Source organism: Paroedura picta, chromosome 7, assembly GCF_049243985.1.
Source record: "Paroedura picta isolate Pp20150507F chromosome 7, Ppicta_v3.0, whole genome shotgun sequence".
Lineage (NCBI taxonomy): Eukaryota > Metazoa > Chordata > Lepidosauria > Squamata > Gekkonidae > Paroedura > Paroedura picta.
In genome coordinates this window covers 25,257,109-25,379,025 of record NC_135375.1, presented here as the reverse complement: position 1 = coordinate 25,379,025, position 121,917 = coordinate 25,257,109, and the positions used below count along the sequence as shown (strand labels likewise).

At 43.5% G+C, this 121,917-nt stretch overlaps 2 protein-coding genes and 1 long non-coding RNA gene across 3 annotated transcripts; 1 reads left to right on the top strand and 2 right to left on the bottom strand.

Annotated features, from left to right (window-relative positions):
* Window positions 1-751: 751 nt before the first annotated feature.
* On the bottom strand, window positions 752-75,435 carry ITGA1 (integrin subunit alpha 1). The gene is made up of 30 exons (XM_077347090.1): window positions 75,185-75,435; window positions 50,795-50,915; window positions 50,455-50,567; window positions 48,382-48,470; window positions 46,053-46,167; window positions 41,920-42,047; window positions 41,211-41,359; window positions 39,308-39,458; window positions 36,442-36,607; window positions 32,144-32,217; window positions 30,431-30,569; window positions 29,772-29,914; window positions 29,162-29,305; window positions 28,542-28,799; window positions 27,111-27,241; window positions 23,480-23,643; window positions 21,280-21,416; window positions 18,960-19,070; window positions 16,061-16,146; window positions 15,180-15,315; window positions 13,642-13,722; window positions 10,299-10,375; window positions 9,284-9,373; window positions 7,874-7,976; window positions 6,995-7,108; window positions 6,320-6,421; window positions 4,915-5,019; window positions 4,036-4,128; window positions 3,446-3,562; window positions 752-2,640 (listed from the first exon to the last, which is right to left on the bottom strand). The coding sequence occupies exons 1-30, from the start codon at window positions 75,240-75,242 to the stop codon at window positions 2,596-2,598; spliced, it is 3,540 nt and encodes a 1,179-aa protein (XP_077203205.1). The 5' UTR covers window positions 75,243-75,435; the 3' UTR covers window positions 752-2,595.
* On the bottom strand, window positions 59,877-64,173 carry PELO (pelota mRNA surveillance and ribosome rescue factor). The gene is made up of 2 exons (XM_077347091.1): window positions 63,004-64,173; window positions 59,877-61,469 (listed from the first exon to the last, which is right to left on the bottom strand). Exons 1-2 carry the CDS (start codon window positions 63,727-63,729, stop codon window positions 61,038-61,040), a joined length of 1,158 nt encoding a protein of 385 aa, XP_077203206.1. The 5' UTR covers window positions 63,730-64,173; the 3' UTR covers window positions 59,877-61,037.
* On the top strand, window positions 64,142-90,780 carry LOC143842224 (uncharacterized). The gene is made up of 3 exons (XR_013233027.1): window positions 64,142-64,263; window positions 86,628-86,691; window positions 89,123-90,780. It is a non-coding gene; the product is annotated as an uncharacterized LOC143842224 (long non-coding RNA).
* The last annotated feature ends 31,137 nt before the right edge of the window (window positions 90,781-121,917 follow it).

The following is a 121,917-nucleotide window of genomic DNA, read 5'->3' as shown; positions in this document are numbered from 1 at the left end:
GAGAACCACTGGTCTAAACAAAGTGGCCCCTGGAGCACTGGCAGAGCTGTTGGGGCATGACCACCAGCAGCCAACTAGGGGATTGGTCCAATGGTAAATTTCCTTATAGTTTAACTGGACAGTCCACCTCTGATCCCACCTGCAGGTAAGGATCTCATATTTGCAAGCCCATCAATTCTGCATAATGGGGGTGGGTAAGAACTGAAGATCCTAGAAAGGGCATTTCAGTCTTTACATGATATGGGACATACAGTTACTAATTAAGATCTGACATAACTCTAGGTAATTCATAAATATGGTCAATTGTTTCTGACATCCAGAAACTGTCCGAAACTTATTTTTGCTTCGTTACTCTGACATCCCCTTTTTTGTTTTACTTTACACGACAGTGGGAAGAGTTAGGCAATAACACTGCTCAGCAGATATATGCCCAGCAGGGACATTATTCAAAAAGAACTCATCTTCCTGCAGAAGTGGATCCTTCAAATGCATTTATGTGTGCAGCATTTTGAGGGAGGGGTGCCATATTTAGCAACATTTAGATGCTTCATTTTTATTTTGATCCTCTCTTCCATTGAGACCCTTGGGAAACTAAGAAAAATTGTATCCCTCCCTATTTTCAGACCCTACAATATTAAATGACAATGGAAATTTGGAAGGTAAGATCTTTACAGTGAGAGGTACAATCACTGAAGGTGTCATATCAGTTGGGAGGGGAAAATGTCTAGAAATGTGCTTTCTACTGAAACAATAACCTTTCATAACGGGACCTACTTTAGTTCCTCATTTAATTTGAATTAAAAAGCAACTCAAGTTCATGAAACCACAAAAGAAGGGAATCCAAATGTGGTTTTTATGTACATTATTAAAAACTACAGGAGGAGGGAACTCTTCCCTTTGTCCAAATGGTTCCAAACACATTTTCATACACATCAATTATCTGTAGCTCAGTAGTGTTCAGGACAATTTAAATGTGCAGTTAGAGCCTTAAGTGCGATTTTGCACCTTTTGGAGTTCTTTGTTGCAACATTCTCTGCTTGCAGATTTAATACATCTGCTGAAGAAATATCTGTCTGTTCAGGAACTCCACAGCCTCCTCCCAGCTTTAACATACATTAGAAGGACTAGGTTTCCTCAAGTCCTCACCAAGATGTTGGGGGCATAACACATGTTCACATATAGACATACCATTGATTAAGCTGATGAAGAACCAGGAATGATTCAGACACAACTGAGTAGGAAACCAAAAATCACAGCTACATCTGGAAATATGCCCCTTAAGGAGCAATACTTGAGTGCTGGTGAAATAGAGTCTTCTTTCTTTCCCTTTTCTGTCCCAGCCCTTGAAAGGTGTCCCTGAGATTTGGAGAGTGCTCTGTGAAACCGCCAGATGTGGTAGAGGGGCTGCAGCTGGCAGGGGAATTGGCAAGAGTTGAGGATCTTCCCTTGCATGAAATACTTTATATTTGCACAAAGATATTTGGATCCAAGCCTCTATTTTGGGGACAACAAATCAGTTCTGTTTCACAAGGTAGCTACTGTGCCTTGGTGTGCATTGCACATGGCCCAAACAGAATATGCTGCAGGGGTAGTGTTTGGCAAAGTTTGGCAGGAATTGCCTTCTTTCCAATTTCACACTAGCCATATCCGGAAGTTACAATAAATGCATGTACAATCCATATATAGTGTACGCTGGATTTTTAAAAAAATACATGCATTGAGTATTTCTCGTGTTACACTCAACACGGGTACAATTGTATATGTGATTAATCCGGGTACTGGTCCCTGGTTTCAATTTCAAAGTGAATGTGTGTTGGTTCTCTCTTAGCAACAGATGTATGCATGTATTGGCAGCATGTAACACGTGAACAGAGGAACTGTATGTTAATCAAGTTTTTCTTTTGTCCAGATGTACAGCTCAAATGGAAAATATGTGAGCATTCCTGAGCGAGGTAAGGAAAATAAGCTTTTGAAGCATCCCACTTTTCATTTTTACCTTGTTTTGCAATCAGTAATGTATAACTAATTTATTTCATTCCTACCTGGGGATGATAAAAAATTTTTTATAGAGTTGTTTCTCTTACACACTAAGAGATTGTTCCCAAAGCTGTTATTTGGGTTTGTATATTCCATATTTTCAATATAACGTACTTTCAGCTTTGCGTGCTTGGAATAAGCCAGGATCCAAAGAGCTATTTTGGGGGAAGTGACCCGTTCCAACTCAAACCGGCATTATATTTGACCTGATTTCTTTGAACAGCAGTTCCCTAAAACAAATCACTCTGTATATGTACCTGGGGAATGGATAACTGATAAACCGAAGTCCAATGCCCCGTCTGAGTCCACTACACCAAATCCTAATTCAGGCTGTATCCAAAAATAAAGCTAAAATATATTTCTCTTATCCAACTTGCACTCCATTTCCGTTCATTTTTGGCAATTTGGCACCTTGGTTATTCTGTGCTCATCTGTGAGGAGACTTTGTGGCTTTCTGGATGACACTAGATGTGGCATTATCCAGTCACATTGCTGACGCAGACCTGAGAACAGATCACTGTAGAATTGCTACAGTTTGTTTTGTGGTCATTTCCCTCCTCATTTCTCCATTTTCTTCCTTAACGGCCTGTTGAAAAATCCAGCCTGCAAAGAGGAAGGGGGCAGGGGGGGGGGACAATAACAACAACAACAACAACAACCCTTGAGTCAATTTTGGAATGTATAGTTGATAGTTCTGCATTACATATAATTATATGTTATTCTCATCTTCATTTTGTCATTAAAGCAGTAATTTGTTGAGAATGCTTAGGCATCTCTCTTGTTAGAGAGCCCCGGCTCACTCACAGGACAGAGGGAAATATTATAAAAACAGTTTATACTGCTTTGCCATTTAAATGCTTTTCCATTTTCATTCAACTCTTTTGCAGGATACAGGGGAAGGAAAAAGAAGAGAAAATGGCTTCTCTGTAAAGTTGTGGTCATCAAAATGCAATCAAGTATCTGTTGATATACGGAGTCAAACATTTCATGCTTCACTTATGCTAACAGCAACTGAAATGCAGTCAAATCAACACTAGCTTCTTGTCCTACTCTTCAGATATTGATACTTAACAAAATGCCAACAGCATCTGTTTGCTTTAAGATATTGGTTTCTGCCTTTAGCTTTGAGAAGGCTGCCCACTTGTGGTCAGATATATGAAAACACAGAGTTGTTAGCTGGAATGTCCTGTGATAGACAGCTTCATAAGGTGGGGGACTTCCATCAGAGAGGGAGTCATCACGGAGCCCAAGCAAAGAGCATCCAGCCTACCACATTTCAAACCACAATTTGTCAGTATGTTAAGCAGAGAGGAAGGACAATTTCCCCACCCCCAAGCTCAGTGATCCTTCAGGACCCTTAATTAGCAGTGGGGTGAAAAAACCTAAACAAGCCATGGCATCATCTTACCTTCCACAATGCAAATATAAGTAGAGTAAGAATCAGAAGTCCCACAAAAACACTCAGCAGAATAACCCATAATGGGATCCGGCCTGGAAGAAGCTCTCTTGAAATCTTAATAATGATCTAAAAATTATTAAAATGATAAAAGAATCCATTTATTTAAAATATGAATAATGGAAAAGAGATTAATTCATCTGTCGTCACCATAGTTTAATTTTGGAGAGACAATTAGACAATGATTGATGATAACTTACACTGTGAAAATCAGAACAATTTTTAAAAGAAATTCTGGTAGAATTAAACTTGTGTGTACTGACGAGAAAGTCACAACTTGACCAAAAGGTTAGAGAGTTTTGCCAGGAAGTGGGGTAGAAATGGAATTAATAGTAACAACAGCTCAAGAATAGCCAAGGGTAGAATCAGCAAAGTGGTCAGCTTGTGTAAACAAGTATTTATGGAATTGAGCTGTAAATATATAGCAGCCCAAGACTATGTGCATGCTTTGTAGTAAATTCCAGTAAATGTTATGGACTAAAGCCTTAACTGATCTGTTGATTAAGATTCTAGTACACAAGATAGAATCTAATGGGACTTACCTCTCTTTTTTCATCATCCTTTTTCAGGATCAATGATGAGTTTTCACTCCTCAGTAATGCTGTTACATTAACATCTAAACTGGGAACACTTGCCTGGAATACAACACAGTTGGACCAGTTTAAACCCAATTTAACAAAGCTTTAAGTCACCAAAATAAATCAGAGTATGATTTCTATTTGTGAAAGGGGGAGGGGGAGAAAAATGATACATGCAAACAGCACCAACAATGAAAATGGGAAATCCATAAGGAAATAATTTCAGTGGACAATTCTGTACCAATGGCACCAAGCCAGGCTGCCACCAGTGCATTGATGCAGAGCTGCATGCTCCACAGCGTACTATGTCCCCGCAGGGGACACATTTCAGCGGGAATCCTGGTGTCCCTCTGAAAGGAGTACCCCCAGGAAACACAGTGGCAGCAGGTAGGTTCTGCCACATGGGGGGGGGGGGCGGGAGCGGCAGAGGGTGATGTAGTTTGCTTGATGGTGGGATTGCGACATGGGCTCTCTGTTGACGTCCAGGGCAAAAAAAGGAATGCGGATTAATCCGTGCTCCCTTGCCATGGGGCAAATGAGGACCTGAGTTGGGCCAGGTCTGGGCCAGCCCTGAACTGGCGGCAATGGGAATTTGGCCAGATCTGCAACCAGTAGTGAGTCAGGCTGAATTCCTGGTGCAGGAACGGTAAGAGCCATGTTTGGAATATATATATATATATTGACTCCAGGGAATGGTAGAGGACAGGAAGGCCTGGAGGATCATTGTCCATGGGGTCACGATGGGTCGGACACGACTTTGCACCTAACAACAACAATGAAATTGAATAACCATGATAGTGGCTTGATGCTCTTTCATACTCTTGATTTCAATGTCTAACTTACCATTATAAAGGTGGGTTTCCAGAGTCTCAGTGAAATGTTCACCTGAGATACATCTGACGGGGCCAGCGTACAGATAATGGATGTACAGTCATAGGAATCACAGTCCTGTTTGAAAGGTCATGACACAAAGGATGATTGAAATGTAAAATGTGGCTATCCAGAATAACATGTTTTTAAAGTCCCATCCATGGTCTTTCCCTCATTGCTACTAATGGCATCTTTTCAGATAGTACCATTATCCTTCAAAAGACATTTATCAAATAGGCATTTATTTGTTATCCAGCAATTAAGGGTCAGAACAGATATGCACCTTCATCTTTGTGTTTTCTTTTCGTATTATCAATAACAGTGAAGGAAGCCAGGTTTTGATTAGCAGGGATTGCATTCCAATGAAATTTGCCTTTTCTTATCCACCTAAGCCTTCTAAACAAACCTTCTGATTAAGACTTCAAATTTCAGGGAGTTTTGTTTAGACCTGTGATGTGGAACGTAAATAACAAAACAGGACTTGTGACCTTCAGCACAAACCTGCATTCATTACCCTCCCAGCTACATCCAAAGTCTGACCATTTTTGTGTTTAGAAACTACTCTAGATACATGTTTGTACTCTATCACTTATTATTGAAGGGCTAAGGACAAAAAGTAGGAATTACAAATAACAATTAGGAAAAAATCAAGAGATTAATCAATTGCAAAGTTCCATTGAGCAAGTGCCTTTGACCAGTTTCTATGGTAAAACACACCTACCAATAAGCCTATCAGCCATCCAACTGTGACAACTAAATTGATCCTCCATATTCAGAGCCAGTGTAACTTGGAATAGCAGTTGCTGCTGGGAAAGCCACAGCAAGAAGAAATTGTTTCTTTTCCAGCTACATCTGACTGATCAACATTGGGGAAAGGGTGTTGGTCTAGACTAGGGATTCCCAGTGTAATGCTTGTGGGTGCCATGGTGTCTGCTAACACCTTTCCTGCTACCTGTGAAGTGTTTTTAGGAAGTAGGTATGACTTTTCCCTAGCCAAGCTTCTGATTGGCCTTTGGAGCTCTGACTAGTTGAGCAGGCTCAAAAAAAAAAAAAACTCAAGGATGTCCACTGGGTGACTGAAGGAAAGCGGTGTGTATTCAAGAAAATATTTTTAACTGACCTGTTTATTATAAATGGTATCCTGTTAAAATGGGGCTTCTACTCAAAATGCTGAAGAGTTGCTATTAGAGTTATGCATAACTTCACTCCCTGACCTTTTGTGGTTGGTTCCACCTTATGAAATAGCCATTTTGTCGTGCAAAGATACCTGCAGGATCAAAAAGGTTAGGGACTCTTGGCCTTGATGACTCTTCAGTCTGACCCAAGATGGCATTCAGTTCAAAATATGCTGTATGAACAGAAGTTTAGATATACGTACAACTGGATTCTTTAGAGGCTCGCTTTTCCTTGACGTTAGGAAGAGTTGACCGCCATCAATCATTAATGGATCTATAGGGTGACTGGTTCGGCAGAAGGCATTCTAGTAGGGAAGGGATCAGAATTGTTACTGGTAGTAAAATAAAATAATCCCAGTAAAGTGTTTGGATTCATTCGATTTGATAAAGAATGTATTATTTTTCTCACTTATGCTAATAGATAGTGAAAGCATGCATGTAAAGGAACACAAAATATATTCATTTAACTCATCAGAGTAAACTATCAAAATATTTCTATGTGTAGGAAAACCCATTATTTTTAATCACAGTTCAACAATCAAAAATATAAACAATATATTTTGGAGGACATTCATACACATACAAACTATTCGTGTATTAAGAAATCTGTAGGTTTGCTCCATAAGACTATTACAGAATTAAGTTGATTATGTGGTCTAGCTTAAACCAATGTGCATCCACCTGTACCTGTGTATCTTTATTGGTTGATTGATTTTAAACATTTTAGCCAACTTTCTCCCTTATGAGATTCAAGATGGTTTGCAATTTAAATAAAAACACAATTAAAATGAGTATAAAACCCATAAAATCTATAATTTTACATGCCTCCTATGTGTAATTGTGACATATGATAAAAAAAATTTCTACATCTAACTTACCTCTGTGAATGATAGTCTTGTTAGGTAGAGGATAGGGTTTTGGACTGAAGTCAAGTTAGGGAATGAAATTTGCAGTGTAAGTTCTGGCACTGGAAAATATTCACCTTTAACAATCTGTTGACAAAAGAAGAAGGCTTATTCTTAAAGTCCTCAAATACTTTATTTCTTTTATGGTACAGTAGAATCCCATTGGTTGACATCTCAACCAGTTGACATCCTGCATGTAGTTTCCCTTCTCTCATTTCATCCTCACAACAATCCTGTCAGAATGGAGACAGAGAGATTGGTGCAAGGTCACTGAGCAAGCTTCTTAGCAAAATGAGGACATAAACTTGGGTGTCTGAGATCCTAATCTGACATCCTTACCTAGCCATGCCCAGGCAGCAGCTCCGGCTGGGAGGACAGATGGAGGCTCAGGTACCCCCTGGACCATCCACCTGCCTAACACGTTTACTCCACCAGCCAGCCTACCCACCACCAAATGACCTGAGGGAGGGCTGCTGGGTGGCCTAGCCCCCACCCCAGCCATGCCCAGGGCTTGGGCCCTGGCTGCCATACCCTGGATATGCTCCCAGAGTAACATCCAAGAGTTCTGAGTTCTCTATGGCAGGGGTAGTCAACATGTGGTCCTCCAGATGCTGGCAGGGGCTCATGGGAATTGTAGTCCATGAACATCTGGAGGACCACAGGTTAACTACCCCTGCTCTACGGTAAACCACCCTGAGTCTCACAAGATATGTTAGGAACCAGGAGCCGAGCATCAAGAAAGTAACAACGATTACATTATCCTGGGACTATAAAGTATTAATGTTGTATAAAATGTCAGCTATTGCTATATTAACAGTGACATCAATTAGGAAAATGTTTGCTTTTTCTTACCAAATAGCTGATGTTAATTTCATCCCCAGCATGCTCAGTGGCATTGATAGCAGGTGGAATCCTCTCATTTGCAGCAATAATGATATGAGAGAAAGTGGGATCCCTTGAAAAATAATAAGAATTCCATGAAGTGATTTAGCATTTTTGTATCTCAAGAGTTCCTTCAACACCCCAGTAGCAAAGGTCAGTAAAACACCCATATTTTAGACAGGGAGACCAGGTTGATGACTACAGTCCCATTCCATGCAATAATGAAAGAAGATTAGACTCTTGGATGCTTTAGGATGCTTAGGGCTGATCCTGCGTTGAGCAGGGGGTTGGACTAGATGGCCTGTATGGCCCCTTCCAACTCTATGATTCTATGACTCATGTGCTTTAGCGATCAGCAACACTTATTGTGAAATCATTGTGTTAATCTTCTTAACATAGGGGATGGTGCAGCTTTATTTGGCCTAATGCAGCTTTCTGAATAATACATGATTTTGCCATAAGACAATTTAAAAATTGTATTTACTTCATTTATACCCTGCATTCCCTCCCCAATGGGTTCCCAAAGCAGCTTGTCGTTATTCTCTGGGGCCCTGTGCATTCTCTGTGTGAAATGCCCCGACATGGGGTACCCGCATGGATGATGGGTGATGCTCCCCTTGCCATTGACAGGTGACTTGGGCTTGAAATGAGAGCTGGACTTTTTAAGGAGGGGTGTGCCACAGAGGAGGAGTGTCGCTCATATGGTACACCTCTCTCCACCCCCTCTGTCAGTGATGAATGCATCCAGTGGTCTTGCCTGCCCTGTCTATCACGCTGTCCCATAAGCCCCTGGGGGTGGCAGCAGTGCTGATTGGTGTGCTGGGAGGTAAGGAAGCGAATCAGCTCCTCCCAGCTTCCTCCTGACACCCACTATAGGGAGGAGGCAGAAAGGCATAGGCCTCTTTCCCTCTTCCCTGCTGAAGGAGTTGCCCACCCTCCCTCCCTGTTCTTTATGGTTGCGTGTTGTTAAAACATTGTTGTTACCAGCCCCCATCTTGCAACAATGCCAGAATGGAATGTTGCTGGGAGTTCACCACAGATGCTGCCACGGCAACCCTGTTGGGGCACCTTCCCCCCTTTCTGCTTAGGGAGGTGTCCAGCGGTGGCACAGCCCCACTGGAAACCCCCAGCCAGCTGCCACAGCACAGGAGCATTTAAATTCGTTTTTTGGTCTCTGATTGACAATATTGTCCTGAAACAAATAAATATATCCCATTAAGTTGGATCATGCTGATTTAAGTCCTGCTACTTGGGTTTATCCAGTTAATCAAGATATACTTTGGTTACATTTTCAACAGATGGGAAGGGGGAAATTATTTTTTAGATTGTCTCAGGAAGCCTTATAAATAAACCCAGGTGAAAAACAGCAAGCACCCATACCTTGAAAACACCAATCCACTTTCATATTTTACTGGGATCGTGATGCTTCCTCCATTGTCGAAAAGGGTGTCCTCCTCCTCTTCACTGTCACTAAGTAGAAAAAAGAAAAAAGACTTAGATCAGAGTATTCAGTTCACCTGTTACATCTGGGCCTATTCTGCACACATAGGATAATGCACTTTCAGTGCACTTTAGAAGTAGATTTTCCTGTTTGTACAGGAAAATCCAGCTGCAAAAGCACATAGAAAGTGCATTATCCTATGTGTGCGGAATGGGCCCTTAGGACTCAGCTCTGCTAGGCGGATTTGCTTGTTAATGGCTTAAAATTTGATGCATTAAAAAAAGTACAAAGTAAAAAGTACTTCAGACTAAACTCCAAATGAGGTTAGTAAATCACTGCTGTAGGTAAAAAATGGCTATGCAACCCAAGAAAGACTTCTGTTTATCTGTAATTTATCATGACAGCTATGTTGAGGGTTGCCAACCTACAGCCTTCAGCTGGAAATTTCCCAAGATTACAACTATTCTCCACACTGCAGAAATCAGTTTCCAGGAAGAAAATGGATGCTTTGAAGGGTGGACTCAGCTGCATTGTACCCTGCTGAGGCTGCTCACCACTGCAAAATCCACCCTCCTGAGGCTTTATTTCCAAATATCCAGGTATATCTCAGGGGGAATTAACAACCCCAGCAGCGATGCATAGAAATATAACACCTATATGGATATCTCAATACATGGACTTGCTTCAGGTCTTAACTCCACTGAGTTTTAACTGTGTTAAAGTATATATTAACTTCATGATTCCATGCAACGGTAACATCTGATTCATTTCTGTCACAGTGGAAGAAATAGCTATTTCTTTAATCCCTTAATTTTTTTCTTTCCTGGCATTGATAGTTCGTCTCTAAATGGGAATTGTTATATGCTCAACATCTGAGAACTTTTCTGGTCATACAGGCTTTCTTCTAAATCTGTCACTGAATAAAAATACATACAAATAATGATTGGTACTAACCTTGTCACAGAAAACTGGATAGTCATGTTTTCCAGAAGAAAAGACACATTGAACTGGAATACTATATTGAAAGAAACCTAAATGGAAAAGCCATGAAAAGAATGGAACATTTAGTTTGAACAGAAACAACATGTGGGCGATGGGAAACAATGCTAATAGGGTATAATGTGATATCGCCCTCCCACGTATGTCACTTGTGCAGATAAGCTAAGCATAAAAATGGGGTGAAGCAGGAAGGCGTAGGTTGGGGCAATCCTTAAGCACCACATAGTAGATCTCTAGAAACTGAGGGCTCAGATATACAGGACAAACTCTGATCTTTTTAATGCCCCTTATGCTGATGATTGATGTTAGAAACAGACTATCATTCAGGTATCTATTAGAGCCTGGATCTCTTCACTCCTAGGATTGGAGCCATCCAGCTTTTCTGCTGCTGAAAAATGGAGGAAGGGTCCCCCTTGAACATTGGGTAAGACTGTGCTGGAACCAGAATGCACTGAAACAATGTGGGAAGGGAACTGGGGGAGACTTAGTGAAAAAGCTGGCTGGTTCCAAGCCCTTGTCTCAAATCACTATATCATACCATCGCTGCATACATGAGCTGTTTATATTTAAGATTCAGCACAAGTTACAGCATAGCTGTAAATAAAAGCAAAACATTTATTTATTCGATTTATTTCTTACATGTTTTCCTGCCCTTTCCTTATAGCTCAGGGCAGATCACATTAGGTTAAAACATACAATGTATAAAAATATAAATACATATATAATTACAATTTAAATGTAATGAATTAAAACTAAAAGTTAAAATTGTATTAACACTAATATTGCCTGAGCTGCCTCCTGTATAGAAGAAGAAAGAGGGGGCATAGAATATGGTCTTCTAAAATAGTGATCCCCAACCTGTGGGCTGCGGACCACATGTGGTCCGTCAACTAACTGGAGGTGGGCCGCGAAGGACGCCTTCTCCCCCCCCCCGGCCCTTTACTTCATCCACGATCTGGCAGGCGCACATGGGACTATCTTGTTGCAGAGAAACAAGCTCAGGGTTCCCATTGATTTGTCATTGTCATGAGTTAAAATTTCCATGAAAATAAAATGCTCCATATGTTCATTGTTGTGGTGTGTCTGTATCTTATTTTGAAGGGATGTTTAAACATTACCATAGCAATCAGAGAGCGTTAGGGCAGTGGTTGAGAGTAGAGGAGTAAACTACCCCCCCCCCCACTGGGCCTCAGTAAAATTGTCAAGCGTTGAGTAGTCCCCAGTGATAAAAAGGTTGGGGACCACTGTTCTAAAACATTTACTTGGGTGGGTCTGAGTAGAGTTTGAGTAGCGAATATGAAGAAGCAGTATTATTCTGTTCATGGATCCAATCAGCTCTTTCATTCTGTCTCACCCAGTTCCCCTCCATAACCCAGCCCCTTCCCTGTGGGTAGATTAAAATGAGTAGCCGTGTTGGTCTGAAGTAGCACAGTAAAATCAGAGTCCAGTAGCACCTTTAAGACCAACAAAGATTTATTCAAGGCGTGAGCTTTCGAGTGCAAGCACTCTGACGAAGAGTGCTTGCACTCAAAAGCTCACTCCTTCAGTAAATCTTTGTTGGTCTTAAAGGTGCTACTGGACTCTGATTTTATTGTGCCCCTTCCCTATGGTTTTTGAAATCTCCCGAATAGCCTAGTAGAATCCCTTCCCCTTTTTCAGCAGCAGAAAAGCTGGCTGCATCTAACTTATCATGTGTGTTTGTGAGGACATAAAAATTGTGGAATCAGAATATAAAAAAAATTATTGTAACGCAGCAGATGATAGACAGGCATTGTCTTTGACTAAGAGGCTAATTTTGTCTTGAAACATCTGTCTAAATTTATAAACATTAGCTTCTTCCCAGTTCGAAGTAGTTCTGTGTAGACATTTGTTTTGAATTAGCAAAGGATATCGTAGGCTACTAAAAACTTTTCGTGAACCCTACAGAAAGTATCTACAACTGGTTAACCATGTTCACTTTCAAAGCTCCAGCTATGGCTCTCATCTGATATATACAGAGAGTGGGGAGAACGAGTTGTGGGAAAGTGTGCTGTCAGCCAATTTATTGTCAAGAGCTGAGCCAGGTCACACAATGAGGATATGGGAACACAACTTCTAAAAAAGCCTCAGATAACACGGAATGTCGCTTTGTAAACAGAGCTATGGGCTCTACTGTTAACGTAAAGGCCGAGAACAATACTTGACAAGTATGAGGTTATAAGAGCGGCTGCTGTCATTCTCTCAACCCTGGGGTCTTGCCAGACAATCAGGGTGAAGACAGAAATAACATCAGAGCAGCAGTAACAGTGAGGGGTTTTTGCCTGTGGTGTGATCCTAGCTTCCCACTGCTCCTATATCTTTTTCTAGTTTTACTTTCACATGTAGAGTGCCTGCTCATTTATTGTGTGGGAGATAGGCATTTCCCTCATGGAAACGACTGGTCCCCAACCTTTTTATCACCGGGGACCGGTCAATGCTTGACAATTGTACTGAGGCTCGGAGGGAGGGGGGTAGTCTTTTGCCGAGGGACGTCGCCACCACCTGAGCCCCTGCTCCACTTGCTTTCCGGCTAGTGCCCCTGACTTCCCGCCGCCCACTGGGGGGCGCTGTCATCAGCAGCTGCACAGTGCCTCGCTGAGGGGGAGCCCCAGCCATGGCGGCTGCTGGAGAGCACCAAAGGTGAGCCGGTGGTACAGTGCCAGGGCAGCCTCCGAGGCAGCAGCCGGGGAGGAGGACGAGGAGGCCTGGTACCGACTGATCTATGCACCGGTACTGGTCTCCGAACTGGAGGTTGGGGACCACTGTGGAATCATTTTTCTCAGCACTCCAACTGTGATATATTGATGCTGGGAAAATGAGACTTTTTCTTCTGCTAGTTTGTATGCACACAACTGGGCCTTGAGATCTTGTCTAGAACATGGTTGTCACAGATGACCACTGGATAATAATATTTAATCATAACAGGTATTATTAATTAAAGCCCCTAAACTCTCTTATTGTATAAGTTCTGTTGAAAATGCTCTGCCTCTAAGTTTAACAACAACAACAGCTTTAAAACTGATGGTGAGAGATAAAACTCTTGCATACCACACAATGATTTTAGCTCTAAAAGGCTGCCAGTGAACTTGGAAGAATGGTGGTCTGAGGGGAAATGGTTCTGGATAACATGGGAATGAGCCCGGTTTACCAGTTGGATGATGGGGTTAGACCACTGTCAAAGCTTTGGAATGGAGGACCAACCACCATGAAAAGGAACAGGTACTTGCTGACATAGGGTAACTACTACAAAACCAAACCAGCTAAATATACAATATCTTACCTCCTCTCCAGGGGTTAGGAAAGGGTAACCCACTCTGCAGGTAATGTTAAGTCCAACTTCACAGCTATCTTTCTGAATTTTCTGTACAGAGAATAACAACAACAACCCCACCTCATGTAATTTTGCTTTTAAGAAGTCAAAGCAGCACAAACGGAAACAATATTCTAGGTACTGTAGTATGTGCTTAAAGTCAACTGAAACTGCTGAACTATTAAACTGTTAAAGAGATCCAGTTCAAATTCCTATTTGGCCATGCATACCAGGTCAATCGCTAATATATCATCTCATTTTATGCATAAAACAGTGATCTGCCTCACACGCTCAGCTCAGCTGGGATCTGAACCAGCTGAGGTCAAAGACAAACCCTTTCTCTGCTAGATCATCGGTTTTTATTTCATGGCAGTGTGTCTGACACATCGTGCAAATATAGGTCAGGCAAAAACCATTTCCTGACCACCAGTGAGGCATTTCAGCCTGGCATAGAAAGAGGCAATATGGTAAACAGGATTATGGGTAAACACAGGCTGCCCAGATTTTGAGGTTTTGCTTCTGGGTGCTACCACCCACTAAGCTGTCCCACAGAGAAAACAAACTCTTTGGTCTGGAGGGCCTATCATTAAACAGGATGAGATAATTAGTCCAAAAAGGCAGTACCATTAAGGAGAAGCAAAATGCCCATTACTGGGTCCATGACCCATATTTTGTCAACATAGGGGTGTCCTTTGGGCTTCTCCCTCAGGAATCATTATGATCTGAACCATTTCTGTGGGTCCTGTTTCTCAGTGAGATGATATACCTATGCCTGGATGAAACCTCTCCTGTGTCCTAACATTCCTTTATTCAAAAAACTGTTATCTGCCTGGTCTAGATAGCATGGAGGAGGCATGAATGGAATCCATTTTTCTATATATAAAGAGGCAGGATTTTTATGTGAGGATAAGGAGAAGAATTTAATTGGGTGAGCACATGCCTGCAGTGTCAAGTGCTCCATGGCGGCCACGGGTTTTCCACAGTAAGAACTTGTTCTTTGACTGTCTATGTAACCACTTATTAAGTATGCATATTATTATTATATATTAAGAGCCTCGTGGCGCAGAGTGGTAAGGCAACAGACATGCCCATGAAGCTGGGAGTTCGATCCCAGCAGTCGGCTCAAGGTTGACTCAGCCTTCCATCCTTCCGAAGTCGGTAAAATGAGGACCCAGATTGCTGGGAGGTAAACGGTAATGACTGGGGAAGGCACTGGCAAACCACCCCGTATTGAGTCTGCCATGAAAACGCTAGACGGTGTCACCCCAAGGGTCAGACATGACCCGGTGCTTGCACAGGGGATACCTTTACCTTTTTAAAATTATTTATTATTATTATTATTATTATTATTATTATTATTATTATTATTTCGATTTCTAGCCCGCCACTCCCAAAATGGCTCATGGCGGGTTACAACATACATAAAACCCCCAATAAACCCCACCCCTGAGCTTGAGCAGATGAACATGCTACCATCCCAGTGCAATATAATGTATAGGAATTTGTACCTCAGTTCCAACAAAAATAATATTTCCAGGATATTGAACGGTGACTCTCGCGTTATAGGCGCTGTCTCTTTTATTCCGGACAAGCAGATGCACTGGGAATTTGTAATTGCTTGACTTGACGATGACCGCAGAAGTACTGTAAAATGTTTTTAAAAAGTAAATTTGGGGGTAATTAAAAAAGAAGTTTCATTAGAATGAGACACAGAGGGTTGATTGAAGGGATAGAATCCAGCCATTACAGGGCATTCCATACAGGACATTACATACAGCAGCATTATGGGAGAAATTACAGGAAGTGAGTGACTGCTGCTCTCTCTCCCCCATATGTAGCTCAAACTGAAAAACAAAAAAGTCATAGTCCTACAAAAGGCCTTATATAACATCTAGTCCAACTTTTTTCTCCATGCAGGAAATCCAGAGCTAGAGCATCCTGACCAAATGGCTGTCCCATTTTCTAAGGTCTTCAGTGTAGGTGAGGGAGCCTGTCAGGAGTCTGGTGATGGAAGCTGGTGATGAGGCAGAGGAGGAGGAAGAGACGCTGCAACAGAGCAACAGCTAAGAAACCATGAGCAAGAGGGAGCCACGGGGGACTAGAGTGGCGAGTTCCTCAAGCAATGGCAACCGAGGCAGAGACAGGACCCAGGTCTCAGACAAAAAAGTGCCCGGCTGGCTGCTCATTGCAACCAAAGGCTGGAAGATACACCTGAGTCTTTGCAGGATGAAGACCGAAAGACTTGGACTTCCTGAATAAGTCTTTGCAGGTGCTGTACTTATCTCCAGCCAGACTTACTTGAAGCTGAGGCACTGGGTGCTCAGTATGGATGCAATACATTCCTTATTTATTAATGCAAGGGCATATAAAAAAGCTTCAGCTGAGTTACCTGTCTCTTTCCAATCTTGCATCAGCACTCAGTTGTAGATCTGTAATGCACTTCTCCTTTTTCCCACAATCTTTCGTGAATGGGATCTGCAAAGCATCAGTTACCACCAAAAGAAAAAATTAGCGATGTACAATCTCAAACATCTGCTTTGGCCCTCCATTTCAGCTGCAGAAGGAAAAGCCTGCAGCTCGGCTTCTCAGTTACCAAAATACCTATAATATAATCCCACATGGCTTGACAGTTTTGTAAAGTTCAAGAGCATCAGCTTCTGACACTTTTCTACACGGTGTCTATTTTCTAAAGTGCAAAATGACACTAACATGCTTTGGAAGTCACTAAATCCATATTGTGAAATATGAAGAATGCGGATCAAAATGTTTGCACAATGGGGCCATATACAAACGAGGTATTAAAAATCTAGAAAAACCCTTATGTTTGCCAAAAAAAAATCTGCAAATTTAGTATAAATGACTGGGGGTGGGGTTAAATCCCCCTCAATATAGAATGTCGCCTGAGATCCTGTGAGATCACAGTTGGCATTCTGTGGCTGTCTAGCAGCTGGGGCACTACAGCCTTGACCTGGGCATATCCAGATTAACTGCAGGTTGGGAAAAGCAGCATTAGTGAGGAAAAACAGTGAAAGTGCTGAGTGAATGAGTGGAAAACTGGAAATGGCAGTTCTACAAATGACATGATGGACCTGGACTCACATGCCTTGTTGTAATTTAGAAAATATCTCTATATACTTTTCTGCCTCCATGTCTGTCTGTTTGTTCATTTCCTTTTCCATCCCTTTTTGTTCTTTTTCTCAAAGAAAAGGCAGCTTCACATCTTATATTCTTAAGGTACAAAAAGCTGACATGTAGAACTGTAATGTTTGCATGTTGCTAATGTGTGAATTTGTTGTGTGTGTGGCGAAAGCATGTGGCACTCAGAAATTAAGATTAGCTAAATGTCTTTTCTGTGTTTGTACAATTTGGGAAATATGGTATCTACTACTACCAGTTTGGTGTAGTGGTTAGGAGTGCGGACTTCTAATCTGGCATGCCGGGTTCAATTCTGCAGTCCCCCACGTGCAGCCAGATCGGTGACCTTGGGCTCTCCACAACATTGATAAAGCTGTTCTGAGCTAGCAGAAATATCAGGGCTCTCTCAGCCTCACCCACCCCACAGGGTGTCTGTTGTGGGGAGAGAAAAGGAAGGCAATTGTAAGCCACTTTGAGACTCCTTCGGGTAGAGAAAAGCGGCATATAAGAACCAACTCTTCTTCTTCAGTAATATTAGGGCTCTCTCAGCCTCACCCACCTCACAGGGTGTCTGTTGTGGGGAGAGGAAAGGGAAGGCAAATGTAAGCTGCTTTGAGACTCCTTTGGGTAGAGAAAAGCGGCGTATAAGAAGCAATTCTTCTTCATCTTCTTCTACTTAAGAAGTGAAACCAACCTAGATAGCCATGGGATCTTGGAAGGAAAAGGAGGAAGGACAGAAGGGGGTCCCTGGCCCAAAAGAAGTACATCTGGCCAGGCATTGGGTTGGGGCCAATGAACATCAGGACGACTCTGAACGAAACAGCTATTGGGCTCCCTCTACATGGATGCACCACCCTGAAACTGGAAATCAACGGTAGTAGGATGAGTTGGCTACCCTCTGATAAGACAGATTTTAAAGGCTTATAAATCCAATGTTATAAATCCAATGGGTCAAATGTATTGATTGTATATGTTATATGATTTTAGAATGTAAGAAGTTGCCCTGAGCTAGCTTGCTGTGATGGGTAGAGAACAAATCTCATTATAAATAAATATCCTTAACACTATTTCACTCCCTTATATATTTGGGAAACAGCCTCCTGGGAGAAGACTGTCCAGCGCCCTGTCCATCCAGGTCCACCCTGATTGGCCCTCCCCCTCCAACTCCCACCCTGCCTCCTTGCCTGCTAGAAGCCTTGTGGCTGTGGCCTCCACTGTTGCCCACGAGGAAAGAGGCAGTGACAGGGCTTTGTGGCCTGCAGGTACGCTCCTGCTGGGAGGGAGCCGGGGGGGAGGGAGGAGTTTGCAGCCTCCCTGTGAGCCACAAAGCCCTGTCACCGTCAGCATAGGGAGCTTTCCATTCCCTTAAACTCGCTTTGTGGGCCAAAGGGAGCTGCAGCCACCCTTTCACGCCCTCCTGCCTGCCACCCCTTTCAAAGCCCAATGGGGATTTTATTTCTTTAAAGAATCTTGTGTATAATTCAAGAAATTGTTCTGCAGGTTATAAAGAGTCAAAAGGTATAATTCTGGACAGTCAAAATTCAAGGGATCACATTTTGGACTGTTAAATATTCCTTGTGTGTAATATTAGATACAGATATAGTAATGCCTTTCTCTGTGCAGGGATTTTTAAAATTCAAAAATATGACCGCTCCTGGCATCTAAAATGGTACTAGGCATGCCAGTCTGCAGGTGAGATTTAGGGATCCCCTGGAATTACAGCTCATCTCCAGACTAAAGAGACCAGTTCCCCCTGGAGAAAATGGCTTCTTTCGTGGGTAGAGTCCATAGCATTATAGTCCTCTGAGGTCCCACCCCATCCCAAATCCCACTGACTCCCTGCCCCACCCCCAAAGTCTCCAGATATTCCCCAGTGCAGAGTTAGCAACCTTCAGTAGCACAGCTCCAAATTCTGTCATCTGTGTCAGCCAATTCATTCTGCGTAATAAGTAGGATGGATTTAACTCTAGGACCACCTGTCAGTTATGTTATACTCAATCTGAACTACAGTCTGTTGACACAAAGTTGTGAAAATTAGAGTTCTTACTGGCTTGCTTATCAAAGAAATTGGGGAGTTGTGTGACTCTGTGTAAGGATTCATTTATGGTTAAACACTTAACTGTTCATCACGTCTTCTCCAGATAATAACTTACATATTCATGTATCGAGTTTGGCAGCTCAGCGTCAAGAATGGGTCCATTCTCGGGGTCAGAAAAATTGAACTCTAGCAAAACCTTCACAGAGTCAAGGAAGTCAGGTTTGCTCTAGAAGTAAAGCAAATCAAAGCAGTCATTGCAACTTTTCATTTCTTGCAATGGTCAATAGGGTTTTTTTTTTTTAAAGGTAGTATATTCTGAAAATAATTGACTTCCTGTTTGGCAAGGTTAGTAGCAAGTATACCTAAACTTTATATAATTCACATATAAGAAAACAACTCAGAAAGTTTCAGGTAGGTAGCTCTGTTGATCTGTAACAGAAGACTCAATCCAATAGCAGCTTACAGACCAACAGGATTTCCAGGGCATACACTTTCAAAAGCTCCCTTCATCAGATAACAAGACAAAAACTGCCATTTTCCTAAAACAGAGTTCCTTTACTGTTCACATACAAATATTTTGGGAGACATGTGAGTGCGACCCCCCCCCCCGGGAATCTCACCTATAACATGTCTAGAAATGTGTGATGTGATATTATTGCGTTTAATAGTCTCATTCCCACTCTAGGAGGCAGGGAAGTACTGAACATGATGATGTGATACTGTTCCCCCCCCCATGTTTTGGTGGCAGCTACATGCCATCCAAAGCCCTACAACTGCAGTGTGTCTTGGCTAATTAACCCATTACACTTTTAGGTGAACATGTAGAACCAGAGAGTTGGAAGGGGCCATGCGGGCCATCTAGTCCAACCCCTACTCAATGAAGTATCCGCCTAAAGCATCCATGATAAGAATCTGTCCAGCCACTGTTTGAAGATGGCCAATGAAGTATCTATAAATGCAAAATGGCATCCAAAAATGCAAAATGTGCAAAATGACTGATGTGGCTTTTTAGTTTCTGGACTGGACTTATATGTAGCTCTGTACACAACTAGGGAAGGAAAATCTAGCATAATAAACATTATTCCTCTCATGTCTGTTTCCTGCTTTTCTCCTCAATGGGGGCCCAAGGCATCTTACAATATCATTTCCCCCTCCCTCATTTTATCCTCATAATAAATCTGTACAGTAGGTCAAGGCTGAAGGAGAATGACTGGCCCAAGTCCATCCAGTAAACCTGGGTTTCCTAGATCCCCAGGTGAGATCCAAGGAGCAGGTTGCAGGCAAAGAAGTAGCTATCCAGAGGTGTGAGATCCAAGAAGTACTTGATTCATTCAAAACAAGAACGAGCCAAAACGGGGTTCCAAACTTTAACCTCCGTTTTCAATAGACTTCTTCAGTGGCAAGTTCCTAAGTTAACACAAAATGTTTAATAAAGTGACCTATTCATAATTTATAATATTATCAACCATAGTTATATTTTTCTTCACCTGCAACCTGCCCCTTGGATCTCACTTGTGGTTAGTTTGGGACCGGATCGCCCTCTCTGTTTCACTTTCCTAGGTCAGTTATGCACAACAGGAAAACTCACAAAAAATCTGCAAAAAAGACATTTGCTTTTTTGATTCTGCATATGGCAGCAGTTTCGCCATGGAAAACCCATGGGAATATTTTGGATTATGCATGTCACTCAGCCCTCATGGAATTTTCTGCGTATACTCCTCACAGTATCATAAACCTGTTTGCTACGATTTTTTTTCCTGTAAGCCGGTTCCAGGGGTGCTTTTCATGTCATGCATAAACGTTATTGTGTTTTCTGTCTCTTCCCCAGAGCTGTCTTACACCAATGGCTGAATGGAAAGTCCATGAACTACAGTTCCCAAGAGATTCTGCCAGCAGCACGGGTCAGTCAGGTGACATTGTTGCTGACCACAGCCTATCAAATGAGCTCCTAGTACAATGGATGAAGCATCTCCCACTGGAGGAAGGCTCTCTCAAATGCAGAATTGTTTGCATCGCTCTACTATGGTATGCAAGCCAAAAAAGAAGTGTGTTTTTAAAAGGGGCAATTTACAAAGGGGTGATTTAAAAGCGTCAGTGATCTGACCGACGAAAAACTGTGAATGCACAACCGCCCCTAGATCCCCAAGCTGCCCAAAGAAACAGCCACAGCTGTCAGCCCATGATACTGACAATGAATGAGAGTGCATGCTAGGGGTGCCCCTTTCAAGTGCAGAGGCACGGTAGCCAAAGAACATGGTGGTCAAGGACAATACTGTCCACACACAGATCAGTATACATTCTCTGTAGCAGAACTATCCGAAAATTACTTTTGAATGTAGGGCTCCTTTGCAAATTGGTTTCGCACAAATGCAATACAAGACAAATAAAAAACAGCAATGGGAAAAGAGGGTAGCTGCTTTATATGATTTACTTGCCAACATGTAGAAGGTATGATTAATACATTCTGACCCATTGACTGTGATATTTTTTTGTATCTTCCGTTCTTGGGTTCCTGTGAAAAAACTCCGAGATGACTTCCGTTGTGCATCGAGGGTGAGCCAGTACTGGATATCTAGGGAAACAATAGGAAGAATTGGTTATATATGTAAAGTTTCTTGAGGACTGTCTCTTTCCCTCTCATATTCCTTCTTACTTCTCTGCTAAGGTGACCAGATTTCAACATTGGTAAAGCAGGACACCATTGACTGGGGGGGGGGGGGTTCTTGATTAAAAATTTGGTCTATATGGAGCAACAAAAAGTTTCATAGAACGCATAGAATGCAAAAATAGAATTGCAATATATATTTTTTAATTTCAACATAAGTACAATTTGCCAGGTGCCCCCAGTTGTCCCTCCAACAGTGGGATAATATGGTCACCTTATTCTCTGCACCACTTTTAAATATGCTAAAGAAGGCATACCAAAGGAAGCATGAATGACTACAGAAGCCAAAACATAATTTGCACCTGACCTTAGGGTTGAAAGCTTTGGCTTGGAAAACGATTGTAAATGTCAGGGAGAGGATAGGCTTTAGGTAGGAGATGGAACTGCAGGATGCAATAGCAGAGTCTGGCCTCCAAAGACGCTATTTCCTCCAGGTGAACTTATCTCTGTGGTCTATGGATCAGTTGGAATGCCAGGAAAACTCCAGGCCTCACCCAGAGGTTGGCAAGCCATTGTGATCAAGAAGCAGCAGGAAAGAAAGCTTGAATCTTTAGGTTACATGAGCCAGACTTTTGCATCTATTTGTTGGTGTCCACCATGAAGGGAAGAGCCTCTTGTGGCGCAGAAGAGCCTCTTGTGGCGCAGAGTGGTAAGGCAGCTGTCTGAAAGCTTTGCCCATGAGGCTGGGAGTTCAATCCCAGCAGCCGGCTCAAGGTTGACTCAGCCTTCCATCCTTCCGAGGTCGGTAAAATGAGTACCCAGCATGCTGGGGGGTAAACGGTAATGACTGGGGAAGGCACTGGCAAACCACCCCGTATTGAGTCTGCCATGAAAACGCTAGAGGGCGTCACCCCAAGGGTCAGACATGACTCGGTGCTTGCACAGGGGATACCTTTACCTTTACCTTTTACCATGAAGGGGTCTCCAAATAGTGTTGCCAGCCTCCAGGTGGGGCTGAAATGCCTGAACAATTTGGGGATGGAGCCTGGGAAGTGTTTGGGGAGGAAAGGAACTTCAGTAGGATATAATACCATACAGTTCTATCTTCCTAAGCAGCCATTTTCTTCAGGAGAACCGATCTCTGTAACCTGGAAACCATCTAGAGACTGACAACCCTAGGCCTGGAGATGACAGAGATCAGTTTCCGTGGATAAAATAGCCGCTTTGTAGGGTGGGCTGTATGGCATTATACTCCACTGAGGTCCCTTCCACCTCCAAACTTTGCCTTATCTAGGTTTCATGCCCTAACCTTCAAGAATTCCCCAACCTGAAGTTGCTATCCTATTCCCCCAATAACTGTTCGGGCAAGAATGTTACACACAGTGTTATCACAGTGTTACAGCAGCAGGCATCCATTCGCTAATATTTAGTGGCAATATTTAGGGCCATTTCGCATGACTTTAATGTAGCAGAAGGCTTGCAAATTGTAAACGCTACTAATTTGCAGTCCCGCAAAACGTCGCACACAATCTGCCACACTCCTGAAAAAGGCGGGACAGGGGCTTTTCGGGAGCATGATAACAACCACCCATTGGCTGTTTGTTTGATTGATGGCCAGGGGCGGGGCAAAGCACAGAAAAAATCGCTCCCTTTCTAGCAATTTTTGCGAGACCGGAAACCTGTGGGAAACGATTGAAACACTACTGGATTCCACTACAAAGGCAGGTATGCGTAATGCCAAGATTGCACTTTTAAAAATAGCGTTTCCGTTTTCTGGAACCAATTGGCAACATTGGTCCTTGTGCGGAAACACTCTTTGCATTCCATTTAGCCTTTATTCCATTTAGCATTCCATTCTAAGACATTTTGATGGTTTCTATTCCATTTCCCTCATAATATATTAAAATGTTAAGCAGCTGACCTTCCGATACACTGGTTAGCTTCTAAGGAACTGCTCCAAAACAAATGCTTTCAGAACGGCAGAAAACATCTCGTAGCAAATTTCTGTAATGTGTACCATGCCCACTTACCTCTTTCATAGATTGTGTCTTCCTTCAATTTCAATTGGACTCGAAAACAAACTGTGCCATTGATGGACACGTTTTTTCTTTGGGTGCCATTGTTTATCTTCTGGATATTAATTGTGCTGGGCATGAAATGCATGGAAGCATTTATCTCAGCAACATCCCGAGTCCTAATAGGAAACATAATGATGATAAATGTTAGACTATATTACTAATAATAATTAGTAATCCCAAGCATTTTAGCCTTGGGAACTCTTGGATTATATTAGTTTCCCCTCTAACTCCTGGTCAGTCTACTGTTGGGCAGCCGTGTATCCCTATTGGTTATCTGGGACTGTTCAGACGCTTTTGATACCACCAGTGATGATAGTACTCTGGTTTGCCATCCTGGGTAAGAATGGATATTGTACAGTGACTCTTGTTTTTACTGCAAGTGGGCCTCTGCAGTTGGACCATTTCAGCGGCTGATCTCATTCCCTGACACTTCCAAGTAGGGGGAAGTGAAACCAACTGGAGAAATAGCTGGTCTGTTTTGCTTCCTCCCACTAGGAATGGGGGAAAGAAATGAACAGTTTAAATGGCTCACAGCCATTTAAACCTAACAGCTGATGGGCAGACTTTCTTGCTCAGTTAAATTCCCTGAACCCTCAGACTGAACCAGACAAAAGTTCTGGGAAATCTTTGGGGGAGGCACCTCCCCTGAACTTCAGTTTGGGAGGCATGAATCAACAAAATTGTTGGAAAAAAATATATCTGGCAGTGTTAATGTAATAAAAAATAGCAGAATTAATGTTTAAATGATGAGACCAGACAAGGCAGGTATACTGTATATAAAAAGACAATTTTACTAGCTAAACAGGATAGGGGAAACTGGAAGACAAAACAAGTAACACATAGCTTCCTAAGCTCCACACAGGAGCTCTACACCTTAGCTGTTTCAGGGTGAAGATTTAAGATGCATCTGACTATCTGCCTAAAGCAGATACCTTCTCAAACAAAGGGAGGAAGCAGAAAGCTTCTCTTCCTGCTAATTGTGTGGGCATGACAAACACCAGTCAGGTAATGGCCCCACACAAAACAAATCTGCATATCTAAGCAGACCACTTGACCCACTCTGCCTGTCCCCACTAGCAACTACTGTAAACAAACAGTTTAACTCTTTGATTGACCGTCTGTGGCTGGCTCTTGCTAAGAGACAAAGTCTAACACAAATCCCCTCCCAAAGCCCCATCCTCTGCAATCTCATCCCCAAAGCTCCAGGGATTTCACAAGTCAGAGTTGGCAACCCTTAAGGAGATGAAACTGAAAGGAGATGAAGACTCTGAATTAATGTCTGAATGTGGGTGGACAAACCTAATCTTAAACTTGAAAGTACAAAAGACTTTGTTATACAGGGATAGGGGTATTGCCTGTGGTAGATGGGGTTACACTCTTCCTGAAGACCCCAGATTTCAATTAGACCGTTATTGCACACGGATGAGCAGTCAAGAGTAGATTTTACCATTTTAGGTTGCTACGCTGGGTGTTCACTTAACTACAGGAATTCATGACTCAGTTACATCTAAAGTAGAACACTATAATGAACTCTTTCTAAGGCCACCTTTAAAGAGTGGCCAGAAAATACAGCTGGTTTACAACATTGTGGCCAGACTGTTAACTGGGGCTACCCACAGGGATTATATTATGCAAGGAATCTTCCTTGGCTGCTGGTTTGTTACTGGGCTCAGTTTAAAATGTTGGTTTTAACCCTTAAAGCTGCAACCTACTTAATGGGGCTTACTCTCAATTATACATACATGGAGTTGCAGCTTTAAATGACTATTTACTTAGGTTAGGGCTTCCCTACATAACAATTGGGAGGGAAGGCAGCATGGTATAGCCTGATCTCATCAGATCTCGGAAACCAAGCAGGTCAGTCCTTGGAAGGGAGACCAAGGAAGACAGTGCGGAGTAAAAAAAAAAAAGAGAGAGAGAGCTATTTTTGCTCTGCTTTTCTCTACTTTGGTGTAGTGGTTAGGAGTACGGACTTCTAATCTGGCATGCTGGTTCGATTCTGCACTTCCCCATATGCTGGGTGACCTTGGGCTCGCCACGGCACTGATAAAACTGTTCTGACCGAGCAGTGATATCAGGGCTCCCTCAGCCTCACCCACCTCACAGGGTGTCTGTTGTGGGGAGAGGAAAGGGAAGGTGACTGTAAGCTGCTTTGAGCCTCCTTTGGGTAGAGAAAAGCGGCACATAAGAACCAACTCTTCTTCTTCTTCTAATACTTATAATAGTCTCAAAGTGGCTTATAATTACCTTCCCTTCCTTTACCCATGAAAGGTACCTTGTGAGGTAGGTGGGGTTGAGAGAGCCCTGATGCAGAAGGGTGGGGAATCAAACCCATTTCTCCAGATTAATCTTTGCCATCTCTATGGCAAACAATCTCTGGTTCTCATTTGCTGTCATGGCTCAGCCAGGACTCAGCAATGTTGAGGACTCCTCAGAGGTGGAAGGGACCAGCATAACTTGAGAAACAGGACGAGGTGCAAGCATGCCAAGACTTACAGCTGGGAGCTTGTACAGAGTCCCTCTCTTCTATTGACCCCAGAGTCAATCGCTAAAAATCTCCAGGCAACCCACAGCTGGCAACCCTAGCTAAGAGTCAACATGGGTACACTAAAGCAGGGGTAGTCCACCTGTGGTCCTCCAGATGTCCATGGACTACAATTCCCATGAGCCCCTGCCAGCAAACGCTGGCAGGGGCTCATGGGAAATGCAGTCCATGGACATCTGGAGGACCGCAGGTGGACTACCCCTGCACTAAAGCATTTCTAGATTAACAAAGAATCAGTGCTGAGTCAGGTACTTTTTGGACCTATCCAAGACAAACCATCCATCCCTGCATTTGAATGGGCTGAATCAGTAGTGGGCAAATCACCATTAAATGCTTCCCCATGCTTTCTCAGGCAGTGTCTGAGAAGGTGGGGAGAAGAGAGCCTGTCAGGTATCTGATCTTGACAGGTCAGCTGCTTCGTGGGCCCTTTAAACACTCCCCCCCCCCACTTTCTCAGGCAGCGTCTGAGAAGGCAGGAAGAAACTGCTGAGAGAGGCATTTAAAAATGTGGTGTGCCAGTCAGTATGATTTGCTTGTTGCAGCACCCTTTAAACCAGCTGCTTGGTGCAGTACGTATGCCTTTGCATATAACGCTAACCCTGTCCCTATGCCTTTGCAGCCAGTGCTGATACTGACAGGCATGGCTCACGCTGCAAAGGCTTTGGAGGCATTTAAAGGGTGTGCTGCGCCTGTCAGTATCAACTATTTGGTAGCACACTTTAAATGCCTCCCTATGCCTTTGCAGCTGATAATGACAGGCCAGCTGTTTGGTGGGTGCACTCTCCTACCCCTTCTCAGACAGCAGAGACACTTTCCATTGCCTGGGAAGGAGGGCAGGTGCATGCACAAATAACTCCCAAAACATTATGGATTCAGCTGAATCCAAAAAAGTGAAGGGTGCTTTGGATTTGGGCTGAATCCGAAATGGGCTGAATCAGAAATGGGGTGAATCTTTTGTGTGTGTGCATGCCTAGACTAGATTACATTACCCAATGATCCCGGACAATTAGATCCCCCTTCATATCTGAGCATACATACCAGAAGATGGCTGCCCCACCAAGGCCTCCAATGGTGACATCTGTCAGTCCATCATCATTTAAATCCATTCTGCCATGTATAGACTGGCCGAAAAATTTCATCTTTTCCCCATCTCCACCTGATGCGATGCGCTGTAGAAAGTGACATCATGACTTCAGTCAAAAGGGAGTCATGTTTCGGAGTATATATGTATGAGTGCTGACATTAACCAAATATGGGGTTAGATTAGAAGTTTGCACTCCTAACCACTACACCAAACTGGCTCTCTTAGGAGTTCTGGTGGACAATAAGTTGAATATGAGCCAATAGTGCAATATGGCAGCTAGGAAGGTTAATGTGATGTTAGGCTGCATTGCTAGGAGCATAGAATCTAGAGCAAGGGAAGTTATAATACCACTGTATTCTGCATTGGTTAGACCTCATTTAAAATGTGTCCCGTTCTGAGTGCCACAGTTCAGGAAGGAGATAGACAAGTTGAAACGTGTTCAGAGAAAGGTGACTAGGAAGAATGAGGGGTTGGAATCCATGCCTTATGAAGAATGCCTGAGAAAGTTGAGTAAGTGTAGCTTGGGGAAGAGGAGGGCAAGGGTTGATATGAAGGTTGTGTTTAATTACATAAAAGGTAGACCTGCTGAAGAGGGGGCCAACTTGTTTACTGTAGCTTTAGAGACAAGGACTAGGAGCAATTAATTCAAATTATGGGAGAGGAGGTTCCACTTAAATAGTAGAACACATGTTCTGATGGTGAGGGCTGTTTGTAGATGGCACATGCTGCCGCAGAGGGTGGGGGAGTCTCCTTAGCTGAAAGTTTTTAGGAGAAGACTAGGGCCCATTCCACACATGTAGGATAATGCATTTTCAATGTGCTTTGGCAGCTGGATTTTCCTGTGCAGACCGACTTCTAAAGTGCATTAAAAGTACATTATCTATTGTGAGAAGAATAGGCCTAGATTAGCCTGTGTCAGGAATATATAATTTTAAAGTCCCTGAACAGGTGTGTGGGGGTGCTGACTGGATGTCCTTTTGTGGACTCTTCCCACTCTGGGTGATTCTGATTTCAGGCTGTGTTTGACTCTGGTACATCTTTAATACTCTAGAACTTTTAGCCATCACCAGCTTGGCTTCTTTGTTTCTCTCCATGACATTTGGATGACAAGTCTCTCTTGGACTGGGCTTGAGAATATGACTGGTTCCCCCTGGCAGGAGGACTCTCTTACTACAACCCTACTCTTCCTGTTCTGGGCACATTCTGGCCCAGCTACCAGTAGTGTATGGCTTGTCTCTGCCAAGGCGAGTTGCCCCTGCGGGTCTGGGGCAGGCCTGGTCATGGGACAAACAGAACATTCTCAGGTTTCCAATAGTATAAAAGTCCCAATGTAATATGGAATTCTCATTTTTGTACCTGTGGAATGGCTGAACATTGTGCCCTACCTGTGCGTAATCTTTCCTTATGCTGTTTCCATTGCCATGGTAAATATACACAGCACCTCGGTGATCATCTTCTAGAGGAGCTCCTATGACTACATCATTAAATCCATCAAGGTTGAGGTCTGTGACAGGCGCAATTGAGGTCCCGAAACGAGCTCCACAAGGTTCATTCTTCTTGTGATTTGTGCAGCCTTTGTCTCTCAGCACTGAGCAGCATATTTGCTTGGCTGGCTCGAGGCTCATCTGGTATTCAAACCTTGTCTGTGAAAAACAAACAAATGGGTTTCCATGGACACTGTATTACAAACAAATACCATTGATCTCCTGATCCCCAAACATGCAAGGCAAGCAAAGCATCCTTAAGAAGTTTATTTTCACAGAAGCTAAACAATCATTTGGACACCAGCCTGGTTATCTCATTTTTATCTGCCTTTTCCCACCCAAGAAACTCAAGAGTGTGTTTATGGTTTCCCCCTCCTCATTTTCCACTCACAACAAACCTGTAAGGTGAACAGAGTGAAGGAGTGTCTTGCTCAAATCCACCCAATAAGTTCCCATAGCAGAGTGGGGATGTGAACCCAGATATCTCATCTAAGCACTACGTAACAATGGCTCTCACTTACCTCGTTCAAAGAATACACATACACCTTGCCTTGATCTTCTTTTTCAGTCCCCATGTACATAGGCGCACCCACGAGAAGAAGATCAGTAAATGTATCATTGTTGATGTCAACAGTTGTGATCACACCCCCAAAATAGGATCCAATCTGTAATGTTTACAGCAGCATCACATCACGTATTTGTAACAACGATGAATGATGGAACTCAATGCAGTGGTAGTATATTAAGGCTACATGTTTAAGCATAATAAAAAATGCCATGGAGCACAGCAAAACTCAGGGGGAAGGTTCTGTATACAAACCCTACTGTCTGAGCAATTATGACTGCTCTCGCAATGGCAAAAATGGTAAGGACTATGCATACAGTGCTCATGTAGAGGTGCCATTCAAATAACTGGAGTCAATTCGTAACACTTTATAGAAGTGGTCACTAAAATTATGGACCGTGCCCACTTGCAGAATTAAAACAGCATTGGGGGTTTCTGCAAGTCTACTTTGTCCAGGAAAATGAACCGCTTGCACATGTGGATCATGAGAAGATTGCAACATCAGATATGTGATGAATGTATGAATAACATTCCATCATTGTTTTTATGGCCACAAATGCACTTACCTGTTCTCCACTTAATCGCTGGACTACTTCAATGCCTTCATCTGTCTTTCTATAAATGATAACCTGGCCAACGTGATTGTATCGAGGTTGTCCAGCAATGTATAGAACATCTCCACGTACCAAGGCAGAATTTACTTCATACCCTATTTGAACAAATGAATAAATAAATAATACTATTCATTCACAGTTCCTCTGAAGGATGGTTACTTTTGTTGGTGGAGAAGGTGAGGGTGATTTTTGCCCACTCAGCCTTCCTGTTGCAGACATTCACTTTGCCCCTCCACTGTTCCTGAAGGGGCACACTGACTCAGCAGAGCACATTTTCAGAGGCATGAAAGACTGCCATGGGATGGGGAGTCAGAAAAGCAGACTTTCTCAAGTTATCTTATGACAGTTCAGATAGGTATATCCCCCAAATCCAAAGCATTTATTTGCTGGTGAATTTCCAATATCAACAGGTGAAGTTGTCTGATACCAATTTTCCATCCATCCTCCCCAGATGAAGAGCACTTTAAGAGCATTCAGAGAAGCAGGGCTTAAACCTGAAACTTCTGCATGCAATGCAGCTGTTCTCCCACTGAGCAATGGACCGTCCTCTGTCATAAGAACGGAATGCAGGGCAGAACAATAAGAAATCTGAACTGGAATAGTCCACTCACCTAAATAACCTGCAAGAGGTGCAATTTCGTCTGGAGCCTTATAAAATGAGTCATTTCCTGGGATGAAGGTGGTATCCTTCAGCATGATGACTGTTCCATTCCAATCATAGGCTCCAACTGCTCCAAGCATGATCCAGTCCTTACATATCAAGAGAGAATTTCGTTGCACACTATCTGGTCACTATCAATACAATCCTAAGCAAAGTCTTCTAAATCCATTGATGTCAACTGGGCTAGAAGGAAATAGCTCTGCTAAGAATGGCCGTGTAAATTATGCTTTGATCCCTGACAGTGTCTCTGAAAGCAAGTCTCATGATGTGGTCTTTAATGAAGGCAATTCAGCTTATAGTGCAGTCTTAAACAGGAGGCTCAGCCTTCTGAAAAGTCAATGGCTTCAAGAAGGGTCAGGGTTGCATTATTCTCCTGCCTCTGAAGTTCCATTGATGACACCACATGCACTCCTGGACATCTCACCTGTGCTAATGGCAATGCTGTTATAATGGCTCAGACAATTGAGTTTAGGCATGTTCTGACATTAAGCTAGGCTGAAAACTTGGTCTTGGATTCCACAGGGAGTTCATGGGCATGGAAGATGGGTGATTTTCCCCTACTGTAAACCTCAGGATCCTCTCTGCTTTTCCTGGGATCCTCTTTCCTGCAGGAGAAGCATTTCTGGAGTATTTGGGGGTTTTAGAAGGAAGGAGGAAAACCTTCCTTCATGGATGAAAAAAGCAGCCGGGGAGGGGGACAGAGAAAAGTTCCCCCATGAACCTGCACATAGAGAACCTCCCAGATCTCAGTTGCCTGCCACCATGACTGAAATGTGCAGCTGTTTAATGAATTGCTAAAGACTTTCACAGCTGGTGTCAACTGGCTGTGGTGGATGTTCCAGGCTGTGTGCTTATGGCCTGGTAGCTTAAGTCCCTGATGTCTCACTCGTCACTGTGGCTGGCCTTTTCAGAGATAGGACACGGCAAGATTCCTATCCATCTTTCCACGTCCTGCTTCTGAAGAGGCCAGCCCCAATTACTGGCGAAACATCAGGCACAAACTACCAGACCACAGCCACAGAGCCAGGAAAATACGCACAACCACCTGTAGCTATTTTCTTCATTCATATTTCAACTTTCTCATTAGAGTACACCTGAAATAGCTTATATTCTTCTTCTCTCCTCCATGTTAGCATCACAATAAGCGTGTGAAGCGGGTTACGCTGAGAATGTGTGACTTGCCCCATGGCAGAGTCGGACGTGGATCTCCCAGCGCTATAACCAGAGCACACATCTGCCATAAATTAGACCTGCAGACATTGCATCTCGTCAAGTGATTTTAGCATTTGTTTGATGTTGTTGTATAGACGGGGATTTGACTGGCAGGAGATCAAGAGTGACTATTAACAGAGAGATTCTTTTTTCTAAAACATATCACCTCTCTAAAATCAGAGTCCAGTATCACCTTTAAGACCAACAAAGATTTATTCAGGGCATGAGCTTTCGAGTGCAAACACTCTTTGTCAGACTAGTGCCTGCACTCGAAAGCTCACACCCTGAATAAATCTTTGTTGGTCTTAAAGGTGCTACTGGGTTATATTGTGCTACTTCAGACCAACACGGCTACCCTTTTGAATATATCACCTCTCTGTTCAAGAACATGCCGTAAACAATAAACACAACCTTCCTTTAAAAAAAAAAAGTTAGACGGTGATCAGTTTACCTGGGAGTAATGGGCACTGAACCCAGCTTGAGACATTTCCATTTTAAAAGAGACTGCCTGCTTATCTTGTGTTGCTGTAAAAAACAAAACGGTGATGTTTTTGTATGGATCTAAATGGTGAAAAGGCATCAATAATTTGAACTCGGACATAAATGTGACTTATAGTGGTTGCCTATAGTGGTATCATTCCCATTAACCCACTTACTAGAGTAGACTTACAAGGAGGTAACTCTTCTGCTTAGATTTGTACCCGAAATGTCCTGGCTGGGGGCAGTGGGTGCAATAGCTAGAACAGATATCTTCTATTGACAAAAATGTTGAAAACTGACCAGCTCCATCAAGTAGCAAATACACAGGAAACCATTGATCCCAATTTGTTTGGCCACATTCCATTTGTTCCATACAGACAATGGATCCATTATTCCTCTGCATTCATTCAAAATGGCAAGCTGCTAGCTTAATTGCAGAGCACATCCAACTTTATAAGGACGAGAGGTACCAATGGACACAACTCCCCTGAAGCTCTTTTTGTTTTCCTGGAAAGACATGGGATGTTTCACCTGATCTAACATCTTCTTGAAAATTTTCATTAGGGGAAACTCGATGGCAACCTAAGGATATATGGGACTCTTTGGCAGATACCAGCAAAACCTCATTTTCTTTTCTTGGATGTTTTACCCTTCCACATCAGCTTTGAAATTTTGCTTTAGAGAAAATTCAGTAGACAACCTATGAAAAAGAGTTCAGTTTTCTAACTAAAAATTCTTAGTGGAAATAAGTGGAAATATACATGATTCCGTGGTATAAACCTTTGAGAGTTGAAGCTCCTTCCTTCTTATATCTGATGAAGCAGTCTTCGCTTCTTGAAAGCTTATGCCCTGGAAATCTTGTCAGTCTTTAAGGAGATACTAGAATCCCACCTTGCTCTTCTATGTTATCTGGCTCTGCAGACCAACATGGCTACCCACATCCGAACCCTCTATGCCTTGGTTCCTCCCATACTACAGGACCTCTCTTAAATGGAGACCCAAAGCAGCTTACAGTGTTCTGTCCTCCTTCGTTTAGGTTAGAATGAGAGTGTTTGGTCATCAGTCCAAGATCACTCAATGAGCTTCCACAACAGAGCAGGGATTTGAACTTGGGTCTGATAATGCTAACCACTAGACCATGCATTTACTTCTTTAACAACACAAAATGCATAATTTGTAACTTAGAATTGAAAATGGTATGATTTGACATATTTGTGAGTTTTATATATTGAAGAGGTATTGAAATTAGGGATTTTTTTTCCTGTTCACAATGCTGTTTTCTTATCATGAATCTGTCTGCAATAAAACATGAAGTTCACCTTGAGCTCATGGGCTGCTTGGAAGATGATTGCTTTAACTCCTTACCTGGCCTGGATAAGCTAGTTCTGATTACTGAAACCGATTTGACATTTTTGCAAATATAATTGTAAATTGCCACCTCTGTCCCCTGCTGAGCATGGATTTAGTTTGTTTGCTTTTGTCATCAAGGCACAGTTGACATATGGTGATGCTATGGGATTTTCAAGGCAAGAGAAATTTAGAGGTAGTTTGCCATTGGTTGCCTCTGCTTTGTGACCCAGATTTCCTTAGTAATATCCCATCCAAATACTAGCTAGGGCTTACCCTGCTTAGCTTCTAAAATCTGACAAGACTGAGCTATCCTGGACTAGCCAGGTGAGGGGCACAGAAGATGTATAAGTAGCTAATTGTGTTTCAAGACTCTACGGTACCTATACATAAATGGAAAGGGAGTGGTGCATGGTTCCCTTGGCAACATGCTATTGCCCCCCCCCCCATATTTGCCTTAAAATTTCCAAAGGGATGCAAGAACACACATGTTTTTAAAAAAAACACCCCAAACCCATAGTGAGCATTTTCAAGTAATTGAGATGCCACTTGTAATTGGTGATCCAATTATGATTCAAGCTACAGAGAAATCACTTATCAGGAAAAATGATTAAACATGTTTCTACTTGAAATGCAATAAAAATGGTTAAATATAGGGCTTGGATAAAAATATTTTCCATTTGTAATTTTAGACAGCTGAGTGAAAGGAGTATTAAATTATACTAAATTACAACCTTTCAGCCAGTGCTGAAAATTCAGTATCTTGACTTGTGTTCAAAAATTAGCACATGCCCCTAAATTAAAAGAGTATAATTTCCTAAAATGGAAACGCCTTTCTTTTATGCAATCCACTACGCCTGGTGTTGCTTTTACCTCTCATACCCAAAGCAAAGACTGAAAGCAAATGAAAGCAGAATTTCAGAGCTTGCAAGACTTGAAAATAATGCCATTCTTGTGCATGACATTACCCAGAAGCCAAGTTTAATATTAATCTGAAAACATCTTCATCCTTCATGCCTGAACAATAGATGAGATCCATGTGCATATGTGGGGGCGGGGGAGGTAAATGCTGTATATACAGTCAGAGGTTTTGATGATGGCCCTCATTATGGCAGCCATCCACCGCTGAAGAGGCAAGCTACGCATCAGGCTAAAAAGAAACTCCCTCTTTTATTTGGCAGCATAACTAGCTACCATGGAAACAGCAAAAGAAAGTGGTGGTTGCTCCCCCCCAACCCCTTCTTGCTCCAATAACAAGTGCAGCCCCAATGTAAAAATGGAGGACGAACACTCTGCACGAGCCAAGAAGGACTATACATAACCCTTAATGCAGGGGTAGTCAAACTGCGGCCCTCCAGATGTCCATGGACTACAATTCCCAGGAGCCCCCTGCCAGCGAATGCTGGCAGGGGGCTCCTGGGAATTGTAGTCCATGGACATCTGGAGGGCCGCAGTTTGACTACCCCTGCCTTAATGGATACAGTCTGCAAGATGGAGAAGGGACCAGCCCTGACTTCATTTCTCACCAGTCCAATAACTCTTAAGGTGACAGCCAATGATTTGTTTGCAATTAAATGCTAGTTGATATGTTTTCAGACAACATTTCCTGCATATATGATCTCTTTTGACATTGAGACAGATTAGCTCCTATGAGGAAGCTCAGTCTTATTACCCAGGGAAGACTGAGATGTTTGCGTATTAAATACGCACAGATGTTTTCCCTTTTAGGGACTACAGTCTTGTACAAATTACTCTGATTCCTGCCTTGCATTTTTTTCCCTTAAAAAAAAAAATAGCTCATTAAATACTGCAGCAAAAACAGGATTTGCAACCTTAGGGCAGAGTGAGTGGGATCGCAAAAGAGATGCAGAATCCAGTGGGTGGATGCAACAGCTCAAGCCCATGCTAGACCACAAAGCTGGGAAATGGAAAGGCATCAAGCTCAAATGATGTCCCATGCCAAAGAACCATGCTGGATTTTCCCAACGTGACAAAAACCCGAACAGCTGCAAAGGGCCCAAATTGGATTGGGTCCATGCTTCTGGGGAAGGAATAGTTCAGCTTTTCCTGCTGCAATTCACCCCCCTACAATAGATAATTATCTTCTCCTTAAGCTATTAACTGTAGTACAGAAGAGAGGCTGGTATCACATGACTGATTACAACCAGCAGGCCATGCCTGTGTGCAGAGGCTTGGCTTTGCATTGCACGAATAGTGCCAGTCTGAAAGGTTTAAACTCCTCAATGGCTTTACTGCAATTAAAACTCTTCAACCCCCCCCCCCCAACGCATCACTACTTTTTCGTGTTTAATTGTAGCAGTTCTATTGCTGGTGGTTTGGGAGTCCCCCTCACAATTTAATTTGATTATTTGTGGATATAATTTTAATGGCTGTTTTGGATAATACATTTGGAAATACTGGCTTTAAAAAGTTTAACTATATTATGGGTTTTTCTGCATTCTTATCTTCCTCAGTCAAGTGTTCTTGTTCGGGGAGGGGGGGTTGTCTGTTAAATGGACAAACTAACTGTACAAATTCCAAGGATGGTCATTTATACTGACCTGCTATAGATATTGTGAGGTGGAATAAAAGATAAGAAAATAACTGTAGCAAATGTCCATAACATGCATATATTCCTCAGTGTTGACCAGCTGCCTCACTTCTAGCATTGCTGAATCTCTCCCTATCGCTCCCTGAAATGGTATTTCTGCCTCACTGGATTACTGGGCTAACCTAATGAGGTAACTATTTTTCTTCATATTCTTGAGAACTGAACTTTAGAGTCAAAAGAGACAATGTTTGAGGGGGGGGGGATAGATACATAATGGCAGTACTCAATGCTAGACAATCCTTTCTTTACTGCAATTATACCATAGGAAGTCATTAAACTTTAAGAGGAAAAAAAAGGGGGGGGGGAAATACCTTCCAGGGCAAATATTCTCTCTCCAAGGGCTTCGACAATATTAACCAGAGCAAATTCATCAGAGACGTTGAAGAAATGCTTTTCAGTCGGCTGACTTGCAATTGATTTTATTTCCTCAATAAATTTCTCGGTGCTTAGATTCCCTCTGTTGTAGTAGCCAAGAATCTATGGCATAAAAAAAAAAAGCCAAGAAAACATTTTAGTCAAAAAGTGTGTCCTTTGCTGCCCTTATCACAACATGAACAATTTCACATGAGTGGTCAGGAAAAAGGTCCTCTTTGATACACTGCTAGTTTTATTTTATATTCTCTCTTTTTCTCTCTCTCCATTTGTCCTTCTATCCGTCCATCGGCCTGTCCATTCCCAACCCCCCCATCTCTCTATCATATTTGACTTCTATACTGCCCTATCCAGCAAGCCAGCTGAGGGCAGAGTAGGATGTAATGATTTAATACAATAAGTTAAAATAGAGTAAAATTTGAGCTTAAAATTAAACCCAGCTGGCTGCATGTGGGGGAGTGCAGAACCAAATTGCAGAGGACAGGAAGGCCTGGAGGATCATTGTCCATGTGATCGCGATGGGTCGGACATGACTTTGCAACTAACAACAACAATATGAACGTCGCTGTAGTTCACATATACAGACTTTGTGCATTATGCTAGACTACTATGAATTCATTATCATTGAATTTCCATTTATATTTAAAGTACTTTCCTCAGTTGGTTCCAGCTTGCAATCACAAAGAAAAAGTTATAGAAATAAGATTTACACATCAATGATGCTAGAGGAAGGAAGGGAAAGTTTCCTGTTGGCAGCAAGGGATAGGATCCACGGTAATGGCTTTAAACTACATGGAGAATGATATCAATTAGATATCAAGAAAAAATTATCACAGTCAAAGTAGTTCAGCAGTGGAATGGACTAAGGAGATGGTGAGCTTCCGCTCACTGGTAGTCTTCAAGCAGAGGCTGGACAGGTACTTATCCTGGATGCTTTAGGCTGATCCTGGATTCAGTAGGGAGTTGGACTAGATGGCCTACATGACCCTTTCCAAGTCTATGCTTCTATGATTTTAACTTTGTCAGCCACTATATCTGTTCACTAATTATCTTCTGCTATGGCTCAAGGTTGACTCAGCCTTCCATCCTTCTGAGGTCGGTAAAATGAGTACCCACCTTGCTGGGGGGTAAATGGTAATGATTGGGGAAGGCACTGGCAAACCACCCCGTATTGATTCTGCCATGAAAATGCTAGAGGGTGTCACCCCAAGGGTCAGACATGACTCAGTGCTTGCACAGGGGATACCTTTACCTTTACCTTTTATTGTATAAACAACTGTCATGGGTTCTAGTTTTACTGGTGGATCTGTTGCTGTTTGCTTGGCTGAGGGTTGATTCTCCATCTATTGTTATTACAAAGAGACTATTTCATTTGTCACCATAGTCTTTATCATTATTCAATCTTTTTCTTGAAATTCTCATTGTCTTAAGAGGGTCTCAAGCTCTTGATTAACCATGTCTCATTGTATTTCAATATTAGTCTAAATAATTGAGAGGCAGGGTGGCAGAAAGAGTGGCAGACTAAAACCCTAGGTAATCTGGGTTCTAACCCCTATTTTTACCAAAGAAACTCACTAGGTGACTTTGGGCCTGGTCAACCTCACTATTGTGAGAACACAGAGGAGGGGAGAATTATGTGCTAAAGCAGCTTTGAGTTTGAACTGGGGAAAAAAGCAGGATATAAATAAATACCAATGCATTGTCACAAATGTTTAAAGTAGCCTTTCTCAACTTTTTTACCATTGAGAAACTCCTGAAACATTCTTCAGGCTTCAGAAACCCCCAGAAGTGGTGTGATCGTGCAAAATATGGTTGGGAAGCATAGCTGTGTGCATGCCCAACCTGGGCCCCTCCCCATCCCATCCAGACCCATCATTGGACATTTTGGGAGAGGAGGACAAGTCAACATGATCATATCTAATCATACCACTTGATAAATATTTTTTAAAAATTTAATATATAAAACATTAATTAACTCCCACCCATTTGGGAAACCCTTCCCATTTGGGAAACCCTTCCAGGGCCATCAAAAAGCGTGCAGGGGTTTGCAAAACCTTAGTCTGGTTTAAGGTAATTAATTTTTAAGTCAAAAATCTAAGCTGTCTTCTTTCTGGCTGTATAAGTTTAAAGTAAATGCACCATAAGTTGAATTTCATTACTATCAACATAAAGCTTTGATTAAACTCTGGCTGCTTTTACAAGTTACTCTTTAATGTATGGACTCTGAAAACGATAATCACATCACAGGGTAAATTTTTAGTAGATAATTTTGATCTAATTCAATTTGCTCACTCAATTGATAGGTCCACATTAAATTCAGAGCCGCAAGTTTATTCCAAAAAAATGGCTGTCACCTTCTGCTCCTTCTACTAATCTTCTTTAAAAATTATTTTGCCTGTTTTTCAGCTCTAACGTCTCTCTTTGTTTTATGCTTGTTTTTTGGTCTTGATTAGCTTTCAGTTGTTTATCTTCCTTAACTTTTTCAATAACATCTTCATGATGTCGGTGTATTTTTTTGTATCACTTTCAAAACCTCTATATGTCGAGAAAACATATTTTTAATTCATCTTAAATTTACCATGTCTGTTCTAAATTGATTAATCTATTTCCTCCCTTGTATTAAAATACAAGCTTATCAGGCAGGTTTTATATCATCTAATATAACATTGATTTTTTCTCAGACGTTCTTTCAAAAACATACATTTCTACCCTGGTATTGCATATTTGATGTACAGCATATTTGAAAAGCCCTGTGGTGGGAGGGATGATGAGAAATTTCTTACAGTATGGTAACGGTTCACTTACAGCAATTGAGTATCTCTGTATGCTGTCTTTTTTACAATCCTCAATCACTTCTTGTAATCGGAAGTTGTCGTGAGATTCTCCATCAGTCACAACCACCATCACTTTCCGTACCCCCTTGCGTGCACCACGAGCTTCTGTGAATGCTTCCTTCCTAAAGAGGCAAAGAAAGGGTAAGAAGAACCTCAAGAAGAAATTGCAAACCTCCTGGGAACCAAGTAATCAATGATAAGGAACAATCAGTAAAAAAATAATCATTAGCCCAGTATGTAGCCACCATCAAACCTATTCGTACGTATTAAGGATAGAAACAAACCAGCTGATGAACTCAAGTTCATCACAAATTTTGGCTAGTTTGTTGTTCACGAAGCAATGTTTGCAAACTGAAGAACTGCCATGAACTTCCATGAATTTTGATGCAGTTCGTGGTGGTTTCTGGCAGTTCATGAAGAACAGAATGCTGCTGGGGTGATGTCAGAACCCTCTTGTTTCTGCCATTATTTAGTGATGTTTATGTAGAGTATCAGCTCTGTAGGAGTTGGGAGCAGCTTGTCTCCTTTGCTTTGCTTATGGACCCTGATGTTCCTTCCTGCATTCCACCCCTTCTCATCCTTAACCGACCCATCTTCTCCTCCCTCCCCCCTTTCCTCTTGGAGCCGAATTCCCTTATCTGAGTGTTATGGCTATTTGATGTTCACCCACTTTCTCTGGATTCTCATGGGAGGGGGAAAGCAGGGTTTGGGATATAAGTGAAGACCTCAGTTTCGACTATGTTTTGATGATAGTACTTTCTTGCTCAATAAATGAAATTTTTTGCTTCATATCAAGAGTTTGCTTTTCTGGGTAATCGAAGATCCTCACGGGTTTCCAAACAGCTGAGCAGTGGGGGACTGCTGCACAGCTGTTTGGGTTAAATGGCTCAGAATCAAAAGAGAAGAGTTGCCTGTTTCTTTGAGTTGTTAGAGACAGTTATGTTAGAAATGTACCATTACCTCCTGTGGTACAATCTGACCACAAAGCGAGAATTCCTCAGCCAGCACTTCTGTAAATCCAAACATTGGGTTGGTTCCAGCTGGCTCTTTTGTTCAGTCTTCCCTAGTTCTCCTAACTTTGACCCCTGTCCTACATGGCTTTTGCCCATGCAGTTCCTACGATTACCCACATAACCTTTTTGGTGCTCAAAGAAAACCCTTTCCTTCCTTTTTTGTCAATAGAAAGGCTCACTGGAACCGACCCATTGCCTTTAACTTATTTACATATTTGTAGAAGGGGCTGTTAATATAATAACTAATTATTGGAATTGATTATCCAGCTACATTTTAATCAACTAATTTAAATAAAGTTTCATATGACCAAAACTATAATATAGGGGCCTTTTTGAGACAGGATTAATATTGATTAATCCAAGTTACACCCTCCTAAAACCACTCACTTCAATTAAGTGCTGATGAAGGCATGGATATCATCACCATATATTAGTGGATATGAAAATTAACTTGAGGATTACATCAATATGCATACTTGGGAAAATTCAATAATAATAACAATAGTAACAATAATAGTAACAATAATAGTAATAATAATAATAAGTTAGTTCTTATATGCTGCTTTTCTCTTCCCGAAGGAGTCTCAAAGCAGCTTACAGTAGTCTTCCCTTTCCTCTTCCCACAACAGACACCCTGTGAGGTAGGTGAGGCTGAGAGAGCCCTGATATCACTGTTTGGTCAGAACAGCTTTATCAGTGCTGTGTTGAGCCCAAGGTCACCCAGCTGGTTGCATGTGGGGGAGCGCAGAATCAAACCCGGCTCACCAGATTAGAAGTCCGCACTTCTAACCACTACACCAAACTGGCTCTCTGGCAACAAGGCTGGTGGCTGATACAGTAAGTCCATATTTTATGACCTACCTTGCTGTGTCAATTCCAAGAGCTGTCATAGTTTGAAGACCTTTTCTCTGAATAGTTTTATTGACTGCAACAAGCACATCTTCTGTGGTTGTGTAAGAGTTGAGGTTAAATTCATGTGTCACATTTTCTCCATACTGAACAATTCCAACCTGAAAGACATACTTTGCTGCTTAAATAACCTTCCTAGTGGATGACTTTAGATTTTTTTAAAGATTTTTTGTGAATGCATGGATCATTGGAACTTTGGAGGTAACTGAGAAATTCTTTGTTTTTTCATTTTGTGGTCTACAAGCCACATAAGTATAAAGACACCATAAGAAGCACAGTATGAAGCCCCCCAATCATATAGCACCACAGGGCCCCTGGAACTGCAGAGCCCATAACACATGCTACAAGTACTACTAGGCGAAACCACCTCTGACTCTGACCCTGGTATCTCCCAATAAAGCATTTGGTGATGTAAAAGATGTCTACCTGAGCCCCTGGAGAGCTAACTCAATATCAGGCACCTTCAAACTTGTTCTTGATACACTTTTCTGGTTTCCTTTGATAGCACCACATCTCATATGATTAAGCTAAGGTATGAAAAGTTTCCCATCTGCCCAGCATTTTTAAATATATATACCCATAATGTAAATATCATTGAGATGACATCTGACTTATTCAGAACCTACACCACAGAGGGAATAAAGTGTCTACTTCAACATACCTGAGTCTGTTGTGGACCTATATTCATATTTTTCAGCAGCTGGTACAAAAACAATCTCACTCTGTCCCAAGGATAAATACTGTTAGAGCCGTCAAGAACGATGACAAGGTCCAGCTTAGTCTGGCATTCTGCAACGTGAATTATGGGTATTTATTTATTTACAGATTTATATCCTGTCACTCCCAAACTGCTTGTGGCAGGCCACAATACATAATAAAGTTCCCAATAAAACCCCATCACTAAAACTAAAGGACTGCAGTCTGGATTTTCAGATAGTTAAGTGGATAGGGAATTAGTTAGAGAACCGCACTCAAAGAGTTGTTGTCAATGGTGTTTCATCAGACTGGAGGGAGGTGAGTACCTCAGGGCTCAGTGCTCGGTCTGGTACTTTTTAACATATTTATTAATGATCTAGATGAGGGGGTAGAGGGACTACTCATCAAGTTTGCAGATGACACCAAATTGGGAGGACTGGCAAATACTCCGGAAGATAGAGACAGAGTTCAACGAGATCTGAACACAATGGAAAAATGGGCAAATGAGAACAAGATGCAATTTAATAAAGATAAGTGTAAAATTCTGCATCTGGGTCAGAAAAATGAAAAGCATGCCTACTGGATGGGAGATATGCTTTTAGGTAACTCTGTGTGTGAACGAGACCTTGGGGTACTTGTGGATTATAAACTAAACATGAGCAGACAGTGTGATGCAGTGGTAAAAAAGGCAAATGCCATTTTGGGCTGTATCAACAGGGGCATCACATCAGTATCACAAGATGTCATAGTCCCATTGTATACGGCACTGGTCAGACCACACCTGGAGTACTGTGTGCAGTTCTGGAGGCCTCACTTCAAGAAGGATGTAGATAAAATTGAAAGGGTACAGAGGAGAGCGACAAGGATGATCTGGGGCCAAGGGACCAAGCCCTATGAAGATAGGTTGAGGGACTTGGGAATGTTCAGCCTGGAGAAAAGGAGGTTGAGAGGGGACATGATAGCCCTCTTTAAGAAAGGTTGTCACTTGGAGGAGGGCAGGATGCTGTTTCTGCTGGCTGCAGAGGAAAGGACGCACAGTAATGGGTTTAAACTATAAGTACAACGATATAGGCTAGATATCAGAAAAAAAAATTTCACAGTCAGAGTCGTTCAGCAGTGGAATAGGCTGCCTAAGGAGGTGGTGAGCGCCCCCTCACTGGAAGTCTTCAAGCAAAGGTTGGATACACACTTTTCTTGGATGCTTTAGGATGCTTTGGGCTGATCCTGCATTGAGCAGGGGGTTGGACTAGATGGCCTGTATGGCCCCTTCCAACTCTATGATTCTATGATTCTATGAAAACCCAGTACAGCCAAATCCATAGCACAACAGTGGCAATAAAAACCTCTTCCCTTAACCCTCCACCCGGCCTCAAGAAATTTATGCCATGGGGATATAATGGGTAGACCAGATGTTTAGGTCGGCTGGAGGGGGAAGGTGCGAGATCTTCCTGGTTATAAGGAAGTATTCAGTACACCATCACAATAATAATCTAAATGATTTTGAACTGACACTAAAGTTAGACTATAGTACTCTGCTTGAAAGGATAGATTCAAATGGGTAGCCGTGTTGGTCTGAAGTAGCACAATAAAATCAGAGTCTAGTAGCACCTTGAAGACCAACACAGATTTGTTCAGGTCATGAGCTTTCGAGTGCAAGACTCTGATTTTATTGTGCTTGAAAGGAAACACTTCTGTGTCTTGAAAGGAAACACTTCTATGTCTTCATGGAACTTATTCAGACAAATATGTTAAAAATCACAGCCTCATTATTTGTTCAGTCTTCTTCCACAAACCAATATCATCTCATGTTTTGGAGCTTCTGCAAGGACAACTGCGAACATTCCATGCAGGGTCTCGGCAAGCAGAAACTGGATAAAAGAAAGGCTCAATTCCTTTCCTTCCTAGAACAGTCAGCCAAACTACATATACATTTAAAAATACTACAAAAATAGAACTACTGAACAAGAAAGCATCAACCATTTCCACTATCCCACCAAAGCAAAATTCTCCACTCTTTGTGGACCGTAAGGAGATGATAGGTGTGGTATGAAAAAGTACTTCGGAACAAAAAAGTTCTAAATAATTATAGTAAGAAAGGTCCAGAGAAGACACAAACCCAGGATTAAAAACGAGTTTGCAAATCAGAGTTGCACTAGAGGCAGTCATAATATCAATGCAGCTGCAACACTGAACAATAGTCAGTTGGGGTGGAATTTGCATTCAGATGGGAGAAGGGAATATATGAGGCTGATAAAGTACATCCCAGATGGGCCTTACCCAAGCCACATGTTCCAGGGGAAAGCTGAAATATTTTTAAAGGATTTAGGACATTCTTTATTCTCTTTCCCCAAAGCAAACACAATATGAACTAAGCATTAAAAGATATGGTTATAATGGGGCTTTTAAACACTGGAGTCCCTCTCACCCATCCAGGATCTGGGTCCAGATCTTTCAGGCTCTTGCAGGACATAGCCATGTGTGGAAAGAACCAGGATTGGTCACATGGGCATGGAAAAAATATGAAACAACTGAAAACAGCCGCTCTTCCCCCCACCCGCACCCTGGGATGACTCAGACAGAATAAAGAAATATGGTCAATTTGGCTTCGTTTATACTCCTCTTCAGCCAAAATTTAGAAATATGAATAGAAAAGGAAGGAACAAATCCACATGTTCCTGAACTATGTTTTCTGAGAAAGAGAGCTTTGGGAAGTAATATAATCCTGAAGAGCAAAACTGGGAAAGGAAAAGAAAACATATATGTAGGGCTGCCAGGTCCAGATTGGGAAATAATTGGGGGTTTGGGGGGAAATAATTGGGGGTTTGGGAGGGGTGGAGTCTGAGGAAGGCGGAGTTTGGGGAAGTTCCTGTCTTTTCCTTTTTTTGTGGGTAGGTTTTGATGCTATGCACCTGTGGTGTTTCTTCATTCTCCCCATCCCCTTCTCTTGCCCTATAACTCCCTATAGCTGCCTTCCTTGAGCAGTTTGATTGAATATCCAGTTGTCACTTGAAAGAGGGCAGGGGGCGGTTCCTGTTGGCAGCACAGGATAGGACCTGCAGTAATGGGTTTAAACTACTGGAGAACAATATCGGCTAGATATCAGGGGGGAAATTCCCTCGTCAGAGTTATTCAGCAGTGGAATCACAGCTGCCTAAGGAGGTGGTGAGCTCCCACTCACTGGCAGACTTCAAGCAGTGACTGGACAGATACTTATCTTGGATGCTTTAGGCTGATCCTGCATTGAGCAGGGGGTTGAACTAGATGGCCTGTGTGGCCCCTTCCAACTCTATAACTTTGTGGGTGGCTCTACCTCTTGTGGTGGCCATCTGTTATATGCTGAGGATGCCATGTTGATATCTCAGTCTTGGGTTGGTTTAAGATGCGTTTAAATCTTATTGCTTCCAGGAACCCTTAGATATCAACTATCAAAAGACCAAAGTTGTATTTTGTCGTAAAGTTGCGCCTTCATGCCATTTATCCTCATCTATGAACTGCCATCAGATTGATCAGGAGAACAACTTCCTCTATCTTGGTCTCCTTTTTCCTTATCATTTGTTCTGGACAAATCATACTACTATTGCTATAAAGTTAGCATCAGTACACTGGTCAGTTCTCCTAAGATTCTTTCATGCCTCAAGAAGTAATTGACCCTTTGCCTTCTGGGACCCACATACTTGAGGGGGCGCCTCGCGCCCTATCCCCCCCCCCCCCCCCCGCAGAATCAGAATTCCAAAGGTGCCCATGGGCTGGAGCAAGGTTTGGGATCACCGACTCACACCATTCTAACCTCAAGGATTTCAAGGGATTTGAAAGAGCACAACTGTGTTTAGGCTTGCACTAGATCACTGCTAGAAGATTATTTTTATCACTGATATTAGGTCATGGCATAGCATCCGGCACTCTGTTTATGCGAAGATGAATTCCAGAGATAGTGAGTAGTTAGGCTGTATACTGACAATGATAACATTTACTTAACTTGGTCATGCTAGTTGCCTTGATGAACAGCTTACGCTCTTGGTATGCCTCTGTGTATACATCTGCCTTTCTCAAGGCTCAGTACTTTCAACACAAAGAAGAGGAAGCCTTCCCTTCACATACCTTTCACTGATGGGGCAATAGAATTGACAACTTCAAAAGTGGAGCTGACGTTAGAACAGATGCCGGTTGTGTAATGGTAATGTCCGCATTTGTAAGCATACAGTGGCCCACATGCCTTCAATAAGGAGAAAATGGCACCGTTTAAAAAAAAAATTAAGCATTCTGGAACTTTATAATAATTCTTTCCGATTTTTTTCTTTTACTTTGACCAACAATATCCTTGCTGAAGCATGAAAGAGTAACGTAAAACACATGGCACATCAAAGCGATGTCACATTCGGAGATGTTTATGTTGCGGTGCAGAGATCGCCTTCAATTGTTTCGGGTTCGCCTGCTCACCACCAGCATTGCTGTCAGAAGCAGACTTTGGGCAGAGATACAGATACAATCTGCCCGCCCCCCTCCTCAAAGCAGCCTGTGATGCCACATTTGAAGAATAACTTATGATCTAAAGCAGGGGTAGTCAAACTGGGGCCCTCCAGATGTCCATGGACTACAATTCCCATGAGCCCATGGGCCCATGTGCTCATGGGAATTGTAGTTCATGGACATCTGGAGGGCCCCAGTTTGACTACCCCTGACCTAAAGGGTGGTACCCATGACATAATTAGTCCAGAGCCCCAAATTACCTCAGTGTAACTTTGCTGGCAGCCTGCAAGCCACATTAGGCTCCCCAAGGACATTTCTGACTCATTCCTCTCTGCGCATCCAAATGTTCATCAAGGTTTTCCCATTGAAAGGGAAATCTTTTAAATGCTTTCAGGAGGTAAAAGAGGGGGGGGGGGGAAACTACAATTAAATCTCGCTGCCCCTTCTCCACCATAGCTAGTACTTTGGATTGTCACAATAATGGGAATAGATGGTGAGGAACCTACCTGGAGATTTTCACACATATTGGCCAGTGCCCTTTCAATGGACTTCAGCTGGGAATTCCGGTGTTTCACACAGGAAAACCCAGTTGCAAACCATTGCTGACTGTGCATTACAAGAGCCTTAAAAGGGCACTGTCTAGTATGAATGAAAGCAGCCTCAGGCTGCTCCTCAGAGGCACCCTAGACAAGGAGGAAGGCATGGTTGCCAACCTCCAGGCTGGGACTGGGGGCCATTCCGCACTCGTTCAAAATTGCACCATGGTTGCAAATTGAAATCGCTACTGTTTTGCTGTTATGCACAACATCGTTGACAATCTGCAACACTCCTGAAACCGATCCGCAAAAAGCGCTTCATTGTAGCGCTTTCAGGGAAATCCCCAAAAGTGGATTCACCGTCCGGAAAGCGCTACACTCTTGCAACCAATCTGCAACACTAGCGGGAAAGTTCTGTGCATTACCATTGTTGCAATTTCTGCAAAGTCCCTCCCCCTAGCTCTCTCCTCTGATCTTCCGGCGAAGTGATCGCCATTTTTTTTTCTCGGAGCGAGCGGAGATCAACGCACCGGCGAGCCTTCGTTTACCCAGCGAGGCTTCCCTGGCTGCAGTCCCTCCCCAGAGCTGTTTTAAGTCACCAAGCACCAAGCAACACACAGCCCTTTTTGCTGGTTTATTTTCCCTTTATTTTTCACTCTATTTTCGGCAGAAAATCGCGCCCGTGCGGGGGGGCCCTATTTTTTTTTTCACTTGGGGGGGAGAGTGGCAATGATGAAACGGCAGCTCAAACATCACCTGCTAGCTAGATGGGTCTCTCCGTTGCAACGAATCAACACAGATTCGTTGCAACATGTGTTGTTGTTTTTTTAAAACCTTCCTTAAAGGGAAAGGGGCTTTTTGGGAGCATGATAACGGCTGCCCATTGGCTGCCTGACGGCCAGGGACGGGACAAAGCTCGGCAATATTGCTTCCTGGCTAGCAATTTTTGCCAAGACCGGAAAACTGTGGGAAATGATAGAAACGCAACTGGATTCCACTACAAAGGCAGGTATGCATAACAACAAATTCCACTATTTAAAATGACATTTTTTCATTCCGCAACCAATTTGCTACATAGATCCTGGTTCTCCCAGCATTACAACTGATCTCCAGACAGCAGAGATGGGTCTCCCTGGAGAAAAGGGCAGCTTCCGAGGTGGTCTGTATGGCATTATATTCTGATGAGGTCCCTCACCTCTCCACACTTCACTATTTCTAGGCTCTGCTACTTAAATCTCCAGATAGTTATCAAGCAGGAGTTGGCAACCCTAAGAGGGTGAGCAGAGTGAAGGAGCTGATGGCATACGGGAGAAATGGGGAGCCAGACTTCCCTTCCACCCCAAGTCCTAGCAGCTCCTCCTCTTGTAAAAAAAAAACATTATAAATATAAGCTTGCTTTAGATTTGTAGAAAGTATTTTCTCACCAGAAATCCCCCTTTGGGATTTGTCACTAGAGTCGCTCCAAGGGTCATGTTCTCCTTTACTTCCGCAACTTGAGGAATGGATATGTCATCTATAAATAGAGCAACATTTTTAAGTGTGTGTGTGTGTGGGGGGGGGGAACAGAATGTGAAATTACACAGTGGTTTCTCTAAACCAGGGGTAGTCAAACTGCGGCCCTCCAGATGTCCATGGACTACAATTCCCAGGAGCCCCCTGCCAGCGAACGCTGGCAGGGGGCTCCTGGGAATTGTAGTCCATGGACATCTGGAGGGCCGCAGTTTGACTACCCCTGCTCTAAACCCAAGCATCCCATCCTTGCTATAAAAATCCAGTTTGCTTCTGCTTCCCTTCCTCCTCCATGCTCCCTGTCGCTTGTACTGCCAATGGACAAGTCAATAGCCTGGCTTTCTTCCCAGATATTTTGTCTGGATTGCCAGTTCACATATTTGCCATGACCCTCAGAGGCTGTCATAACAACCGCAACGGAATGACTGTGGGAGATAAAACTTGCTAATAGGAGGAAATGTACTAAGTGACTTATTATTACTAGTAGTCAAATATTGTATGCGATATCAACATGATCCGCAGCGTAAATGGTTTTCCAGCGAGGAAAAGGTGGAAGGATGATAGGAAAGGACACACATTGACATTGCTCCCCCTCTTGTGTGCATCCTGCATGCCTTTGTTGCCAAAATGGTTTGACAGAAGGCAAAAAACCTGAGTTACTGCTGACAGGGGAGGGACCCAGGAGGCTTGCAGGAAATCACTTCCTCCCTTGAAATCTATTTATTTATTTAAAATGCTCACATCCCACCTTAACTCCTTAGACTCAAGACAGCTGACAATACAATAACCATTTGCAAGGATGAAGGGGGGGAAAATAACTCCCCAGAGAAGATCGAAACAAAACAAGCAAAACCAATACACAGATCAACACCCAGGCACAGATTAAAATGCAGCCAACTCTGAACAATCAGTTTATCTTCCGCCAAATACTCCCGGATATAAAATGGTCTTACATCCCTTTCTAAATGCACTGAGTAATGATGCCCTCTATATACACTCTGGGCCTACCACAGAAAAAGGCTACAGGCACATTGTGGACACATAACCATGCCTGCAGTCATTCTAAGGCAAGGATTGTAATGTAGCCAATAAAGAACCACTCCTGCTTATTTGTTGTATCCAATAAAAAGCCAAGATCATGGCCCAATCACAAGGCTCCATTATGGAGAAGAGTTGGTTTGTATACCCTGTTTTTCAGTGCCCACAACAGATACCCTGAGAGTTAGGTGAGGCTGAGAGAGCCCGGATATTGCTGATGAAGAAAAAGAGTTGATTCTTCTACGCTGCTTTTTCTACCCAAAGGAATCTCAAAGTGGCTTACGGTCACCTTCCCATTCCTCTCCCCACAACAGACACCCTGTGAGGTGGGTGAGGCTGAAAGAGCCCTGACATTACTGCTCAATCAGAACAGTTTTATCAGTGCTGTGGCAATCCCAAGGTTACCCAGATCTCTGTTGCCTGGAGATGAGGCACATTTTCAGGGGATCCCCAGGTCCTGCCTAGGGACTGGCATCCTCACACTGCAGGAATTGCTCTAGTGCTCTCCATGTGCCACCCCTGCTCACATGACTCTTTCCCCATGTGGTTGAGTGGGCTAACTTGTGTGTGTGCAGAGGGGGAATAAGAAAATCTTAAATATGTGAACCAGCCTGAATGATAATGCTTATGCACTAATAACATAATAAACACCCATAATGCATTTCAAACATGGTTCCCACAGCAGCCCCCAAAGCATTCTGCAATGTCTCGGGGAATGAGGGACCCCCCTCCCCTGAACAGCTTGAGGAATCAGAAGTTTCCCATGGGGGAGGGATCAGCAAAAATCTCCTCACCTTAATCCTGTAGAAACTCTAGGCAGTATCCAAGCCATATATTTTTACATGGAGATTAAAACATCACATGTGAAGTGAGAATTGTGAAGAAAATACCCTTAACCATCTCTATGCAGGGCCAGCTCTGAATTTCGACTAAGGTGTTTACTGTCTTACGTGGCAAGTCCAGCTTTACGCACGGTGAACGATGGTTCTTTCCCACACGGCATTTGTAGACGTCTCCTGTTCGCTTCTGGGGTTGACCAGCTAGTGGAGAACCAATCAGCACCCTGGGAAATGAAAATAACCACTCTCATCTTCTCAATACAGCACAGAATTTTGACGCAATGTAAGTTAAAAATTGGCATTTTATAGTTACATGTAGTCAGTTGCTTAAATCTGAATATATGCAGGACAATGATCACAGAGCACGGCAGACAATTCTGTAACAGAAAATGGGGAAAGCTTACAAGGGGAGTGGATTGCATGCAGAAGAGAGACATATAAAACCCCTCACCATTTTCCTTCTTCATTTTCAAACTGCTGAACGGTATATCCAAACATATCTTCCACAGGGCCACTGAAGGTCATCGTGTCTTTCTCATTCACATTGAAGGGCAGAGCAAGATGCAGCTGAACTGATGAAAAGAAAAAGCATATAGCAGAATGTGAGGCAGAAAGAAGACCGGAGAACTGAATGTATCTCTTTCAATCTATGGCGAAGGTAGATTAATTACGCTTGGGAGAAATAATATTAATGATGCCTGGTATATCCAGTTTGGATCACTGTGAATCTATATATTATGCTGCATAATTTCCTCTTTTATATGATTTGTTTTGCGGGATCCAGCCACTGGAATTTTGATAAGAAAATTGGCTTAAGGTGTGTATGAACGTATGAAGTACTGCCAAGTTGCTTTTGACTTATGGTGACAGTATGAATTAATGGCCTCCAAAATGCCCTATCATTAGCATCCTTGCTCAGCTCTTACAAACTAAGGACCAGAGGTGCCTTGACTGAGTCAATCCATCTTCCTCTTTTCTTTTGCCTTCAACTTTTCCTACCATCATTGTCTTTTCCAGTGACTCTTGTCTCACAATGTGACCAAAGTACAATGGCCTCAGTCATTTTAGCTTCTGGAAAGAGTTCAGCCTTGATTTGATCTAGAACCCACTTACAGTATTTGTCTTTTTGGTATTCCTTGTTACCCATAAAGCTGTCCTCCAACCCCACATTCCAAATGAACCAGCTTTTTCCTATCAACTTTCTTCATTATCCAACTTTCACACTATGGCATGGATTACCTTGATCTTGGCCATCGGCAACACTTAAATGGCCCTTTCACACATGCAGCATAGTTTCAATCCACTTCAGAGACCATTTGCAAGTGTATTTTCCCATTTCACACAGTAAAATCCAGCTGGATTACTTAGCGTGTGTGAAAGCCCCCTACACTTAAATATCTTTTTTGACTCCTTTATGGATGACTTTCCCAATCTCAATCTCTTTCTGATTTCTTGATTGCAGTCTTCCTTCCTTCCTTCCTTCCTTCCTTCCTTCCTTCCTTCCTTCCTTCCTTCCTTCCTTCCTTCCTTCCTTCCTTCCTTCCTTCCTTCCTTCCTTCCTTCGATTCCATTTTCCCATCCATAAATTCTCTCCACAAGGGAATAAACAGCTGCTAGGCTGGTGCTTGACTCCATAGGGAAAAAGTCATCAGGAAGAAGGGATAAAAGCTGCTCTGCCCCAGCACCAGCCTCTTTGCAAAATGTACCCTCAATAGTCACAGAAACACAGACGTCGTTCCAACTGATTGCTACTTCAGCATGTGTATGGATACAATTGTGTCAAAGCAAATAGAAAGAGTATTATGCCAGCTAAATCAGCAGCTGCCTGCAGCCACTTTAATGTCATGACTATACTTCTGAATTTGGACAATGGAGACGTGGGGGTTAAAATCTCTGCTCAGTGATGGACTTTCCTAGTAAACCAAGTTACACTGGGTTTAGTTGGTGTTTCTTAGTCTAAATAATTTCAAAGGGCTGTTGTGAGTGTAATTGGGGGGGAAAGTCAATGTACATAATGGTGAGATTCTCAGAAGAAGGGCAAAGCTAATTGAATGTCCAGAGCTGAAATAACACAGCTGTAGAAGATAATATTTCTTTCTAGGGCAAAGAGAGTGGAATCTGGAAGATTCAGTCTTTGGTCTTGGACTGCCTTTATCTTAGCTTTTCATATAATCTTCTCCAGGCAGATTAATGAACTGAAACTAGTCTGTGACTTCCATCAAGTAGAAGATGATCTAAGCTCTTCTGTTAGCACTTCTAGTTGGTCCTTTGCCAGAGCAGGGTTTCTGGCAATTAATAAATAATAATATATATTTAAATTTATATCTCACCCTTCCAGTGCTCAGGGCAGGCTACGACTTTAAAACATATACAATATTAAAACATCCCATTTCTGCCAGTCATGCCCTCGACTAAGTCCCAGATGGGGGAGGATTAGCATGAGAAGACCTTCCATCTCTTCTCCTTCCTCCCTTGGAGGTAAGGCCACTTTCCCTTCCTCTCCCCACAGAAGCCATCTTGTGAGGTGCGTGGGCAGCTGAGAGAGTTCTGAAACAACTGTGGCTGGCCCAAGGTCACCCAGCTGGCTGCATGTGGGGGACTGGGGAATCAAACCCAGTTCTCCAGATTACAGTTCACTGCTCTTAATCACTACACTATGCACACCCTTCAGGCATAGCCTAGGTCAAGAGTTATTATTTCCTAAAAAAAAACAGCAGCACAGATAGGCCTCCCATGATGACCTTTATTTAAAATGATTACTATTGAATGACACATTTCCATAAAACATCAAGAACAAAAAATGCATGAGAAAACATGTGCCTACTATTTATGGTAAACTTCCATTGAGAGTTTACCTACTGCTCTGTTCTACCTATTAACTTCTGGACAAAATATTCTATGGGCTCAAATTCAGACAGTGGCACCATCCTAAAACGGCACACGTAACCAACAGATGGCTGCCAGTGGTGGTAATGGGGCTGATCATTTGTTTCCAAACAAATAAATCTCCCATCATGGAGTCTACTACTTCCCAAATAAGTCTTTCTGGTAGATCTGTTTCTGAACAAAGTGCTCAAATTAAGTGATAAAAGCCATGGTTCTTGATACGGGGGAAGAAGGACGTTGGCACCAAGAACCAGAGTAGCAAGGCCCATGGGATCACTAAATTAGCAGCTAACAGCTTGAGGAAAAGAAATGGGGCCAGGAAGAGGAAAATAAACAATTCCAGGCACAAACTCTAATTGCATAATGGCCAAGTGGAATGTCTGCTGTAGAAGACAGCTCTGGGACGAGAGGTATCAGCTGGTGATAGGATGTAGTTATATCAAATAGCAAGCATAAAGCTGTAGGGGTTCATATGGACAAGAATGCTGTGAATCTGTGGGGAGAAGATGATGCACCTTCATTAAAAAAATTAAAATATACACACCCAACAAAACGACTGTGTAAACCCAAAACCGATATAAGACTCTGGCTGTTAAAAAGGTCAATGTTCTGTATATGACGAGGACACCAAAGATTCCAGGAAGGAAACACAGCTGCAGTGTATCTTACAGGACAAATTCAAGCTATTCTAAGAATACTGAATAGCTTAGGACACGCTTTCTCAACCAGGGTTTCATGAAACCCTGGGGTTTCCTGACATCTCTGCAAGGGTTTCCTGAATGGGTAGGAGTTAATTAATTTAAAATATATATATTTAAAATTTGTTAAACATTTATCAGGTGATATGACCATACATGGTCATTTCAGCGCACCTCCCTCTCCGAAAATGGCCAATGATGGTTCTGGAAGGGGTGAGAAATTGAAGGTCCTCAGGTGGGGGAGTACATAGCTTCCCAGCCATGTTCTGCATGATCACACTACATCTGGGGTTACTCAAAGCCTGAAGAAAGTTTCAGTAAGAAAGTTGAGAACGGCTGGCTTAGGGTATGAATCTGAAGATAGTCAAGTTAAGTGGGAGTTGGGTAGCCATCTGATGGAGAGGCTGATTCTGCGAAGGATCAAGGGAGTGGCAGGTTACAGTGGATGAACAATAGGGTTGTGAGTAGATTCAAATGAGCAGCCATGTTGGTCTGAAGTAGCACAATAAAATCAGAGTCCAGTAGCGCCTTTAAGACCAACAAAGATTTATTCAAGGCTCATGCCTTGAAGTTGCTACTGGACTCTGATTTCATAGGGTTGTGAGTGTCCTGCATAGTTCAGGGAGTTGGACTAGATGACTCAGGAGATCCCTTCCATTTCTATTATTCTATGATATGTTATTTGGTCTTACAAGTTAGGCATGAGGACAGAGGAGGTATTTGGAGGCTAGATCCAGATGAAATTGGCAGTTTCTGCTTTATCACCGTAGCCTCCATGCCATTCCTCAGGGTCCTATTTGCCAGGAGAACTTTTCATGGAGGTCCATCAGCTGAAAGTAGAGGGAGGGAAGCTCCAATTTCCATTTGGAAAATATAGTCTGGATTCCACCCACCCCACACACACCTCTTAGTGTAGAGGTTAAGAATGGCAGCCTCTAATCTAGGTTCAAGTGGGTTCCCATGTTGGTCTGAAGTACCACAACAAAGTTTGAGTCAAATAGCACCTTTAAGACCAACAAAGATGTATTCAAGGCATGAGCTTTCATGTGTACCCCTTGAATAAAACTTTGTTGGTTTTAAAAGTATTATTGGACTCAAATTTTGTTGAGCCTCTAATCTAGAGACAGGTTTGATTCCTTGCTCCTCCATGAACAGCCAGCTAGGTGACCTTTAGCTATTCGTGGCTGTTAGAGCTGTCTCAGCCCCACCTACCTCACAGGGTGTCTGTGGGCAGAGAGGAAGGAAAGGTGATTATAAACTGCTTTGACACTCCTTTGGGTATGAAAAGCAGGATATAGAAAAACCCAACCCTTCTCTTAGTTTTAAATTACTGTTTTGGTTATTAGATGTAAGGGTGAGCCAAGAGGAAAGGTGTGTGTGGGGGGGTAAAAATATTTTATAAAAATAAATAAAATACATGGAATAGTAATAGAGATGTAAGTTTTTCTTATTTCGAAAAAGAAATTGAATTATAGATAAATGAATATGTTCTGTTGGAATCACAGCATTACAATGAACACAAACCAGTCTTTACTTCTTGATTTTCACTATTAAAAATATAACGTAGTGACACCATTTCTGCACTAGTGATATCGTTCAGATTTGTGTTTTTAAAGGGCTGAATTTTTCATCCATTTCCACACTAAAATCTGCCTTCTCAGACAAGACCCAAGTTGCCTGCTCACTTAAAAGAGAATCCCCAGGTACACCTGTTTCATTTTTTGACATGGGTTCTAATTCCAGGCCACACAGCACGGTTTTTGGTCTGTAGCTGCCACTGTTCCCCATCCCCCTGCAGCGTCATTTTCGTCAACCTCCTTTCCCTCCCCTCCTTGTCCAATTTTGTTCACATTAAAAAAAAAAAAAGGCTGATTGCGTTATACTATTACATGTTTGGCTCCTGGAAGAGAGATCTCTTTACTGCTGCCATTCGCCCCCCCCCCATTTTTTCTGTTGGCCCTCCCCTCCCCCGCCCCCTTGAGAATTGGCACTTTTGTCCATGCCGCAGGGGTTAGTGAGAACAGTAATTCACCAATACAATTCTATTGGTGTACTTCATCCAATGTCCTTTTCATAAACACAGAACTGAACATTTGTGTTTCCTGTCTGGATACTGTTAACACATCTCTTCTACAAGGGGGGGGGCATGTTTTGTGTTTTGTGTGGTCTTTATCAGTGGTCCCCAACCCCCGGTCCGGGGACCGGGACCGGTCCGTAGATCAGTTGGTACCGGGCCGTGGCTCCTCCTTGTCCTCCTCCCTGGCTGCTGCCTCGGGGGCTGTCCTGCCACTCTGCCACTAGCTCACCTTTGGTGCTCTCCGGTGGCATCCATGGCTGGGGCTCCCCCTCGGCATGGCACTGCATAGCTGCTGCTGGTAGCACCCCCCAGCAGACAGCGGGAAGTCAGGGGCGCCAGCGGGAAAGCAAGTGGAACATGGGCTCAGGCGGCGGCGATGTCCCTCGGCAAAAGACTATCCCCCACCCCCGGGCCTCAGTAAAATTGTCAAGCGTTGACTGGTCCCCGGTGATAGAAAGGTTGGGGACCACTGGTCTTTATTATCAACATATCTTGGCCACAGTTGGGGAGGAGGAGCAGATGACGTTGCCATGGGATTTTGTTTGGCTAATCAATGCTCATGGTTAGAACAGACCTTTGATGGTGCTGGTGATGAGGGAACTCCATCAGGCATTTCAGTTTCCAAAAAAGGCTTTTTGTGTTGCGCGTGAGTGGGAGGAAACAAGTAATGGCCAAAAGAACAAGTTACCATTTTATTGCAGTATAGATGTTACTGTGCTCTCACAGCGTGTCCCCCAAAAATATTGAAGAAAAAAATATCAAACATCATTTTAATCTCCACTAAAGTCAGTTCTCTCTATTATTATGCCTCAGCGTTGTAACACAATTGGGGTCAATAAAAATAATTTAAAAGTTTGAAGGCACTGTGATTTCTGAACTGCAGGGGGAGGAGACATTCTGAGGCCAGAATATAGTCATTACGTAGCAACACTGGGCACATGAGAAAGAGGGAGAGAAAGGATACCACAAAGTTTCCATTTCCTGTCCATCAGCTTAAGTGCAGAAACTAAAAGGTGCGCTCGGTTCTGAACAAAAAAAGGGGAAAAGGAGGCCAGTGATCACGGTGTGGAACACCTGAGAGCAATTCCGAACACTAGAAGTGGGAATCATTGTGAAATAAACACAGGGCGAATCTTCAGTGCGGAAATGGTCAGTCTATAGGAGAGGTTGTTGGTATTTGAAAACATGCACTTACTGGCACTTCGGATATCCCAGTAATACCAGAGTTTGGCTATTTAAAGAGCCAATACAAGTATTAATTTACTTTGCATTTTGTAGTGATTTAAATCATTTATTAGCTGACTTCCTCTCTTCCAGAATGCAAAGTGGCTTAAGATATAACAGTGAACATAGTAGATAGCATAGTAGATATAACTTTCTAAAAAGCTTTCAGCTTTCCAGCTACCAGATCTATTCATTCCGATAAGTCACAAAAAGAATTCTTGTTTAATTGTACTTCTGGCTTCTTACCCATAACTTTGCAGAATGACCTGGTAAATTTCCAAGCAACCACAGAAAACAACAGGGGAATTCTTTTTCTGAAGAATAGATGCTTGTTCAGCACAGCAAAAAAAGATCTAATATCACACAAAGACTCCTGGATTCAATAACCAAGATTAGTTCAGATTTAAGAGAAGGCTTTCTTCAAATTCAGCAAGTTAAAGCCGGAGCGTATTAAGTTATTCACATTGCTCATTGCTTTACAATGCTATGGCTAACAAGAAAATATAATAAATCACAGCTCAGTTAAATTTTCTGTGCTGAAGCTATTTGGAAGAGAAACCTTTCCCAAACACAGAACTCTATGATGGTGTGGAACTGGTGGCTTTGTGGATTTTAGGGCTTTTTGGGATTTTGGGTTAACATAGGGTTAAGGTTAACATCACTTTATACAAGTGATCACAATGACAAAATACATTTTAAATATCCCTATTTAAGCTGTAGGTGCAAACTTAAATGGACTCCAGGGAATGGTAGAGGACAGGAAGGCCTGGAGAATCATTGTCCATGGGGTCACGATGAGTCGGACACGACTTTGCAACCTAACAACATTTAAGCTGTGATAATTGCTGCTAACAAGGAATATTCTGAACCTTTCAACCCCCAAAGAGTACATTGTTCATCAATTTTAAAAAACACACATTCACACAAAAAAGAACACCAAAAAGAGAACACATTTCCTCTAAAAAGAAAATATCTTGTAACTTTAAATGTTTCCAACCCAGTTTCGAAAATATTTTCCCTCCCTCCTCTCAAACATCTGTTCATATTAGACAGCACAGGAAAGCTGTGAGGAAAAAATAGGTTTTATAATGGAAAAACTAGAAACGTTGTGGAGTATTGGACGAAAGTCCAGCAAAATAGTTCTCTCCTGAAATACATGAAAAGTTTTTACTTTTTTAAAGAAAAGAATTTGAAGATTATGTGAAACAATCTACTGTTTTAATGAAACACCAATGTATTTTATTTTAAATATATATATTGCTACCCCCGTACAGGAATCCCTGCCATGGCACCCCCCCCACACAAAGTGTTTTTAGAATGTGAGTTGGATCAGGTGGGGCCTGCCTTTGCTTAGCAGGGCTTCTGAATGACTAGCCAGATTTTTGACCTTGGGCTCATAGCATTGATAAAGCTGTTCTGACCCAGCAGTAATATCAGGGTTCCCTCAACCTCACCCACCTCACAGGGTGTCTTGTTGAGGGGAGAGGAAAGGGAAGGCGAATGTAAGCCGTTTTGAGACTCCTTCAGGTAGAGAAAAGAGGCCTATAAGAACCAACTCTTCTTAAAAGTTACTTTGGCCTCAACTGCTACCACAGCATAAATGCCACTTTAGTCTGTCCATGACTATGCCAGTAAAGACAGTGCTCTGTCCACAAAACGCCCAAATGGCTCTATGAAATTCCTCTACTAGGTACTTTTAATAGCATATTTTCCATTTTGTGGTTTTACATCTCATCAGGTTAACCTAGAGCAGGGGTAGTCAAACTGCGGCCCTCCAGATGTCCATGGACTACAATTCCCAGGAGCCCCTGCCAGCGAATGCTGGCAGGGGCTCCTGGGAATTGTAGTCCATGGACATCTGGAGGGCCGCAGTTTGACTACCCCTGACCTAGAGCATTATATAAAAGCATTTCATTACAGAGTCAGCTCTGAATATTTGCGCCTGTGAGACTACTGGTGTGTGTCTGTGACATTCACAAAGAGCAGAAACGGCGAAACCCCACAGAGCCCATGAGAGCAATATTCCATGCTGGAAACTTACAAAAAGAGTTAAACTATTACATTTTAGGATAGATTGGTTAGGTCGCTTGGCAGCAAAATGAACCTTTGTTAGCTCTCTTGAAAATCAAGTTTGTACTGATCAGGAGAGTTATCAGAAACATTATTCCTCCCCCAGATTGAGTCTGAAGAATCTGAACAGTTAGCCAAGTGAGTGAAACCAGAAGGTCTGGCAGCATTAACATTGTTTTAATCCACTGCTTTTCATTTTAAAATGTCTGGTAAGTCACCCTGCAGACTTTTAATTCTTTTTGGTGATGAAGGATTTCAACAACCTTGGTACATTATTAATTATTATTATTAAATTTATTACCCACCACTCCCAAGTAACCTCAGGGTGGGTTACAGATGTCCAGTTAAAACCCCTATTAAAACCCTATTACAAGGGACAAAAAAATACAATACAGTAGACCAACAACCCAACAACATGGCGGAAAACCCCCCTCAACCCCAACCCCTATCTCTACTTCTAGAGCAGGGGTAGTCAACTTGTGGTCCTCCAGATGTTCATGGACTACAATTTCCATGTAGTCCATGAACATCTGGAGGACCACAGGTTGACTACCTCTGCTCTAAAGGGGGGAGGGCAGGGGAGACAATGTAATCCAGTTGCAGCTTAACACTACTACTACAACCTGAAGAGTCTGTCTTCTCTTGGCAGAAATGTTAAAGTGGTAGCTTTTTTCCCGATGACTCGCTGTTTACTGTTGCCAAAGATTAACTTTTGTCACCTTACAAATTTGCCGGGGAACATTGGTGCGATTTTAAAAGAAGTGTCAAATAAATGAAAACACCAGCAAGCTTTTCAAGTACACGAACCAAACAGCTTCAAATACCAGACATTTGCATGAACATTTGAAAAGCATACTAGGAAACACTGCTCAAACAAGATGGATGCTTTAAGCTGATCCTACACTGAGGGGGTGGTTGGACTAGATGGCCCATTTGGCTTCTTCCAGCTGTATGATTTTATGAGATTTAAGGATGTGGATAAGACTGAGATGGTGCAAAGGAGAGTGACGAGGATGATCCAGGGCCTGGAGACCAAGCCCTTTGAGGACAGGCTGAAGGATTTGGGAATGTTCAGTCTGGAGAAGAGGAGGTTGACGGGGGACAGGATTGTTCTCTTTAAATATTTGAAAGGTTGTGTTCCTGTTGGCAGCAGGGAATAGGACATGCCATAATAGCTTTAAAGTATATGTAGAATGATACTGGCCTCTTCCCCTTTCCTGCTTCCTTCTCTCCTTCCTCCCCACCAGCCAACCTAAGTTTGTCTGCCCTGCCCCCTAGGTATTCAGCTTTCTTACCTCTCCAACAACATATAAGGCATAAATTCATCAATATATTCTAGGCGTTGCAAGGACACCTGATTATAATCTTTTAGATTTAAAAAAAAACTTGTCAAAAGGCCAAGGAGATAGGTACCAATATCGTCACAGAATACAGAAAATACTTCAGCAAGACAGGAGATTTTTTCTGGTTTTGGTTTATTTTCTTGTACAAACTCAGTGTTCTTCTCAGTCTGCCCTTGCAAGCAGAGATCTACATCTTTGCACCAACAACCATCATAATCAATAGCACAGCAAGGAAAATATATAAATATGCTGCCATGAGCACCATGCCAAATGCTCACCTTGCATGCCAAATGTTCAAAAGTTCTTTGTAAGGCACAGTACAAAGGCTCACAATATGCAGAAGAAGCAGCTCCGAAGTGCTGTGTTCATCCTGTTATCTTAAAGGAAAAGGTGCCATCAATCTTCTTCAGAACTAGACTCTTCTTCCTGGTCAGAAAGCTCAGCAACAGGAAAACGCAAGATGGCGGCCACACCTGTAAGTTGCCCAAGCTGCTCCCCAGACACGTGAAGGCTAGAGAAGATGCGAACAGTACCCATATTCTCTCGCACGCTGTCTACTAGCTTGACATAACGACTCCGCGTAGGTACATCTTGATGCCTAAAGAGTTCGTCACTGATCAGTAAAGTATCAATAGCCATGGCTTCATTGGCTTTTTCCACATGCTTGAGACCATAAAAAGCCCGGTCAGGCTCATGTTGTAGCATCTTGTAGAAATCATCTAAAGCTTTGACTTCACCAGCAGCTTTAGTATCTGCAAGTCGACTAGTCACAGCTGGGTCACACAGAGCTTCTTTCAATGCATATTTATGTCCAGAAGAAGAGTGTACCTAGAGTAAGAAAAATAAGACACCCACAAAAAATTGACCACTTAAAAAAAGTTATCTGTCTGTCGCTTTTTAGTACTCCACCGGAAATCTCAACTTTGGCTCCCTTGTAGCAAGGTGGTATCCCTCCGGCTAAGCTTTAGAAGCCAGAAAACAAGACATTTAAATATATATTGCTGACAGCAATGGGAGAATCAAGATTTGCTGTTCTTAAAACCAAAACATCATTCAATGCGGATTTTATCTTCGGAACCACAGAAATGCAAGACTGACTTTGACTGCTGGAATTTTGCTCTACCCTTGCCTGGCTAGAAACAGAATAAACAGATATTTCTTCCAGCATTCCTTGCCCACAGATAATAAGGGTGATCTTCAGTATTTTGCCCAATATGTTTTAATTAGTACTGTACGTATGTTATTTACTTTTGAGAACAACTGGCATTTAAGAATAGTGATATCCTAAACCTTTGGTTTGTAACATTTTACACTTGGCCCATTTATGAGGAAACAACACTCCCCAAACAAAGGGAGAATGACTCCTTACATGTGCACAGGACCAGGCAACATATCTTGCTTTTTGACTCTATGGTGAGATAAAATACCTGCCTACGTGTAATGAACATTTAAAGATCCTTTGCTAACATGCTAGTAATTTGCATCTGAAGCATTTGATAGCTAAGAATACATAAGAGGCAATTTTAATGGTATGTTTATTTGATATTATGTTACATGAACCAGGGCAGAATGAATTTTAATCAACTAAACGTACTGGTCATTGTTTCATACAGGTTCTTATTTGCTAGCATTTAGCAGCAATGTGAACTAAATATATTTACAAAACTAGTTAAAAAATCTAAATTCTAAATTTTAAAATCTTGGGAATTAAGACCTCTTTTTTCTTCTTTTAAACAGACACCAGCAATCAGAACTAAAATTAAATGGAAGTTATGACAGCTGTTCCTGCAATAAACTCTCAACGGTTTTGGCCTGCTTTATGGCAAATACCAAGATGTAGGCACATATTGAAATTACTTTTATGCCCAAAGCTTCAATACTTTCATGTTTGGCCTACCAGACACAGGTCTACAGTAGATATGTATATACTGATTTTCTAGCTCCTTGTTCTAGCCTGAAGTTTGAACAATTTAAAAACTTACAGCAGGAAAAGAAAAGGGGAAAGCTAAGCTTACAACAAGAGTACTGAACTGGTTCATTTTGCCATCATTATTAATATGTTTACTGCTATGATCCCAGTTCTCCTACATTGCTTATAAGCTCAGACCTGAATAAACTCATGTGCAAGCAACTCACACTTAAGTGTGATTTATTTCAAAGAATGCATGTTTAGGATTGGAACATGAAAGGACAAGCTTTTCAAATACAGGTACCCTTCCTCTGAGCTGAAGTTTGCTTGATGCTACCCTCCCCAAGCAGGCTAAATAAATTAAGAGAGAACAACAGACCAATTGAATAAAAGACTGTTTTACCATGCATTAACTAACTCCATGTTTTGCACATAACTTTGAGTTACCCTTACCTGCAAGAACTTTGAGCGATTCTCCAGCAACAGTTTGTTGTCAGTCTTCACTGCTTGCTGAAACATGTAGTCGCAGAACTGCTCCCTCACAAAGCCTGGGCTGGCCACAAGCACACACTTCACAATATCAAAGGAGATGTGGCGCTGAATCGCTTGCATCACCTGCTCATAAAATCGCTCCAAGGCTCGGTCATGCTGACTGCAGTTTCCTCTCCGCTTTCTAGGGATGTTCACCTCGATCTTGGCTCGGGTCAGGGTCATGCTGGGGGTCACCAGACAGATGTGGGCCAGCCCTTCCTGCATCACCACTGCTGCCACATCAGCACTCCATGCTGGATCACAGGCCTGCTCGATCCTGTCCAGCACCACGCTGTCCCACTGCTTCTTTGCCAAGGTGAACTGACGGTTGGGCTCCAGCTCGATGGTGTGATAAGCCCCCATCTTGACATACTCGTTCTCCTGGATGTTGGTACCTTTGACACGCAACTGGCACGCCTGCGAATCGAAGTCGATGGACTCCACGCACAGTGTGAGTGTGGTGCGGATCCGGTTGCTCCCCACGCTGCCGGTGGAAGACTCGGTCTGCACCTTGCGGAAGGTGGAAGCGCGCAAGCTGTCACCCACCTGCAGCAGGTTGTAGGCGTGCCACATGTCCTCAGCCTCTTCGGGGATCAGGGTCACTTGCCCCGCATTGTCCTTTTCAATGTCCTTCCGCACCAGCTTCATTCTGGCTCCTCTTAGAGACCGCCCAAAGGAGAAAGCCACACCTCTGCACGTGTCCCTAGAAGCCCCCTCCCCAGAGCAGAGAATGGGAGGGGAGATCTAGGGAAAGGTGCCCTCCCCCACACAGAGAGGGGTCCAAGCAGAGGGCGTCTGTAGGAGCAGCAGCCCAGTTGTCTGGGGAACTAGCATGGACACCCCCAGTCAGAAGCCATGGGAAGCTTCTCCATTTTGAGGGCTCGCGGCCGAAGGCAGACTCCTCTCGGTACCTGGAAATACACACAAATAGCGAATTTCGCTGCCTTCGGGAAACCTCCAGGACTCCCAACAACCCCCCTCCCCAGGCGAGTCTCCTTCAATGCGCCTGCGCACCTCCGGAGCGCCCATTGGAAGAAGCGACCTGAGCTGACGTCACCAACCTCTCCGTCGTTGCCCTTCCGCCGTACTAAGCGCGCGCAGTATGACGTGGCCGCCCACGCGCAGCGGTAAGGCGCATGCGTAAATCCCCGGGACGCGTCAGCGTGGGGATCCTTTATGGAGGTGAGGTCTAAGAGGAAGTCCGTCGCGGCGGCACGGCCCTGCGCGCGCACGCAATGGAATGCTGGCTTTGCTCCGTAGGCTTGGTGGAGTGCGCACGCGCGAAGCCGAGGCTGCCTGACTTTCTGGGATTGTTAGAGCGGCTGGTGTTGCTTTCTGGTTCTCTGTGAATAAAAGGCGCCTACCCCGTGGCGTGTGCATTATGAATTTGTTCGTAAGAATGCCCAGGAGCGGGTTGCATGGCTGCAGTTTTGTTGCCATTGAACTTCGTGGGATTTCCGTCCGAATAAGCACGCGCGGGCTGCATGGCTGAAAACCGGGCAATTCTTATCTGGGAGTAAAGTATTGTATTCGGTGGGGGTTAGTTTTGAGTAAGCATGCTGGAAATCTGGCGACAGTGCATCTTGTGATTGCACAAAGTGCGCTCTGGCCAAATAGACATTTCTAAGTTCTGGGAACAGCTGTTGAATTTGCACGTGGGGACAAAGATGAGGAGGAACGCGGCTTGGTCCAGCTGTCTGCATATGCAGTCACCACTCCGACTCCAGAAGAACAGAAATCTAGCTTGCGTGTGGCAGACAAGTGAATCACAGCTGGGTTGCTAATCTCCAGTTGGGGCCTGGGGATCTTTAGTAATTACAATTATTCTCCAGCTTGTAATATGGAGTTGTATTCTATGAGGCTACTCCCTAAACCTGGCTTTTTCCACCCCAAGAATCTCCAGGATTTCCCCAGCTGGTAATTAAAGGGCTAGTCATAACTGCTGTGATCAAGTTTTGCATGAACTATGAGAGCAATGGAAGCTGCCAACTTGCACATTTTTTGAGAGAAAGCCACTGGAGGTGGCTGAGTATCTATACAAAAATATTTATGGCCACCTCAAAAAAAAAATAATTTAGATATTTTATAAGACCCACCAAACAACAATGGAGCTGAAGAAAATAACTTCAGAATGACTATTGGGTTGTGATCCCAAGAACACTTGACAGAAAAGAAACCTCAATGAGGAAACCTCAATGGTTGCTCCCCTCAAATTTGCAGTTGTTATGAGGAAAGGACATAAAGCCATCTTCAAGAATTCTCATTAACCTTCTAAATTACAAAGGGTGGCTGTGCTGGCCAAAAGCAGTTAAGTCCCAAAAGTGCTTGAATCTGATGTGTTGTCTTGTGGTATTATTATTTATTTGATTTCTAGCCTGCCACTCCCAAAATGGCTTGTGGCGGGTTACAACATACATAAAACTCCCGATAAAACAACCCCTAAATATAAGACTCACCAATAAAATAGACAAAACAGTACACGAGATGTCCAGAAGCGGCGGAGACTACAAATAACTAGGCCTAGCCCACTATCAACCATGGGGACAGAAAAGGGTTGCTGACCATTAACCCGCCATAAGTATAACCCAGAGAGGGGGGTCCAGCTCTTAGCACACTGGCCTTCAACCATAAATCGTGCATTAGGGGTAGGGTTACCAGGTAGTGACTAGAGAACTGTGATTACAACTGATCCCCAGGCGATAGAGAAAATGGCTGCTTTGAAATGTAGCCTTTATGGCATTGAAGTCCTTCCCTTCCCCCAATCCTCCTCAGCTCCATCCCTAGTATCTCCTGGTATTTCTCAATACAGAACTGACACCCTATTTATAGGGCATGACACAAAAATCCTTTGGGCTATAATAACTGCGGCACCTTGAAGGAAATACTCTGGTGGCATATGACTTATGGCTGGCAATTAGGGTTGCAGAGGTGTATAGACTTATCTTCCTCATCCAGGTTGTTCCTATTACTCAGATAAGAAATAGGGAATAAGGAATGAATTCCAGCCTTGTAAAATTACAGGTGACTACTGCCTCATTTGAAAAAGGTCTATCATTGTGGTTGAAGTACTCTCATCTCCTTTCTGTAGTCCACCTTTGTCACAGGGACTCAAGGTGTATTACACAAAGTCAATACAGTCAGCAAGATCGGATATTGAATAATTAATGCATATTAGAAGACAAAACCACCAGAAGGACCTGAAGCATAGCCTAAGCATTAACACAATACAGAATTACCTGATAGAATCCTTATTACAATAAGCTTTATACCACACAACTGCTTGTGAACCATTGTGTAGAGCTGCAACGTTAATTACCTGTATAGAAAATCCCCAACTGAACTCTTAAGGTTGGCATAGTTTGTGGAAGTCCAGGAGAGCGGGAACTTTCCTGACCTTCTCAGGTAACGGAGAAAGCATGTGTATGGGCAGTTGTTGATATGGCCCTTTTGCAGAAGCCCCTTCTGATGGTAGTAAAATTGTGGCAGAGCTTAGTGAGAGAGCTAGGCTCCACCAATGAGGCACCAAGGCCATGGAGGGCTTTGTATGTGATGATGATGATAATAATAATGTTATTAATATAATAATGTAAATTCAACAAGAATTGCTTATTTCTAGGGTTGCCAACTTGATTGGAAAGTACCTGGAGATTTTGAGGGTGGAGCCTGGGGAGGGACCTGAGTGGAGTATAAGTGCCCTAAAGTTTACCTGCCAAAGAGCCATTTTCTCCAGGGAAACTGATCTCTGTCACCTGGAGAGCAATTCCAGGAGATCACTTGGCCCCACCAGGATTTGGCCACCCTTCATAGTTCCAAGAATACAGAGCTATTGTGCAATATTCAGAAAGCAGTTAGAAGTTGAGAAGTTGATCCTGTGTTGAGCAGAGTGTTGAACTAGATGGAAGGGGTTCCAACTCTATGATTCTATGATTCTAAGTCTTTCTGCAGAAACTTTGACTCATATCTCAAGCACACAATTGGTTCATAAGGGAAATAAGTTTAGAAACAATGTGAAAAAGATGCTACTAAAATTACTTGTAACCTATAACCTATAGGAATACTAGGAAAGCCTTGGAAGCTGCTGAACTTTCATATAAAACCACTGTCTGTTATACTTGGGATATTTCTTTGTCCCATGAACATATCTATCTTCCCATGAGATAAATTTTGTCTAGATTATCAGAAAGAACCTTCAGATAGTCTTGAATGACTGTATCATTGCAGAACACTTAAATTATTCCTCATATGGTTGCCGTGTATGGCCTGGCAACTGATGGGAGAGGAAGGGATTTCCTGTTGGGAGTAGGGAACTGGTGGGTCTAGATAGAACAATGATGTCATTTCTGGTGAAACCTGGAAGTGGTATGTCAGGGGTCACATTTTAGCAATCATCTAAACTCTAGGATTGAGTCATAGTGTGGCTAAATTCTAGAGTGCCACCCCCATGATGATGTCACTTCCAGGTTACACAAGAAGCAAAATCATCATGCCAGGGATGCAGATCATGTCCCAGACATCTCCTACCTGGTCACATGAATGAGGGCAGGTAACAGAACTTGAGTACGGAAGATGCCCAAGCCCCAGTGAGAAATTCACCACCCTATTTCATAGAACAGAGTTTGTGTTCTGAACTCCTGGGCATTTTCTATCTTCAATATGTTTAATTGGTTTGGAGTAAAAAAAAACACTAATGGCAAAATGCATAATTTTCTGGAGCCCCCCCCCCCCCGGTGTTTTTTGTTTACTGAAAGCAAACTGTAAGCAATGACGGACAGTACTTAAAGGGCATTTATTACTACTTTACAGGTGATGATATCCTAAGAGGAAAATGTTCTAGAGCCATTTTTCTCTTAGTTTTGCAAACATACCCAAAGGAAATGCATCCCAAAAGATGTCAGCTATAATTTTGTCCTCAATATAAAAAAACATTTGATGTTTAGCCTTCTTGTTCGCACGAAGCCCTGTTACATACTCTGTGTAGAAATAAGTTCAAAAAGCAATTCGTAATTATGAATGTTTAAGTATTTTCCTTTACTGTGCATGAAAGTTTACGTTAGTTGTCTCGTATCTTAGGTTCAAACTGTAGCTTTTCTTCAATCTATGCAAAAGAGAGATTCTACCTCATGTCAAAGTATGCTTTCAAGCCCTGGATGTCTTACTATGATGACCTACAAAGATTTCTGTTACCATGGGGAAAAAACAGTTTGGTGGGAACTTTTTTGCTCCAAGATACATTGGAATTTAGCTTGGCATAGAAGGATACCCCAAAATGCCAACCTTAAACAATAGTAAACTGCTGCTTGTGACCAACTAGCAATTAATTTCTGAATTATTTCTGTCATAGAAATATGGAAAGTAGAAAAAAGGACAGAACAGAAACTCGCTTGGCAAAAATGACCTCATATGGAAGACTTTCCTTATGGTCTGTTTTATGCACAGCAACTGCCTCTTCAATACTGCTTAAAGCAATATCATTTTGATAAAAGAGGACACGCCTAGATTGTCTCCCTGTGGCCCAGTTCTTCACACAAATTGAAGTACACAAAGAAAAAGTAATTATTACTGTGCTGTGAAATATATTGACTATGCAGGTTTGTAAGGCTGAACGAAAATGCAAGAAGTGTTTTTTAAAGAAACTGAGTAGCTCATTTTGCGGTGGACTATAATTTTGCAGTCTCTTTACAAGGCAGACAATGGGACTTCTGTGTTTGGGAGTAGAAGTTGGCCTTTTAAACAGAAAATCATTGAAAATCATTGAAATGTGTGTTTACATTCTGTCTTGCCAGAAGCTGCAGTGGAAAATATGCACTGTGAGACCTTGCAAATTTAGTAATTTTTATGTTCTGGTGTCTTTGTTTGCCAATAAAGGGCAGGAATTATTGGAGGTATTTGAAGACTGACCCAGTTTCAATGTGACTTCCTAGAAACATTGTTTACAGTCCGAATTTCCAATTAATCATATTTCATTTCATTTCAAAGCAACTGTTCTGGAGATGACGATAGCCTGTTGTTCTGTCTTGACATCAAACTGAAATATATATGGGTCCAAACTAGATTTATTTCTGCACTTTTAAGTATGGCCTCACCAACTGGCATACTATCAGTTTGGTGTAGTGGTTAGGAGTGTGGACTTCTAATTTGGCATGCCGGGTTCGATTCTGCAATCCCCCACATGCAACTAGCTGGGTGACATTGGGCTCGCCACGGCACTGATAAAACTGTTCTGACCCAGCAGTGATATCAGGGCTCTCTCAGCCTCACCCACCCCACAGGGTGTCTGTTGTGGGGAGAGGAATGGGAAGGTGACTGTAAGCCACTTTGAGCCTCCTTTGGGTAGGGAAAAGCGGCATATAAGAACCAACTCTTCTTCTTCTTCTTTTACAACCAATGGCACCCCTCAATAGTCTACACTTAAGCCAAAGCCATGACACTGTTAGTCTGCCAAGCCCAGTCAAACTCCATCTTAAAGAGCTTGCTCTCAGTCACAGGCTCAAAATGGCAGCCTCTGCCTGACACAGTTATCCCCTGACTCAAATATTGCTCTCCTCCTTACCCCCACTCCACCCCATTGTATTGCTGATCCAGTGGCCAGGCTCAAACCTGTTTGCCCAGGGGCTCCCTAGGCAAACCTCTTTGTCTTTCATATGAGTCATGCTTGGCCCCTCTGCCATAGGAAATCTCCTTCCACAAACTCAGCAGCTAGACCTATTGACACATGATGGCTCCCTTTTCTTAGACCCGTTTAACACCTTTGTTTAAGCCCATCAACGGCCATCTACAGACCTGGCCAGGGCATTGCCCAACATCCTCCTGTATGGAAAATTCCATCATGTGTACACCTAGGCCACATCACGTAGCCCCCTCCCCAAAAACCTATATAAACAGTTGCTGTACACAGCCACCTTGAGTGTCTTCCAACTCAGGATCCATTGGAACCTCCCTTCACACTGACTCGTGTCGCCGATCTCTGACTCTATAGGAATGGTAATTATACTGAGACCTCTTTTCCACCCTGATTCTTCTCTATACAACTGCTTGATAGATGTGTTAGATATATTTATGCTTTTATTATTTTCTTTCGAATAAAGACTTTATTATTATTTTTATAATTTAGTAACGTTTGCCTTGAGTTCTTAAGGGTTCAATAACCTCATAAAGATTGGCAAAAATGATCAATTTTTCGCTACCTTACCGACCTCTTGCTCTGCTAGTTCCCCACGGCTTAATACACATGTCACAGGACATGTGTCAGTGTGATTCTGGTAACAGCACGAAAAGAAAGTCAACATGGAGTCTGTGCAAAACCAAAAATAGGAAGACCCAGACAAGCTTTAGGATTGAATCACACATTTGTTATTCTCTGGATGCCCTCACCTTACAGAATGCATGGGTAAAACAGAGGAGAGGTGCCAACTGCTTTGGGTCTCCACTGGGGAGAAAGGTGAGGTATGAATGAAATAAATCAACTAAAATAAATATATTAATGAATGCTGGATCCAGACTAAATCAGTGTTGGATCCAGACGAAACTGGCAATTTCCACCGATTCCCCATTTTCGCTGCAGATCCCTCTCCTGTCATTCTTCAGGATCATGAAGATCAGTATGCTGGAGTGGAAGCAGAGAGGCAGGAAAAAATTGTATTTGACTGGTGGAAAATTTAGCCTGGATCCAACCCTAGGACTCCAATTGGGATCAAGATAGCCATGTGAGGTGGGGGTGGTATGCCTTCCCTATGTTGGTTTTCATGTCCCCTGTTGCCTGCTATGAGAAGCTATTTACACTGAGGGGAGAAGAAAATGGTGTGCAGATGGCTCCTGTATGCTTTCCCCATGAGTCAAATAGGAGCTCTGAGACCAATTGGAGTCAGAAATGATATGTGTATGGGTTCGGTGAATGTTCCCCTCGCCCTACAGCAGATCCCTCTGCAGCTGCTGTTTGTGTCCATGAATCTACTGATGCATGGGTAGGTTGCTTTTGAGATGTCAAGTCAAGCAGTACATTACAAACAACTGCATTTCCTCACAAACCTTTTTAGTAGAGTCAGTTCACACATTCCAATTGTTTAGTAATTGGCAGATGACAAATAAAAAATATGGCCCTGCACGTGTGCCAGCTCTTCATTGAGAATGTAAGAAGTTCACATATTCCAGACTCTATTCTATCTTCAGAAGTGGGCTGCATGAATCCTACCAAGTTGAAAGATTCACTGCAAAAATCCCCAGTGGAATATTCCGTTCTCTGTTCTCTGACTTCTTCTCAGGAGTTCGGGGACAGCTGAGAACCAACAAAGCATACACGGAGACTCTTGGCTAACATTTCTGCCTGTCTGTAAACACCAAGGATTTGTCTAGCCATTTAATCTCTATGCAATTGTTCATCACCAAATTATATGACAGGAAGGTTTGGGCACTGATATCATCAGATTGTATAAAAGGAAGACAAAATAACTGTTGTGAGCCTGTTCCTAGCTGTGAATCCTCAGTGGGAAATCGGGATAGCCAGTGGTACAACAATTTTTTTAAAAAAACAAGTGTTCAATAATGAATCATTAAACTACTTTCTCTTGTTCTTTTTTATCCTCAACCCAACAGGCAATGAAATCTGTTCTTCTGTAGGTACACTTTATTCACACTTTCCCCTTTATTTTGTTTCTTCCATCCCCTTTCCTGCTGTTTCCTATTCCCTGGCTACAATTGTAAGTTCCTGGAAGGCAGGGACTTCTCTTTCCTGCTTATGCTATGAAGTGCTTGAAACCATTTTTTTTTTCATTTAGATATTTGGACCCTGCTAGTCTATTAGCTTACAGCATCATTCTCTCCCTCCTCCATTTTACCTTCACAATTACCCTGGAAAGTGGGTTGTGCTAGGTGCGTGGGGCTGGCCCAAATTCATCTAGCATGTTTTATGGCAGAATGGAGATTTGAATGGGGGTCTCCCAGATCCTAGACTGGTAGAGTTGCCATTCTCCAGATGGGCGCTGAAGGTCTCCTGGAACTACAATTTGTTTCTAGGTGACAGATCAGTTCCTCGGGAGAAAATGCTTGGTTTGGAAGGGAAGCAGTATGGCATTATACTCCACTCTCCTTAGACTCAACTCCCAAATTGTCAGGAATTTCCCAACCCTATAACTCTGATAAATCTCTATACTATGCTGGATTAACAGTAATATATACATGGAAGATATACAGAATAACCATTCCCTGAGGACTGGGAATGCCTTCTGTTGATCACCTCATTAGCTTTTTGGCTACTGGCCTAGGCTTCTCTGGCCTGCCTTAACCCTAACCCCCAATGAGGAAAACCTGGCTTTAATCCCAATTATCTAATTAGGTCCTTTCCTTGGCTTGCTCCTTCATCCCTATTGGGTTTCTATTTTATTTTTTCATTTATTTATTAGATTTCTTACTCGCCACTCTCAAGAACGTCTCGCAGTGGGTTTCAAAGGGGGAAAAAAGCCCACATCAATTAAAACCTTAAAATAGTACAACATTAAGATAACATACTCTGGCAGTGACAATTTTAAACCCCATCCCATATCCACCCTTCCCATCATCTTAACCCCCCCTGTCCGTCCCCAGTGCCTCAGGGTATAAATTCTCAGGGGTGCCACGTATTCCCACTACAGATAGATTATAATCTGTTGATTTTATAGTTGGTATAGTGGTTAGGAGCCAGCTTGGTGTAGTGGTTAAGAGTGCAGACTTCTAATCTGGTGAGCCAGGTTTGATTCCGCGCTCCCCCACATGTAGTTGGGTGACCTTGGGCTCACCACAGCACTGATAAAGTTGTTCTGACCGAGCAGTGATATCAATACTGTCTCAGTCTCACCTACCTCACAGGGTTTCTGTTTTTGGGAGAGGAAAGGGAAGGCCACTGTAAGCCTCTTTTAGGTAGAGAAAAGTGGCATATAAGAACCAACTCTTTTTCTTCTCCTAGTTCTTATATAAGGTGCTCATATGTGGAGGGGCCCCTCAATCTACCACGCCCTAGCCTCAACCAAAGACCTGGCGGAACAGCTCCATTTCACAGGCCCTACAGGTCTGCGAGAGCTCCTGCAGGGCCCTCAGCTCTCCTGGGAGCTCATTCCACCAGATTGGGGCCAGAACCGTAAAGGCCCTGGTCATGGTTGAGGCTAGGTGAACTTCCCAGAGGCTGGGAATCACCAACATATTAGTGCCTGCAGAGTGCAAGGCCCTGCGGGGAGCATAAGGCAACAGGTAGTCCTGCAAACATGGCTCCAGACCGTGAAATGACTTCCTTCACTTGAAAGGACTTTTCCTCTTTCCCTGGGGGTCATGGTGGAGGAGGAGCCTAACAAGGGCATGGTTTGGCAAGGGTGGGACTTCAGTGGGGTATGTTGCCATAGAATCTACAAATGGAATTCCTCCCCTTGCTCACTTCCTGAGTCCTGTCGACTTATTGCCACCTTCTACTTTCTCTTTCACTCCACTGTATCCTTCTTCCTCTGCAGTTATCCAGGATAGGATCCCTACTCCAGGTTAAGAACTACTTGACTGCAGCAAGGTGACTTTAGCCTCCAGACTGCCCATGTCATTTAGTTACTTCAAATGGTTTTGTGCCATCCTGCCTTTAAAAAATCCTATCCATTTTATGTTACCCATAGCCTTGAAATCTTATGCCTTTTCCATCCCACCTATTTCTTTGTACCAAGGCATCCTTCTTACAGTGATTTTTTTTTGCAACAGCAATTCCTGCAAATTGACTTGTGCAAGTTCTGATTTTGCATTAGTTTGTGTAGTGTCTCTGTGTATGGCTGATGCTAGATACTTCCTCTACTTTAGCTGAATCCAGCTCCAGGAGAGAGAGAAAGAGAACCTCCCGCCCCCCTTCACACACATACACACAAAGGTTCCATTTGCTATCACACAAACACATAAAACTGCCTAGTACAGAGTCAGACCTACTCATCAATCCAGTTCAGTTTTGCCCACTCTGATTGGCAGTTGCTCTCCTGGTCTCTGGCTGAGATATTTCACAAGAGGTAATGTAATCAGGAAACCGTTTATCAGAACAAGTCACAAGCTGTGTAAAACCAGCCATGGCTAGTAGTGTATATGAAGGAGATCACCGTGCTACAATTTTGGTAGTTCCATAATAATAGGATGCATGCATGCAAAGTGCCACCATTGCTAGGATCATCGTAATCTGGCATTCACTGAACTTTTGTGTGTTCATTTCCAAAGAGCCCCCCCCCCCCCAAAAAAACCAAAATACAGATAAAAGCTGGAAACTCTAAACTGCTTGCAGCAGAGTTGTTACATGAAAATAAGTAGAACTACACTGGTGAAAATTATTTGTGAACAGCAGCCAAAAATCACAAGAGATGGTCCACAGAAAACATCTCTTTCATTCCCCTTTGGTTGATTTCCATAACATTTCCTGGCTTCTTTTAGCAGTTGTTCAGCCTGCTTTGTATGTCTGTGTGTGTACTTCACCCACATAATTCTGCAAAACTGCACCCCAGAGACCTACAAAGTATTCAGCAATTACAATTGTTTGCATTTCCTCCCTTGCTCTCTCCCCCGTTTCCATTTCCTCGAGTTCCACATCTGAATTTCTCCACATCTGTGCTGCTTTAAGAAACCTTCAAGAACACGAGAGCCTTAACACGGAAATTCCAAGTGTTACCATAGGTCAGAGTCTGTACAGCATAAACCAGCTCTCCCTACCGTTTATCAGGGTTACCCTGCAACCCTTCCAATAACTTCTGAAGTTATCAGCAAAAATGTTACAAGCAACTAGCAGACAAGAACACACTACATCAACCCATTCATTCCCACCCTTCATCCAGCTGCTGCATTTATGATCTCTCTTTTCCCACTCAGATTTTTTTTTTAAATCCCCCTCCCTAAAACCACAGCTCATGTTGCAGTCTCTGTAGAACCACTAGTGGTAAAGTTGAGTCAGAACTCTGAGGGATTGGCTCAAGAGCCATCAAACTGAAAAAAAGAAGAAGGAATTATGAATTGCTTGATTTTGGAGAATCTCAAGAGGTGAGAGAATCTCTCTCCCGATCTCTCTCTCTCTTTCTTTTGGTGTTTTCAGATAGGAAACCTCAGAAAGAAGAGCAATAGATGTTCTCACCTGCCAGGACCAAGCCTCGGACAGCGACACCAGGGATGCTGGGAGGGCGAAAGCCCATGGCTGCGATGCAACAGAACTCGTGCTGCAGAAATGCAAAGTTGAGTAGCAACAGAGGCGGTTCTCTCGTTCACCGGGCGTCTGCTAACTTCCCAGAGTTGCTTCTCTTCCCAATGCTTGCTTCCCTTCTGTATTAAGCAGTAACAGCAGCCAGCCAGGCATTTCCTGTTTGTTGTTCAAGCCCTTTAAGACTCTTCCCCCCACCCTTTACCCATCAGGATGAAATGCCCCCCTCCTTTACTGACACCCACCCCCTGTCCTATCCCAAGTGGGCTCTGAGTCTTTGAAACCCCCACGTGGTAAGAGCCCAGGGCTGAGAAACATGTACAAATAAAGTCAGATCTTAAACAGCCAGTGTTTAGGCTGAAGTCCTGCAGGCTGCACAGCAAACCTTAAAGGGAGATCTCTGTGCTTATAATTAATGGGTGTCTCCAGCTACCAGCTAACCACTACCAAATACCGATGCCGAGAAAGCACACTGTGCCCTTCCCCCCTCATCGTCTGAAAACCCTTCTCCTAACCATTCTCTTTCTTGTGAGAAACAAATGAAAGAAAGATCTGTCTTGCGACGTGTGTGATAAATCCAGATTACAAGGCATTTATATATGGGGGCTGCTAGTTATTGGTCTAATTTTACCCCTCTGACATCATTCTCGAAAAATTTGTCCATCTTGGTCTGCAACATATAGCCCTAACACAAGGCTCCAGCAAAGAAAAAGAAGATGAGTTGATTCTTATATGCTGCTTTTCTCTACACGAAGGAGGCTCAAAGCGGCTTACAATCGCCTTCCCTTTCCTCTCCCCACAACAGACACCTTGTGAGGGAGGTGAGATTGAGAGAGCCCTGATATTACTGAAGAAGAATCATAGAATCATAGAATCATAGAATCATAGAATCATAGAGTTGGAAGGGGCCATACAGGCCATCTAGTCCAACCCCCTGCTCAACGCAGGATTAGCCCTAAGCATCCTAAAGCATCCAAGAAAAGTGTGTATCCAACCTTTGCTTGAAGATTTCCAGTGAGGGGGCGCTCACCACCTCCTTAGGCAGCCTATTCCACTGCTGAACTACTCTGACTGTGAAAAACTTTTTCCTGATATCTAGCCTATATCGTTGTACTTGAAGTTTAAACCCATTACTGCGTGTCCTTTCCTCTGCAGCCAGCAGAAACAGCATCCTGCCCTCCTCCAAGACAACCTTTCAAATACTTAAAGAGGGCTATCATGTCCCCTCTCAACCTCCTTTTCTCCAGGCTGAACATTCCCAAGTCCCTCAACCTATCTTCATAGGGCTTGGTCCCTTGGCCCCAGATCATCTTCGTCGCTCTCCTCTGTACCCTTTCAATTTTATCGATGTCCTTCTTGAAGTGAGGCCTCCAGAACTGCACACAGTACTCCAGGTGTGGTCTGACCAGTGCCGTATACAATGGGACTATGACATCTTGTGATTTTGATGTGATGCCTCTGTTGATACAGCCCAAAATGGCATTTGCCTTTTTTACCGCTGCATCACACTGCCTGCTCATGTTTAGTTTACAATCCACAAGTACCCCAAGGTCTCGTTCACACACAGTGCTACCTAGAAGCGTATCCCCTATCCAGTAGGCATGCTTTTCATTTTTCTGACCCAGATGCAGAACTTTACACTTATCTTTATTAAATTGCATCTTGTTCTCATTTGCCCATTTTTCCATTGTGTTCAGATCTCGTTGAACTCTGTCTCTATCTTCCGGAGTATTTGCCAGTCCTCCCAATTTGGTGTCATCTGCAAACTTGATGAGTAGTCCCTCCACCCCCTCATCTAGATCATTAATAAATATGTTAAAAAGTACCGGGCCGAGCACCGAACCCTGAGGTACCCCGCTACTCACCTCTCTCCAGTTTGATGAAACACCATTGACAACAACTCTTTGAGTGCGGTTCTCTAACCAATTCCCTATCCACCTAACGATCTGAAAATCCAGATTGCAGTCCTTCAACTTATCCATCAGAACATCATGGGGAACCTTGTCAAAAGCTTTACTAAAATCCAAGTAAATGACATCAACCAAATTTCCCCGATCCAGCAAACCTGTTACTTGGTCAAAAAAGGAAACTAGGTTGGTCTGGCAGGACCTGTTGGAGACAAATCCATGCTGACTTCCTTGGATCACCAAATTGTCCTCCAGATGTTTGCAGATCGCTCCCTTTAAAAAAGAAGAAGAGTTGGTTCTTATATGCTGCTTTTCTCTACCAGGAGAAGTCTCAAAATGGCTTACAATCGCCTTCCCTTTCCTCTCCCCACAACAGACACCCTGTGAGGGAGGTGAGACTGAGAGAGCCCTGATATTACTGAAGAAGAAGAAGAGTTGGTTCTTATATGCTGCTTTTCTCTACCAGGAGAAGTCTCAAAATGGCTTACAATCGCCTTCCCTTTCCTCTCCCCACAACAGACACCCTGTGAGGGAGATGAGGCTGAGATTACTGCTTGGTCATAACAGCTTTATCAGTACTGTGGCGAGCCCAAGGTCACCCAGCTGGCTGCATGTGGGGGAGTGCAGAATCGACATTTCAGCTACTCTTGAAGCAATAAATCACTGTCTTTCAATCTCAGTTGTTCAGTTATAGGTAACGGAGTCCTTGGGACTGGGATGAGTGGTGCTACAAGCTATAGAATCTCTAAGGCAGTCTAGGCTGGGTGACAGAATCCAGAGTGTGAGATGAACATAGAGGGACTGGCTAAGGGAGGAACCTGGGAGATTATTCCAAACCTAGCCAAGAATAGATTCAGGTGGATAGTCGTGTTGGTCTGAAATAGCAACAAGTCTCTTTTAATTACTTCTTTTTGCAACTGGGAAAGTGTCTGCCATTAGTCACTAACCTTCTTCCCCTATATTTATGTGAGTGACAGTTGAACCCAAAGAACTGATGTGTTATTCTAGCAAGGAATTATCATGCTGCATAATGATGGATGTCTATATGATGCTGCTTACTATGATGCTACTAATTTACTGTCTCCTTATATCTGTACTCTTATGATGCCTGTTCCACGGTCTGAGGAAGTGTGCATGCACACAAAAGCTCATGTCTTGAACAAAACCTTTTGGTCTGAAAGGTGCCATTGGGCTCAAATTTTGTTCTAGCATAGAATAGGAATTCTCTTCTGGTGACAGAACGTTTCCTTAGTACTGTGTTCTGGGAGTAGAATCATAGAGTCAGGAGGGGTCTCCAGGGTCATCTAGTCCAGCCCCCTGCACAGTGCAGGAACTCACAACTACCTGCCTGCCCACAATGATACCAGCCTGGGATTTAACAGGGATGCTGTCTTTAAAAAGCTTTTCTCACAATCTGTGTAATATTTTTACTAGAACCAATTCAGTGACGATGCATAATTTTGCAAGCTTTCAAGTTCCTTAGAATTCTTCATCAGGCCTTCTGTTATAACCTAAAGGAGTTCTGAAAGCCACCAGTTGCAAAATCTGCTCAGCATCTACTTTACCCCTCTCTATAGCTTCTAACATCTGTCCTGGTGACAAGTTCCAGGGAACTTGAGAGCTTGCACATGAGTCATGGGGTTGGCCCCATAATAAAGGTACTACATAGATATTGGTTTGGGGCTTTTATTTTTGGTCCTACACAGCTTCAACCTCAGCATGTACCACCCATCTATTTGTGAAGGTAACATTTTCCAGCTAGTGGGAGGGGGTGGAAAATCTGTATATAGGCATATACAGAATCAGAGACTAGCTCAAAGAAAGATGGAGAAGAAGCATTTTCCATTGTGCCTTTCTTTCAAATCTGATGCAGAGGGTTTTGTTTTTAAAAAGTCTGCTGCATCTTGTAGAAATAGCTGATAATTTCCCAAATACATTGAACATTTGTAAATGCATTAATTGGGTCTTCTGACCTGAAGGAAATTAAATTATATAAAGTGCTCCTAGGCTTGGGGAAGTGCAGAGAACATAACACAGGGATATAGAGTGTAATACTGATTCTTTTTTGCCTCTTGTGGCGCAGAGTGGTAAGGCAGCAGATATGCAGTCTGAAAACTCTGCCCATGAGGCTGGGAGTTCGATCCCAGTAGCCGGCTCAAGGTCGACTCAGCCTTCCATCCTTCTGAGGTTGGTAAAATGAGGACCCAGCTTGCTGGGGGGTAAACGGTAATGACTGGGGAAGGCCCAGGCAAACCACCCCGTATTGAGTCTGCCATGAAAACGCTGGAGGGCGTCACCTCAAGGATCAGACATGACTCGGTGCTTGCACAGGGGATACCTTGTAAAATGCCAGTGGAAGCAAAAGAGACTACTTTTTTTTGGACAAAGAGAGGCAGAGTGAAGATTTATGCACTACGATGGAGTAATTTACCCTATATGGGAAAAACCATGTTTAATGCTGTTATTCTAAACAATGTTTATGTTCCCCAAAGTTACAATTAGGGGAAAAATGCAATTTGTTTGCTGAATCACAGGCAATTAAAGATTACAGTGGCAGGAATGAATTTTTATCCACCTTTTTGAAATTCCACTCATTTCAGCTAAGTACTGGAGATCAGAGACAGAGAGTTATGCATTTATGGAGGATAAAGTGCTTTTACAGGGAACAAGACGCTCTCGCTGACACTTTGATGATATTTGGCTGGCTGCAGGAGTGACTCTCGGCTTCTAATATGATCGTCTTGTACACTTGCAGATATTAGTAATCACACTGCATGTTTTCCCGTCCAACAGAAGCCAGTGCTGCAATCCTATGCACAACTTTATTTATTTCATTTATGTATAATTTAATTTCTATCCCGCCCTTCCCGACAACAAGATAAAACAGAAAATAAATATAACAATACACTCCAATAAAATCACTTTCAAATTAAAACCCCCAGTAATGACAATTTGGAAGAAACCCTCATTGAATGGTATGAGATGATTACTTTCAAATCGGTATGCATAAAATCTGACTACACCATGGTCCCCATAGGGTTGTTGCCAGCTACAGTTTGAGCAATACCTGGAGAACTGGGGTGACGGAGGGGAGTCTGAAGAGGGTGGGATTTGGGGAGGGGAGGGACTTCAAAGGGGTATAATGCCATAGAGTCCATCTTCCAATGAAACCATTTTCTCCAGGTGAACAGATCCCTGGAAATTGGCAACCCTAGGTCCCTAACCTTTCTGAACCTGTGGGCACCATCTAGCACAGTATGGTGAACACAGCCACCGTATGGCTCCCTGAGCTAACCTTCAGATGCACAACGTAGATATTTTTGATATGATGGCAGCGGTTACCAAAGCAACATTAAAAAAAATCTGCACAGCCAATCAAATCTGCAAGCCTCACCTGGGCACACCCACTTTCTAAAAAAGCACTGGGCAGGTGTCATTACAGCCATGAGGACAACACTGGGGACCTCTGGGCTTCTTCTCATGCAAGGACTCTGGATTTCACATGCAAGGATTTCTTCTCATGCAAGGATTCTGGACTTCTTATGCAAGGACTCCTGCATTACTTTGCCCAGTGCCATGTTGGCTCCTGTTTCGATGTGCTTCAGCGTTCCTAGAAAAACTCTGCTTGAGCTTTTCAAATCCCATTCAAAGGTCCTTTTAATTCTCTTCAGAAATTTTCAAAGTGCACTGGCGCATAATCCTTCAGCTAGCGTGGAACATAATATTTATGTTCTAGGTATGATATATGCTTGGTTCAGCAGCATGCTCTTTGGATTTCAATTTTTTTTTCACCTTCTGTGAAATGTCACTGTGAATCCCTTTCCTTTCCAAAATACTGCTCCAAGTGTGCTGTCTTTGATCTTACTACCAGGGCTCTCTGTGCTATTGTTTGCTAAACAGTGGGAGCGAAGAGCATGCATTTTTGCACTCCAGCAAAAAGAACTAAATTGCGACTACATTTATCTCAAGTATCTGGAGATAGTGGGCTTATTAAAAAGTCTTTTTGCCCCCACCCTCCTGAGTTGGAGCCAGGCTTTTGGTGAATAATCGGAAGTTCGTGGAATTTTCCTCTGTTCCTTTGAGAGTAATAAAATACTGCTGCTAATGACCACAAGTTCCAGTTAAAATGTGCTTTCTATTTCTGACTTGGATTTTATGGGAACTCGTTGAACCAATTTTATGTATGCCAGTGCCATAGAAGTGGCAATTTCCACAAAGCTGCAAATGTTTAAGATCAAGTTACAACACCCTGCCTTGGCTGTATACCAGGATGTCAATCTTTCTTTTTTTTTTTTTAAAGGCAAAGGGATAAAGAAGGAAAGGGAAATGCCAATGATCTTTTTGCTTGCTAATTTATTTTCGAATCAATAATCCTAGCTTTCATGTGAGCTGCTGCCAGTTTACCAGCATTTTGCACTGTGGCACCAAAACAGCCCAACCCTGTTGGGGCTTACCAAAATCAGAGTCCAATGGCACCTTTAAGACCAACAAAGATTTATAACGTTTGCTTTATATTCCCACTGTCATGATGGGACGTCATAGTCTGAGGAAGAGTGCTTGCACTTGAAAGCTCACGCATTGAATAACTCTTTGTTGGTCTTAAAGGTGCCACTGGGCTCTCATTTTGTTGTGCTACTTCAGACCAACACGGCGACCCACTTGAATCTATCCTGTTGGGGCTTGTCAGAGCTTGGAAGAAGGGCTGGCCATGGATGGGAGACCACCAGGGTAAACTAAAGCTGCAATGTAGAGGAAGGCAATGGCCAACCACCTCTGCTCATATCTTGTATTGAAAACCTCTCGATGACTCGATATAAGTCTGCTGTGACTTGATGGCACAATATTGTTGCTGCTGTTTATCCTAGCCTGCAGATAAAACAGTGCTAAAAGGAGCTATGCTACCTTCACCTCCCCAAACCCACCACTCCAGCAATTAAGGGCTTGGTCGACGCTGCTCACCTCCCCAACCCACCAGTCCATACAAGCCCTAGCATGCCTCAGAGTGCTTGCTAATCGGTCCCAGAGTAACCACCATCCCACACTAAACCTTAAGTAGAACCTTACAGTGTCTGCTAACCAGGGCTATTTAAGAACAAAGTTGAAGTCCAGAGGCACCTTTAAGGCCGACAAAGTTTTAATCAGGCATAAGCGTTTGTGCGTTTGTGTAGAGCCTCTTGTGGTGCAGAGTGGTAAGGCAGCAGACATGCAGTCTAAAAGCTCTGCCCATGAGGCTGGGAGTTCAATCCCAGCAGCCGGCTCATCCTTCTGAGGTCGGTAAAATGAGTACCCAGCTTGCTGGGGGGGTAAGTGGTAATGACTGGGGAAGGCACTGGCAAGCTACCCCATACTGAGTCTGCCATGAAAACGCTAGAGGGCGTCACCTCAAGGGTCAGACATTCACAGGGGATACCTTTACCTTTACCTTTACCTTTACCTTTACCTAAGCGTTTGTGCCCTTGCAACCTTCTTCAGATACATTGAGAATGAAGCTACCAATCCGTTCATATAGGCAGAGGATGAGTAGCGAATTAGTATAAGCGCAATGAAAGGTGTTTAACAGTTGCAAGGACCAAGCTGGAATAACAAGCTTCGTTTATGTGATCCCAATCATAATTCCCAAACATAAATAAATATTTCAAAGTTGGAGATGTATGGACAGAGGTACCCTTCTTAGCTGTGGAATGCGGAGAGGAATTAACTGAGACCCTGTTGTTATGCCCCATCCACCTCCTTTCAAACATGGAAGCACCAAAATGCTCCTTTTTTTGCATGTGGTATCAAGTTTGAGTATGGTCAAAGAACATGGACGTTCGATGTTAAGCCGAAATAAAATAGTTTTTATTTTATATGTTAGGGTAGCACTTTTGCTGACACTAGCTTTGTCCCTGGATATTTTAAAACTATTTCTGAGCTGTTTCTCGTCTTCCTCTGATCTTAGACTATTTATATCACATTTTTATCTTGTAAACTGCTTTGGAAACCTGCTTTGTTAGCCAAAAGGCAGTTAATGAATGCCCTAAATCAGGGGTAGTCAAACTGCGGCCCTCCAGATGTCCATGGACTACAATTCCCAGGAGCCCCTGCCAGCGAATGCATTCGCTGGCAGGGTCTCCTGGGAATTGTAGTCCATGGACATCTGGAGGGCCGCAGTTTGACTACCCCTGCTCTAAATAAATAAGTAAAATATTTAAAAATTGACAAATTGCACCAAAAGGAGATAAAATATCGTGCTTTTCATTTTAATGATTTCTCTCATTTGTTACATAGGTATACTTGATAGATGATTAGAGACATTTTTTTTTGGCCTAAATAAATGACCAGCAATATGAACTAGACATCAGTTATTTTTTTTTTTAACAGAAGGCACCAAGGTTCCATGTGTAACTTCCAGAATTACATTGAACTCACAAATTCCATTGTAAGTGGGTCAGCTACAATACTTCCAGAGCTAAACCTGGCTTATAATTGTTGTCTCCAAGTTTCTCTGGCATGCTTGGTAGTTTAGTTACCAGAAAATTAGCAGGTAAGGTTGAGGTAATTATTATTATTATTTGTTTTCAGCTATGCTTATGTACTACTGAAAAGCATCAAGGACGGCAAAAAGGAAATAGTGAACAAGCAGAAGTAACTAGAGGTTTTCTGCACAGAGTCTGAGGATGGTAAAGAGAGACATTTAAAGGAAAGGAAGGGCTACATTCATGTGGACATTAAGTAGGAGAGTTGGATCTTGCACCATGAATGGTTATATTGTTATTGTTGTTGTTGTATGGTCATTCTCCCATGGTGAAGCTCCAGCATGGTGCCTGTGGGTGCCATGTTGTCTGCCCAAACCTTTCCTCTTGCCCATAAAGTGTTTTTAGAAAGAGTGTGTGGCCATATGGGACTCTTGCTCATCGGAGCTTCTGATTGGCCACTGGAGATCTGATTGGCTGTACAGATTAAAATGACGTTGTAGCATCACCACAATGTTGGTTTTATACTCCTCTTCCCCAGTGTATCTTTTCTAAATTACCCCACTTCTCCCCTGCAGCTGGGCTTACCTCTGTTTGTGTGGCTCAGCCTCCTGTTCTGTGCCCACCATTTTGTTTAGTGCCCACCGCCACATGTCAGAATTCCAAAGGCACACACAGGCTCATAAAGGTTGGGGACTCTTGTCATAGACAATAGCTGAATGTTTTCCTCATTGCTAAACCAGACTTTTGTTGTTCTTTTGGGTTATAGTTGGAGGAAAAATTGCATGGAAAAATTATAGAATCATAGAATCATAGAGTTGGAAGGGGCCATACAGGCCATCTAGTCCAACCCCCTGCTCAACGCAGGATTAGCCTTAAGCATCCTAAAGCATCCAAGAAAAGTGTGTATCCAACCTTTGCTTGAAGACTTCCAGGGAGGGGGAGCTCACAACCTCCTTAGGCAGCCTATTCCACCGCTGAACTACTCTGACTGTGAAAAACTTTTTCCTGATATCTAGCCTATATCGTTGTACTTGTAGTTTAAACCCATTACTGCGTGTCCTCTCCTCTGCAGCCAACAGAAACAGCATCCTGCCCTCCTCCAAGTGACAACCTTTCAAATACTTAAAGAGGGCTATCCTGTCCCCTCTCAACCTCCTTTTCTCCAGGCTGAACATTCCCAAGTCCCTCAACCTATCTTCATAGGGCTTGGTCCCTTGGCCCCAGATCATCTTGGTCGCTCTCCTCTGTACCCTTTCAATTTTATCGACGTCCTTCTTGAAGTGAGGCCTCCAGAACTGCACACAATACTCCAGGTGTGGTCTGACCAGTGCCGTATACCAGTGGTCCCCAACATTTCTGATGCTGGGGACCGGCAGGGGATCGGGCCGTGCCCACGAGGACCATGCCCGCGGGCCGCGCCCACGCATCGGGCCGCGTCCGCATGGGCCGCACATGCGCAATGCGCGGCCTGGCCCTGATTCCCTCTCCCCGCCCTCCCGCAGTAAGAAACTTCCCGGGCCGCAAGCTTGCGGCCTGGGAAGTTTTTTACTGCGGGGGGGGGGGGGCGGGGAGAGGGAGCCGCGGCCCGGTGTCATGGCCCCCGCAGGTTGGGGACCACTGCCGTATACAATGGGACTATGACATCTTGTGATTTTGATGTGATGCCTCTGTTGATACAGCCCAAAATGGCATTCGCCTTTTTTACCGCTGCATCACACTGCCTGCTCATGTTTAGTTTACAATCCACAAGTACCCCAAGGTCTCGTTCACACACAGTGCTACCTAGAAGTGTATCCCCCATCCAGTAGGCATGCTTTTCATTTTTCTGACCCAGTTGCAGAACTTTACACTTATCTTTATTAAATTGCATCTTGTTCGCATTTGCCCATTTTCCCATTGTGTTCAGATCTCGTTGAACTCTGTCTCTATCTTCCGGAGTATTTGCCAGTCCTCCCAATTTGGTGTCATCTGCAAACTTGATGAGTAGTCCCTCCACCCCCTCATCTAGATCATTAATAAATATGTTAAAAAGTACCGGGCCAAGCACCGAACCCTGAGGTACCCCGCTACTCACCTCTCTCCAGTCTGATGAAACACCATTGACAACAACTCTTTGAGTGCGGTTCTCTAACCAATTCCCTATCCACCTAACTATCTGAAAATCCAGATTGCAGTCCTTCAACTTATCCATCAGAACATCATGGGGAACCTTGTCAAAAGCTTTACTAAAATCCAAGTAAACGACATCAACCGAATTTCCCCGATCCAGCAAACCTGTTACTCATCTTAAATTCATGTTTAAGATGGCAGGAATTATATCCTCAGAGGTGCTTATCTGCGGTGTTATTGTGAAACACTCTTCTCAGAATGCCTCCTAATTTGCAAGAAGTTCAGCTTTGAGCAGTGACTCATGCAGAGATAAAGTTATCTTCTGTGGGGCCTCTTTATACATTACCAAGTCTGTGTTTATTGGGTGATAATATAGAAGAAGAAGAGTTGGTTCTTATATGCCGCTTTTCCCTACCCGAAGGAGGCTCAAAGCGGTTTACAGTTGCCTTCCCATTCCTCTCCCCACAACAGACACCCTGTGGGGTGGGTGAGGCTGAGAGAGCCCTAATATCACTGCCCAGTCAGAACAGTTTTATCAGTGCTATGGCGAGCCCAAGGTCACCCAGTTGGCTTCATGTGGGGGAGTGCAGAATCGAACCTGGCGTGCCAGATAAGAAGTCCGCACTCCTAACCACTACAGCAAACTGTTTGGTATTTGAAGCAGGTGTTCAGTTAGAGTTTTGGGTGTCCCAGGCTATTGCAAGTTGGTGTCTTCTTGCAACTGGAGTGTGCAAGCAGAAGCAGCAGCTTCTTTCTCCTCTGAAAAGTTTTCTCCAGCTTTATGTAACCTGCGGAGCTATTATTGGCTCCACTTGTGAAAACATGCTACTTAATGTGGCTGCATATCATTTTTGATGGTGATCCTCCCCACACCACACCGGAGTTCACCCTTTCTCTCATTCTTCCCAGGGACAACTGTGTTCCATCTGCCCTGCCCTGCGTGGGTCCTGTTTATCATTTGACAAGCTGTGAGGTGAGGAAGTATACAACCTGGAGATCTTCCACGTGCAACAGCACATCTCAGCTCCTGCCCATCATGAACTACAGAAAGAAAAAGGAAATCACAAGGCACAATGATGTAGTAGTCTTCTCTATGTTTATAAGTGAAAAGGTTGTAACATAAAGTCTAAATGGTCAAACATATGATCAAACATAAAGAGTCAACCAAAATGGGATCCTAGGTTAAGTAACCCGCTTTCTGTTCTCTTCGTCAGTGGTTGCTCTTCCAGTATACTGTCATAATACTAATTGTAGTATCACATTGGCAAAATGCTCATAATCGTCTGGGGATGGATGAGGCGCACCAGGCCAAATGCTCCCACATGGCTGCAGGAAGAGGTGAGGCAACCTACCACTACTAAAACTCCAGCCTGCAGCCTAGCATGAAACCTCCAGTGCATAAACGGTCTATGTGTTCTTCCTAATCTTAGGTTAAATGCTTTAGAGATGAGTTAATCATTTTATAGGCAGGAATTGTGAAAACAGCTAGAGAGAGAGAGAGAGAGAGAGGCCCATTATGCACGGCCACCAAAACGGCGATTTCGGGTCACATGGAAACGCGGAGGGGGAAGACGTGAAGCACACCGGTTATGCATGGGACGGGGCGCAACGGCGGCAAAACCCAGAGTAACCGATTATGCACGCGGCGATCCCGGCGCCGCTTCTGGTTGCGCCCCGGTCACCCGGAAGCTGCGCTTTCTTCCGCGTTTCGCTAACGCGGCTTTTTCGGCGGCATGCACCGAAGCTGCGGCCAGTTGCAGCCGGCACCGTGTGTTATCGGTGATTTTAGTCGCATTCCATCCCGAATGTGCGTTATTCCCTCCGTGCATAATGGATCAGAGAGAGAGAGATCTTCACTGTGAGACTGAAGGTAAGCTTTGTGGTTGACATAAAAATATTTAAAACTATATATTCACTTTAAAAGGCATCAGGTAAAGCAGAAGATTTGCCTGGAATATTGAAGGTGGTATTAGAATTATGTCTGACTTTACTCCCTCACATTTTGTGATTCTCGCTGCCTCCTGCAGTAGCCATTTTGTATTTGTCTCTGCCTGCTTTGGTAGCCATTTTTTAAAAATCACACCTGCCCTCCTTTGTCAGAATGCCACCGGTGCCCCAAAGATCAAAATGGTTGAGGTCACCTGCTATAGAAAGTGGATTTCTTTTCATTTTTGTCACAGAGAAGAGCAGTGGTCCCCAACCTTTTTCTGGCTGGGGACCGGCGGGGCAACTGCCCCGCCCGCGCAGCGTGCATGCACCGCCACACCGCGCATGGCGCATGTGTGCATGCGCGGCCCTGATTTTCTCTCCCCCACCCTCCCGCAGTAAGAAGCTTCCCGGGCCGCAAGCTTGAGGCCCGGGGAAGTTTTTTACTGCGGGGGGGGGGGCGGGGAGAGGGAACCGCGGCCCGGCGCCCTGGCCTTCGTGGCCCGGCACCGGGCCGCAGACCACAGGTTGGGGACCACTGCTGTAGAGTATATGTTCCAAAGTATTTTTAAGAACCCTTGCTGATGACTCAAACCTCTCTCAGGCTCTGTTGAAATTTTTTTTACATTTGTAGTTGGATCAGTGGCGACATTATATTATTGAAGACGAGCAGCACGACTTTATTTTTTTCCCCACTGGGCGTAGATAGCATGGTCATGAGTTATAAAAATTCAGTAAGCAGCTTATTTTAAGAAAAAAGAGACCACAGTCTACATTTAAGCTGTGCCTCAGCTTTTGAATTCATCATGTGATTGTCGTAATGATTATTCAGTGGTTAACATACGGCAGATATGCATTTGGTATTTAGCTGCAGGAAATATAGGCTAGTCAGACACTGTTTACTCAGAACTGTGAAGGAAATCCAAACTGTATGGTAATCTTGAACCCAAAAACTAGTTTCATCAGAGGTCTGGGGGGAAGTTTAGATCTTGGAAGCCAACCACTCCTTTTCCTGAAACAGAGAATACAATGCAATATTGACATCAGTATTGAACTTGGAACTACTATATTATTTTATTCTTTATTTAGTAATTATGAGAAATAAAATGGATGATGCACACACCCTGGCAAGGATAGAACACCGGCAATCTTGATAGTTCAAAGCATGGGACTTCTCATATGGCCCTAACGCAGATCCTGTTCCACTAACACCCTTTCTCTAGTTTGGTGTAGTGGTTAAGAGAGGTGGCCTCTAATTTGGAAAACCAGGTTTGATTCCCCAGTCCTTTGCACTCAGCCAGCTGGGTGGCCTTGAGTCTGTTATAATTCTCTCAGAGCTCTCTCAGCCCTCCCAACTCACAGGGTATCTGTTGTGGGGAGAGGAAGGGCAAGTGATGGTAAGCCATTGTGAGACTCCTCCGTGTAATGAAAAGTAGGGTATAAAAACCAACTCTTCTTCTTTTCATTTGCCACTTTAGCTACCTTCTAAGAGCACTTGCCTTTGGTCTTCAGATGAGAAGCAGAGGCATAAGGAAGAAACCTGCCAAAACCAATGTCACTATTCTCATATTGCCTCCTAGTGAATGAAAACAAATGGATGGACCAGGGATGTTGACTCTTCTGTTGCTACTCAGTTCAAATGTGGATCCTGGATTTCCAGCTCATCTATCTTCCTCTGTGCCAGCCTTTCTCAACTTTTTTACTGTTAAGAAACCCTTGAGACATTCTTCAGGCTTTGTGAAACTTCAGAAGTGGCATGACTGTGCAGAATATGGTTGGGAAGGATAGCTGTGCACATGCCCACTTGGGGCCCCTCCCCTCCCCACCTCCTCCAGGCCCAGCATTTTTGGTGGGAATAGAAAGGTTGGTCAAAAAACCACAGTATTTCATGTAACCCCCGTTGAGAAAGCTTGCTGTATTCTTAAGGGTCAATTTTGCTTGTATAAAGAAGTGGAAATAGGAAAATTTGCTTTGGAAATATTGTACCCTGTTTCCCAAGAGTAAGATTTAAAAAAAAGTAGTGAATGGATCACTAGGATCTTGAAAAAGCATCCCAAATGGGTTTCATGAACCCCTCTGTTTTCTCCCTGCTGTGGTGTGCACACAAATTATTGTGCTAGGCCATTATGATGGATGGCCTAAATCTATCCCTGTTCTTGGTCCAAATCTATAAGAAAGGTAGAAACAGAACTGTGTTGGACGTCCCTCCATATGTGGATACTGAGAATACACCATGGACCATTTTTTTCTTCCTGGCAACCACAATGCTTCTTTTAAAAAGTAAACTTTGAAGCGACAATGAGCTATTGCTTTATGCTTTAAGAAAGAAAAGTTCATTTTAACTGTAACAGTTGGCAAGCATCTTCCTTGAGCTTTCATGTGAGGTTTCATTTATTGAAAAATATTTATTTATGCAGCCAAAAGGAAAAGGAAATGGTAGAATGATATCAGAGAAAATCCCCATGACAAAAAGCTTACACACATAAATAAGTGTGGACTTTGGGAACAACTTGTTTCTGGTACACAATGCATCTTCTATGGTATTAATACGCAGTAGCTCAAGACCACATGTGGCTCTTTTAACAAATCTATGGCTCTTGGAAGCAATGTTCCTCAACAGGGCACCTGCCCTATGTTTCAGAAAAGTTGGCTTGCCCAGTGAGATTTGTGGTTGACACCCTGAAACATCCATATGTGGTCAGGGCCCAGTGTACCTGCCTCCCTGCCTATGCCCCTCAAAGAGCTTTACGCTCCACCGCCACCAACTGGCTAATGATCCCTGGCTCTAAAGAAGCCCACCTGGCCCCAACCAGGGCCAGAGCCTTCTCTGTCCTGGCCCCCACTGGCCCCCACCTGGTGGAATGAGCTCCCAGAGGCAATCAGGGCCCTGACGGAGCTGCAACAGGGATTCTACTGGGCATTTGGTTGAGACCAGGGCCCCTGATCTTTCCCTCCCAGAAATCTACCCATGCATTTTGCTCTGGACCTGTTTGCACTGTTATACTCTGTTACCTCTGTCATAGTTAATGTTATTGTGAAAAGCTGAGTTCCATGTACAGTTTTCTACGTTTTATGTAAATTGCTCTGAGTCTCAAGGGAGGGCGGTATATAAATAAAATAAATAAATAAATGAATACGAACAAATAAGCTGCAAGCCTTCTAGAGATGTAGGCCTCAAGTTTGACTCTGAGATGGAAGTAAAATGAGTCTCTTTGGGTTGACGGTAATTGCAAATGTGGCTCTCTACAAGCTGTGATATCAGCACCACTGCATGTCATTTAGGGATTGTGGTCTCTCTCTTACACCTAAGTGACACAGAGGGACTTGTAATTTAATAATTTTGTCACATCCTGTCCCTGCAGTTGATCTCGTTGGAGCTGGAGATAATTTATAAATGCATTATTGTTACGAAGAATTCTATTCCCACCAAAACAAGCAGTTTCAATATAATTTATGGGGTAAAAGATTATATTTTAGGGCACATGCACATAATTTACACAGTTCTAATTCCTCCAAGGAGCTGATGGGGCTGGAGCATGGGAACTTTGTGGAGACATGGGGCCTGAAGTGAGGAAGGAGAATCAGGCAAAATTGTCACCAAAGGAGCCCCTTGCTATTGGTAGAGCAAGTTACACATATTTAGGTGGGTCAGGAAGAGGTTTACCAATCTCCAGGTAGGGCTAGAGTTGTCTCAGAAATACAATAGGGTTGCCTGGTTCCTTATAGCTGCTGGTGGCGAATAGGGCTTACGCATCCTGGGATGGGGAGGAGCACAGAAAATTAACACAGCATGCTGTCATCACTTGGAAGCAGTCAGTGACCTGAGGAAGGTTGTAAAGCTCTGTCTTTTGACCAAAAAACTGTATGGTAGAATTAGCTTCTCAACATAGAGCTTTGCCCAAAAACTAGAGCGTCCCCCTGTCCACGACATGCCTGAACCAGTTTTGGGTAATGTCAGCACATTGCATTTACTTCCTACTTCTTCCCTCCCCACGTCTGGTACATTCTCCCTGTTTCTGAGAGCCTGAAAATGGGGGGAAAGGCTCCAAACCAGGTGATCCTCAGGTCCCAATTTCTGAGCCTTATTACAGTGTACATTTCAGTTAAGAGAGCAACAGAAAATGCTTATGTAGTGGAAACATTAATTTAGCTCTTCACAACTTCCCCCCTCTCTCATTTTGCTGCGTAACTACTGTTTGCAGTGAACTGTGCTGCAAAGGTGTATAATCTCCCTTGCAAACCAATCCTTTGTATTTGCAGGGCTGATTATGTCTAGGTTACATTCTGCAACAGGTATTAAATTTATTTCCAGGTTTTTAGATTGCAAGGCAAGAAGCCATTGGGTGTGCCAGCCATTGGTTTGGGAGATCAAATGCAGAGTAATCAGCGTAAGAATCCACTTCTCTGTCTGTCTCTCTCAGAGGTGGTAGAAAATGCCATCAAGTAGCAACTAACTTATGGTGAGTTTTCAACTTGGCAAGAACCATGCAGAGGTGGTTTGCCACCACCTTCCTCTGCATAGCAACCCCAGTATTCTTGAATGGTTGCCCATCAAAGTACTAACCAGAGTACTAACCCTGCTTAGCTTCCCAGCTAAGAAAGAAGAACCTGAGGGTAGTTGCAGGAAAAGGATACAGAAGGAAAAACATGGTCTAGACTGGGTTTTTTCCCCGCACATTGGGCATTGTAGCATGAAGCCTGTTGTATTGCAAAGTGTGAAAAATAATAGTGACTCACCAGCACTCCACACTTCTCGAGCTGTCTTGCATGTTTCTGGCTACTTTTCCCACATTAGTCTTGTTGCGCTTTGGCCTGCCTACCAGTGTCAATCACTTTGGCCCATTATGCACGGCCGCCGAAACGGCGATTTCGGGTCACATGGAAAACGCGGAGGGGGAAGACGCGATGCATACCGGTTATGTACGGGGCGGGGCGCGACGGCGGCAAAACCCAGAGTAACCGATTATGCACGCGCCGATCCGGGCGCCGCTTCTGGTTGCGCCCCGCTCACCCGGAAGCTGCGCTTTCTTCCGCGTTTCACTGACGCGGCTTTTTCGGCGGCATGCACCGAAGCTGCAGCCGGTTGCAGCCGGCTCCGTGCGTTATCCGTGATTTTAGTCGCCGCCATTCCACCCCGAATGTGCGCTAAAACCCCCGTGCATAATGGGTCTCTGGCCAGCCTCCTCCTGGCATGGCTGATTGACAGATGAACTTCCGTCGATCGCCATTTAATTTTTTTTTTAAATAGACTTATTCGTTTAAACACCTTCATAGAGGCACAGAAAATCTCAGCTGAGGCATGTGTTCACCTATTCGTTGCTCTAGGCTGTTCTCCATTCTTTAAAAGCCGGAAGAGGGGAGAGGGAGGCGGGTACAAGGGTGGAACATTGGAGGCAGATGAAGCGCTTCTTTGCCTCCATACATTTCTTTTGCTGATGGCCTGCTGGTTGTCCACTGGGGGAAAGAACTTTTAGTTTGGTGAATCCACTTTATGTGATTCCCCAACTAGCACTTTAAAAAGGCAGATATAGCGAGCAGTTTGCTGGCCAGACACAGGAGGTTGGTGATGTCATGTGGAGCGGCTGGAATATAGCGTCTTCACAAGGTAAGCATTTCACTGTATTTATCGTGTGCAGAAAATCCCCGAGAACTTAATCCCTAACTGACTAATGCGGAAATGTTCAGAAGAAACCTAATAGTATCAACTAGTAATAGAGATACTGCGAACTATACTTGCGATAGCAACAGTGCAGTTAGATTTACAATGAAATACACCATTTCTTATTCTCTAGAATTTGTGATTTTTTTTTTTAAGGCAAAACTTTTCTGCCTTAATGGTCATTTAACAAAATGCCTTCAGGTCTCTCTACCATTTTGCTGTGATGAAAATATGTATTCTAGCTATAGCAGAATGGTGCAACCAGATGAGTTTGGGACATGAGGCAGAGAAATTACACTTTTGGCACTGTCTTGCTTTTTTAGGGGTTTTTTTTTAAGCAAACACTGAGCTCGATTTGGCAAGCTCATAGAAAGTGTTTCCTACCCATCGCAAACCCTGAAACCTCAAGTACTAAACCTATTTGGAATCCACGGATGCATGCTAAAGATTCAAAGAACTCAAGTTCTTTAAATCAAATGTCTAAGCCTTCCTCCCCCCCCCCCCCCGCCATTACCTTTTCCCCACTTAAAAGCTTAGGAAGATAAAATAAGGTAAACCAAATTAAGCTCAGCTAATGTTGTAAGATCAAGTGTACAAATTCCATGTTAAAGGCATGGGAAGAACAGTCATTTGGCAACACTGTACTTCCTATGTAATTTAATTGAGTTGCTGAGTTTAATTGTGTACTGTTTATTCTTCAGATGGAGCATTCTTTTCTTTTTTTTAAAGAAAAGCTAAAATGGAAGGATCACAGCAGAAATTATGTGGCTTTCTTGATCTAAGCGTCAAGGTTTCTGTGGTTTAGAAATGTACTGCATTGCCACATTTAGTCAATGTTTTACTTAGTAGTTTCCTGGATTAAATAAAGATTCATTTCCTCACCACGGCCTTTGAAGTACTTTGTGTTGTTGGAAAGAAAAAGGTGTGTGTGTATGAGAAGGAGAGAAAGAAATACATCATTTCTGATGTGCAGTTGGAAAAGTTGGATCCTTTCTTATCAAGAGTCCATCCTTTTCTTACCAAGGAACCTCTGTCCATTTTCCTGCTCAAGTTTTTGTCATACTGTCCTTTATCAAAGAACTCTTTGTTCATTGACTTAACTGCTGAAAAATCCCTCAGCATATCTGATGTAGGTCCCCTTTATATCCTAGAAGATTTTGTGATGGGGAACTGGCAAGTCATTTGAGCCTCACTATTCTTCTGCATGCACTGAAATGACACTTTAGAACAACCTTTCTCAACCTTTCTACCGTTGAAAAACCCATGAAACATTTTTTTCAGGCATCAACATCCAGAAGTAGTGTGGTCTTGCAGAATATGGTTGGGAAGCATAGCTGTGGATGTGCCCACCAGGGACCACTCCCATTCCTACTTTCTCCAGGCCCATCATTGGCCATTTGGGAGGGGGGGGGGTTAGTGTAAGGCAACCGGATTTTAACATTGGTAAAGCAGGACACCATTGACTGGGGTGTGTGTGTCTTGATTAAGAATTTGGTCTATATGGAGCAACAAAAAGTTTCATAGAACGGAAAAATAGTATTATGATATATATTTTTTACTTTCAACATAAGAACAATTTGCCAGGCGCCCCCAGATGTTTCTCCAAAATGTTAATCCTTAGGACTGGCTCAACCATATATATGAACTAGAAAAGTACACCAGGATTTAAGGAGTCCAAAATTAGATGGAAATGCATTTCACTTCTCTATCTACAAAGAATACCCTAGACTTGGATAGCCCAGGCTAGCCTGATCTCATCAGATCTCAGAAGTTAAGAAGGTTCAGCCTATTATTTGAATGAGCGAGATCCAAGAAATACCGCAGATGCAGAAGCAGGCAATGCCAAGCCTCCTCTATTGCCTTGAAAGTCCCATGAGGTCGCCATAAGTCAGTTGTGACTTCACAATGCAAATAAATAAATAGATAGATTAAAAAATAAATGAAAATATCTATTGATCGATCAATTGATCGATCGATCGATCGATCGATCGATCGATCCATCCATCCATCCATCCATCCATCCATCCATCCATCCATCCATCCATCCATCCATCCATCCATCCATCCATCCATCCATCCATCCAATAAAGTCCCCTAAAATCACCCATTAAAACAGAGTTAGAAGAATGGCATAATAGATGGTGGACATGCTTCCAAAGGTCTAGCTTACTGTTTATGCTTTCTCCTGGGAAAGAAAGACCCGTCTGTAGCTTTCCCCGTCTTGGAAGGCCCAGAGAACATTTGCTGACACCATTCTTATTGGCTGACCCCAAACTCTGAGGACGTGCTTTCTCCCTGTCACTGTAGATGCCATTTGCCGGTCATGCTAACTCCAATTGTGGAAGGGTTTTGGGGACATTTGGATAATGTGCCTAAACAAAGGGATGAACAGCACCACACAGATTCCTGCTGGGAAAAAAAAAATACCATACATATTTCTCCTCCTTGTACAACACTGCTGATGGTCTGACATCCTGCTTACATTTCCCAAATGCTTTTAGTTCATATAAACTAAATGCCAGTTTTATGGTAGCAGAGCATCAAGGAGAAGAGATCCCCATGATAGCTATCTGGACACCCATTGCTGAGACAATAAAATGATTATAGCAAGGCATCAAAGTGCATTCAAACTTGCCTTTTAAGGCTCATGTTACGTGTTTAATGATCAGGGATGTAGCTGTATGAAGGATTAGCTATGAAGCCTAGGTACTCACCGTCCGGTGTGATGAATGGGGCTTCAAAATAGAGGGGGGGGGGTTCACTTCTGATATTGGGATGGATAATCTGCTGCCAAACACATCTCCCCTTGGTAATAAAAGGAGGATTTAGTTGAATCCTAGAGCGTGAGAGGAAGAGGGAAATAAAGGTGGAATAATAAAAATGATATTCATTTACGGAAACACTCTTTGTGTCAGCCATAAATCAAACACTGTTTAGGTACAACTAAAGACCCTCGGGGATGGAGGGAAGAGTAAAAGAGGAGGGAATATGGTCGGCTTTATTTCCTTGTTTATTTTTTTACCACGGCTGAGAGGTTTTATTTAGTTTAGCAATTTAAGAAACATAATGCTAAGAAGCGAGTGGAGGGGCTGAGGAGGTTTTTGATGGGATGAGCAATGGGAAATAAATAGCCTTCTTACCATGATAGAAAGTGCTCAGAGTACTTTTCAGAAGAACCAAGTAAGACTGACTAAGGCCTAATATCTGTGGCCATCTAGTGGAATCCTCTGCTCAGTGATGGATCAGCCTAAAGCATCCATGAGAAGTATCTGTCCAGCCACGGCTTGAAGGCTGCCAATGATGGGGAGAATTATCTGGAAATGCTGGGGAAAAGCACTAAGGAGAAGCTGCAAGGGTTGGCCGTGCCACAGGTGTGAGAATCCTGAGCCATCTAATTCTCCAGCCTTGTATAGCCTATAGACCTTTAGGGAATTTTGAGAAAGTATACTGTAGGCTTGCTTGCAAGATGATCAAGATAGTTTGCTCTGACTGGCAGCAATTCTTAGGGGTTCAGGCAGAAGTCTTTCTCATCACACACTGCCTGATCCTTTTTTTATCTGGAGAAGCTAGGGATAGAACTCGGGACCTTCTTCTTCTTCCAAAATATGAAATTTGCATCTACAGGTAGTTGTTGATTTTTGCCCCATGACTGCCCTTAAGACCAAATTCATTTACTCAAGGTGTTTTTAGAATAGTGGCTATTCTCCTGAGCAAATGTGTGTGTGTGTAAAGTGCCATCAAGTCACAGCTGGCTTGTGGTGACCCCTAGCAAAGGACTTTCAAGGCAAGTGAGAAGCAGAGGTGGTTGGCCATGGCCTTCCTCTCCAGAGCCTTCCTTGGAGGCCTCCCTTCCAAGTACTGGCCCTGTTTAACTTCTAAGGTCTGACTAGATCGAGCTACACCATGCTGCCTTCCCTCCTTGGCAAATGCCTTATAGGACAATATTTAGTCCCTTTCCTAAATTTTCCAGTCTGTGTTTATGATAATCTCATGGAGAAATGCAGTTACCATAGGTAAACAAACTGCAGCCCATATTTGGCATGCTGTTAACAAGTAGAAACCTGTTGCACAGGAAATGTCGCTAAGCAACCCAGCCTTCTGCTGTTTTTACAGATGGCTTGATCATACAAACAAGCTAAACAAGGGTATGATAGCCTCCCCATCAGAGAAGCCCCTGTGGTGGGCCAAAAGGGGAAGGCAATCTTGTTCATCACTTTTAAAGAGGAGTCATTCTGTCCTCATAAGGAGCACTTGCAGAGCTGGCTGAAATGTACAGAGCACCTACAAGGACAGCAAGAATCTGCATTTACTCTTTTGGATCTCTTCACACTTTTGAGATCTCTGAACCTGACAATGTTACTTATGCCGTGCCATGAATCTGTGTCCCTATGCCATCCCTTTCCTACGGCCAGAGCTAGTTAGTGCAATGGTACTGCCTGCAGCCTCTCCCACTCTAGGTCATGGGCCTTGCTGTAGATTTTCCCTCAGGGCCTATATTTCTCTGATGCCCTTCAAGTTAGGATTGCCATTTGACCTGCCATCAGTCAACCATCCTGCCCCTGCTGTCAGTGACTAGTGGGAAAAAATGGGCGGGAAATAGCTTTGATGGTAATGCTCTAGGAATTCTTCCCAGTCTTTGTAATCTTTAACAAAGAGATTAGGGAAGTTCTTAGAATGTCACCTAGAAGTGAGGTCATGACTAGTGATGTATAGAGTGGGAGATTGCCTAGAAGGGTACAGAGGAAGTGAAATCATCTTCCTAGTCAAGCCTTGAACCAGAATGGTGTAGAAGTCTTAGAACAGTAGAATTGTTGGTGATTCCTAGGAAGGACTGATGTCATCTGTCCTATAGCCATTTTTTTAAATTGTGGACTAGTTATAGATCACAAAAGGTGGGAGATTCCCCTTCCCTGCCTTTGGACTGGCAACCCTAGCCAAAGCTGGGGCTGAAAGGGGCAAGAGTCAAGGACGACATGTGTGTGGCTGGAGTGGTCCTTGGAAGGGATTTCCCATCTACAGCAAAACCTCACGTGGTCCCACCATCCGTCTGGCGACATATCCCCAGCCCATACCTGCTGAAGATGCACACAATGTGTTTTCTCTTCCTATGCACCAGTCATTGCGGGGTTCCCTTTCTGAAATCTAAATAAAGACATTGGTTTTTGCAAGAAGATGGATATGTAATAGTTAATTGTCCAGAATCCTTCAGCAGGGTATTTGCTGAATATCTGTGACATTACGCCAACAATTTAGGCATGCTCTCTGTCTTACTATGAGCCCTTTTTGTGCATGTTTTACTCAATGAAATGTTGGCAAGCTGCATAATACCAATGGAATAGAAGGAAACAGATGGGTTTTTTTTGTTTCAAATTTACACTTGTAAAAGAATTAGGTATGAGCCTCTTGTGGCGCAGAGTGGTAAGGCAGCCGTCTGACAGCTTTGCCCATAAGGCTGGGAGTTCAATCCCAGCAGCCGGCTCAAGGTTGACTCAGCCGTCCATCCTTCCGAGGTCGGTAAAATGAGTACCCAGCTTGCTGGGGGGTAAACGGTAATGACTGGGGAAGGCACTGGCAAACCACCCCGTATTGAGTCTGCCAAGAAAACGCTAGAGGGCGTCACCCCAAGGGTCAGACATGACTCGGTGCTTGCACAGGGGATACCTTTACCTTTACCTTTAAAAGAATTAGGTAAATGAAACTTTCTAGATTTTCATGTTTTGGGGAGCACCCTTATGCTCAGGCATCATGCATAAACTGTATGCTTTGTGTGTTCCTTGCCTCTCTCATCAGGTTGTATTTCAAGAGATGCTTCCCAATTGTCAAAGGCCAGGCAAGTTTATTTATGATAAGAGCCCAGAGCAATACGTAAGAGAGTTGTAAAGAAGTTCAGTGGCAGTCTCAGTAACTAGCCTATTTGAAAGTATTTCCACCAGTTCCTACACAGATGTCCCCCATTCTGTCTTATGGCAATCACCAGCCATAGTTACAAGGAATGTCCCCTCATAATGGCCTTCGTACCCAGACTCTCCTATGGATCCAGCAAGTCTTCTTGTCCTCTCTCCTCCATATTTTCCTTCTTCCAGGAGGCAGGAGGGAAACAGCTGTTCTACTGGCAACAGAATCGTGTCCTGTGAATAATGCATTCTCGGTACTAGACATGCTCAAGGAAATTGACAATGATAAGGGCAACATTCCTGCTTCTAGCTCAGTTCCAGTTAGTCATGTATCTCAGCAATTCTTAGAGCACATGCTTCTGCTTTACAGATATGGTATCTAATGGTCTGAACTCCAGTTACGAAAGCTTTTCCATTGTTGTGGCTAAAAGTCTGCGTAGGCATTAACGGAAAGCAAAAGCTAAACCAATGGAACAAGGACAGCAAATGACCAAACAGACACAAAGAAAAATTCAGACTGGTAGGAAATAACACTGAAATGTATTCGTTCTCCAAAAACCTCTGAGAATCTGAATAGTAAACATTCTCCACATTTCCTGAATATGTGGTACCTTACTTTTACATTTGATAATACTTGGTTTCAATATTTGATAGGTGTTGACCAATATTATTTGATCGTTGATGTGCAGTGTTGTTTTGTATGGTACAGTATTGTGTGCAATGTTACTTAAGGATCGACAATATCTGACAGATGAAAATAGAGCAAATTCCTATGGCAACTTTACCATTCAACTATATTTATTTTTATGTAGTCATCTTTCTAGGAGGGAAGGTAAAATGGCATAGACTAGCTTTGTTAGGTTTCAGAAACTAGGAGGGTAGGTACTTGGATGGAAGACTATCAAGTCATGAAATGTGGAGGAAGGGAATGGCAAACCAACTCTGGTTCTCAGTTGTCTTGAAAGCCCCTTGCTGGGGTTGTCCTGTTGGTTACTACTTTATGGCATCTATCTCTGTAACCATCTCTATTGCCCTCCATTGATTTCTGAGGAACATCATATTTTAAAGGAACTGGTGGTTATTGTTGCTGATCTCTCGGAACATCCAGTCTTCTTTATGTTTTCATGCCCATCACCTCTAGCCAAGATGGCGCTGACTACTGCTGATCTTGTATTCTGCTTTTGTCCTTTACTCCTGCTTCTTCTAATTGTATTTCTGATGGGCCTTGAGGAGTATCTTTCACCCTGATAACAGCTTTGACAGATTTGGTTGGATCCACTCACTTTTTTTTCTGCTGGTGAAAAGTGAGATCTCTTTGACCAGTCAAATCAGCTTTGTTCAGAATTATGGAACCTGAATGGACAAAAACCATGTGGGATAGATTTTGAACTAAGGAGGAAATAATGAAAAGCTGGCTGGATCCAACCCACTGATGCTCCTAACGATTTCACTAATCTCCCCCAAGTCCATGCTGGAAGGAAACAAAGTCCAGTGGAAACAAAGTCCAGCTGAGAAAACCAACCAACCAACCAAGAATGAAATAAAGGCTAAGAATGTTTGCTTCAGCACAAGTTTTTGAGAGACAGAGCTCACTTCTTGAGATACTATGAAGAGGAAATAGTATTCCACATTTTTATAGGAAACATTACTGAAGGGATGGGGATAAAAGGGCTTGGGTTGGTGGTTCTTGTCATCAATCTGTCAATTCTGATTATTTGTGTGAGGGACTGAACTTGATAAGACTGTCACACATGATGGATGGCAGAGATCAGATGTCCCATCCTTTCTCTCACAACCGGACTCCAATATTTTTCTCAGCTTACTGTGACTTCTACTCCCGCCTTTCCATAAATGCTTTACATTTTGTTTAACTCAGAATTAACATTTGCTTTAAAGTATAAACTGAAGCAATCCTTAAGGCAGTGGTTCTCAACCTGGGGGTCGGGATCCTTTCACAGGGGTCGCAGTAGGGCAAGCAGCTTGGCCAGGGTAGATCGAGATAGAGCATTCGTCTGTCTGGAGCAGTGGAAAAGAGCAAGATCGGCATGGTGGGACAAGAGGCAGAACTGAACTGAGTAACCCAGGGAAAAACCAATTTAGATACAATCATGAACAATGGATCTTGGTGCCATTGGTCAGTTTCGGTTTAATTTCTGCGAAAGAACACTTGCATAATTTGATGGTTGGGGGTCACCACAACATGAGGAACTGTATTAAAGGGTTGCGGCATTAGGAAGGTTGAGAACCACTGCCTTAAGGGAGAATCATTTGTGATATGTTTAATGCACATTTCACCACATCTACAGAGTATGCAGTCTGGCTGAAGCCTGGATTCAGCTCAGAGCGATAGATCCCTTAACATCACATACACACAGAACAGGCTTTCTTCAGTAACGATACAGAGATATGAAGCAATTAAAATGAGTGAGCAACAGCTTGGCTTGACTGCATGATCTGCTGAAGTCACTGGGCTTATTTACTCCTAGTTCTTTTCTACTTATTTGGCCCCTTGATAACTGCTGTACAGTGCTGTGCTCCACCCCTGCTTCTTAGCAAAAGATAGCCTTTGTCCATTGTCAATGAGTCCTGCCAAGCAGGAAACATGGAATCATAAGGCCGTCTCTGAAATCTAGCCAGTTCTGTTTTGGAATAAGAAAGCGGGGCTGCAACAGATTTGATTTCATCCGCTTCCTCCTCGGCTTCCTTTTCCTTGGTGTCTTCTCATCTGTGAGAAAATTTTCACCGTAAATCTGCCCTTAATAACTTTCTCTTATTTTTGTTAAATAAAATGGCCTATATGTATCCTGGGTTGTTTGTATTATTTTTGTACGATGTATTTGAAGTTCAGACCTGAAAAAACTGCCAACGTATATTTTAAATGCGCCCTCCGAAATCCGCGGGTCTCCTGCAACAAAAGAAACGTTAGCATTTCCAAGGACGTAATGAACAGTACAAGGACTCTAGACACACACACTCATGTTAGTGTTTTGCTGAATTTCAGCAGTCCCTCACTTTATGGCAGCTTAGCAGCAGTTTATAACATGCAGAATGCGGAATGACGAAATTCCACTATTTAATATAGCGTTTCTGCATACTGAAAACATTCCGCAAAATTGGTCCTTGTGCGGAAAGCCCCATGGTGTGTCACTAGAAACAGACTGTTTTCAGTTTTAGCCATTTTGTTACATCCTTCTTCTGTACTCAGTAAGAGTATGCTAGGTTCCAAATCAGTCTGTAAGTGGCTATGTGTTTGGCTTTTTAATGTCTCTTCTAGCAATTTTCTTTGGTTCCTAGGTCTCTGGACAGGTGCTACATCATATGATGTAGTCATATCATAATATCAAGTCATAATATCATGTAGTGAAGTGTGACCTACCTCACAGATCCTTCAGATTTGCAGATCAGGCTGGGCCAGGTCTGGCAGTGATTGTGGGGGGAGGAAATCATGGCAAGCTTTGTAACAGAGGCTGAGAGCCTCACCAGGCCTGATGGCGAGGTGGTTTTGGAGTGGCCAGGAGGCCTAGAGATTCCAGTCTCCAGGTGGGACTTGGAGATCCCTTGGCTTTATAGCTTATCTCCAGGTGACAGAGGTCAATTCCCCAGAGAAATTGACTGCTTTGGGAGCTGGACCCCATAGCATTATATTCCATTGAGGTCTCTCCCTAGCCCACAAATCCTGCCCACTGTTGGCTGCACTCACAAAGTCTCCTGGCATATCCCAAAACTGAACTGACCACCCTACCAGAAGCTGAAGTACCCCATCAGTGGTGAGGCTGGAGTGGCAGGGGTCACCACATGAGTTATCATGGGCCCCCACTTGTATTTTTTTCTGATTTTCTGAAATAAAGAAATAAAAGTCCCTGTTTGTGTTTCTCTCACAATTATGTTGCTCTTACACAGTAAGAACACAGGAGCAGCTGGGCCGCATCCTGTGGCTGATACCTTTCAGCACTGGTATTCTGAAGGCCTCTGAATACGGAGGTTGTTGAACTAGTTTCTAATTTATGGCAGGACACCACTAAATTTAATGACAACTTGTATGTTTTTGCTAGGCTGTAAATCCTCTCTGGCAATTTCCTACTTCTGATGGGTTTCAAGATATATTCAATTCCCCCCTTATAAGGTATATATAAATACACTTCTCATATTCTTTTTTTCCCCCTCTGCTTTATCTTCACCTTACGTTCACTCTTCCAGAACCTATATTCTTTCTCTTTGGCCTAATTTGGGCAAGAATTATAAGAAGACTTCTTGCCTTTTAGAGTTTCCTTGACTGTTTTAGTTAATCATGCCACCATGTCACTAGATTCATTGGACCCTTTACTAACAAGCATATATATGCTATCTGAGCTCCCACTGTTGTTGATTTAAATAAATTCCAAACATTGTGAAAGGATTTGGACTACTGAACTATATACTCTCTTTGACATAGCTACCCCCAAAATATTCTTCCATGGGCATGCTATATATAGAGTTGCCAAATTCTGGGACAAGGGTTGGATTTTGAGGGGAGAGGGACCTTAGCAGGTTGAAGTGCCATAGAGTTCATTCTCCCAAATCTCCTGCTTTTTTGACTTTTCAGATCTCAAAAACACTGAGACCATTAGTGATGGAACGTGCCATCAAATGGCAACCAATATGCAGTGACACTGTAGAGTTTTCAAGATCAGAGGTGAACAAAGGTGGCTTGCCTTTGAGTACCTCTAAGCAGTCAGCAACACTGGAGAACTCATCCAAGTACTAATTCATAGAATCATAGAATCATAGAGTTGGAAGGGGCCATACAGGCCATCTAGTCCAACCCCCTGCTTAACACAGGATCAGCCCTAAGCATCCTAAATTAGGGCTGATCCTGCTTAGCTTCTAAGATCAGATGAGTTAAAGCTCTTTGTGTCAGGGTAAAAAGATAAAGGTATCCCCTATGCAAGCACCGAGTCATGTCTGACCCTTGAGGTGACGCCCTCTAGCATTTTCTTGGTAGACTCAATACAGGGTGGTTTGCCATTCCCTTCCCCAGTCATTACCATTTACCCCCAAGCAAGCTGGTTACTCATTTTACCGACCTCAGAAGGATGGGAGGCTGAGTCAACCTTGAGCCGGCTGCTGGGATCGAACTCCTAGCCTCATGGTCAGAGCTTCAGACAGCATGTTGGCTGCCTTACCACCCTGTGCCACAAGAGGCTCTTTTGTGTCAGGGTAGAAACCATAATATAAACAAATTATGTTGTATAGTATTAGCAAATTAAATAGAACCAAAATTTAGTTAACAATAACATGCTCTTGTTTATTATATGGATTACAGGGATTAAATAGAGATTAATTTCTGAGTTGTGGTAAATGGTTCGAACATTGCAGGCTGATCCTTCATGGAGCAGGGGGTTGGACTAGATGGCCTGTATGGGCCTTTCCAACTCTATGATTTTATGGTTCTAAACCTGAAGGCGCAAGGTAACAATGTAGATGAAGAATAGAACTTAATTTAAACAAATCAAACTTTATTTTACTTATTTATTCATTTATTATTTATTTATTAAATTTATAGACTGCCACTCTCGGCCCAGCTGGCTCATGATGGTTTACATATAACATAAAAACATATACAAACTTCATAAATCTAATGCAGGCTGTTCGATATATTCTAAGAAGGGCATATAGCTTAAAAAAACTGTTGAAGAATGGTTTCCTGCTTTCAGATGTGAATTTTTAAAATCTATAATTAAGAGTTCCTAAAATTTGCCATTTTAATGGTAGATCAAGAGGGTCCCTCCCTGAACCAGGCCAATGACCACACTTTAGAGTTATCTGTTCCACATAATATATTTCTGGTAAGGCATTGGAGGAGAAGCGTGTCTCATGGCTTAGGTGTCACTTGGTGCTCAACACCCACTCAGGGTGGCTGCCCCGCCCCTGAGTACCTCCTCCTCCAACCGGCTTGCCTGTCTGTCCAGCAGCCAGCCAGTCGCCTTCCATCCCCCACCCCTGACCCCTATCTCCTCCTTCCACTTCCCTCCGAGGCTCAGAGGCTGCAGATACTGTGTGAGAGCTTCCCCTGCTGGTGAGCTCCAGGGGCCTCCAGCCTGCAGCCTTTGCAGGTCCTGTGGGGAGGGAGAGGTCATCCATAGAGTTCTTCCCCCCCCAAAAAATTTAGTGCCCGTTGTATTCCTGAATGCAACGGGCTTTGCCCCTAGTAGAATAATAATACTATACAACATCTCTGGACTCTTCAACACATTAAGCTCTGTTAATGAACAGTGCTTACAGCTCTTTTGTTCTAAATAGCTTTATGGCTGCTGCCAGGACATTGGTGTGAGGGGGAATCAAAACCTGTGTGCGTACCAGTTTTCATTAAAAAAAACAACCCCTGTTTCAAAACCAACCAACCCCCAGGAGCCTCTGAAGATTCGCATCAATATACACATGGCCAAGAAGACATCATCATCAAGTTCCGTGATTAAATCTGACCAGTGATTCTTTCCCACTGAAGTACATGGGACCTCTTATTATCATGCTTTATGAACAAAGCCCACAAAGCCCAATGCGCATATATCTGGAATAAAAACAAAAACCAAAGAGGGCGGAAAAACTGGAACGGGAACTATAAAAACCCAATTGAAAACAGTTAGGAACTTCAAAGCTTGAATGGCTGTATTAATGTTAAATTATGTAACTTTTATTGTGCACAACTTGAAAACATTAAAAATTACACACCGCCCATGTTATGTTGTTAGTTGCAAAGTCGTGTCCAACCCATCATGACCCCATGGACAACGATCCTCCAGGCCTTCCTGTCCTCTACCATCCCCTGGAGTCCATTTAAGCTCCCACCGACTTCTTCAGTGACTCCATCCAGCCACCTGATTCTCTGTTGTCCCCTTCTTCTTTTCCCCTCAATAAAACAGCCTATAGGCTATTGCAAATACAGTGTAATATGCACCATATGGACCGATAGACCTTACATGTTTTGGCCCATGTAGGGCCGTGATTAGATAGTACTTTAGATCTTGCCATCAACAGTCCTAGGAAACCAATTCACTGCCCACTATTCACACGTAGCCCAGTGTCAGTGGCACCGTCCGCTGCTTGTCTGAAAAGCCGCCTAGCAGTAGCCTGCAGAACAGAGAGAACCTAACATTACTTTTAAAAGTCAGAAGCAGTGCTTTGGCACAGCATCTGCATCTCATTAGATGTTGTTTTCCGTTTCCTGGACTGGACAGTGTAACTCTTTGGCTACTGCTGCCATAATCTTCCTCCCACGCTATCATAAGTCTTTCTGTTTCGTGGTCCTCGTGTCCTGCTGCAGTTCGGTAAGTGTTCATTTTTACTTTGAAGTGAGAGCGAGCTCCATTTGCATGCTATGGGAAAGGAGACTGCGACTGATAAGCAGCTCAGTGGTGTATCACGGCGAGGATGCCCCAAACAGCATGCATTTTAACCACAGAGATTTTGGAAACATCCTGTAAGGGGCCCAGGGGATAATGCTTTCTCACTGTATGTCAGTTGCCATTGCATTCTCACATCTGACCATCCAATATTATTTTACATATCATCGTTCTTTATTTATTGTTAAAGGACCAAGGCTGTGGCAATCTTGACCTAAGAGGACCATATGACAGCCCTACAACTCCCAAAACATCAAACATTCTAATGAAAAAGACAGAGACTTCAGATTCCTTCCCATTAAAAGAAATTTAAAACTCTAACAAGACAGTGTGACTCACACAACTTTGGGGTCCAGATCTGAAGTCCTCTTAAGACAAGCACACAGGAGTTCCAGGCATTAGAAACCAGTGGTAGTCTTTATTATGCATATCAAAGGGAACACAGATAAGAGCTTTCAGAGTCTCTCTGAAGTGTATGGCAAGTGGGGGTGGGGGGTGGGGGAGAGAACCGCTTCAGAAGGGCTTGGGAAGGCCAGACCAAATCCAGGCCTGGAGGAAACAGGCACGGGTCAGGCGTGGCACAGGACATCTACCACTTTTCTGCCATTTTGGAATTCATGGTGGTTTTCTAGCTGTTCCCCCATCCAGGTATTCATAAAGGCCAGCCTTTTTTCACTGAACCATGTTCCCCCCAGCCATACTTGGCACACCACCAAAAGCTGATGTTGGACCCATTCATACATTCACAAGTTCTGGAACTTGTAATTGCTTCTGGAACTCAAAGTCCTTGATTCTGTTTGGTAAAAGAATGGACCTTCTGCACCCAAACCACTTCCCTCTGTCCTCCTAAACATGTAATGGATTCTTCTTCTCCTGATGCTGGTTTTCTTCAGCCTCCCTTCTTTACATAGAGATGGATCTTGCCAGCTTTTGTATTGCTGTAAGAGGGAGGGCCTCTTTTGACCTCCCTCAGACACTATGTTATATAGATCATAGACAGGAGCAGAGAAGAAGCCACATGGAAGAGGACTCAGTGGAGGAGTGAATAGGGCAAGATTGTTTATCCAGAGGGAGGGCACCAGAGGGAGATGGCAGGGATGGCCAGTGCCCCAGGAAGCCCCATTGCTGGTCATACATCATTACCTGAAGGAAGGGTAAGTTTCACAGGTTCAGGAGTATCCATATGTTACTGATGTAGGTTTTTGATGGTTTACCTGTAGCTGTTAAGCCAACCAAGGCTTCTTGGGAGTGGACATACGCTTCAAGATGCTAGCAGGCCAGTGCCAATCTTGGAAGAGGGAAAGGGAAATTGCTAGGGGTGGAAGTAGATTTCTTGACTCCTTTCTTTAAAAAAAAACATATCAAGGATATCTGCTCAGAGGAAAGGAAAGGAGGAAATATAAACCAAGAAAGTTTTTGATATATAAATAAATATAAACCAAGAAAGCTCATCAGTCAGATCCACTGCAATCACACCTCTTATTCCTTTTATATTATGATTACGAAGGCAATGGATTGCAACAAAAGGCATCCAGCTTCATCTTCTGGACCATATTCTTACGGGTCTTTAGAATACTATTTCACAAAACCAGCAAATGTAAGGAAAAGGCGTGATGTCACGGAAACTCCAAATGAATCTGAAATGGGGAGGAGGAAATGTAGTGAATATGAATTTTGTGTATTAGATAAATCAGAAGAAGATATTGGTTCAGAGCTCTCTGATGTTGGTACAGTGGTTGATTTAGTGCCTTACTTTGTAAAGTCTAAAGAAAGAAGTCCAATTCGGCAGCTGCTAAAAAGTTTTCCAGCAGCAAAGTATGACCAGTTATGGAGACATTTCAAACTCTGGGTTGAAGTACAGTGTAATAGAAATTGCTGCATTTTGCTTTGCTTGTTGCAGTTTCAGTGGGAATAAAAACAACGCCTGGACGGGTGTAAATGTATTCTCTATAAAGGGTACAAAAACTAGGGAAAGGCTACTGATAATTATTCAGGACTGAAGCTTTATAAGAGAAATGCTATCTGCAAAGACTGCATGGTGTCATGGGAGAATTATGAACAAACAAGAAATTCAAAGAAGGTTCTATTTTAGCACAATTAAGAGGAACTCTTATTCAGCATACAAATGAAAGTAGTCATTGTGCAGTCACTCTTGCAGAAATTCTTTGAAACAAAATATTGCTCAGAGTGGACATTGGGGCAATGAGGCGATCGATAACAGGGCAAATGTTCTCAAACCCTTCCACTTAATTGTGAAGCATAATCCCAGAATCTAATCAAAAACACTCTTCCACACAATGCAAAATATATGCATCATCCTGTTCAAGGTGAATTGTTAATCATCATGAGAATGGCTATGGAATCAATTTCTGATGAAATGGAGGAGGCTGACTTCTGTGCATTAATTTCTGATGAAACATTGGACATGTGTAAACAGGAACAATTGCCTGTAATCATCACTATAATCACTGAAGATAATAAAGCTCAAGTTGATGACTCACTTTGCCCTCTCTGAGGTCCGCGTGTGCACATTTGTGCAGGGCTGCCGCGCATGCACAGGGCCCCCGGGTCGCCTTCTCCCCCCACCCCTTGGCAACGGGCCACAACCTGTTCTAGAGAGCGTTCTGTTTAATGTGTATGCCACAGAAATGTTTATGTAGGAACTTAAATTTGTTTGAAAGTGCTTTTCTTTATTGTTATTTGAATGTCATTAATCCGTGCTATATAGAAATGAGTATTGCCTAACAATGTGATTTATTTCAGAGAAAACATATTTAGCATTGCAGTTTCCCCATGAAATGCACTCTCTTTTCCTTTCTGAAATCTCTTTACATCCCCATTAAGCTTGCCTACCTAGGAATATATTTTGCCCCTTCTGTGCCTCCACTGAATTTGGTTCCCGGTGTCCCCACTGCCTGTTCACACTCTCACACCAACAAAACCTCTAGTAGGAGCTACCACATTGTGACTAATTCTGTTTAAAGTCAGCAGATGCTACTGATGAGCTACCATATATACCCACGTATAAGCTGAGGAGGGCTTTTTCAGTGTGGAAAAATGTGCTGAAAAACTCAGCCTATACACAAGTATATATGGTATGTATCCAAATGGCTATTTTTATTTCTTCAGGGCTGTTTATCATGAATTGCTAAAAACGTTTCTAGTGACCTAGGGGTTTTGCTTAGCCAACTTTCTTAAGCCAATAAATGATTAAAAAATAATGAAGACAATACCCCAGCAATATTGCAAACCCAGCCTAGGTCTAAACTGCATGGAGCTTTTATTCCAATCCCAGGTCGATTCAGTCCCTGCCGTCTACACAGAATGCGATTTCCATTTTTATTTTGGGCGATTTAAATTTTCCTTCTGCAACAAGCAGGATTGATCTGGGGTGACCCTACTTTTATTGTGTGATATCTTAGAGTGCTCTTAAACCTCAATATTTTAAGATTCAGATTGAGAAAGCAGGCTGTTTTGAATCTGGGCTCTGCTCCGTGGTAGAGATTCCCTGATTGGCCAAAGCTGCTCATGTGACAAGCTTGCCTTAAAGGAGAAGCCCCTAATTTCTCTCAACTTCTGTCGGTCTTGGATTTTTTTCTCCCTTCTCTGCCTTCTTCTATCCTCTACCCCCCTTCAAGAAAACAAAGAAAGAATCTCCATTTGCCCCCCTTCTGAACCTCACTAACCACATGCAGAACACTTTTCTGTTTCAATGGGGGGGGGGGAGAGGAAGAACCGAGTTCAATTCGACCTGAATTCAACAGGATTGACAAAAGTAAGTGCAGACTCTGCCCTAGACTGTCTTTCAGCAGTGGCATTCACACCTGATTTATTTTCACAGAAATTTCAAGATCCCATAAGTTGATATGACATATTCACAGGTAAATGTATTCTGAACTCTGTCTTGGGCAAATCTGATTTAAAAGGATCTTAGTAGTGTTTCACAATGGATTATATAAAAACCCAAACAATCTGATGGGTAGAATATATCTGAGTGGACACTAAACCACCTGTCAATTTCTAGATCAAAATTCCCATTTCCAAATAGCTTTTCCACCTGCAGGGGAAAATATCAGGTACCTGTATTTTTTTTTCCATTCCATGACTGAGCGGGGGGGGGGACCCAGTTTAGAGAGGAGACTCCAAACTGTGAGAAGGGTCAAGCAGCCTCACTGCTCCAGAAAACTTACCTTTATCTCCAAAATAAATAAATAAATCACAGAAGAAAGTAAAGGAAGAAGAGCTGTTTCTTAAACCCCACTTTTCTCTACCAGAAGGAATCTCACAGAGGCTTGCAAGCACCTTCTCTTCCTTTCCTCACAACCTGACACCCCATGAGTTAAGTGGGGCTGAGAGAACCCTGATTTTACTGCTCTGTGAGAGCAACATGATCGGGGCCTGGGTCACCCAGCTGGCTGCATGTGGAGGAGCAGGGAATCAAACCCAGCTCGCCAGATTAAAAGCCGCTGCTCTTAACCACTGCATCAGCCTCAGTTCCCAGAGAACAAGGGAAGAATGACCTATAGGCTTCCTTAAACTTGTTTGCCAGTCCCTGCTAGAACGTCGTGGAATTCAGTCTACAAACACACACTGTGTTCCAGCGAAATAGTACATAGAAATGCTACTGCATTTTGAATGTTATAATGCAGCAGACCCAAGTGTTTCCATGGATTTAAAGCAACAACCCCGATTCCCTCCAAAGTTCCTGCCCCCGGAGAGCAGGATTTAGGCATGTGAAGAATGTCTGTGGTTTGTTTTGGTCCACTTTGAGGAGGACACAGACTTTTCTGTTCTGTCCGGGATATGAACTAGCCTGAGGTTCTTCTGCTATCTGGTGGCTGTGGCTTGAAATGCCTCATATTCTGCTGCTAGATTCAACTCCAGAAACTGACAAGACTTTTTTTTTGGGGGGGGGGTATAAGCTTTCTAGAGTCAAAATACCCTTTGTCAGACGCTTTGACTCACAAAAAGCTTATTCCACCCCCCAATATTGTTGTTTTCTACCCACAATTTCTCCTAGCTACTAGAAGGTTATGTCTATTTAGGATTGCACAAGAACAATTGAAATGTCTGGGTGGGGAGGGAGCTTTTAATTTTATTAACCAGAAACAGACTATCCAGCAGGGGGCATCAGAGGAGATGTGTATTTAGCATAGTTAGAATAGGAACTTCCCGATATTTTTCAAATAATCCTCAGTATTTGGACTGGTTCATTCGGAAACTTCCTGCGCCTTTCAGCACACTTCCTCCCTCCACAACTGACAGAATGAATGCAGAACAACAGAACAGTTGGACAGTTGGGAATCTCTTTCTCTTCTTTGTTTCCATTCGCAATAAAAGTGTTTTATTCTTCTAAGCAAACTATTGATTTACTCCTCTCTTGCATATTTAAGCTCTGCCAACATGGTAAGCCTCAGGGCTGGAGTTTTCAGCTCTGAATTGGAAAATACCTGGAGATTTGGAAGGCGTGGAGCCTGGAGAAGGAAGGATTTGGAGTTAGGAGGGACCTCAGCAAGAGCCACCTTGGTATAGTGGTTAAGAGCAGTGGTTTCTAATCTGGCAAGCTGGTTTTGATTCCCCGGTCTCCACATGCAGCCAGCTGGATGACCTTGGGCTCATCATAGTTCTAGTAGAGCTGTTCTCACAGGGCAGTTCTGTCAGAACTCTCTCAGCCCCACTTAACTCACAAGATGCCTGTTGTGGGGAGAGGAAGGGAAGGTGCTTTGAGTCTCCGGGCAGTGAAAACTGAATTATACAAACCAACTCCTCCTCCTCCTGCTAAGTAGCCATTTTCTCCAGGGAAACATATGTGTTGTCTAGAAATCTGTTGTAACACCAGCAGACCTCCAGACCCCACCTGGAATTAAATACATCGCTAGCAGAGTCTGCTTGGACAAGCAGTGCGCGCTGCAATCAGCATAAATGCCTGGCACATACATTGGCTCCCTGCACCAGGGTTTACTTTGAAGGAAGTATAATGACAAGTATTGCTAGCTTTAAAAGGGAGGGCACTGAGAACAAAACAGAGGTCTGATGGCACCAGAAAGGCTAACAGCATTTGTTTCATCAGACCAAGCCTGCTAATGTCGTCAGCAGCTGTAATAATGGCCCCGGCATGCTCAGCGCATAAAATGCCTGCGTGGAATTCTGTGCTTCTCCTCTCTCAAACAGGCTCGATGTGTTTGCAGGAGGCTCCAAGGATCTACTGTGGGAGGCCACTCAGATTCGTGACACCGGGCTTTGCCTTTTCCTCGTGCTTCATTCTCGTTGCACCACCCAGCACAACCACAAGAAAGAAGCACATCTGTTCTCTGGCCCTGATGTGTTTTATCTCCAAGCGCCTTAAAAGCTTTCACTTCCTCTGGATAGGTTCCTGGGATCAGCCGCACCTGAATCTTATTAAGAAGACAGTCATAGAAGCTCTTGTTTAAAAGAGGCTGGGGAAATCTCCGTTATTGGTCACTTCCTCTTCCAGGATATTACTACTGTTTTGAAGAGCAGCCTTGATGGGTGCGTTCCTGCAGGTTGGTGCCATACTAAGCAGAGTTATATGCTTCAAAGCTCCCTGGCCCCAGCGGACTCAGAGGGGTGTAACTCTGCATACAAAACCACAGAGCAATCTGAAGCATGTTTCTTAGTAGTAAAGCAGATGACTTTGCAACCTATAGAATAAACGCTTCCTAGGATTTGCTTTGAAACTACGAATCGGGCGGAGAACAGATCCGGCCACGGAAACTAAGCAGGGCCCTTTGAGCTCAAGATACCAGTCAAGTAGCAGCTATTTGATTTGGGAGTATGGAATACAAATGGACATTTCTCCCCTCCTCATAAGAAATGACCTCGCACCTGTTGCCCAGATGGTGGCCTGGATGCCATCACGTTAATGGCACAACTGCTGGAGTAATGGAGGGGGGTCTCTCTTTGCTGCAAGTCAGAGGGGAGAGGCTGTGACTCAGTGGCAGGACATCTGCTGTGCAAGCAGAAGATCGCAGGTTCAGCCCTCAGCAGCTCCAGTTGAAAGGACCAGGTTGGAGGTGATGTGAAGGAGCTTTTCTGAGACCCGGAAGAGCTGTTTTCAGTCATGGTAGATGATCATGACCTTGGTAACCCTGCTTAATTGCTTAAAGCAGGGGTAGTCAACCTGTGGTCCTCCAGATGTCCATGGACTACAATTCCCATGAGCCCCTGCCAGCAAACGCTGGCAGGGGCTCATGGGAATTGTAGTCCATGGACATCTGGAGGACCACAGGTTGACTACCCCTGCTTTAAGGCATTTCTATGCCACCTTTTCACCCAGTTTAGGGTCCCCAAGATGGTGCACATGAAAATATCTCAAGCGTTAACACCTTTAAGCCTGTCAGACGTTTAAAAAAAACATTACAAACACAATTTTATCTAAACATGTAAAACAAATAAAATAAACCACACAAACAGGGAAGGGGCCTAGTAAGAGTTAATGGACGGATGCTAAAGAAAACAAAATCTTCACCTGCTGGCAGAAGACAACAATTGGGGAGTCAAATGGATCTCGTGAGGGCGGGTCCAAAATCTTGGCACCATGACCAAAAACATCCTTTCTTGGGTTGCTACCCATCTAACCTCAGATGGCAGGGGCACCCAAAGCAGGGCCCCGAATAGAACAGTCCTTAGCAGCTGCCTCCTAAAGACTGAGAATAATAGGGCCAGACACCACTGCCTGAGATTGCCCCGTATCTGTAGGGCTGCTATTGCAAAGGCCCTCTCTTGTATACCCAGCAGAGAAGCTCCTTTGGTCTATGGCAGGGGTCCCCAACCCCCGGGCCGCGGCCTGGTACCGGGCCGCAAAGGCCATCGTACCGGGCCGCCAGCGGCCACGCCTGCCTCCCCCCCTGCAGTGAGAGGGGGGGAAAGAGGCCGGCACGGCAGCCGGCGCACCAGCCGGCGCAGCAGCGACGCTAACGCGCACGCGCAGAACTGCCGCGCATGCGTGTTTGCACCCCCTGGTGGCCAAAATACGCATGCATGGCAACTCTGCGCATGCATGTTAGCGCCACCTGGTGGCCAAAACGCGCATGCTCAGCAATTGGGCATGCGCGTTTTTGAGCAACTGCGGCAGCCGAGCCGCTGGTTCTCCCCCACCCCCGGAGGCGGTCCGCGACCAGATGAAGGTTGGGGACCGCTGGTCTATGGGACAATCAAGAGGGCCTCTCCTTGTCATCTTAGTTCCCAAACAGGAACATACGGGAGAACATACCGGCCCATCAAAATCGGCTTGCAAGCAGACTAGAAGGCAAAGTAATTGTGGTGGCAATTAGCCCTGACTGCCAGTCTAATCAGAACACGCTGCACTAGTTTTAGCCTTTAAATACTCTTCAAGGATATTTATTTATTGCAACAGTCCACTTTAGATATCATGAAGGCATCGGTGTGACTGCTGTGACTACACCAGACAGCTCAAAGCAGCTGATTTTGGGGTTTGCAGAACCCCTTGGAAGGGGCCACGGTCTCTTTCAATGCAGTGAGGGGCCACAAACCATGAACCAATTTGTTTTGTGAATGAACCTCCTGGTTTGGTTCATGGTTGGCCCACAAACTATGGACTGACACAAACTGCATTTTTCTGGTTTGTGCCTATCCCCAGTGGTTAACTAGGATGACCAGGATAAATAAAAGGAACTTTCACATTCAGAGGCAGGAAACCTCTCAATACTAGTGTTGGGAAGCAATAGCTGAGGGAAGACCTTGGCCTCTGTTGTTGGCTCTCCAGAGTAACTGGTTGACCACTGTATGATGATAATGGATAAGTTGTACCACTGGTCTGATCTAGCAGGGCTTATTTTCTTAGGAGAAGTGTATATCAATTTGTGCTAGTGTTTTGGTTTGTGCAGCCCACAGTGGCACTGTAAAATCACTTTCCCATTCTGAGCATTCCCATTTTTTGTTCCATATTCTGCCTTTTAAGGCCCTTAAAATCGCAATAAAGATCCTGTTAATTGGACTGCCACATTTTGTGTCCATGCAACTGGGTGCTGCATTGCAGGCCTCCCTGAGTTTGAGGAGGGAAGGAAGGACAGAAAAGTTTCAAATAAATATGTAAGTCAAAAAGCCTCAGGTGACGAGAGTCCAGACTGGATCAAACCATTCACCTTATAGGGGGATAAAAGGTAAAGGTATCCCCTGTGCAAGCCCCGGGTCATGTCTGACCCTTGGGGTGATGCCCTCTAGCATTTTCATGGCAGATTCAATACAGGGTGGTTTGCCAGTGCCTTCCCCAGTCATTACCATTTTACTCCCCAGCAACTAGCTGGGTACTCATTTTACCGACCTCGGAAGGATGCAAGGCTGAGTCAACCTTGAGCCAGCTGCTGGGATTGAACTCCCAGCCTCATGAGCAAAGCTTTCAGATGGCTGCCTTACCGCTCTGCGCCACAGGAGGCTCTTTACAGGGGGATAGGGTGGACTAAATCTGAAGATTTACAAACTGCCTGGAGGGTTTCACCCTCTGTGTGCTTTTTCGATACTTTAATTTCAACGTGTTGTAAACATAGAAAGATTTTGTACGGGGAAGAACAAGTTTTATTGTGGGCTTCACCACATATGCACATGCAATGTGCTTTCTGCAAAAGCACTCACAGTTTGCAAAAATGAACGCTGCGTGAGTTCCTACATAAGATGTTCATGAACGTGCATTCCTTGGTGTGGTCCCCTCATGCCATTTCATGGGAAACTGCTATGTTTGAAAGTTTGGGTGACAAATGGGTACTTATCAATTAAATTATCCCTTTTCCTGCAAAAAAAAAAAAAACCTGGCATGGTACAGTCCTACCAAAAAGGACCGTGCCACCTCCATTTCTGTAGGCTGGAGTCAAAAGTAGACAGGATGATGGATAGGTCCGTGAATAGGTTTTTAAACTTTAAATTGCAGATCGGCATGGCGTGATTCCGATCAGGCTGTGCAGTGGGTGGGAAGGCCTTTTTCTAAAAAATCTTTACCTCTGTAGCATTTCACAATCTGAATTGCTGCTCCCTGCTAGGCTGTCATTTCCCTGGTAGGTGAAAATGTCTGTAGCAAATAACAGCCCTTGAAGTTAATTTGCTGTGTCAAAAACGTCACGGAAGCAAAGAGTTAATACCCACACCCCACCACCATTACTGTATTCCCAGTTTAATTCTAGGACTGTGGTTCCCATTATAGTATAGTTTGGTCCTGAATAAGTCCACACATTTATGGAATGGGAAAAAATAGGTATTGATTTAATAATGGGCCTGAATGTTTGTTATTAAAATAATAACCATAAAATGGATTTTTAGATTTGCAATAGAAATAAATATGACCTCTTAATCACTGCAGGTTTAACATTACATTATTGTACAGTTTCCTCAGTTCAGAAGTTGTAGTTTTATATGGATTAATAATATTATTAAAGAGTTAATAAATAGAGCAATAGATGCAATTTAGATGTGGGACACTAGGTGGCACTTAAGACACAAAGTTAAGCTAATGAGAAAAACTGGGGAAAATATTCTGATTGGTCTTTGCCTTCTCTATGATATCCTGACTAGTTTGTCCAATCTGTAATGCATGATGGGGAGGCAATGTCATGGATGAGGGGAGATGCACAGGCTACATCTCCTAACATTGCTTTTTCCTATCCTCTTTTTAGAAGCTGCTGTAACTACTAGGGCATCCCAGAAAAGGGGGGGGGGTTTGGGAAGGAAAAGGTTTTCGTTTGGTACTCCTGGCAAGGTTTTGGGAAAGGAAGGCAGAAAGCGTGGGTGGGAGAGTTATCAAGCGAGCAGTTTAATTCATGCTGTTCTCCAACCTCACCTTCCCTATATCACCTTTCCCCACTCAGACTCTGCCTTTCAGAAGAGCAGATAATCAACTGTTGTAGCTTCTCTGTTTTGGCACTTTCAGACCTGCCTGTCATGACACTTATTTTACTTGTCATGTTAATGCTGATACATGAATATATGCTGAAAAGGTCACTCTCACATATATTATTTATCTTATTCAATTCAGTTGGAATAATGTTCAGAAGAGGGCAGGACCAGGAAGCGCGCCTCCCATGCCTGAACGGGGTGCAATTAACACCTGCACCAGTTGCCAGGAATTTGGGAGTGACATTTGATGCCTCCCTCTCTATGGAGGCTCAGGTCACCAATGTAGCTCGGACGGCATTTTTCCATCTTCGCCAAGCCCGGCTACTAGCGCCCTACCTGTCCTCGGAACACCTGGCCACAGTGATCCATGCAACGGTCACTTCCAGATTAGACTTCTGTAACTCACTCTACGCGGGCCTTCCCTTGTCTTTGACTCGGAAGTTACAGCTGGTCCAAAATGCGGCTGCCAGGGTCCTCACTAGAACACCTTTGAGGGCCCACATTCAGCCGGTGCTTCGTCATCCGCACTGGTTACCAGTCTGTTTCCGAATCAGATTCAAGGTATTGGTATTGACCTTTAAGGCTATACGCGGCCTGGGTCCCGTCTACCTGCGGGACTGCTTGGTTGCTTATGCCCCCTGCAGGGCACACCGCTCTGCGGGTATGAATTTACTGGTTGTCCCGGGCCCACAGGATGTTCGCCTGGCCTCGACCCGGGCCAGGGCCTTTTCAGTCCTGGCCCCAACCTGGTGGAACGAGCTCCCAGAAGAGCTAAGGGCCCTGCAGGATCTACAAGCTTTCCGCAGGGCCTGTAAGACGGAGCTCTTCTGCCAGGCATATGGTTGAGGCCAGGGCAGCTCTCCCACTAATCCATCAGAGGATCCCCTCCAATATTGAGATCTTTAACATCGAGATCATGGTTAGATGTATTGTATTGGTGCCACCCTCTTCTGAACATTACTAGTAAGCAAGCCCGCTGCAGGGAAATGCAGCGGGCGCTAGGACTCACCGGCGGCGGGCTGGTCGGCGGCGTTGTCGGTGGCGGCGGCGGCAGCAGGCTTTTTTAGGCAGCAGGCAGGCAGGCTCCCTGGGGCGGCGGCCTGACGCGGCGAGAGGCGCTTCGCGCCTCTCGCCGTGTCAGGCCGGGAGCAACTGCGAGCCGCGCTGTGCGCGGCTCACAGTTGCTCAGGCTGGGAATCGGAGGGACCAATCGGCAGGTGCTTTGCACCTGCCGATTGGTCCCTCCAATTGTCTGTCGTGAGGAAGGGTCCAACCCGGACCCTTCCTCATCACGGACAAAGCCCACCTCAAGGGGGCTTAACGAATTATTTAGTCCGTGGCGCCCGTGGCGCCACGGGCTGTTTAAAGATTCTCTCCACCCGGCTGAACTATGATCAGAATTGTGACCACCGCCGCTATATGTTATATGTAACTTTTAATTGGGGTTTTTATGGGGATTTTATTGTGTTTTAACTATTTATGTTGTAAACCGCCCTGAGACCTATTGGGAGAAGGGCGATCTAAAAAATTAAATAATAAAATAATAATAAATAATAAAACCTGCTTCTCTCCTTAATGGGGACTGAAAGTGGCTGACATCATTCTCCTCTCCTCCATGTTACCCGCACAACAACCCTGTGAGGTAGGTTATGCTGAGAGGGTGTGACTGGCCCAAAGTCACCCAGCAAGGTTCCATGGCAGAATGGGGATTTGGACCTGGGTCTCTCAGATACTCTAGCTGCTACACCACATAAGCAACATGCACCTTTTGTACAAGAGCATGCCCTCCCCAGTACTATGGCCCTGATTAACTCTCCCAAAGCTGGTGCTTTTTTATGCTTGTCTACTCACAGATGTCCTAGGTAGACTAATAGGCTAATCACAAGAGGGTTGAAGGCCAAAGGTTGAGGCAACTTCTAACCTGTCAGCTTCAGCCTCTCTGAGGTCCAAATTGCACCAGGCAATGGCCGATCCATATCTTTCCCTATTCCAGGTCCACTTCAAAGGGCATAATTGCAGCATTGCAGGGGGGAGTTAGGGAGACACTGAAGTCAGTTCTTGCTGACATTCTTCCTCCTGGAGTCTTCCACTATTCCTCTCCTGCTTTTTGCCTCTCATTCCCTCTGTCTTTTTTGCCTGCTTTTTCTCCTGGCAGCCAGAAACTTTCTTAGTAGTTCTACGGGAAAGAAGGGAGGGGGGAAAAATGTGGAAGCCAAGATACCGATTTGGCTATCCATCTACAGCCACCCCAGATACCGGGAAAAGATGCTGGGTTTGGAGTCACAGCCCCACACCACACACACACAAATACACACACACAAGTGAAGGTGAATCTTGAGGCAAAACTACACCCCAGATTGAGAATGTTGGGAAATAGAATCCAGGATTTATTGGTGATCTTTCACCCCACTCCCAGTTAGAAATTTCCAAATGGATTTGAGATTATTCTATCTGCCGAAAGCTGAAAGTCTATATGCTGATTTGGCTGTGCAATGAAAGCCAGCCAAATTGTCATTGGATGTAAAACAAGGGAAAGCCCCTAGGCAAGGGAAAACCAAAAGGAAAACCAACCTGGGGAGGGGGGGCTGGATCACCAGAGGGTATCCAAAATTGAACAGACCCTTATGTGGCAGAAGCAGTAATGTCTGATTGGCCTCCCAGTGTGTCAATGAAATGTGAGCAGAGGAAAGAAGGTGAAGAGGAACAAAAACCGTGCTCTGAGAGAAAGCCACAGAAAATTAGAACTTGACTGGTAAAGGTGATACTTTAAGGCAGATTCACATGTGATGGCAGTGTGGAGGGGAGGGGGGAGAAGGAAGGAAAAGAAATCTGAAAGCCAGTAAAGTGATTTGGCTATTCTGTGACAGCCACCCAAAATACCTAGACCAGATGAGAGGGCTGGAGCTGCAGCCAGGGCCACCCACCCACCAAGTAAAGGAAACTATTGAGGCCAAACTGTGCTTCAGATTCAGAGTGTTGTGAGGGGGGGTGATTTATGGGTGGTCTTTATTCCCACTCCCAGAAAGGAAAGTCAAAGTAAAAGAGGGTATCAAATTAACACCCAGGAAAAACCCCACTTACATATGAGATGTGTCCTAGAAATGGCACTCTGATTGTGTTTGGGATTATTCTATCTGCTTAAATGCTGAAAGCCAATAAGCTGATTTAGTTGTGCAGCACCCAGACTAGATACAATTCAATGGGTGAAATCACAGCCAGGGAGGGAACCCCCCCCCCCCCACATACACACCAAGTGAAGGGAAAACATGAAATAAAGTACTTCCCCAAAGAAAAGTAAAGTAGAAATCTGCATTTGTGGGAGATCCTTTGCCCCACTTGAAGAGAGAAAATTAGGAGATAAACCAGAAGAGTTTTAGAAGGAAAACAAAGAACACCATGGCGGAAACAATTTTTTTCTCCCTGCTCCCAGACAGAATACTTCGAAGACAGAAAATAAAAGATGTCTGTCTGCAGACAGTGGGGAAAGCATAGCCAGTGCCACAGGCACAGCAAGGCTCTGATTAAAAGCCAATGGAGCACCAAAGGGGGGAGGGGGCTTTGAATGCCAGGCAGAAATGAGCAGCCAAAGACCCACAAGTAAGGCTGAAGGTGCTCGTTCCCTCTAGAACAGGGGTAGTCAAACTGCGGCCCTCCAGATGTCCATGGACTACAATTCCCAGGAGCCCCTGCCAGCGAATGCTGGCAGGGGCTCCTGGGAATTGTAGTCCATGGACATCTGGAGGGCCGCAGTTTGACTACCCCTGCTCTAGAACCACTCTATCCCTCCAAGTAGTAACATCTCTCTCTCTCTCTCTCCCCACCACCCAGTCCCACCAAGAGAAAAAGAGCACAATGCTCCCTCGCATGGCCTGAGATATTATATATATCAAGGCATTCCCACTGAAACCAAGGGGAGCACTACTCTTGGCTAACGAAGATGCCAATTAAGCTAAACGAGTAATCATTGGGGGGAAGCCATGGAAGCCAAAAGACAACCTTCCCATGCCCTGTCTATGCTAGAAGAGAGATTTTTGTGTGCCTCACATGCTCAATGCACATGCGCTGAGGGAGGAAACTCCACCCCCGAAAAAGCCAGCAAATGCACGCAGAGGGGTAATACCTATATGTGGTTGTGTGCAGTTGTCCAGTGTGTGATCATACAAGCCCAGTTTGCGAGCCATGAACTACACAATAACATTTGCAGAGACCTATGGGTTGGGTCGTGCCCCTCTCTAGTTGACAGTTGCTTTACATAAAGTCATTTATCTGTGCAAATGGCACAGTGATATTCAATAAAAACCAGTAGGACTGGGCTCTGTCTAAACACAGTGGTGCAGCACAGCTAAAATGCTTTTAATGCAACTAACTGGAACTTTTCCAGGAGTCGTCAGATCTTCCCTGCATTATATAAATCAGATGGAAGTTGATAATGAAGCCACTATATCACTACATTTGGATTATTTTCAGAAATCACTTCT

Excerpts from the sequence above, each read along its gene's own strand:
- PELO (XM_077347091.1), bottom strand. The coding sequence starts at position 63,729 with ATGAAGCTGGTGCGGAAGGACATTGAAAAGGACAATGCGGGGCAAGTG. Across the intron at positions 61,470-63,003 it reads ATCGCTCAAAGTTCTTGCAG|GTACACTCTTCTTCTGGACA; the intron begins GTAAGGGTAACT and ends TTCTTACTCTAG.
- ITGA1 (XM_077347090.1), bottom strand. The coding sequence starts at position 75,242 with ATGGGCTTTCGCCCTCCCAGCATCCCTGGTGTCGCTGTCCGAGGCTTG. Across the intron at positions 36,608-39,307 it reads TACAGAGATACTCAATTGCT|ATTCTTGGCTACTACAACAG; the intron begins GTAAGTGAACCG and ends TTTATGCCATAG. Across the intron at positions 23,644-27,110 it reads GGTGGGGCAGCCATCTTCTG|GACTCGGGATGTTGCTGAGA; the intron begins GTATGTATGCTC and ends GTTTCCTATTAG.